The 134,641-nt window shown below is 46.0% G+C and overlaps 5 protein-coding genes across 6 annotated transcripts; 3 read left to right on the top strand and 2 right to left on the bottom strand.

The window, feature by feature from the left end:
- Positions 1–14,737: 14,737 nt before the first annotated feature.
- On the top strand, positions 14,738–50,505 carry TDRD7 (tudor domain containing 7; the record flags this gene model as incomplete). Its single annotated transcript, XM_079548586.1, has 16 exons — positions 14,738–14,944; positions 22,428–22,569; positions 23,223–23,436; positions 26,650–26,735; positions 27,859–28,076; positions 37,411–37,994; positions 40,675–40,858; positions 41,371–41,482; positions 42,311–42,513; positions 42,653–42,787; positions 44,421–44,504; positions 44,632–44,766; positions 45,600–45,710; positions 47,173–47,660; positions 48,049–48,209; positions 50,285–50,505. The coding sequence occupies 16 exons, from the start codon at positions 14,738–14,740 to the stop codon at positions 50,503–50,505; spliced, it is 3,285 nt and encodes a 1,094-aa protein (XP_079404712.1).
- A 5,527-nt stretch (positions 50,506–56,032) lies between these two features.
- On the top strand, positions 56,033–71,157 carry TMOD1 (tropomodulin 1; the record flags this gene model as incomplete). Its single annotated transcript, XM_079548617.1, has 9 exons — positions 56,033–56,152; positions 58,019–58,175; positions 60,189–60,308; positions 61,658–61,747; positions 64,422–64,552; positions 66,068–66,175; positions 66,671–66,814; positions 67,886–68,030; positions 71,093–71,157. 9 exons carry the CDS (start codon positions 56,033–56,035, stop codon positions 71,155–71,157), a joined length of 1,080 nt encoding a protein of 359 aa, XP_079404743.1.
- Positions 71,158–77,263: 6,106 nt separating this feature from the next.
- On the bottom strand, positions 77,264–90,489 carry TSTD2 (thiosulfate sulfurtransferase like domain containing 2; the record flags this gene model as incomplete). The annotated part of the gene is made up of 9 exons (XM_079548663.1): positions 77,264–77,523; positions 78,418–78,556; positions 79,469–79,627; positions 80,264–80,382; positions 82,684–82,789; positions 85,082–85,207; positions 88,323–88,431; positions 90,040–90,317; positions 90,385–90,489. 9 exons carry the CDS (start codon positions 90,487–90,489, stop codon positions 77,264–77,266), a joined length of 1,401 nt encoding a protein of 466 aa, XP_079404789.1.
- Positions 90,490–90,666: 177 nt separating this feature from the next.
- NCBP1 (nuclear cap binding protein subunit 1) lies at positions 90,667–121,143 on the top strand (the record flags this gene model as incomplete). Of its 2 annotated transcripts, XM_079548690.1 has the most annotated exons (23): positions 90,667–90,709; positions 90,850–90,935; positions 91,319–91,419; positions 92,617–92,773; positions 94,699–94,806; positions 95,330–95,451; positions 95,962–96,031; positions 97,612–97,827; positions 98,665–98,762; positions 100,121–100,184; positions 106,205–106,315; positions 108,052–108,116; positions 108,710–108,772; positions 110,103–110,177; positions 111,797–111,900; positions 112,415–112,537; positions 113,763–113,865; positions 114,822–114,915; positions 117,358–117,461; positions 117,732–117,846; positions 119,897–120,028; positions 120,449–120,562; positions 121,030–121,143. In XM_079548690.1, the coding sequence occupies 23 exons, from the start codon at positions 90,667–90,669 to the stop codon at positions 121,141–121,143; spliced, it is 2,382 nt and encodes a 793-aa protein (XP_079404816.1). The 2 variants fall into 2 exon arrangements, with proteins under 2 accessions (XP_079404816.1, XP_079404817.1); XM_079548691.1 differs by lacking the exons at positions 90,667–90,709; positions 90,850–90,935; positions 91,319–91,419; ... (1 more) ...; positions 94,699–94,806; positions 95,330–95,451 and having other exon boundaries at positions 95,979–96,031; positions 97,704–97,827.
- A 3,606-nt stretch (positions 121,144–124,749) lies between these two features.
- XPA (XPA, DNA damage recognition and repair factor) lies at positions 124,750–130,830 on the bottom strand (the record flags this gene model as incomplete). The annotated part of the gene is made up of 6 exons (XM_079548664.1): positions 124,750–124,898; positions 125,990–126,107; positions 126,674–126,839; positions 128,178–128,283; positions 130,082–130,207; positions 130,668–130,830. The coding sequence occupies 6 exons, from the start codon at positions 130,828–130,830 to the stop codon at positions 124,750–124,752; spliced, it is 828 nt and encodes a 275-aa protein (XP_079404790.1).
- Positions 130,831–134,641: the final 3,811 nt, after the last annotated feature.

The raw sequence follows: 134,641 nt of genomic DNA, 5'->3' as shown, positions 1-134,641 counted from the left end.
CAAAGACATGAGCTGCTGAGAGCTCCTTGGATCAGCCTGAATAACACAGCTGAAACAGCACTGCCTTAGAAGAGAGAAAATACAGAACACAGGAGAGATGATTTCTCTAAAAGCCTGTTGTGCTAGGAAGTTGAATCCAGTTGAGTCCAGCTATTTCAGAGAGTTTATTTCAACAGCAGGTGGACAGAATGGATGAAGGGCAAACAGCTTTTAAGTAAATTATCAGTTAAAGTTGGTAACAAAGCCTGTTTGAAAGGCATTTGAATTTCAGCAGCCACCACTCCAAAGTAGAAAAGGAACAAGAATACCTGGGTCACTATTGCAGTACACTGTTGCAGTGGCTATTTTCTATCACTGAGAGCATTATCTTTAACAGCAGGCTTTTCTTCCTGTCTTTTCTTGTATTATCTCATGTTCGCTTATTTGTTGGGCTGCTATTTAAAAGCCAGCTCCAAGACTTGTAACTAATTAGTGTAAAGCAAGTACCATATAGTGTTCTCTGAAGTGAATATGGAGTAGTTTCACTCAGGAGTTTTAGGAGGTACTGAAGCCTGTAGAGTGCATGTAACATTCTGTAGGGTTCAGGAGAGTGGGGATACCTGTCATGAAAACTCACCCTGTCAGCTTTTTCAAGTACTCTGTGGGTGTTGTTAGCAGTTGTGGGCCCAGTGACTCTGACTTTACCTTCCTCCTGGGATGAATGTGTGCGCTTCTGAGTTCAGCCCTCTCTCATCTCTGTGACATTGACATCACCTCTCTTTGCCTACCTGCCTGCTGCTCCTGCAGGGATCCAGCGGCTCCTTCGTAGCTTCCTGCTGGAGGCTGGAACTAGAGCAGATGCTTAGTCCTGTACTGCACTACATGTATCTGCTGTCCATGTCCACAGTCATGTTGGTCTGCAGCAGCCAAACCTTTCCCGTCGTGCATTGTGCACTGTGCAGGAGGAGAGAGCGTGGATCTTCATCTCCTGATCACTAGGCGTGGGATTGTCTCTGCTTCAGGACCTGAACAGGAAGGATCCACTGGAGCTCCTGTGGCATCCTGGTACCAGCGTTCCAAGCAGCAGGAACATATTGTACTTCAGGCTGTGCTTTCAGGCTTATAAGTTAGAAATCTTAAACACGTTGCTGCTAGTTGTAGTTGTCCAGAAAGCCAGAGAAACTGCTTTTTGTCCTTGGGGTAGCTGAAAGACTGTATAGTCTAATTGCTGACTCAGACATGGAGAGGAAAGCTTCACTTTTTGTTACAGAAAACACACATGAGCTTTTAAGCTTGTGGTACTGACCGTCTTCTACAGCCCAAATAAATAAACCAGTCTGGCTGTTCTTCTAGACGCACATCATCCTGCAGCATGCAACTGACAGTGTTTTGTGTTCTTGGCTTGTTAAGGGCCTGGCTGTATCTCCCTGTTGCTTAGTATCTGTTATCTGAAATAACATGGAACTCGTGGGCCAGAGTATTTTAATCAGAGGGCCCCATGCTGTGACATATCATTCCGCGGGGATTTTCTATCTCTGTTACAAGGCTGACTCAGGGCAGCATTGTGGTAGCAAAGTGGCACAAATACAGCCTTGTTCTTGCAGCTGCCCAAGTGGATCCTGCTGATGCATGCAAAGGCTTTTAGTTTTCTTCTTTCCTTCTCTTTTCTCTTTTTTCCATAAACTGATTCTCACATGTTGTTTGAATAGATAAAGTAGATGAGTGCCACGCTGGAATGAAAATGTATCTTAAGGAAAACACACTTGGCATTTATGGTCTCCCTGCATCATAAAATGATTCTTAGTATGTTTTGAAGGCAAAATAGATTCCTGAGCAGTTGTGAAAGAAAAACTCTTGTAAAATTTTTAAGAGAAGAAACTCTGTTGTGCTCTCTGCTAAGCTGTACCAGCTTCAGGTACTGTAAGGCCAGCACATCAAAGGGATCATACGTTTGTTTTTCTTAATTTTCTTTTTTTTTTTTTCTTTTTTTTACATTTTTATCACTCTGGGTGTCTCAGAAGGCCTAATATTTTCTTCTGTAGCCTGTAAAACTTCCTTGAAGAGAGGTGCTAACTCTTTACACTTAGTATGAAACATCTTGACTTAGCCTTTGCATTGAACATAATGAGGCAGTACAATTAATATCACAGTGGGCAGATGTATGGTTCTGACAACTCAGTGCAAAGAGGAGTGCGGTATGAGTGCTTCCTGAGTACCTAGCTTTAGGCAAGGCAGTAAGGAAAGCACTGGGAAGGAAGAGGCTCATGCTGCCCAGACAGGTGTTGATCAGTCAGAAACCACAGCTGTAGACAGAGAAGTGGCACAGGCTGCGCCGTTCACTCCTTCATCCTCTCTGTATCCCCTGTCTTCTCACCCACAACTATGTTCAGCACACACAGTACTGATCCCTCACTTGGTGTCCTACTGGGCTTTCCTAGCATGGAGAGAGAGATCCTAGAAGCCGTGGTGCATTTCAAGTGTCCTGGTGCAGCAAACAAATAGGGTGATGGTCATTTGGGTAACATCTGCTTTTAAATACATTGCCTCTGTCCTGGATTAGGAGAACAAAATTTGGAAGGTTATCCCTGAGATGTAGGTACAGCATCAGAAAATTTGATATTATTTTCTCCCATGAATTTTAGACTTGTTTTTTGTAGTTTAAATTCTGATGCTTCCATTGTAGTCCAAAACACTTTGTTTATGTGTGTGAATGTTTACATATACGTGTATACATACACACACATTCTTAATGCAGTCTTTATTAATGTCCCGTAGCAGTGTGGCTTTGCAGCTTTTGCTGCATTGCAGCACTGTGATAGCGCTCACTTGGGCACCTTTCTCTCACCCTTGTGGTCAGGAGGCAGGGCAGCTTTCTTGTTGCACCCTCCTGGGCTGCCAGCATGTGATGGAGGTGTGCTTCCCAATAAGATAGGACAACAATATAGCCAAAGCACAGCTGTGTTCAGAGTACAATATTTGCAAAGCTGTGTTCAGGGTACGTGTTCTGCACGTGTTCTATTTGAGTTCCTCATGTTTCGTCTACATTTCAATTGTTTTAGTGTGTTTAACTTCAATGGAAATGGCTCCTGTAGTGTTTTAAAAGCCAGAAGCTGTAGTATGGTCGATACAAATAAGAAACAAAACTAAAAGAACTGCTGCAGGCTGTTGCTCGTTAATCTGCATAGTTACCCTCCTCAAAGTACTGCACAGATTGTCTCTTTCAAAGTGCAAATAGTGCTCTTGTTGTATCAGCTCTGTGATGTCACTGCAGGCTCAGGTGTGCATGTTACCTTGCAGCACAGCCCGTTGGCATGTAACTGTCTGTGTACCAAGTGAAACCTCATTTTGTGAGAGGATAACATAAAATGAACTGTGGTGACACCGAAAATGGACTCATGTTGGAGACAGAACAGATGCTGCTGCATGGGTGTTGTACAGATATGCCATATGTTGCATGGCCACCAGCCCACACCCCGGCACTCATACCAAGAGAGCAGTCAGGAGTCCTTCAGTCTGCACCCCATACCTTTCCTGTACCACCATGGCACTAAGTGTGCGTCTTCCCCTCCTGGTAAGCTGCTGTCCTGCCCTTTGGTCTCTGCTTTATGCTGAAACTGGTGACAGAAGCACGAGTGCCGGTGGGAACAGGCTCATGCTGTTCTTCCACTTCTGTGTTAGCTTCTGCTCCAACCATTTCACAGCTGTGCAGCAAAGGTTCAGCAGCAGTTGGGATTCACAGGGCAGCACCACCTCATTTTCAGCCCGTGACCTCGTGTTCTTCAGTGCACATATCATTTCACGTGCTTTCTGCACTTAGCAGAAAAGGTTAGATAGTCTTTGGGTTAGGTAGGTAAGTTAGATACGCTTAGGGTGTAGCAGAATGGCAGTGTTTGTACTCTCATGTAAATATGGGGATGATTCTGCAGATCTAAAGATGCACTTTCAGGTAATGGTGAACGCAAGTTGGTAGAATGCAACTCTTTAAAACTTCAGGAGCTTCTCTGACCACAGTGCTCCTTGGTCCCCATCTCTGATTCTGTTCTCAAGGGCTCTGCTTGGGAATGAGAGATGGCCCCTTCCCCACGTCACAGTGTGTATTTACAACTGACTGACTGAAAATTCACGTATATTTTTAAACTTACAAATTGGCTGCTAGTCTAAGGTTTAGGGTTGTTAGTCTGACTTTATAATGGTTTTGAAAGTGATGTTAAGGTTTATTTATAATGTCAGCATTTTCTGACTTGACACTTCCTTGGCTTGTAGGAGAGGTCCAGCTCAGAGCCCTTGTTCCTTTGCTGCTGGCTGTTTTGTTGAACAGTGTAGACATTTTGTGTATAGAATGAAGTAAAATACATGCAATTTACTGATTTTAACCTGCAGCCGGTCCAGCAGCTTCAATGTTTACAGGACAGTGACTACTGATTGTAAACCCACACACATCAGTTGATGCCGTGCCCCCTTTTTGCATCTTGGAAGCACTGTTTCTGCTTCCCGTGACAGTTAACGAAATAGTTGCCTTTTGGTTTAGACTCTTTGCTATGTCCCTTTAAAGAGATTTACGTGTGGTTACGACTTTACTGATGTACAGTACAGAGTCTGTCTTATGAATCCACAAGTGTTGTATTGAACTTGTTTCCCAAAAGATTGACTTTATTTTTTGTGAAGATAATTTATCACAGTGTTTATAAGCAGTTCAGTGTTAAAGAGGTTGGTCCAAAGCCCTGAAGTAAATGTATTAAAGATGTATCACAGAGCAAAATATTTTTAGTAAGACAGCGGTGTTGGTGTAGCTACCCTTCTCAGCTCTCCTAGCAACACTCTCATTTAACAAGTCACCCTGGCTCAAGTGTGCTGCTTAGGAGCAGACTTGATTTCAGAAGATCTGGCTTCATTTACATTGTGCATATCCCCTTCTGACAGCAGTTTCAAATGTAAACACCAGCTGTAGCGGCCTGAACTTTTCCCCAGTACAAATCACACAGTTAAAGAGCTTGCCCTGCTGCCTGACAGCAGGGGTGCAGCAGGTCTGGTGACGTCTGGCCCTTACGGTTGTCTGTCCCTGTCCAAAGGATGTGCCACACATTGGTCTCTTTGCTTTCCAAAGGAAACAAGGCTCAAACAAGATCCTTCCCTGTGTCGAATACTTGCAGCTTGCCGAGCCATGGCATCTCTTTCTTTGTGCTGCTGATCTTGCCAAAGTGGGTAGCAAGAGGTGCTTGAAGAATTACTATTTATTGTGTTACTTTTAGGTGCTTTATGATGCCTTCACTGCTACTTTAAAGGAAAACTGTGGGGATCTGTATCATAGCAATAGCTGTATAACTTTAGCTTTCTGAACATGCCAAAAAGAAGTAGTCCTTGAGTGGTTGAATTAGCAATGTCGTAGATAGTAGCAACCAATACCTTGAAAAAGCTGCAAGTTCTAATTAATAGGAGCATCTCTGCTTTGAATGTAAAGTGTCACAGAGTTTGTCATTCGCTAGAGGTTTCAGTGTCCCTCCCATGACACGTTAACTCTTCTCAGACTCTAGCTTGGTTATTGCTTAAATAACTGCATTTCACCTCTTGTCATTTAAGTCGGCCAACTTCAAGCGGATTTCTAGCAAATGCCATTTTAATATCAAGATACCTTTATGTGTCTAATAACATCTCTGGTGAACGTTCGAATACATTGGCAACAAATCAGGTTGGCCCAACAAGATGAGTTAAGCTGACCACCAAATAGATGAGCTATCGTCTAGTGCTTACTCTTTGTGCACTTAATAGTTCTGGAAAAAAATAAATAAAGTCTAAGTGTTAGCTTTCAAGTGCTCAAAAACTGTTTTCACGTTGTGTGCCTCAAACTAGTAATGCATTACCGTACCTTTACTTGTGCACTGGTCTCAGAAACAGTGTAACTTGTTTCTCAGTGTCTGCCTTGCAAATCACTATGCTGTGCTAACTTGTCTACAAATAACATACCTAATGTACTAATTGGTTTAAAAGAGAGTTATTTATAGAAGATGGGCTTTCCTCGTATATTTAAACATCTCTTTTGTCTCTTTGGGTTATATTCATAGAATAATTCTGTATATATTTTGCAATATGTCTGTGTTTAATTTGATTGTACATTTTGCACTGATTTGAAACTGTGTATTCTACGTGTTATTTACAAGTTCCAGAGATCTATAACTAGAATTTGTCTGTGAAAAATACAACCTCTGTTCTGCCCTGGTCGCTTGTGGAGTAGTGGTGCTTCTCTAAAAACAGCAAAGTACACTTACTCACCAAGAAACGAACTTTCTTTCATGTGGGCTCTTCTGCAGTGTTCTGACATGCTGCAGGAGGGTGGTCGTGCACCGTGTGAGGGTGGCTGTGTTGTAGCAGAGTTGTTCTTGTCTTTGCTGTTGGTTGCTGCCATTAACAGCTACACACAGCTGTGGTGTGCAATGCCCAGTAGCGGTCAGGCGCTTCTGGAGCCATTATTTCTGTGGGTCACGCTTACTCCAACCGCTGAGACCTGAGATACCTGCTGAGACCTGACCTGAGTCAGTGTTGTGTTGAGAGTTACTTCAGTGACTGTCCTTGGGAAAAGAGGTAAGCAAACAAAGTATCAGCCTGCACGTGGGAAGAAAAAGTAACCTTAAATTTCTGTGATTTAACCAAGCTGCATGCCAAATGTCTTGCTTTTACAATGGAAGGAAGATGTCCCTTTCTCTGCTACTAGAAAAGTAGCGTTTTCCATTTATTCAGGTTGTGGCACACTAAAACATACTGCTCTTCAAATTATATGCACTTTAGCTTTTGCACATATCTTTACAGTTGCAGCCTGACATATATTTGGGAGGTAGTGCCGATCTGCCTGAGGGCAGGGAGGCCCGTCAGAGGGATTTAGACAGGCTGGACTGCTGGGCTGAGGTGAATGGGATGAGGTTCAACAAGGCCAAGTGTCGGGTCCTGCACTTTGGGCACAACAACCCCATGCAGCGTTACAGGCTTGGGGATGAGTGTGAAGAGGAAAGGGACCTGGGGGTGTTGGCTGGTGGTCAGCTGAACACAAGCCCACAGTGTGCCCAGGTGGCTGTTAGGGCCAACGGCTTCCTGGCCTGCATTAGAAATGGTGCAGCCAGCAGGAGCAGGGAGGTGATCGTCCCCCAGCTGATCACCAGTACTCAGCACTGGTGAGGCTGCACTTTGAGTGCTGTGTTCAGTTTCAGGCCCCTCACTACAAAAAAGACATTGAGGTCCTGGAGCGTTTGTCCAGAGAAGGGCAACAAAACTGGTGAGGGGTCTGGAGCACAAATCTTATGAGGAGCAGCTGAGGGAGCTGGGATTGTTCAGTGTGGAGAAGAGGAGGCTCAGGGCAGACCTCACTGCACTCTGCAACTTCCTGAACTTCCCTGTGATGAGGAGGGGTTTGGCCTCTGCTCCCAGGCAACAAACGGGACCCGAGGAAACGGCCGCAAGTTGAGCCAGAGGAGGTTGAGGTTGGACATAAGGAAGAACTTTTTCTCTCAGTGGTCAGGCACTGCAATGGCTGCCCAGGAGGTGGTGGAGTCGCCGTCCCTGGCAGTGTTCAGGAGGCGTCTGGATGAGGAGCTGCGAGATCTGGTTCAGTGCTTGTGGCGGCAGTGGCGATGGGAGGGCGGTTGGACTGGATGCTCTTGCAGCCCCTTTCCAACCTTGGGATTCTGTGATTCTATGATTCTCTGATATTTCAAATATGCAATAATGGGAGCCAGATGAGCTGCCCAGTGGGTACAACACACGTACCTTAAAGGACCAAGGGCATTTCTGTGGGTGCTCTGTGCAGGGAAGCGCTGCCAAATGCTGTGGTACAGCTTTGCTACACTACAGCAGACACTGAGCTAGGTGAACTTCACTCTTTAGGAGACACAGTAAAAATCAGCCTTTTACAAACATTTCTTTACATCCACAGCTTAAACAATAGTACTTTGACTGGTAAAGGGCATGAGGAAATGCAGGAAAGAAGTATGAGTGGAGGAGCTTCCTAATGGGACTCCAGCCAGCCCCAAAATTCACTGTCAGGTCGGGAAACAAGTGAGTATTTGAATATCCAGAGGACTGCACCCCTTGTTTAAGAGCATGATGCACACCTGAAGTGCCCTGTGGAAAAAAAAATAAAAAATAAGTGTTACCAGGTCATAAGTAGAAGACTAATGTATACAGTTAACACAGGAGCTTCCAGAATGCCACCATTTTCTGCCTGTATGCACCCCTGCCCTTCACTGAACAGGGAGAGCAGGATCTGGTTTGCAGGCAAAGTGCCTGACTTCCAGCAGTCTCTCTGCTTCTAACTTGCATGGGGTTGTGCTTTCACTCTGTTAGTGAACGAGCCCTGTCAAGACAAACTGGTGTCTGAGAATGAGAAACATGGTTTGGTCGTGATCAACTCTGTGTTTTTCTTCTGAGTGGATTTAGTCACCGGTTAGACACAGAAGGTTTGAAACACAGCTAAGCAAGGGGGGGGGGGGAGGCAGGGAGGAGAAAAAGTGTTAGACAAGTAATTCAGTAGAAAACTAAGCTGGAGGGCAGCTGGAGACACTTTGCCACTCCCTCTTCTTCTCCTTTCCTCTCCTCTTTCAGGCTTCCTTGGGTTTTAAGTGAGCAGAATGCAGATTTTTTTTCTGTATCTTTAAATTTGTGATGATGGTGCATCAGCATCTCTGGTTACAGGCTGTCTGCAACCCTGCCCAAAGCCCCAGTTACACCTGCCTGCTGAAGTGGGTTTCTGTTCATTATCGATATGTGCCACCTGTCTACGAAGTTTTCTGCTGAGTGCTGGCACACAACTAAGGAGTGTCACTGCACAAACCTAAATTGTGGTGATTCTGTTTGTGTATAAGCAAATCCACTTGCTGCTAGGAACAGCTTTACCATTTCGGTAACTGCAGTCACTGTTACATTGGAGATTGCTGCCCTCTTGCTTTCCAAGTGAAGATAGCAAAACACTGGTGAATTAGAAAAAGCTGTCAGGAGACCCTGGAGGGCCCAATGGATGAAACACTGTAAGAGTGACAGAGCATTATAGTTAGACAAAAATGCCTGTGCTGTAGCTATTTGGTCTGCAGATGTATAATGTGGTTCTGATGTGGTTCTGTTTTTTCCTAAAGACATCCTCATTCCAAACCATAAAAGGGAAAAATGGGCAGTTGGGGTGTTAAGTGTGCAAGTTTGCGGAGCCATTCTCATGGGTGACTCCACAGCTTTGCTTAGTGGACCCTCACACTCCAGGTCTTCCCACCAGGACTTGTCACTGAATCTGAAAACTCAGAACCAATGCTGAGCATAGAGCTGCAGCCAGTCACACGCAGCACAGAGAGCACTGGCTGGCAGCTTTTCATAGAATCATAGAATCATAGAATCAATCATAGAATCACCAAGGTTGGAAAAGACCTAAAAGCTCATCCAGTCCAACCGTTCACCTATTCCTAATAGCTCCCACTAAACCACGTCCCTCAGCACAACATCCAGTCTTTCCTTGAACACCCCCAGGCTCGGTGACTCCACCACCTCCCTGGGCATCCATTCCAGTGCCTGACCACCCTTTCTGAAAAGTAATACTTCCTCATGTCCAGCCTGAATCTCCCCTGCCGTAGCTTGAAGCCATTCCCTCTGCTCCTATCACTGATGACACGAGAGAAGAGGCCGACCCCCAGCTCACTACAACCTCCCTTCAGGAAGTTATAGAGAGCAGTGAGGTCTCCCCTGAGCCTCCTCTTCTCCAGGCTGAACATTCCCAGCTCCTTCAGCCTCTCCTCATCAGCCCTGTGTTCCAGACCCCTCACCAGCTTTGTTGCCCTCCTTTGAACACGTTCCAGGGCCTCAATATCTTTCTTGCAGTGAGGGTCCCACAGAGCGCACAGAGGAGAATCCAAGTGTTGGTGTAGTGCCTAAGTGGAGAGAGAGTGGAGCCTTTTCCCACCACAGTGTTCCAAAGGACCCATTGCTGCTGAAATGCGTGTCACTGGCAGGATTTTGAGGGTCTCACAGGGCAGCTCCCAGAGCAGTGTGCAGCACCACAAGCTGAGGCATGTCTTGTCCCCTGCCTGTCCCCAGCAGCTGCACCAGGATGCTTGTGGGGAGCTCCACCAGCACCAGTGTGAGTAGAAGCTGTGGTGCAGATTGGCCAAATTCAATTCCCCTGCTTCTACTTGGACCACAGCATCAAACCTCATGCACTGCCTCTATACTTGCACCTCCTCACCCAGACCCTCTCAGCTCCCTCCGAGTCTTTCACACTCCTGCCATGTTCTTTTCTCCTCCCTAGCTCATGCTGATGGCCCTGCACCCCACAGAGCATTGCAGCAGTGTGGCTGAGGCTGAGCAGAGCCACTGTGAGTGGCAACACACACTCACCCTGCACTGTCAGCTGACAGCCCGGGGCAGAGTAAACACCCCACAAAGAGAAATGATGGCCCAGCAGCTCCATAAGCCGCCTGGATTAGAGATGCTCAAACACAAGGGCTGAAAAGCAGCAGAATGCTAACCCAGCAAAACGGCACCTCCAGTCTCATCCCAGCTTGGCCCAACACATCCGGGCAGCTGCTGGCTTCACGTGCACCACAAAAAGCACAGAAATGCTAACGCTGCAAGGGCTGAGGTAGGCAGAGAGCAAAGAGGAGCCTGCTGCAGAGAAACAGAACCACCAGAAGGTCGCTACATGCAATGTTACCAGCTGCAACCAGAGATCTCCTCAGGGTACTCTTTCCCTCCCTGCAGCAACAATTCCACAGGTGCAGCACTCACAGCAGCCTAACCAGCACCAGGTACAGAGGGATGCTCAGCTCCCTGCTGCTGCTGGCTGCACTACTTCTGGTAAAAGTCATGATGCCATTGGCCTTCTTGGCTGCCTGGGCACACTGCTGGCTCACATTCAGCCTGCTCTCCACGAAAAACCCAGATCTTTTTCATCTGTGCAGCTCACTGGAGCTCTTCTCCAAGCCCGTGTGCTGCCTGGGATTGCTGCGGCCAAAGTGCAGGACCCAGTGCTTAGTCTTGTTGAACCATCCCATTGGCCTTAGCCTAGCAATCAGCCTGTCTAGATCCCTCATGAATTTCTATATATGCCAGAATTCCCTCCTGCTTTTGCTGGGATGTGATCTGTTTCACAGCTTGAGAGCTCAACTAGCACTTTCTGTTAAGTCTATTCAGTTGCACGTACCTGCGGACACAGTATGGGAAGTTCAACTGTATTTGCAGACTGAAAAGGAACTGCAAGGGACCAGAATTCCAGAGGAAATTTTAGATGCTGTAATAGTCCTAGTGTGGACTTCCAAAAAACCTAGGAGAGCCAAGAATGCTACCACAGTAGAAGTCAAGCTAAAACCAGTAAGAAAAAAAAAAAAACCAATATCCTTTGAAATTAGAAGCCAGAATGGGCTTGGAACCATTGCTGAATACTTTTATGCAGTAAGCACTGCTATGAAAATGTCAGAGTATCACACTCACATTTTGCCATCCAAGAATCCTTGCACTCAGGACTTTGTGCAAGACTTGAAATAAATTAATAAAATCATAGTGCAGATTCATACAGTGGTACAAAACCCCGTATACCTTCGTTGTCAGCAATACTTGAAGAGGGCGAGTGCTTTATAAAAGACGCCTTCTTTTGCATTCCGTTGGATGGAGGAAGTCAGAAGGTGGTCACTCTCACATGGGTGAGTTCTGCCCCCCAGAGGGAAGTGCAGCCATGCTGGGCCCTGTTCTTTGGTAACTTACTTGCCAAAAACCTGGGAGACTGGCAAAGTAAGAACCCTTTCATCACTCTCGTGACGTGCTAAGGACATCCTACTTGGCAAAACCTGAACAAGTGGCAAGCGCAGATTTACTGAATTTGTTGGGACCAGCTGGGTACTAGCATCTCAGGAAAAAGAAAAGAAAAAAAAAAGCCGCAAGCAGTACAAAGCAATGTATTTTGGCAGGATTTTATGTGTGTCAAAGAGAATTAGGAGAAGAAAGGAAACAAGCTATTTGCTGAGCAGCTTCTCGCCTGTCTAAGCAAAGCCACAAATGTTTGCAGGGATGGCTGGATGGCGCAGAGCTGGGCACCAAATTGCAGCCTGCTTGCCATGCTGTTAGATGCTGCTGTCAAGGGGCCTGGGAGAACATAGGGGCGGACACCAGAACGTCGGAAAGGATTTGATTCCGTTAAAAGTGAATTAATGAGAGCTGCTCTGAGCATGCCGGGTAACCACAAAATGGGGCTGAAGCAAAAGCGCTGCTGCTCTGAAACCAGAAATACGGCTCTAACTGGAGCCTCAGAGCTATCCGTAGGTAAAAGGGTAAACGTCCCCAGATTTTGAACATGCCGTTCAAAGTGCTCCACACACGGCGCTACGGAAAGGACATGGGCCACTTAGACGGGGGAACAGAAGTTCTCAAGCTGTTGTAAACTGTTTCGGAGCCAAAGAAGAGCTGCGCTTCCGACTAGCGAAGCCCACCGTACGGGTAAGAGAGAACAAACCGAAGCGAAACCTCGAGCCCAGCCGCGCCAAGCGCCCCGCCTCCGCCGCAGCCCCAAGATGGCCGCCCCGCCCCGCCCGCCGCGTGCCGCCCACCCGTCCACCGCGGCTGGACGGGAGGAGCGCCGCGCATGCGCCTCGTGCAGAATTTGCGCCTCGTCCCGGCGGAGGGGCAGGGAAGCGCGGAGCGCGGCGGAGGTGAAAAACCGACGGAGCCCCGCGGGGCTCCGGCCCTCCCGGGCTGGACGGAGAGGCCGCGCCCGGCAGCGGGGAGCTCAGCGGCGAAAACAGTTCTGCGAGTAGCTACGGGTGCGTGCCTCCGGGTAACGTTCGGCCCCGGTGCGTCGGTTGTGGGTGGGCGCGGCGCTTCCCCGTGCGCTGTTGGAAGTTTGTGCGGTGGCCGGGAGCTCCGCGGCTGCTCCTCGCCGTGCGTGCGCTGCTGTCTGCGATTCGGCTCCGCCGTGTGACCGCAGCCTTGCAGACGTCCTGCCCCCGCGCCTCTCCTTGTTGGACTTTCCTCTCTTTGAGTCAGCCCGCCGTGCCGAGTCTCTGGGTGTTCTTCCTTCTCACCTTTGCCCGAGGTGTAACTTTTCCTTTTGGTGCGGTGGGTTCGGTGCAAGAAGGAAGGCTCCCCGGAGGTTTGGTGGGGATTGTTTAAATGAATCGGAATCGTTTAAAATTGTTTGAATTGTAAAGCAGGAGCCCCCCGTGCTGCAGCTGCCTCCGGGAGGTGTGCTGCAGTCCTCCCAGGCTGCGCCGTCGGGAGTGGCTCAGGTGGTGGCCGTCGGGAGGGCTCGGTGTCACTGGTGTGTGTGATTGCAGCCCGGAGCTAGGGGAGATCTGCCTTCCGAGCCGAAACCGACCAGCTGGAACTTCTCTGTCCCTTTCTGCTGAGCTATTGTTTGTGTACGATACGTTTAGCTTCACTGGGTAAGCGTTTGTACCTTTTTAAGTACACGAACGCGCAGTGCCTGTGTGCCTGTGTGGGCGTACGGGTGTGTGAATACAAGCACATGTGAGCAGCGGCCAGCTGAGGTCAGTAAGATACTGGATGTGCATTAAGAGGCTCAAGGAGCCAAGGAAGTGTCAGGCTCTGTGCTCCTCCTTGCTGAGCAGCTGGGCTGGGCCATCACCTGCTTGGGGTGCACCAAGGCAGGCTGCTGTTAGTGCATCTGTGCAGACTGGAAAATGCTGAAGATTGACATTCCGTTTTGGCTTGGTGTGGTGCCCAGGGTGATTTCTCCCCCCAAAAAGGAGAACGGGCCTCCCCCAAAAATGCATCTTCACTATTCTGTCATAGGATAGAATCAAAATTCCCAACATTGGAATAGATCCAATATCATTCAGTCCAATCATCTGCTTACCACCAATATTTTCCCACTAAACCATGTTCCTTAGTACTGTCTCTGTTCACTGACCGCTTCCAGGGACGGTGACTCCCCACCTGTCTGTGCAGCCTGTTTCAGTGCCTTACCACTCCTTCTGAGATGATATTTTTCCTCATATCCAACCTGAACCTCCCCTGATCCAATTTGAGGCCACCACCTCTTGCTAGTTCCATGGGAGAAGAGGCCAACCCCCCCACCTCACCACAACCTCCTTTCAGGCAGTTGTAGGGACATAACGTCTCCCTTGAGCCTCCTCTTCTCCAGACTGAACAATCCCAGTTCTCTCAACCTGTCCCTATGGGACTTGTGCCCTATCCTCTCACCAGCTTCATTGCCCTTCTCTGTACACAGTCCAGGGCCTCTGTCTTTCTTGTAGTGAGAGCCTAAATTGCTTCCCTACATGCAGTACTGTCCATAAGGAATGGAATGGGGTTTGATTTGCTAGGTTGCTTTCTCTTGGATACAGTTTTGTGAAGCAGCTGAGGAACTTGTTGCCTGGAGCAAGGGAGGTGAAGTTAGTTCTCCTCTTCACTGTCCATGCACACCAAACTTGAAGCATGTGTGCTACCCTCAGGTTTGTACCTAGCACCTTTCTTCCTCTGTGCTGCTGGGCTGGGTGGGCGAGCAGCAGTGCCTGGGACTTTTGACAGCAAGCCTTGGTGTGGCAGGACACCTGGCCTTGGTGCAGCTGCCATGTTATGGGAGGTAGCTGCCATTTTGCTCAGTTTGGCCATGCTGCACTGTGACCACCATGGTGCTCGTACAGCCCTGAGGTCCATACTGGGCCCCAGAGCTGTTAAATCCTTGTTCATATAGGGGGGAGGCTGAGTAACAAAAGCTGCTGGTGTTAGTCTGTGAATGTAAAATTGCTTTTTTTCTTTTGTGGTATAGGCCTTACAGGTGAAGATGCAGGAGCCTGACCTGGTTGCGAAAGCACTGCGATCTGTTCTTCATTCCAGTAAACATGGCATACCCCTGTCAGAGCTTCAGGGTGAATACAGATCATTGACTGGTGAATGGATTCCCTTCAGACACCTAGGGCATGCCACACTGGAAGCCTATGTGGCAAGCATCCCTGGAGTGGTCAGGATCGAGAGAAATAAAACAGGAGAGGTAAGAATCTGTGATAATCAAGAAAATTGTAGCAGGCTGGAAATGGCTTTCATGCTTGTAAAGTGTGGAAGTTCATAATTGTGCCTCTGTGCTTGTCATGGGTTAGTTGAGAAAAATACTGCAATGTATGTGGTGCACTAATGCTATCGGAGGTGGAAGCTGTGACACAGAGCAGATGTCTCTTACTTTCCTGTTCTTGTTTGCAGCTCAGAAAGTAGTGTTTACAAAACATGGAGGATTATGGAGATTTCCCCCTTACGGAGGAGTTCTGAATGGAAAGGCACTTTGACAGGAGAGCTGTGATTCTCATCTCAAACTTTCTTCCTTTGGGGCTATATTAGTGGATTGTCCTGAGACCTCACAGAACGTTAAGTCTTGTGCGTGTGTCTTGAATGTATTTTCAGGCTGGGATTCTGAAGCCTTCTTGTTTTCTACAGCAAAACTGTTGTAGGTCTGTTGTGTACAAACCTGACATCAGTTTCTGAAGGCTTAGCACTCTTTTTGTTGTTGCAGTGCCAAGGTGAGGTGATGCACCTCAGCTTAGTAAGTTTACAGGGGAACAGGCACTCAGTGCCGATGTCATGGTTCCAGTGGTCATTGTTTTTTGTTGTGGAGGAGGTGGATCCAAGCTCAGCAGAAGAGTTCAGTGTAATGGAAGAGTTTTTCCCTTATTCCTTGGCCTTGCTCCTATAGCCTGTGTCTCCTGTTGGTTTGCTGGCTTGGAAGCAGCTTGCTGAAACCACAGATCTTACATGGCAGTTTGGGGCTCCTGGTTGCAAATCTGCTGGTTTGCTCCTCTCCCCAGGTAAACACAGATGTTTGGCAGAAACTGTGGCTGTCATACCAGATCTGAAGAGGTGGTGATTATTGTCTTCCTGACTTACCTGGGTTGAGGTAACGTCCAGGAGCTCAGAAGTAGGTCTTGATGGTTATATGTGAAGTGTGGTGAGAAGTGTTGTGGAATTCTTTCAATTTTGTGCTGATTCCTGGAAATGTGGCTTTTTTTTTTTCTTTTTTTCTTTTTTTTTTTTAAGCAAAGGGTTCCTTTGCTGCTTTTTTTCAGCTGTCAGAGTTCACCCTTTTATAGCAGGTAATTAAGAGTGAGGTTCTCTTTTGCTTGCTCCAAGGCTGTACTGACTACACCTGCATCAGTAAACATGAATTCGTGTGCCTCTGGGATTGTGATGTTGCAACTTAAAGCTTCCTTGTGGTGGCTTCGGCAGATAGCCATCTGTTTCTAACTTGGGCCTTGCAAGGTATAATCTGTTATCCTCCCTTTCCCTTGCTTATCCTCTAATGCAGTGTGTGCTGAAAGCATTGTGAACATTGAGTAGTGCTGGAGGCATACACTTCCCTGAAGCAGCTGTAAGGAAAGATTGAAATGTAGCTATAGGAGGTAGAAAGAAGGAGAGCTACTAAACAGGGCTGGAGGTAGTTCAGCATAGGAATCAATTTCCTTTTGTTCGTGCTGTGTATGCTTTGCATGACTGAAGCAGCTAAAGGGAAGCAAAGATCTGGGACAGAGGAGACTCACGAACACAGAGCTCATGTTGTTGTTGTGTGACCCTCTTGTGACAGCTGTCCAGAATGTGACCTGGGAAGACACTGAGCAGCAGGTGATGTGTGCAGGTGTGCCCTACCTGACTTTGAGCATTTCTTACAGAGAGTGAGTGGAGGCAGAAGTAGAGGCATTCTTTGCCCTCAGATCATGCTGAGTACATTGTATGCCTTTTAAAATCAGGAATGGCAGGGAGAGGATGAGGACAACCAGCAGTCACATGAGAGAATGAAGGATGAGGCTGCAAGAGAGGTGACTCAAACGGTAGGCACGCTGATCTGTGGATCACGGCTGAACGTGTTCATTGTGAGTAAATCCACGTGAAGAAGAAAATTCGTGCTGTACAGAACTTGAGACAAGAGCTCTTGAACCTTCTCTCAGAAATAAGCACAGCTGAGCACTTTTCTTAAGGGCCTGTACACTCCTGCAGACAGGGTGAGGTACAATGTGAGTTCTGTGCACAATAGCAAGCCTGTGATCTCATTGGGTCCCAGAGACCTGCTATGCTGGCTTATGCAACTGGCTGCTGCCATGGGTGGGCACAGGCTGTTAGGAAGGACAGGCTGGGATGGAATAAAGGACAGCTAGCATAATCCTCTCCTGTTTGTAAGCAATGGAGGTGAACAGAACTTGCTGTAGGACAGATGATGAGCTAGCAAGACCTTCTTTGTTGGGAGCTGTGCACAGACCAGTGTATGGGTTCTGTTTTAGACTCAGAGATCGGGAAGATGTAGTAGATGAAGCAGATGATGCCTTCCTCAGACATCTGCAAGACATCTGCCACTTTGTAGGCAATGATTCTCACGGAGGACTAGAACTACTGGGTAAGAACACCTTCCTCAAACAAACGTTGAGCTTGTGAGGGGAAATGCTCAGCTGGACCCAGTCCTTACAAGCAAGGAGGAAGTGCTTAGGGATGTAAAGCCTGTGGACAGCCTTGCCTACAGTGACCACAGGATGATGGTATTCAGGATTGTGAAAGGAGGGGAATGAGGTAAAAGGCAGCATCATGATGAAGAACCTGGAAAGAGCAGAATTTTCTGGAAGAGTCCCATAGGATACAATACTGTAGAGAAGAGCATTTCAGGAGAAGCAGCTCATTTTCATGTACCACCTCCTCTGACTTAAGAGTTTTCCATTCCAGTAGGGAGGAAAAATAAGCAAAGGTTGTAGGAGACTCACGTGAATGAACAAGCTGTTGCTCGCTAAACTTAAAAAGGAAGTATACATGAGGTATACAGGGAGAAGTGAATATCCAAGCATGTGGGCATGGGGATAGGCAAGACTGCATTTCTTAATGACTACTTCAACAAGGTAAAAGCCAAGGAAGAATACCATCACTTCCAAACAGCTCCCACAGCACTGCCACGTCAGACAGCATCCCTCTGAAGGAAGACTGAAATAGCTGGTCCAGGTGACATGAGAATGCAGAGGAACAGCACGAAAATGAGAAGAAAGCTGAAGCAACTGGAGCACTAGAGCACTTGGCTGTGCTGCGTGTCACGGCAGCCTTACGAAGGCCCTGCTCAGAGCACGGGGCGCAGGCTGTCAGCAGATGCCTCTGAAGGGGTGAAGCATTAAGGGGTGCAGACTGATCTTCCCACAAAGCTGAGGTAGGCCCTGCTCTGCCAAAGTCCACCGTAGCACCAGATTTTTGTCTTACTTCAGCGAGTCTTTTGGAAGCAGCAGTAAAGCGTGGTCAAGTTGTAAGAGAACAGGCAGCTCCTGAGCAGCTCGGAAAGCGAGCGAGCCTGAGAGTTCACAGCAGAGCTGGTGACAGAAGTCCCTCTGTGTGCAGTAGCGTGGCAGAGCCGATCTCATAATGGAGCTGCGCTGCGGTCACCATAAAGCAGTACAGCTGGTAGGAGCTGATGACTTGCAGATCTGAAACGCTCAGAGGCTGGACACAAAGCCACACGGCTGGGTCGTCGTGCAGCCTGTTAATGCGTGCTGTGATGGAGTTGTGCTGACGTGGAGTGCAGCTTCATCTTTCACTTTCAGCTTAGGATGTTTCATGGTACTGAAAACCTCATGTTCTGAATTAGTACTGGCGTGCAGGTGTGAAGAGCTACACTGTTGAACTATGTTTAATGGTGAAAAAGGAGAGCTGGACCTGGAGGAGCAAGTTAAGCAAAATAACAGCTCACTGCTAGGTGGTGGCTGGAAGAAGCAAGCAAGAATCCCGGGCAGAAATCCACTGTTGTGTTTCTCTGTGCTGCGGTGAGGGCCTCTTAGTAAAGACTGCAGCAAATAAAATGCGTGAGTGAACTGGAAGGTCTGGATCTTAATTCTGATGCTAACAGAATCTAAGAGTCAGGAACAGAACTGTGTGAGCTGGAAGGAGTATAGAGATGCTGTCCATGCAGGGGTGTGGTTAGAAAAGCTGCAGCCCATGTTGGGTTGAATCTGGTGAGGGACATGAGGGACAAGAGGAAATGTTTCTACTGGTGTGTCAGGAAAATGATAACGAGAGAAAACTTGAGCCTGCAGAGGATTTTGAATTGGCACCTGATCTTAATGGACATGGAAGAGACCTTCACTGCCTTGTTAGTCACTGGTAAGACTGGCCATCAGCCACCCCAAGGCTCCTGAGATTGACAAGGTCTGTAGCAAGGAAGCCTTAGTCTCAGCAAGGAGGAACTAGGTTAAGGAACACCTTAACAGACTGGCCATGCACTTGTTTGTGGGCCCGATGCAGTGCACTGCTACGTGCTGAGAGCTGGCTGTTGTTGCAAAGCCATTCTGGATTGCTCACTTCTCAACTGCACCTTATTTGTGTTACTGCTTTTTGGCAGTAGGTACATTTGTGAGCAACTGTTATCAAGGATGAAGTACAGGAGGAGGAATTTTTATGACAAAGATCTTAGAGGATCTTTGAGGATCTTAAAGACCTCACTGAGAATTGCAGCCACTGCCACCAAGTCAGCCTGATGCATTAGTGTCACAAAAACAAGCTCAAGTATCCCACTAGTTCCGGTTTTTATTGCTCTTTCTTGATTGTTTTAATAAAAATATTAAAGTGTTGTTACTTATACACATGAACAACATAATATATTGTGAGAGATGCTCCAAAAGTAATGCCTGCTGTTTTGTTATATCTGACCACAGTGTCAGAGGCAAGTGTTGATGGGACAGCAATAGAGGTTGAACTTTCCTCTCAGCATTCCATTCCATGTTGCTGTGCAGCAGATGTGCAGCAGAGGGGCAGTCTGGCTAAATGGTGTCTGGGATGGCAGAGCATATGGAGCAAAGGTGTGTCACTGAACTCCTCCATGCGGAAAAAATGGCACCCACTGACATTCATCAAAGCTTGCTGGATGTTTATGGACACCAAACAGTGGATGTCAGCACAGAGAGGAGGTGCATTTTAGCAGTGGTGACGTTGGGTCACCTCCACTGGTGCAGGTTTTTACAAGCACAACATGGAAACTCTTGTTCATTGTTGGCAGAAATGCATAGGTGATGGTGTTGCTTATGTTGAAAAAGTGTTTTGTAGCTGAGATTTTGCTCTCTCAAACAGTGTTACTGTGCTCTTTGTGGGGGTTGTAGTTTTTATAAAAATAAATAGGAAGCATTACTTTTGGAGCAATCTTTGTGCATGCAGCCCAAGACAATTCCTGTTCGCTCAGGGCAGCCAGGCAAGCCAAAAGATTGGAAGCTCCTGGGGGTAAGCTAATCCTGGAAACTTCTTCCAGGCAGGTGAAAGACAAGGAAGTGGTGGGAGTCACTATAGATCTAAGAAAGAAAATCTTATCTGGCTAACCTCGTAGCCTTCCATAATGAGATAAGTTGAGTGAATAAAGGGAGAGTAGGGGATGCTGCCTTTCTCTGTTTTAATAAGGCTTTTGATATTGCCTTCCATAGTAGATGCACAAAACTCAAAGTGGGGGCAGTTCAGCAGTGATGTGCCCTGTAGGATGATATTGTGGCAGAGCTGTTTAATGCAAATGACCGACGTGATGGGGTAGAGCCCACCTTTAGGAAGTCTGCAAATGGCTGGAGAGACTGATGACTGCAGAGCAGGTGGCTGTGTTCCCCTGTGACAAGCGCTGCAAGCAGGGGAAGTGTTATGCACCATTAGAGTCTTGTGGGTGACCAGCCAGGAGGCAGCTTATCAGATAAGATCCACATTCAGCAGTGAGCAGCAGTGTGCTGTTGCTGCCAGGAGTTTGATGTTGCATTAGGAAGTCTGTTGTCAGCTGGTTAATGGAGGTCTGTTCCTCTGTACTCAGCCCAGGTGAGACCACATGCAGAGTGCTGTGTCTACTGAATGACAGAGATGTGGACATTCCACATCAGATTTGGTGAGTAGACTTGAAGGTGGTAAAGGGACTGTGTTGGCAGACTAAGATAGCTGGGTTTGTTTGCTCTGGAGAACAGTAAGCATGGGAGAGTCCAATCCATGTGTATTAATAGGGGACTGTTCTGGGGAGAGTGGAAAAATATTTGAGCCTATCTGTGTCTCCAGTACTCGGTGGTATTCAGTGAACAGGCAAGAGGTGCAAACTGAATTACAGATGATTTAATTTGAGCATAAGAAATGTCTTTTTTTTTTCTTTTTTCTTTTTCTTTTCTTTTTTGCCATAATGGTGGTCAAACCTTGGAACAAGTTATCCGTAGCGGTTGAAAAGTCTCCATCCTTGGAGATATCCCACTCTCAACCAGACAGTCTCTTGGGCAAGTAGGTACGATTAATGCCATTCTGAGCAGGGATAGTGAATGAGGTGGTCTATAGAGATCTCTACCAACTTCAGCCTCACTGTGCTTCTTTGCATTTCATCATTGCATGGTTAGGCTGTGTATTGAGATGCTGCCAGGCCAAACTCTGACACCCTTGGTGTGTTTCTTGTATGGATGATGACTGCACAACAGTTGTGCAGTGTGGCTTCTAAGCAGCAGGCTATCTGGGAATCTAGTAGGATGACAGCACTGTGTGAGAGGGTCCCTTTTCCAGCCTTTCACCGTGCTTTTTTGGATTGCTCCAAACTTGGCATCCTCAGAGTGTTGGAAGAATACTCCTTCATCTGCTTTACTTTATTTTTGGCACTTGGATGACTCCAAAGTTTGGGCTGGCGTTTTGTCCGTGAGGCCAAGCTCATGTGAGATGTATGCCTTGGGGGCTTGCTGAAGCACTGTCTGTTTGCTTTTAAAGGACTACTTCTGTCTGCGTTACGAAGATGGATCAAGGAGAGGCCAAGGCAAGAGGTCATAGCAGAGGCAAAGAACATATTCTATATGCTTGCTCAAGGCCAAGCCACACTGTTGAGTGCCAACACAGTGCTTGCGGGGAATCTGTGCCAGTGGGATGGCTGTGCTATTCCTGGGTCAGGCAGGAAAAGGGCAACTTATCAGTGTGGGGCCACAGTAGTGCCTGAGCACGTGTGGGCAGGAGTTAATGAGGAGTAAGAGCAAGTGGGAAGGCTCTGGCCAAGGAGAAGAGGCAGAACTTGGGGTGAAGAGAGGCTGAGGGGCTGGAAGTCCCTTGAGTGGTGGTTTGCAGGGCTGGGCTGCCTGTCTGTTTGCTCTGGGTATTGAGTGGCTGCTGGAAGCTCCTGCAAAGTCAGTGTGTGCTGCCTGGAAGGTGTGAGGACATCCTTGGGAAGTGCAGGGTGGTATTGTAAAGTGGGATCTTGGACTTGTAGGAGAGAAGCTGGGCTACTGCCAGGTGGGCTCCAAGCTAAAGCAAAAGGGGGTGAAGAGCCTTGGGTGGGTTTGGCTATTTGCTCTACAGTTTTCTGAAGTGCATTACGGAAGGAGATCTTCAGAGGCCTTCGTCTGTTCCTGAAACTTCTATTGAATTGCTTGCTGGCCTCTGTGAGCTGTTGATTACAGGAAGTGGAAATTGCTGTCAGTCTTTTTATGATTGTGGGTGGACTTGGAGCTCAGTGACTGTTTCTACTCCTGTCCCTTTCCTGCCCCAAACAGGTGACTTGCCATGCTGTTGCTTGCCCTGAGACCATGCAAATTGCTCAACTTGTAGCCCGACAGAGCAGTTTGAAGAAGAAAACAGGAAAGCAGGTGAACTGCCGGATGAGGCTGAAGAATACATCTCCAGTCACACCAGTAGGTAAGCCTCAGGCAGCTGCAAAAGACCTGCTTTTACTAAAGACTCGTGCATATTTAAAAGCAAAAGTCTTTGCCTTAAGTTTTCCCACTGAAGGCAGTGAGATGTGTGTTTTCACTGGAAGGTTCCAAGTAATGGGATGTGATGCTGACAACAGGGTATCAGTGCTTGCAAGCCACTGTCTGTGAGAGAGGCTTTCTTTAGCACACTCTTGAAACAAAAATGCTCTGGAAAGACGCTTGCCTTTGTTTCCAGTTGGCTGTGCTTTTGTGGGAGAAATGTTGAAGATATGTGTGAGTAGAGTGGTGGTGAGCCTGCTTGACTGTAAGGGGTAAGCTAGCCCTTGGTGGGTTGGCAGAGGTGAGGGTGAGGAGCAGCCCGGGCAGCATCAGCTGCAAATGTCTCTGCAGTTCCTGCTGCAAGTGCCCTGGTACCCCCAAAGTAGCTGCTGCGCAGGTTTGCCTGGTGATGAGCTGAAGAAATCCAGCTCCAGTGTTCAGCTTTGGACAGCTGACCCAAAGTTGGTGAGTTCAGGAACTCTGGTTCTGCTTGCCCTGCGGTGCAACCTGTTTGTATGCCTTAGCTGTTGCCTGCAAGGAGAGCTTGCGTGGGGCAGAGGAGAGCATTACTGATGGCCACGTCTGGAAACTCTTTAGGAAAACCGGAAGGAACTTTGCGGCAGCCCAGGTCACTGAGCACACTGGAAGAAGGCAGCAAGAAGCCCACCCCTCGTGTGCCAAGAGGCAGAGGTACACTATGCATCACAACAGATCCTACCATGGAGAGTGCCTGGTCTGCCCCAGCTGCAGCCACTGGGAGTGGGTTGCCCAGAGAGATCCCCATGCAAAGACATGTCACGCTTGTCAACAGGTCAGTGCGTGCAGTGGGAGATGTGGGGAGCGAGATGGTGCTTGGATGCTTTTTTGTCCAAGGATTTTCTGGGCTGTGGGAATATGGGAATCAGAGAGGGTTTGTGTGCAGGGGATGCTAATGCTGAGTGCTGATGATTGTTTCTCTGCCCTCTGCCTACCTCAGCCCTTGCAGCGTTAGCATTTCTGTGCTTTTTGTGGTGCACATGAAGCCAGCAGCTGCCCGGATGTGTTGGGCCAAGCTGGGATGAGACTGGAGGTACCGTTTTGCTGGGTTAGCATTCTGCTGCTTTTCAGCCCTTGTGTTTGAGCATCTCTAATCCAGGCGGCTTAAGGAGCTGCTGGGCCATCATTTCTCTTTGCAGGGTGTTTACCTCTGCCCCGGGCTGTCAGCTGACAGTGCAGGGTGAGTGTGTGTTGCCACTCACAGTGGCTCTGCTCAGCCTCAGCCACACTGCTGCAATGCCATGTGGGGCACGGGGCTGTCAGCATCAGCTAAGCACTGGCCAAGTGCAGCTGCGATGGACCGCTTGAACGCTCAAGGCTATGAGTAGTGTAGCACAGAGCAGTGCCCTCATACCCTACTTGTTCCCTGGGAGGGGGATGCAGGCCTGTTGCTGTGGGGCAAATGTATGTGACAGCACCTCACCTCTCCTCAGAGCAGCGCTGTAGTGATTTTTGTGACCAGGGCTTCAGGCGTTTGCTGCTGCTTGGTCGTGGGTGAAAGGGAACTGACTGTTTCTCCTTTCTACTCTATCGTGTCGGAGAGATGCTAAGGGTAGCTGTGATTCTGGCAGGTTGCTTCCTGCTACCCTCCCAGGCCACCTTGCAAGTGCTGTGGTGGGGTATATATAACAGCAATCACTTATCAATCTAAGTCCACGCCACTGGGCTGCTGTGGACCTGCAAGTCCACAGAATGAGCAGGACTTCGCTTGTAAATCATACTGTAGGAGACACTGAAGTTGGAAAACAGTGGCACAAATGAAAGCAGATGGAGGTACTTGGTGTCCCCCTTGCCTCAATCAGCAGTCAGTGTTTGCTGGTGGCTGCCAACCAGCCCCACTCCTGGGATTGGTCTTTGGCCCTTGGACAGTGCGGAGTAGGACGGCGTGGGCCTTATCAAGGTAAGGGGCTTAGGCATGGAAAAGCATGCATTCCCTCCTCTCTGAAGAAATATGCCTCTGAAGAAGCCTGCCTTTCAACTATGCATGGGTGCTTGGCAGGGCAGCATGTCTAATCACATGTTTGTATTGGGCTGCTGTCTTCTCTTACTGGTAGCATGGCTGGGAGGCCTCTTGCTGGGAGTACTTTTCAACAACTAGAGTGCATGAGGTCTTGCAAACAGTTGAATTTTCTGTATCTGCATGCTGGAAAGTAGCATGTTGGCCTTGTGACTGTCTAGCTCTGTGCCAGGCAGGCTTGGTTCTGGACTGTCCTGCATTTCTTTGCACAGAGAACTGAATCCTTAGCTGCAGTGCCCGATAGTTATCCCTGCGCTCGGGTCATCCATGTCACCTGAAGTGTAGCAGTGGTGTGATACTGGGACTGGAACACAACTGATTTCTGTTGCGAGGCAGCAGTCTCACTTACCCAAAGTCTCTGTTGCTTGTGTGACTAGCTCATGGGACTGTTTTCTCAGGCGTCTGTCCAGTTTGGAGTTGTCATTGCTGGTGAATAAATGTATGGAGAGGTGGTTGAAGGAGGGAGGGATCCTGGCTTTCTTTTGGACCAGGCACAGACACCTTGGAAGGAGACACTGCTGCTAGTCTGTGTGAGGGTGTGGGCTGTGGCACACAAGAGGATGTCTCCTATTTTTTGTTCTTATGTTGCAGACAAAATTGAAGACACTCTTCAATTGAGGGCACTCTTCAGATAAGAAGAGTTATGTATGAGTGTCTGTCTGGGTTTTATGTGGGTGATCTCTACTTTAGTATTTTTAAGTCTTATCCCACTTTTTTTTCACAAATGTGCTCTTCTTTGAGCTGGTGGTCTGTCCTCTTCTGCTACAGAAAATGTTGCACTTGACAGTGGCTGTCCTGACTACAAATACTGTAGGACTTGACCCTGAACAGAAGTGTTATTTTTGGTTAAAGTGACATCCTTTACGTCGTGGAGGAGCAGGTTTGTCATTTCGTGAGGACAGAAAGAAAGTGAAAGGTACCAAATTTTGTTAGATCTTGAAGAGGCAGTATTGATGGTGTGTTGGTGGTTCAGCTAGATGATCCCAGTGGTCTTTTCCAACCTGAGTGATTATATGATTAGAAAGGTGTGAATGTGAGAGACCTTCTGCTTTGTGATTGTGCTGAGTAAAATTCAGCTTGAAGACATGCGAGATCACCTAAGAATTCCATGCTAGCACTGGCATCATCTTACTGTTGTTGCTAACTTCAGCATAGTACTTGATACCTGTACTGTCTTCAAAGATCCCAGATGGAGCTCAGAATCCTTTGATGTTTCTGTGGCTGGTGATTTCCTCCAGAGTTGGACTCCACAGGTGGCTGTTGTCCTCATGTGCCCTCTGGAAAGGGACCATCTGCAGAGCCTGCTTAGTGCATGTACGGCGGACGCTCTTGCCTGAAGCTTCCTGGGATTTGGAGCAATTTGCCATGCTTCTGTGGAGAGCTGTTTTTTAATGCATCTTCTGCTACGATTGTTCCACTGCAGTTCTTCCTTGCATAAATGCCTTTGGAAGGTGCTTGGTTTTGGTCTTTGAACTCTTTTCTGAAGCTCTTGCACCTTTTTGCTTGCAACATAAGTGACACAGTACATGCTGTTGTGATCTCTCTGGTGTCAGGGCTTTGAGGAGACATGGCAGTCAAGAAGTTGGACATGTTCATATTCACCAGCAAGACTGAGACACTGGCCAAAAGAAAGACCGAGTCGTGAGGCTGAATATATCAACATTATGACTGAGTTTAATCTGTGTTATTGGGCCTATGCGATCTGTTTTTGTGAATGTCTTCCTACTGAGTGTTTTGTTTCTCTCAGTGATCATGTGATAGTTAAGTCACACTAGAAACCATCCGTTGATTTGCCTTGCTGTTGCTAGACAAGGTGTCTTCCTTGTCAGGACAACAGGAGTTTGCTCTTACGTAGAGAATCAATTAGAAGTTTGTGGAATACATACTATTTCATATGTATGATTTATAAGCAAGTAGAGTGCTCTTGAGAGCCAGGACAGTAATTTAAAGGAATTTTCTTTTCAATTTTAGGTCTGAGAAGAGACCAACTGTCTCACCATGGTTTCAGAAGGAGCTGCACGTTCACCTGTCCAGAAGGTCTTCTGTTGATTCAAATGGTAAGTTTCCCCATTAAGAAATGTTTTCTTGTTCACATTGCTGGCATTAGAATGGGTGTATTCCTAAGAAAAGCCTGTCTTGTTACTTGTTTTGAATGAAGATAGATTTGGGTAAAATACCAAGTTCCATGAGTAAACCTCTCACTTTGATTTCATGGTGCTGGGAAAATAGGTGTCCTTATTTGTCTGCCTTCTTGTTTCTGGGGAAGATCACTGTGTAGTAAATGTCAAAGCCAGTCACATAGGAGTGCCAGGGTATGGATGTAATAGTGGAGAGCGAAATCCTGGCTTTTGGGAGTGAACAGCCACATGAAGGACAGCACATTACCCTAGCTGTTCAGAACAGCTTCTGCCTGCCTGAATCCCAGCATTTGTGTTGTTGATCTGCTTGTCAAATGATAATTGCTTTCTTTGAGACTCACCAGGTTGATTTGTGAAGCTACAGGTCTAGTAGCAAGTGCTTTCCTCCCCAAGAGAAGAGGTGCAGGGAATGAGGGAGCAAGAAAGCTGGTAATGTGAGCCTCCAGCTGGACGTAATGACTTTCCTTCTCCAATAGATGGTGCACGAAGCCACACAAAGCAGCTGAACATTCACAGGCTCTCAGAATTGTAGGGGATGGAAGGGACGTCCAGCGATCATCAGGAGTGTGTGGATTCAGACTTTTACTTAGGACGTATCTTAGAATGAAAGTGAATCTTTGGTCTATTTTGTATATCTCTTTGTTTGGATGAATGTACTTAGGTGTTTTGTTTTATCTTTGCCTGTGTACTTGAGGAAAAAAAAACTGTGTCTGTCTTGGGAGATAGCCTCGTTGTTGCTGAGAGGCTGCACTATTGCCAGAGATTTTGCATCCCCTTTCAGAATCCTTTCTGAGAAAAGGTTCATTACCTGCCTAGGAAAAGAACTGCAGGAATTGAAAATTTTATTTCAACTGTGTCTGATTGTATGAGGCTTTCACGTGTCTTTCCAATGGAAAGTGACTCAAAGCAGTTGTACAAGAGAGTAGTGTGTCAGAATTGGTGTTACACTGGCAATTCCCATGACTAATTTTTAAGTAGGCAAGTTAAAATCTGTCTCTACTGAGAAGATTGTTTATTTGAAGGCTCTCTTTTTGTTTAACAGATAACGTGAGTACATCTGGTGTGGAGACGCATACTGTTGCCTCTGGCCGTTCTGTTCCTAACGTCAGTGAAATTCAAAACCGCATTAAGGAGATTTTGAGCAAGTACAGAAATGGTGTTTGGATGTCGAAGATAGCACAGATTTATGAGGAAACATACAGGGAAGAGCTTGGTACAACAGTGCTCCATCAGCTTGAGCACTGGCCTCATGTGTGCACAGTAAGTATTGAATATCTTTTTTTTTTTTTTTTTTTTGAAGGATGCCCACACCCTTCAGATTTGAGTGCTCATTTGCCAAGTGTTATTTTTAATACGTAGCAGTTAAAAAAAAAAAAAAAATCAATGTCTTCGAAACAACACTTAAAAAAATCGCTATGAGGCACTGGTATCAGGCTGAGCCCCCACTTACAGGTTGTCTCACCACAACTTAAGATTCTTCAGTCACTGTGCTTTTGTCTTTTCCTCTGCACTGATGGTTCCCTTTAAGGTAGAATGCTACTTTGCATCAAGGCTTTGTTTCTTGAAAAGCTTTACTTTAGCATGTCAGTCCTATCAGTAGATGCTTCCAACTTCAACATCAAACCAAGACACGGGGAGGATGTTAATGAGAATCTTGTCTGCTTGAGGTGACTTTTCATTCTATACTGCAAAGTATTTTATATGAAATGCAAAGTAAGGGTTCTGCTGATCCTGAATACTTGCTTTTCAGGAGTAATAGTATTTGCATGCTATTAGGGCATTCTAATACACACAAAATTTGTCACGTCTTATTACAGACATCAGTAACTTATTGTAAACAGCAGTGGTTTGTTTTAATGGTTGATAACACTTCCTGTGTTACCTGTAGAGCAGACTGCTGTGAGTTGCTTAATTCATGCAGCAAATTTTAATCTTATCAAGATAACATTCCAGACAGAACGTTACTGTTCGCCCGGGATCTTCTCTTTTTTGTATGCTTTCCATTTGCTTGTTATCTGCTGAGTTTATCTCTTCTTTTTTTTTTTCTAGCAAACAGATACATTCGTTTTAATGTAAGTAAGCAGTCATTAAGTCTGTGAAAATGCTCTAGTACAGCATGCTCAGTCCAACAGAAGGCTTAACAATGAAGTTGCCTTGGCACAGTCTTATTGTAGGAGACAATAAGTTAATGAACCTGTGGAGTCTGCCTCAGTTGACTTATGTAAAAAGTATACCTGTGGCCCTGGCACAGAGAAGATTGAATTAGGGGCTTAATAGAAGGCTACTGCAAATCTCTTCAAGCAGTGTTAATTGCAGGTTCAAACAAGTCCTCTGCGTAGAGCAGCGTAGATCCTCTGAAAGGACACGGAATGGTGTTGTTAAAGAAGATGCCATTACTAATTTCTGAATTACTGCTGCCTCTTTTGATACTTTACATTGCGAGCTTCTGCCTGCTTCGGAACAGGAAAATCCCTGGTGTATCTCTTAGCGCCCTGTTAAAGAGACAGCACACATACTCTTATTGAATGTATGCTGATCAGTAGTAGCTTAGTTACAAACCGTGAAGCAATGAACTCTGTAGTATGGTTTCAGTGTCACCAAACTGAAGATTTGAGGTTTCTGCCCTGGACAGTGTCATTTCTCAGTAATTCACATCTCTAAATTTTTCTCTACGGGGAAGTAATTTCATTTTGTTTTTCCTTTCAGAGAAACAATCATTTCTGTCTCTAGGTTTCAGTCAGGAACAGTGGAAGAACTTTGCATCAAGTGAGCTGAAGTCTCTAGAAATCACTGTACATTAGAGGCTTTTTAATAGCCTTGCTTTTAGTGTTCTCCTTTCAGTCAGGGGGACCAACAGCCGAAGATTAGATTGTCTGTGTTCTCCATTGGGATTTTACCTACCCTCTTTAGGTCAGTTTACTTGAGCATCTTGCTTGTAGTATCACAGTTTGCACTACTAAACTGAAAAGTACAAAGTATTTATTTACTGTTTATCACTTACAGATAATAGCCAAGCTTTAATGAGCAATTAGGCTGGGGCAAAGCGTCCTCAAGCAGTTTTTGCTGATCAGGCAGACCTCCATCAGGAAGAGAAAGGTCTGTTTCAATAGTTCTGTTAGTAGGATCTTCAGTTTTGCTGAACTGTCTGCTCCCCTGAGTGCAAAACCTTATCTCTGGTGCTGGTCAGATTCCAAAGGCTGACTTGTCAGAGATGCATGATTGTAAATAAATAGATAAAAGAAAGGAAAAATGGACTCATGGGGTTTTGTTTGTTTTGGAGCAGTTTTCATTACAAGTTGTTTATCATTGCAAACAGGAAGTAGAATTGTAGAATGATCTGGGTTGGAAGGGACCTTTAAGATCACCTAGTTCTAATGCCTCTGCTATAGGCAGGGGCACCTCCCACCAAACCAAGTTGCTCACAGCTGCATCCAGCCTGGCTTTGAACATCTCCAGTGTGGGGATAAATGCGTCTTCTCTGGGCAACCTGTTCCAGTGTCTCGCCACTCTCGCAGTAAAGAATCTCTTCCTAGTACTGAGACTGAACTGACCCTCTTCCAGCTTGAATCAATTTCTCCTTGTCCTGTCACTACCTGCCCTTATTAAAAGTCCCTCCCCAGCTTTCCTCTTCAGGTACTGGAAGGCTGCTGTAAGGTCCCTTCTCTTCTCCAGGCTGAAGAAGCCCAGTTCTCTCAGCCTGTCCCTGTAAGGGAGATGCTCCAGTCCTCTGATCATCTTTGTGGCCCTCCTCTGGACCTGCTCCAACAGCTCCATGTCCTTCTCTTGTGTTGGGGACCCCAGAACTGGACACCTCCAGATGGGACGTCACAAGAACAAAGTAGAAGGGCAGAACCACCTTTGTGGACTGCTGGTTGCATCTCTCTTTTTGCAGCTCAAGATATGGTTGGCCTTCTGGGCAGCAAGCGCACCTTTCTGGCTCGTGTTGAATCTCTCATCAACTGACACCCCAAATCCTTATCAGGGCTGCTTTCAAGCCATTCTCTGCCCACCCTGTATCTGTGCTTGAGATTGCCTTGACCCAGATGCAGGACCTTGCTCTTGTGCTTGTTGAACTGCACGAGGATGGCATGGGTCCACCTCTCAAGTCTGTCCAGGTCTCTCTGGATGGCATCCCTTCCCTCCAGCATGTCACTGCATCGCTCAGCTTGGCGTTGTCTGTAAACGTGCTGAAGGTGCATTTGATCCCACTGTTCGTGTTGCCTACAGAGACGTTAAATAGCATCTGTCCCAGCACTGATTCCTGGCAAAAGCTACTCATCACCAGTCTCCACTTGGGCACTGAGCCATTGATTGCAACTCTCTTTTGAGTGCAGCTGTCCAGCCAATTCCTTACCTAGCAAGTGGTCCATCCATCGAATCCATTTTTCTCCAATTTGGTGACCAGCATGTCACGTGGGACAGTGTCACGTGCTTTGCACAAGTCCTGGTAGACGATGTTGGTTTCTCTTCCTTTATCCACTGACGCTGTGACTCCATTGGTAGATGGCATATGTTCCCAGGGAGGATACTTCATTGGTTTTTTGCCTCTTTTTTTTTTTTTTTTTCTTGTCACTATTCTTACTACTTCAGCACTTTGAAGAAGTTGTGACAGTTCACAGAAAGCAAAACTGAAGACTCAGGGAGATGACAGGATCAGCTGGTAAACAGTCCCACAAACCAGAATAGAACTGCTTTTTTTTCCTCAATCTGTTTCTGGTCAGCATCCTCCCCCTTTGTTAACCTGATCCCACTGCATCTGGCAGATGAGTTTTTTCGATACAGTTCAGAATGAATTGTGTCACGTCAGAGAAGATGAGTATTACCATAGTAGCCAGTTGTACTCTTTGAGCAACTTTGCTTGTGTAAGGTTTTCAGTCTTGAAGTATTCTTCACAGCACAGTTCACTTGTGATGCAAAAATCATTCTACACAGAGTGATGGACTTGAGTTAGTAAAAAAAAAAAAATCATGTCTGATTGCTTACATGTTTAATACATGTGTACACACATGACACAGTGTATGCTTAAGAACTGGAAAGTGCTTTGCAGATGAAGGGGACAGATCTATTGGTAATGGCTGGTAATGTGTGTGTATGTCTGAAAGCTGGCACAGTTCACACCAGCCCTGCGAACTGTCTCCTGAAGATGTGTTCTCACATCATGATAGCTAACTTTCTCTTGCTCTGCTTATTGAAGAAACCTGCTCTGGGTGACCCGTAGTTGAGCAGGGGCTGGACTAGGAGACATCCAGATGTCCCAGCCTCAGCTATTCTGGAACTGTGATGAGTTATTTTATCTAAACGCTGTGATGGTTCTGATCAGTATATTTTAGAGCAGTCTTTGAAAACCTGTTACAACAAGGATAACAGAACCAGATTTTCCTGTTTGTCACAAAATTGTTTTTTAACTGGCCTCTGCTGTGCGTTTCATTTCCCTGTCTTGCGGAAAAGTAACAGAATATGGCTGTATGTGCCAGCTGTGAGTGGAGTCTTCAAAAAAAAAAAGTCACTGAAAGACTCATTTCAAGGTGTTTTCTCCATTTCCTTGGTGGAAAGTGTCTTCATGCTCTAGGGAGGCTGCTAGTGTGCCTGGTCTTTCATCCTCAGTGTGCACAGTAAGTAAAACTCAAGTCATTCTGATTCTTTTGATGTGTGTATATACATGTAGTGGTTTAGCTGCACACTTTACAGAGCTTTTGTCCTAGCAACACACAAGTTTTTCTTCATCTCTCTGTATGTGTATATGAAAAAGAACAGGCTTCATTTTTCTTCTCTGTTCTACTTGTTTTACTCAGTTGCAGTGTCAGTATTTCATTTGGGGGCTTTCAAATTTTGTTACATTATTTCACACTCCAGATTTTCATTTTTGGGAACTTCCTTGGGCCTAGTACAAACACATTGTTTCTTTGCAGCATGATTCAAACTTTTGCTCTTGGTAATGTTCTGGCATCTGTTGATGGTCTCTTGTAATCGCTCTAATTGAGAAGCAGCAGCAAGCACAGTGTGCTTGCTAAGCAGGCTTGCTAGCCATATGGGAGGGACCTTGTAGGTGTGTCTATAGACTCTTCTGGATATAACATTGAGATATTGGTCGTAAAGTGGCTGATTGGAATTTGCTCTCATTAACCTTTTTGCTTGTTACTGTGGATGCCAAGCACTGCAGCAGCTTGTTGTTATGAGTGGAGGAATCTGTTGCTGCTTTAATATCATTTTCTGTGCAAGAAATCACTGACTAATGCTGTCCACTTAAACTAAATTGCACTGAATTAAAGTGAAGCATCTTATTGAAATAGGGATATTTTCCTGTCTATAAATACTGTCTCAGTCAGCATCTGTGCTGCCTTCTAAACCGGGAACCTGAGAGCTATTGTTGGAGTTAAGAGGCTTAAAGGTCTCTAGGGATCTTCTCTTTTTGGTCTGCTGCCAAGTCTTTAGCCTGTAAAGCTTAATAGTCCTTCAGGTATCATTCTGCCTCTGTGGAACACCAGCTAAGCAGAGCTAGCCGGGAGACACAATGCGTAAAGGTAGCTTTGTGCTTCCAATTTCATTCGGGATGATCTGCAGCACGTTGCAACACATCTCTCTTGTACAGACTGTTGTTTTGGTGTGCGGAGGCTGCAGGCAGGGCTGCCCTCTATAAGCAGAGCCCAGCACTGCCCTGTGTCAGGGCTGAGCAGCTCCAGAAGGGACCCGCTGCTGCCAGAGCGGGGCGGTGAGAAGTGCTGGCTGCGCTCTGGATGAGGAAAGGGGAAACTGCGGTGCAGCGGCAGCTGGGGGAGGGGGTGACCATGCTGGAGTGGTGCTTGGGGAGCTGCAGCCTCTGGGAAGCCCGTGTGGGATCAGCTGGGGAAGGATGTGGAGCAGGGACAGCGGGTGACCATAGAGGAGCAGGAGAGACAAAGCACTGTGGGCTAAGTCTCCCTGTGCTGAGTCTGTTTTTTCCACAATGGCGATTGGTGAGAAGTCTCCCTATGCTTATCTTTACTCTTGATCCCTTTTCCGTCATGTTCTCTCCCACTTCCCCTTTGAATAAGAAGAGTGAGAATGGTGTAGAGGAGTTTAGCTGCCCGCCGTCGTGAAAACACGCCTCAAAGAGGTGATGAGAAAAGCTTTTCGTCAAACTAAGGAAGAGAAAGCAAAGGGGAGAGAAAACAGAGCTAGACTTTCCTTGGTGAGGCGCAGTGACAGGACAAGGAGCAGAAATGCTGCAGCTCAGGACATTCACAAGAGTTTGGAAGAACCCTTTTTTCGGAAATGTAAGCCTAATGAAATTCTGCGCTCCCTACCCTCCAAGAGCTTCTCAGCTAAAATGCAGGAGGCTCCGGGTGACCGAAGCTACTGGCCCTGCTTTGAGCTAGCAGTTGTATTGTATGGCCACCAGGGGTCCCTTTTGCACTAAAGTTGCCTTAGTCGCTGCCGGTCTCCTGCATTTTGCGAGCCGTACTTTGCACTGCGCCCACTGCTACTTCTCAGCAGTGATATTGCTTGTCTGTGTAGCTGTGCTCTGTTCTGGAGTAACTCTTCGTGGAGGAAAAAACTTGATTTGTGCATGGATAAAATGCTATGCTTGTTGAGGGGATTTTGTAATTGCTGAGGGAGTTTAAAGTGATTTGAAAATACTGATGCACTGCCTGCAGCCCTTTCTAGCCTAATTTCATTGGGTTGTTCTTTTGTTGTTTTTTTTTTTTTTTTTTTTTTTTTAAAAAAAAAGGACTTTTGGAGTCTCCCCTTAATACAAGATTCCACTTAGATCTTGCTCTGTTGCATCTTCAGGCCTTAATCTGTCTTGATTCATATGGGGGTGAGTGTCTTTACCATAGCTAGATCAAAGGCTAGACCTAAGATTTTATTTTTAAATAGTCTGTACTTATAATCTGAACTTTCTTTTCCTTTGATGTTTGTTGGTCAGATAACTAGAACTTTCTAGACTATGGTATTCTATCCGTTTTATTTTTTTCCTCACTATAAAACCAACGGTTTTAATAGTAATTTAAGAAGTCAAATAAGCATCTCCTGGAGTTTACCCTCTAACTTAAACTGGGAATAGCAATTTAACTTGTAGCAACATGTTGTAGGCATGGAAGCCTTTGATTGTCTTGTTCAGTTTTTGAGATACATCTTTGATTCTGGGACCTTTTCTCTCTCCATCTCTCTCTCCCTCCCTCTCAGAAGATTCCACTTTGGCTTAAAATGCAGTGATGTAAATTTTTTCACTTCCATAGATTTTAAATTAAAAAAAAAAAAAAAAAAAAAATCAGTTTTAAATCCAGAGCAGAGGACAGGCTCCTCAGTATTACTGTGTTCTAGAATAAACAAATTAAGTTTAAGATCTCTTGCAGAGCCGATGATCTCATGAAGTTTAGCATGGAGCCAAAAGAAAAGGAAATGCTTAGTTACACTAAAGTTACTTTGGTTAAAGTATTTAGAGAAGGCGAAGAGAAAATATGTTGTCAGCTTTCCAAAGCATAAAGGGGTTATATGGAGAAAATGAAATCAAATGCAGAATGAAATGTCAAAAAATCAACCAGCACAGATTGCTGTGAGGAAAGTTCTGTTTGTCTGTGGTGAGAAATTCTTCAGCGTGTGAAGAGTTGATGGTCTCTATCTTTGGAAACCTTCTGAATTTCATTGATCAAGGACAGGAGCAATTTGATTTGCGTTTGGTGTCACCCCAGCTTTTGTAGATCTCCAAAATTCTGTGCAGTTTTCTCGTGTTGTTAGGGAATGATGAAATGTGTAGTTGGTTTCACTTCTTTTGTCCTTTCTGTTATGTATCTGTACGTGTTTTGTTTTCTGCTTTTATCAAGGTAAATAGCAGAGATGCGTAAGGACTTGATGCAAGTTCCACAGGTTTGAAGTACTTGATATAATTTTTGTACACTCTTACCTTATAACAGATACATACTTTTCAGTATATGGATATCTGGAGGACACTACCTTTTACCTCCATCCTGTTAAGAGTAATTTTGCGTGTCTCCTTGGCTTAGTGAGCCTTCTTGAAAAGATTCAGGCCCAAAAGTTTGTGGATTCAGCACGGATTCCTGAAGCTGAGGATTCATGGATATGTTCATTTGCCTTCTTATGTTGTCTTCTTGCTGAGGTTCTTGCTGGAAGTATTACTGCTCTGGTTTTCACTGATAAAGAAGGGTAGAGATGTGCTGCCTTGAGTGCACAAGACTGCTAAAACATTCACAGTGTCATGCTTAATTTTTTTTTTGTGAGTAAAATCTTCTGCCACTTTTGGATATGATTTGTTCTTGTGTATAGAAGACCTGTCTCTAAGATCTGTGTAACAGCTTGCTTTTGCACTAGTCTGGAAGATGCAGTGCACAGAAAGTATATGAAGTGCTCTTGTACAGTTATGGTTTAACACATCAGGCAGCTGAGCACAGCAGAGCCATTTGCTCACTCCTTCCTGTACGGAGGTAAAGGGAGCAGAACTGAGGGGGTGGGGAGGGGTGGGAGGAAGAATACTAAGAATGCTATTCTTGGGTTTAGATAAGGTGCATGGTTCTTTTCACAGTAATCATCATCTTTGTAATTTTTTCCGGTGTATTGGAGCTGAATTCTTGTCTCTGTTGATAAAGAGAGACAAACACAGTTCTTGTTGTGTAAGCTAAAGCTTCTCAGTCGCTCTGTTATGCTCACAGTTGTGTGTTTCCAAGACAAAACAGCAAAAAGTTATTTTTGCGAGGCTTATGAAGTTCTGTTGGTGTTGATACCACAATAAAGGCAAATATTAGGCCTGAAGAGTAGCAGATAATCTAGCTGCTCAACTTGTTTATTGTAGGAGTTCCTTTTGTTTCAGGACCAACATGAAAACAACTGATAGCTTATCGCCTCACTTTTACATTCTAAGTTAGGTTGTCTTGGTTGAAGCTGTGTAGCTATTGTGAGTTTGTTTCTGCAGTTTTCAAATGGTGTTTTCAAGGTTGTGGCTTGGACTGTGTGAGATACTCATTACTGAAACAGAGGGGAGACGTGGACTTGTGAAACATCTGGATCCGAAGGGAGGTTGAGGGCATGGTGCAAAGTGGCTTAGTCAAATTTAATATGAAACTTATTGCAATCCAGAAATTTTCTCCTTAATTTCGTAACTCATTAAACAAAATGCTTTTCCCTGAATGCAATAGAAGACTGCTTTTACGGTGCTACAGGACAGTATCTGAGATACACAATCAAATCTTCTTTCCCTTAGTGGACTGAAATGGAAATTTTGGTTGTAATATGCTTATCTGTGTGGAAGAGATCAGGAAGGGAGGTTAATGTGCAAAACACTTAAGTTTGTGGAGTGTGCCATCATCATCTGCTCCTCCTTGGGGAAAAAAGGAAATCTATGCACAGTCAGGACTTTTTTCCACCTAAGTAGATCTCGTATTTCTTCTCTACTATAGCGATGTACACTTGATATTCCCCCCAAACTGGAGAAGGAAGCATTGCAAGAAATTATTTGACTGTACTATTTGCCTTAAGCGTAGCTCCTTGCAGATGCTCACTTCCAAGTCTGTATAAAATGCACGTCATATAAATGTAATTGTCAAAATGCTCTAGGCTTAAAGATGCAGCTCATCATTAACTCTTCTTTTTGTTTCCCAAGGTGGAGAAAGTATGCACAGGTGATCAGACATACGGAATTCTTTATCCTACTAAAAGAATACCACCAGCAGTGAAAAGCAATACAGAGCAAGACAAGGCACCTCAGAATGTTACGGCTTCAAAAGTAGGCCCACTGTTGAAGACAAGCGTGGAGGCTGAGTCTGCTTCATGTAGTAGTGACTTCAAGCAAGATGTGGTTAATATCTTGGTGAAATATCCCAGTGGTCTCTGGGCTGATGCACTTCCCAAATTGTACCAAGACACTTACCAACGAAAATTTCCAGAAGGCATTCTAAATAATCTGCAGTTGCTCTCAGATATATGTGTAGTGGACTTTGTATCTAATGCCCCTCAAAAGGCCATCCTCTATGTGAAAACCCAAAGCTGCACTGATGAGAATCTGAATGTTGCTGAGAAAGTCCAGATCCCTGATGGTGTGAAGGCCGCAGCTGAACAACAGCATGAGGAGTCCAAGGACCAATATCCAGAAAGTGTATCATCTGTTCCTCCTTTGATTATACCATCAGAAGGACCTGTGTCCATCTTGGTGATAGAAGCAAACAACACTAATGAACTTATCATTAGGCAAGTTTGGTTTTTTTTTGTCCATATAGCGCACAGGTCTGCAGGACTTTGTTATTTATGCATGCTAACAATTAAACCTAAACTATTTTTTGTGTTGTATTTAAACGGTTTTTTTTTAATGCTGGTGAGCTGATGGATTTTGTCATTGGCTTGACTGAGAGTCAAAGCAGGTAGGACTTGCTATTGGAGGGCTTTTTTGAAATAATCTGACTGTGACATGTGGCAGCGTTCAGATATTACTCTAACAACTATCAAAGCATTTTTTTTACACTTATAACTAACTTGCTTCTAACTAGTTATGAGTTGGGTTTGTTCAGATTATACTGCAGTTTTATCTTTTGGGGATGGAGGAGCTTCCATCAAACTATTCTGGTTCCTGATTTGGTGGTTACTAGCATAGCCTCAGAGCATGGTGTAAGAAGTGGATTGTAGTTTCTGTGTCAGTATTTAAGGAAATGCTATGGTAAGCTTTCCTTACTTCGCTATTGGGATAACAAACTTTGTTTATATCTTCCTAGAACTTAAAAGATCAACTTTTTCTGGGGGGTTTATTAATTCTGAAACTTATTTCAAATTCAGCTTCATATTAAACAGGTTTATCTGTCACTTCAGAACTTGAATTGCATAGCTGCCAAGTAATACAGTGCATTGGTAGCTCTGTCTTTTGCCATTAGTTTCTACAGTTTTGTCTTTCACGAGGTGGATCCTAGCCAGGACCTTTGAGCACAGCTGAGCTAAGTAGGAGCACTTGTGATTTACTTACAGATCCTCTTGTTAATCATATGCCATCCATTTCCTCATTTCTGGCTGTAAATAGCACACTAGCCTTAAGGCTGAAATTTAGTCCTCCTTCTTCTCTAGCTGTCATTACTTTGTTGGCATGCTCAGCACTGAACTTTATTCATGTCAGTGTCGTTCTCTGAGGTAATAGTCATCAAGGCTGATGGTTCTGTGGAAATCCCCACACTTGAGACTTAAGTTCTTGTTGGAGAATGTTGGCCCCTTTGTTTCAGCTGCTGGCCTAGTTCCTGTAGTGCACTTCCTCTCTGTTTTTTGTGAGCAGATGAGTGTTCTCCAGATTGTATTATTTCTCTGGTTTTGGGGGTCTTCCCCGTGACCTTTTTCAAAGGTTCTGCTTCAGAACACTGTCTTGAAATAAGAAACCTTGCAGCCTTCCAGTGCTCTCCGTTTTTTTTGTCCCAGGTGAGGGAAAGGGACTCGGTTCAGGCTGGGAGGCATTAGTTCTGTCTGTCTCAGGAATGAGAAATGTAATAAATCTCTGGTTGCAGCTGCACCCTGGCTCTGGACAGCTGCCTCAATCCTGTCATTAAATGAGCGTGGCTGTAGGGGATAAAATGGAGTACTCTGCGTCCGTGGGCTGAGCTGTGACACTGATGAGCTGGTCTGCTTGCATTGAACTTCCTCTGAGGCAGCAATTCCTGAATTTTGTACCAGAGTTTTTGTACAGTATTAAATATTAAAATTTCTGGACTTGTCACCTTTACGTGGGCATTAGCTGCTGGTGATGAGCGTCGTCCTCAGTGCAGGACAGAGTGCTGGGAGATCTGCGTACTTTGTGCGCCAGGTCACAAGTAGACTTTAAGGGGGAAAAAATTTTTTGCCATGCCAAGAAAAAAATCAATACGTTTCTCTCATGTTTTTGAATGGAAAATGTCACGGTTTGCTTCACTGTGGAAACATAACGCCCCCAGTTCCTTTCACAGTGAAGGACCAGGCTTTCCTTGGCATGTTACTAGTCCCAGTTCAGACTAAGAGTGATGCTGAATGCAGACTTGTCTGGCAAGCTGTGTGTAACATTTTTTTGGAGGTTTTTTCCCAATATTCTTTCCTATAAATCATGAAAAATATTTTTTTCAGTTGTCTTTAGCAGCCAAAATCTTTGTCAGTAGGCTGCTTAGCTGCTACTGGAAAGTAGCAGGGCAGGAGGTTCTGCACGTTATTAAACTTTCTGCTGTAATGCTTCTCCTGTAGCTACATGTCCTGCTGAAACCAATGTCAGGAAGTAAACTTTTGAGTATTGTATACCTGCTCGTGTTGCCTGTCAAATATAGGAATAAGTTTTCCTTCTGGCTGCTGCATCTGATCTGTTTCTGGTGTGTTCAGAATGTTATTAAGGATTCATGTGGCAGACTGCTTCAGTGTGAACTGGAGATCAGCTGCCTGATCTCGGAATTGTTCTGATGGCTGAGAGTAAACAGCATGGGGCTTGGCAGGGATCTGTAAAGCTTTATTTTAGATGCCTTGTGCTCACGGTCTACAGTGAAAACATGCTGAAGGTAGTATTTGCTAGTGACAGAGTAACTCAGGTGCTCCTACAGTTCTTTTGTGCTTCATCCCGCATAACCTGCTCTTACTGTCAAATTCTTCTGTGTGGCTGTAATAATCAAGTAAGATTTGTTTCTAAAGATGCGTGTTAGATTCTGTGTCACTGGGCAGCGTTTAGCACTGAACAATAGCTCTATTTTGTCAGCCAGTATTTTCCTCTTGCCCTGTGTTTGGATACAGATGCACATAGAATATGTTTGGATATATCCATGATTTATTAATCTATTAATTTAGAGGATCTTGGGTTTTTATTCAGCTTTTTGACATTTCATGCTAACTCTCGTTTGTTATTTTTGTTTGTTTGTTTGGTGCTTTTATACTGAAATGATTGTAGATATGTGGGCAAAGATTATTCTGGCGCTCAGGAACAAATGGAAGATAAAATGAAAGCATACTATAGTAAGAATTCCAGTGCATCACAGATTACTTGTCCAAGCGTTGGGCAACTTGTAGCTGTGCACACTGAAGAAGCCTGGCTCCGTGCTCAGATAGTTTCTGTGGAGGACAAAAGATTAAAGGCAAGTGATTCTTTGTTTTGACATTTGTAGTAAGGCTTGAAACAATTGTTTCTCCCATGTGCAGTCAGTTTTCAGGCATTCTGTGTTACTTCATTCTTTCCTTTTCCAACCTGAAGTGCTTCTGTTTTCGATTAAATGAAAAACTGAGGACATTTTAAAAGTTTCTTTTAAGTTGTGTGATTGCCAAAATTAAATGGCCATCTACAAGTTAAAATTACCACCTTTGTTCATGCAGTTTGAGGTCGTGTGCTGAGTCCTTCCAGCACTGCTCCTGTGGAGAGATTCTGTCGGAGATGATAGCTTTACAGAAACTTTGGGAAGCTTTTCTGTAAGACACTGAACGTCTAAATAAGGAAATGAACATGAGATTCGTGGTGTTACACAGCAGTAACACAGTGAAAACTGATGTGCCTGTTCACTGGATGCCCAGAACACAGTAGCTTAATACATTTTCCATAAACTCAATAGCATATATTTAAAAGCATATTATTTATTTCTTTTTCCACTGTCAGGTGTATTATGTTGACCATGGCTTCAGTGAGATTATTGAAAGCAACAGGACGTACAAACTTCACAAACAGTTCTGCTCACTTCCATTTCAAGTTGCAAAGTGTAAACTGGCAGGTAAGAGAAAACCAGTGTTGATTCTACAGACTTACGGATTGAAATGCCTGGGAGTTGTGATGCTAATGTGTAGTTACTCAGAGTACTAGAACCCATCCAAAATAGCTAAAAAATAGTCTGTAAATAGCTATAAATAACAATCCAAGCAGATACAGACAAGAAAGGTTCTTGTCTGTAATCCAAGCAGAATCCAATCCAAGCAGAAAGACAAGAAAGGTTCTATAAAGAAACCTTTTTGTCAGAAGACCCCAGTGTCTCTCTAATAAAGCTTAGTTGTTTCTGCACTTATCTTGGATGAATTACCTTCAGGATCTGCAAGTCTAAAGAGAACACCCACTGTTGTATGAAATAGTGTATAAGCTTAACTGCTCCTACCACAAATGCAAATTAACATGATCTGTGATCTCATTCACTTATTTTAAAGTGATCCTTCTCCACTCAGCGCTGGCATATTTCCTTGACCCTGCTGGAAGTTACTTAACTGCCTAAGACTAGTGGGCATTTCTAACTTTTTAAGAATGCTTTATTTTGTTTTCAATATATGAAATTGACAAGAATGACCCTTAGTGTATTTTTTTACTCGGATGCATTTCTTCATTTTGTCTACACATTTGCCTTGATTCTTTGATTGTCTCTGAAGAGGATCTTCTTTTCCCCCTTGAAGACAGGTTTCTGCCCTAAGGGAGGCAGGCAGTAGAATGCAAGTAGAAGTCCAGTGGGACATTCCAACTGCCTCCTGATTCTTAGAAGGACTCCTCTTTCAAACAGTCCTCATTATTATATTTCCCTTCAATAAAATGATTCAAAAAATTGTGCTCTGCCTTACAGGGCTGGAAGTATTTTGTGATGATCCTCTCCTAGTAAAGGCTGTAGAATTGCAGACATACTGCAAAATATTTGCTGTGGAAATACTGGAAAGGAGTGATATTCCTCTTTTTGTTCTGTATGACACTTCTGGAGAAGATGATATCAACATCAATGCAACTTGTCTGAAGGCTTTGTATGACAAGTCTTTTGAACTGAACCTGCAGGTACTGTCTGCCTGCTTCCTATTTAATTCATTGAAAATCACTGACCACAAAGATTTTTAACGGGCAAAAAAAACCAGCACTCACAAATTCACAAACTGTGTATGTTTTGTTTTTTTCTTTTTACTTACTAAAATCTTAGGTAGATACACTATATACGAATGTCAGAGTAACCAGTATTCTCTCAGATGGAAACCTGTATTGTCAGCTGCCATCTGAAGGCTTGTCTAAGCTTTCTGAAGTCTTGCAGAAGATAGAAGACTATTTACTTCACAAGGTAGGTGTGCAGTGGAGGAGATATGTCGCATCATGTGGTCTTTTTCTGGTGTATCAGTCCTTTTCTTCTATAAAAGCTCAAGTATCTGAGGCATCTGTGTTGTCTGTTTAAAAAAGCTAAAAATTCTGTGCCATCTTCTGGGATGCAGATGTGAGAGTGTCTGTTGATGCTCTTGGAAGTTCTCTCCCTGTGGCTTCGGTAACTACTACTATATTTCTTTGAGTAGTTACAGCAGTAACAGAAGTGACCCATAATGAGAAGCTTCCTATAGAAACTGCTTTGGTTTGATTAGGGGGAAAAAAAAATTCTGTGGAGGATCTGCCGTACTTTTTTTCCTCAAGTTTTACCTACATGCTGGTGTTCAGGTGTATAAACAGCTCACAGCACGCTTTGAAGTGACAGTGGAAGGATTGTCTAAAACAGAACCAAGGTCTGTGCTTTTCAGCTTGACTTTGGTCTCGTGTGCTGCATGTCTGTACACTTAGCTTTTAAATGTGGATCCTTTCAAACAGAACTGATGTATAGGAGGTGTCTTTGAAATAATGAAGTTGCTTTAAAGCAGACATATGACAGAGAAGTCTGATATCCTACCTGCCCTTAGCAGACATGCAGCAAACCTTACTAGATCTGAGGGTTTATGCAAAGTGAAGAAATCTGAAGAGAGTCTAATTTTTTGATATCTAGCTGAAATCATAAAATGCAGATCCTTGAAAAGTCAGGCACGGTTAGAACCACTTCTTGTAAATCCACCTTTTCAAAATGTTTTTAGGTATGTTCCTGTTGTGGTGCATGCTCCATTTGGAAACACCTTAATATGTTTCAGTTACCAAGAGTCAGTTTAAAGCAAACTGAACAATGCAGGAAGCAATATAAAGTGTACACTGACAGTTTTAGCAACATAAAGGCAGGCAACTAGTCAGATTTTCTAGACAGAGTGTACAGAGCCTTTCATTGCTGTAAAGGACAGAAGCCATTTTGACTCCACAACTTGTCTTGAGAACTTAATGACACTGAGATGTGTGTGATTGTCCAATGGGAGTTCTCTTCTTGCTTTTTATAAGGTAGCATTTGACTTGTTGTCTTACTTAGGGTCATCACAACAAGTATCAGCCCCATGAGGCTTTGAGTAAATAGTAAATCTGTTTCTTTAAACATCTTGGCATTTTATATATATATAAAGTTAGGAACTTCATTTAGCTATTACAGTTCCACAGCTTTTCAGAACATTAAGGTAATGGTTGCTGGTTTTTATATTCTTTGCTTCCAAACACATTTTTGCTGGCAATTCATAGAATCATAATGGTTGGAAAAGACCACTAAGATCACCAAGTCCTGCCATCAGCCATTCCCACCATGCCTGCTAAGCCGTGTCCATGAGTGCCACTTCTCCATGTTTCTTGAGCATCTCCAGGGGTAGTAATTCTTCTGGGTTGTAGAACTTCCCTGGGCTGTATACAGAATTAAAGCTTTACTGACGTGATAGGAAATACTTCTGAGGCTAGAAAAAAGCTTTACAATTTGAGATTAAGTGGTTGCTTTCCATAACTGTTTGTTCTGTGAGTGGCTTTTGGAGCAGCTAGTTAAGTGCTAGTGATAGTTCTGTGCATTTTAACTTTTGGTTTTGAATTTGCAGGAGGCATCTGAGTTTAATGTGTCACAACCTTTCTGTGGGAAAATCTGCTTGTTTCATTGCAAAGGAAAATGGACACGAGTAGAGGTAAGAGGTATTCAAAGAAAGGCAGAAGTTTTCCTACACAGGAAAGACTTTTTGCTGTTCCCCTAAATCTGTCTTCTTACTTTCCTTGAATCTGCTCACAGTATTTCATCTTCCTATCTTATTTCAGATAACAATAATTCAAAGTAGACGGGCGCTTGGAGTTCGCTTCATGGATACTGGAACAGTTGCTTACGTAAAAGTATCAGACCTTAGAGAAATCCCATCACAGTTCCTGAGAGAAGTAATCAAAATCCCTCCCCAGGTATAAAGATGTGTTAAAGCTAACCTGCCCTAGATTTCTTGACCGTGTCTTAGTGCTGCTTCTTACAGGCTTATGTAAGGAATTTTCTTTGTTACTAGTGCTCAGCATTGGAGTGTGTTTCATTGTGCATCTTCTCCCCGAAATAGGTCATGATGTAGTCCTGCGTACTGGCAGGATGCTCTGTAAATTTGTGTGAGTTATGATACTGGTTTTGCATGTTTCTGTGTGTCACACCTGAGGTCTGCTCGCAAAGTAACACATCCTGTTTCATTACCTTGGCCCGTGTTGTCAGAGGTGAATGTCGGTGGTACAGCAGTTGAGGTTGAACCTCCTCACTGATATCCCAGTCCATGTTGTTGCCACGTGACAGATGGCAGCAAAGGGGCAGCCCTGACAGAATGGTGCCTGGCGTGGAAGTGTGGACAGTGCAAAGATGGGAAACTGAATTCCTCCACGCGGGGGTAAAGGAGTGGAACCCATTAACATTCATCAGCACTTGGTGAATGTTTAAGGAGACCAAACAGTGAACATGAGCACAGAGATGCAATGGTGGTGTGTCACCTCTGCAGGCTGTTAGGAGTGCAGCACGAGGGCTCTTGTCCATGACTGATGGTGACCATGTTGAAAAACAGTGTTTTGTAGCTGAGAGTTTACTCTGTAAAATGGTGATATTGTGCTCTTCGTGTCTGTTGCAGTTTCCAAGGAAATAAATGGGAGGCATTACTTTTGGAGCAACCTACGTATTGCTGAATCTATGGGTATTAAGTAGTGCTCTGTAAATAGAAATGCATGAACTACTTTCCCTGTTGTTGTATACTTAATTCTCTTCTCAGGCTGTAAAATGCTGCTTAGCAGATCTGCCTCCTGACGCTGGCATGTGGACTCCTGAGGCTGTGCTGTGGCTGAGAGACAATGTAATGGATTATCCTGAATTCAGCATGCAGGTAAATAGTCGAAATGCCTGTGTGGCCTGAAATCCAGAGGGAGATGAAACTTAAACGTTCATCAGAATTTATCCGTTGTGACGTCTAATAGTTTCTAGCCAGCTCTTGGTTACGTTTGCTGTGTGAAGTCCTGTTCCTGTCACAGTCAGAATAAGAATAGCTGGCTCGTTAGAAGTCTTTTTCCTCCCAAGAATGTAGCAGCTGATGGCTTTTCTAGTTTTCCTGTGCCAGTCCAGTGATATGCAGTTAGTGATCTTATCAACTGATGATAAACACAGTTTTTGTTTCGTGGTAAGAAAATACATATGTGTTCTGTCAATCTTAAATCCTTTCTATGCCTCTTACGAGAGGATGATGTTTTTGTATTGGCCCTGGAAAGCACCTTTGCTTTGTCTGTTTGTTTTTGTAATCCAGTGTGATTTCATTATCGTATACTATTTTGTTTATGGGCTTGTGTTATACTTGAGATGGTATTTTTCCATTGGCAGCGTTCAGTTAGCTAAGAACATCCTTCTGAAGGAAATATTTTTCCTATCTAGAAACTAAACAGAGCTGATTTCCTCCTAAAAATCTGAGTCCATACATTGTTGCAACAGTTTGAGAACGTGTTTTGTAGCTTCCCTGTCCATTTTTGCTTCCTTTAACACAAGGACTCACGATTGAAACGTAACTCACATAGTCTGGGACTGGTGAGTGTTGCAGCTGGCTCCTCTAAATATCCTCTTCAAAGATGGTTTGAGTGTGGTAATATTTTTTTGCTTGTTTCAATAGTGTAAAAGAGGTGTGTGCTTAAATTTTGGAAAGCTTTTGTTCCTGTCTCCCGTTTGCTGCCTGTAAGTAGCAGTAACTGGCTCTGGTTAGTAGAGAACGCTAGAAAAATCGTCAGAAGAACCTGTAAAGAAATGTTACAGGCTTTCTCAAGTTCCAATTTCAGTGGTTATTGTCAGTGATGCTAGCTGCTGTCGGTAATGTCTGTTGCTAAGTATTTTTATGCTAGTGCTTGAAAACTATACACGATCCAAACGTGGAAGCTTCTTCTGTCTTCATTTCATTCCGTACTTAATTTACTAGGTTTCATCTAGCAGAGGGACAGGAAGGGGTTTCTGAAGGACTGAGTGTTACTAGCATTACTTGGTTGTTTGGGCTCTATGGGCAGTGGCTAATGTTTTCCAGAAAACTGCAGTCGTGTGCTTTTGTGTCAAACAGCACTGAGATTGAACCTCTCGGGCAGAGCAAAACCCAACTCCAGTTTTGTCTGCTTTACATTAGCAGGATAACAGCTTTTAGCAGCTGTGGGTGGCTTAATATCCATAAATTTCATCAGTGCATTTGAGAGAACCCTGAAAATACTCCTGTGCATGTAGAAAGCGATGAACCGTTTCTTTTCTGTGTGAAGATGTTGTCTTCCGATGTGAATTCAGTGGTTGTGAATTGCAAGTTAAACTGTGCCTTCTTTTTAAAGGTGGTTAAGCAGGATGGTTCAAAGGGAATCGCACACATCTACTTGTTTGCTCCGGAGGATTTCCCGAAGATGGATCGTAGCATCAATCGTCGGATTATAAACGCAGACTTGTGGAAGCATCAGAAAGATGTTTTCCTGAGCGTCACCCCCACGGGGGCTGGCTCCACCAAAGTGACAGGTGACGCAGCTCTGCAGTTAAATCAGGGGAGGCTGGAGAGGAGGGATTCTCTGGAGCCTGCAGCGGAGCCCAGAGGTGCAGAGTCTGCCACTGAGATGCCACCGCCTCTACCCTTGTCAGAGGTGGGAGGGTTCATGGATGTCTATGTGTCAGTAGCCTGCCACCCAGGTCACTTCATTGTCCAGCCTTGGAAAGAGATACACAATCTGGAGGTCCTGATGGAGGAAATGATCCTGTACTACAGCATGGCAGAGGAGAGACCGGTGAACATTGGAACAAACAAGTTATATGCAGCCAAAATTGAAAATCGGTAAGCGCTTCGATTAAAAGCAAAGTCTGTGAAGGGAGGCTTTTATCTGTGCCTTAAATGTTGGTAAGTCAACATGCCTGGCTGTTTTGGAGTTAATGGCGGGATTACGAATTCCTCTTTAACTCTTGGCCTGAATGCTGTTCCTCTGGGAAATGCCTCATGTCCTGCGCTGTTAATGAGGTGGCAGATGTCTGATGGTAGCTGAGAGATTAGGGCAGTAAATGAGATTGCTTCGTGTTTCCAGACAGTGTTTGGAAGGACTTTGTATTCAGATAATACCAGATCTGGGAAGCTTGAGATGTGTTAACATCCTGTGGTTACCTGTTAGTTTTTGGCACCTTGACAGCGTGTCAGTACAAACTGTGTTTATTCTTTTCCTCTTTTTTAGGTGGTACAGAGTGATAGTAAAAGGGATTCTTAGAAAAGGCTTTTTGTCAGTGTATGTGCTGGACTATGGTAAACATGAGGTTATCAGCATAGATAAAGTACAGCCACTCCTGGATAAATTCAGGAAGCTTCCTTTCCAGGCTATAAAAGCTCAGCTTGCAGGTATGTATTCAGCATCTTCTTTTTTGGGGGGGGGGGGGATGAGCTGGGGGATGGAAGTGTGGTTATGTCTTACATCAGTGGGGGTACCAGGTATGTAGAACTGTAAAAGGGATAAAGCTGAATGCTAGAGGCATTATTTTTTGTTAAAGTAAGCATATGCATGCTTGCAAAAACCTGCTCAAACAAGCTTGTCTTTACCATCAACTTGGCATTAACAAAAGCCTCTGTTTTTCTTCTTTACATAAGTAAAGAAGATGGTTCAATTTTACTACTCATTTAATTCAGTGCTCTTAATTAGCATGCATAAAATCAAGCATGTTTAAACCTTCACAGCAGCTACTTTTCAGTGTCACAAATGGTTGTCATTTGATATTTATGGTGGCTCTTAGGCAGAGTACACAGGGAAATAAAGGCCAAGTGCTGTGGGGGTCTTTAAACACCACAGGTCATGAAGCGTGAAAGTTGTGCTGTATCTGTTGGGGAAAAACTCATGTTCAGTTTATTCTGGTCTGCAAAAGTGAGGGAATAGATGCAGAGTTTCTGGATAAGATTTCTTTCACATCTTGGCCATATTTACTGTTTCCCAGTGCATATCTGGAAGCAGAAGTTGCCTGAAATTGATGTTCATCCATCAAACTTACAGTAATGTAATTGATAGAATTGGGCATAGAGAAAGTACAAATAAAATTAAAAAAAAATTAAAACTTGGTCACTCTCTTCCTTATTTCTCCAATTTTATTTCATTTTTGTGTTCAGACATCTCTCTTCTTACTTGATGATTTCCATGTTTGCTCACTACGATTTAAACAAAGCTTGGATTACAGAATCTGCTTGCTGAAAATCATAGAATCTCAGAATGTTTTGGGTTGGAAAGGAAGTTCAAGATCAAGATGACCTATTTCCAGCCCCCTGCTATGGGCTGGAACACCTCCCATACACCAGGTTGCTCCAAGAACCTGGCAGGGTTGCTCACAGGGTTGCAAACTGACAGGGCAGCACGAAGTTCGTGCTCTGCTGCTGCCTTCTGTGGATCCGCAGTGCGACCTTGCTTTGAACTAGCCAAGAGGTTGGACGTGTTCCCACTAGGCTGGGGTTGTAGGAGGTCAGTGTGGCAGTGAAGCTAACTTCTAGCTGTGTCTTTGTGCTGGGGTTGTACAGGTTCCTGCCAAGAGAGCCTCTAAGTCATGGGATGTTCTTGCCTCACAGCATCCCAGGCAGCTAGCTGAGCTGCCCTATTCTTTTCTTTTTTTCCATTTTTACTGTAACTTGTAAGGAGTTCATGTGCTTGTGATGTTCTGTCCTGTTAGCTGCTGATAAAGCAAAAGCAGTGTGTTGTCACTTTGCTGTTTTGTTTCTCATAGCCATAACTTGCTGCTTGGGAATTCATGCAGAGAGTTTGCAGCCCGTTGTGTCTAGATGCTGTGCAGCAGCAGTGATGTGAGGAGGCTGAATTCCTGCTCTGCAGGAGTCGCCTCTTGGTGAATCACAACTATATGCAAAAATCTGCTTGGATTACAGTTCCCCCTAAGCAGAGCAGCCTTTGTGAGATGCAGATTTCCCTCCTTAAAAAAAAAAATATAGCAGGAATTGTGAGGCATTTAGCTTGCATTTCCCTTCAGTTCTGTCTGTAGGACTAGTTTGGGATTTGAAGGTTTGTTAGAAGATGTTGCTGCTTTAAGATGGAGAAAGTCTAAGTGAAGGCTGTTGCTTCAGCAGACTCAGTCAGAATACCAATTAGTGCTTTCTTTTGTTAGGATCTTTAGTTTCCTTTTTGTCTAGGTAACAAGCCGTGATCATCTGTGGCAGCTGCTGTTCTTGGAATGCTCAGCGAGTTAGTGCATTTGCCTTTCACTTCTGCAAAGCTGTCCGCAGCTTTCGGCTCTGAGGAGAGAAAATGTTAGTCTCTAATAATTGCGTGGGAGATGAGTAAGCTTGTGCTTGTGCTTTAGATTGAAGCTGCCTTCACGACTTGCATATCAATTTCCTCAAGTCTTTAAGCCCCACCATCTCTTCATAAACTTCATCGCTCACACTGCCATAGCCTACAAATGAAGTCCTGTCTTGCTTTGTTCTAGGAGTGAAAAGCCAGCAGTGGTCGGAAGAGGCATCGATAATATTTCGGAATCGCGTGGAGAAGAAACCCTTGGTGGCACAGATACAGGCAATTAATGAGAGCACTAATTCCTGGGACCGGAGAATAGTCACTTACTTAGTGGACACGTCTCTTCCAGACACCGACATATGGATTCATGACTTTGTGTCTCAGAGTCTTGCAGAACTTTCAGGAGCAGAATAATTGCCACTTCTGAAATGTAGCAGCTTGGTTGCTGTAGTAATAAAACAAGTAACGGATTTCAAAGAGGAATTTAACTGTTCTTGCATTGCCTTGAAGAGAATAAGGGGATAAACTTCAAAAACCTGTGTTCTGTGAAAAAGATTTGCTTAACAAGTTTGCTTTCTGTTGACTTCAGTTGACTTTATGAAGTTTTGCACTTTGTTTGCTACTGCAATACTAGAATGTTTGGGTGGAAATACTAAATAAAAAGTTATTTATCAATAAAACAGTGCTGAACTGATCTTGACATTTTTTTTCCTTAATTTTGGTGGGCTTCTCATCTCATAGCTGTTAAAACGTAGTTCTTGCCATTACTGGGTACTCGCTCTTTCTTTAGTAGAATTTTTATCGCGTGGGAAACAAGGAAGCAACCTTCTGTATTTCTGAATCTTGTGATTCAAAGCCTAAGACAGGCTTTATGGGTGAGATTTCCCCCCTCTGTAACTTCTCAGGTGATGAATAGTTGAAAATGCCAGTCTAGGGGCAAGGAAGTTTCACAGGAAGTCATGGACTGCCCAACTGGAGTACTTGTTTGTTAGGAGTTTCCTGAATCCTGCTCCCTTTCCTTCAGTTCAAGGCATTCTTTCTCCTCCTTTTTGATGGTTCACTTTTAATGGGAAGTGATTCTGAGAAGTTTTGAGCAGCTGCTGCTCCCAGGAAACTGGAGCAAGGAATGTCCTGCCAGCACACGGATCAGTGCTCACTAATCCTCTGAACACAGTATGTGTGTGTGTGTGTATGTATATATATATATATATACATATATATATATATATATATATATATTTGTCGACTTTTAAACTTGAATGGCCTTGGAAGTACTTGGGGGTGGTACAGACATCACTGTGTTTCACAGCCTGTTGCCTAGATGCTGCCAGCATGCTGCCTGTGTGGGTAAGGGAGAAATGGGCAGAAAGGGAACTGTGGCTCAGAAATGTGCAGTGCTGCATTTGTAGAAAAGGAAAGAGCCTGGGAGATGTTCAGGAGAATGAAGATGCTTTTTGAGCTTCTTTTCTTGTCCCCACTCTCAGTTGTGGCTGGTGGCTGCTCTGGAATCTAAACAGCCTTCAGAAGGGAGGATGGTACTCATTTAGCCTCGTTGCTTTTGCGCAGATGAATTCTGCAGCTCTGCCTGCCAGGTTGAACCACAATCGTCTTGGCACCCAAAAACCGGGCTTGAAGGGTTCTGATAACAATAGGTCTGACCAGAGCACGACAGGGAGAACAAAATGCCTTAATTTTTTTCTGTTTGTTCAGTAGTTGCTGTTGACAGTATTGATCTCAAAGTCATTTTGTGTCACTCCACTTTTTGCTCTCTTGCACTGCCTCTCACCTCAGGCTGGGTAAGGGATGCTGCTCCTTTCCTTGGCACTTAGCACTCAGTTGTGATAAGAGCACTGGCCTGGAGCCTGATTGGTCATTTGCATTCAATCTTGCTGTCATCCTTGTGCTTCAGGAACCTGCTCTTGGAGACTTCAATTATTACACTTCTTACTTTTTCTCCTATGGGAACCAATCTGTGGTGGAGATGAGGAATAGCACCTTCCCCTTTCCTTCTGGCCAAGCACAGTTACTACAGGGCACCTTGAACGCACTAGGGATGCTCCAACCAGCACGTTCCTACTGCTTTCTCCAAAACGTGGGTTTTTAAGTGCAAGGGTATTTTAGGATGTTGTTCAGAGATGCACCCTGAGGCAGGATGGTGGTTGTGGGCAGCCAGGTGTGTGGGAGGATAGGAGCAACTGTGGCAGCTGTTACTTCTGATGATTTTGGGGATTTCACCCGTGAGCAAAAAGCCTCCGTAAGGGTAATTTACAAAGAGTCCTGAAGGCAAGAGCCTGGGGTGCCTGGCTTGAAAGGGAGGTCTTGGAGTTAGCCTGCAGAAGAGAAGGCTGAGGAAAGAACACTTATAAAAGGATTTGGGGATGAAAAATCTTTTACAGGTAGAGACAATCAGGCACAGAAGGCATTAAGCCGCAGAGAGGTGAATTTAGATGAGACGGTAGAGAATCCCCCTGGAGCCTAGAAATTCATTGGAATTCAAGTTTCATTGCAGGTTCTAAAAATGGGTAGGATGTATCCGCGGAAGCGGGGGCTGTCCTCTCCTCCGGACTGGAGGTGGGTGTGAGAAATCCCCGCCTTACGGCGCTGAATGCTGCTCTCCGCGCTCCGGCACTCCGCGCTGCCCTCATGGACCGTCCGCTGTGCGCGGAGCCGGAGCCCGGCGAGGCAGGAGGCAGGAGGAGCTCCCAGCACCGCAGCTGGGTGACGGCGGGGCCGGGAGGTGGGAGATGAGCGGGGAGGAGCGGGAGGCGAAGGCGGTTCCGCAGGCGGTGCCGCGGTACGTGCGCTCCGGAGGGCTCGGAGGGTCCCGCTCCTTTCGCAGCCCGACCCGCGGGCTCCGCTGTCCCGCGGAGCGGCGCGGTCTCCATTCCTCGAGGGGCGAGGAACGGCGTCGCCGTGCGTGGATAAATCCGGAATCCCCGGAGACGGACAACCTGCGGGGACCGGCGCTGCTCCACGACTCCCTGGGGCGGCGGCGGTGTGCGGGCTGAGCCCGCAATGCGGGCGGTGAGACGCGGCGTGCGGCGATGCTCCGCACGGAGCGCCGCCCGGGCGGGGAGCGGGGCAGAAGCCGCGCTCCGTCCTGCGTGCAGTGCGGCGTCGGGGTTAGCGGGAGCGGGGGTCGGAGCTGAGCGTGCGGCTCCGGGATGCTGAGTTTCCCGAGGAAAGCTTGGAGTCCCAGAGCGGGAGCTGAGCGGATGGTGCTGTTTGTGACCCAGGTGTGAGGCGGCGCTTTTCGTGGGCGCTAAAAAACGAGCAATTAAGAAGCAGGCAGCGGATGCGTGACAGCCTGAGCCTAAGGAGTCCTTGTTTACCTGCGCTGTGTTTTCATGCACACAGCGGCTGCGAGGGGAATTCGGCAGTTTGACCCCACCACGTGTTGCCTGGTCTCCACCGCGCTGTGTTGCATTAACGGCGTGCTGATAATGAAGGCTGCATAATGAGAGCCGACGCAGAGCTGCGTGGCTTGCAGGCAGTGGGCGTGCTGGGGAGAGAAGGGCTGGGAGGCACAGGTGTGCTTTGGCAGATCCAAAATGATGCCTTCCAGATGTTGCTTTTCAAACATCTTACCAAGGAGAACTTGAGTTTTCATGTTGTGCCTTATGTTAACAGCTGCTGGCCATAGAGGTTTTGTCAGCCCAGAGGAAATGCAGATCTTTATGGAGAAACCTGAGTTTCTGACATCAGCAGGATGAAGATGGACACTGTTCACTGAGCAGTGGCATCCGCAACACTGTGTGCTCTGCTTTGTTGAGAACTGGGATGATTGAACTTGATGATCTTCAAGGTTGTTTCCAAACCTAAACAGTTTGGTGACGCCTGGCTACCCTGCAAGCTGCACGCATGCTTCTCGACATAAGAAAGCTGCAAAGCAAGATAAGATGACAGCCTCCTGGAGGCTGTGTTACACACTGCTTGCAGAAGCAAGTGGCTTAGCCAAGGTGACCTTCAACCATGACTGAGCTCTTGGTGGCTTAACAGCATATTGCTGGGTAGGGCAGCTAAACCAGCTTGCACTGAACCAGAATCTGAGTTCAGATGTGAATCACAGCAGCAAGAACTTTGCTCCAGCTGGGTAGATGAAGTGAATGTAGAAGACAGTTGTTTTATTCTTGTCAAAAGAGGGAAACATCTTGCAGCCCAGTTCCCATCCTGGCTTTTGGAGGAGGAACCTGTGCAGCTGTACGGTCCTGTGAATTCTTCTAAGACCAAATTATGGAAATGTTAGATGGGAAGGCAACTCTGGAACTTGCTCCTCTGAGCAGACCCAACGCTCAGTCAGGCTGCCCAGGGCCTTCTCCAGCTGAGCCCTGCAAACCCGAGTGGTGGTCCCACCAGCTCTGGTACCTGCCTAAGTTCTGCATCACTTTGTGGCAAGGAATTTTTCACAGATTCCCACTTAGAGTTCCTCTTGTTCATCCCTGCTGCCTCCTGTGCTTCTCCCAGGCACCTCCCAGAGAAGCCTGGTTTTGTCTTTCCTGCAAGTTCTTTCCTTTTGGACAGCAGATGACTGCATGAGAGTCCTCCGCTGCTTTCTGTCCTGATTTCAGCTGAGGCAGCACTGATTTCCTTCGCAGTGTCTGATGTGATGCTGTGTTTTAGCTCTGGGAGAAAAGCAGCGGTGGCAACACACCAGTGCTACACAGAGCCAAGGCTGTTTCAGCTTCTGGTGCTGTCCTGACAGTGAGGGGGCTGGAGGGCACAAGGAGGTGGAGGGGGAGGACTGAGCTGGAGGACCAACCACAACACCTTCCCTCTCCAGGATGAAGATGTCTGGGTCTCTCATCTTCTCCTCATACACTCTGCTCTTCTCTGTGCTCATCCTGACGGCCCTGCTCTGTACCCCTTCAGCTCACCAAGACCTCTGTTATGCTGCGGGCATCACACTGGACGCAGAATACAGATGCAGCTCTGCTGGTGCTCACCAGAGGGGAATAACCTCTGTGGGCCTCCTGGCTGTGCGGCAGTACGGACAGCCAGAGCGGGCATGGTTCCCTGCAGGACCAGCAGGCACCCTGCTCGGGTCTGCCCAAGAAGGGATGCTGGCTCCAGGTGTGATGCTTGTACACTGCATTGCATCCCCATGACAGCACACCTGCACTTGTGTCCCTCGTGAGCAGCAGTTAGCAGCTGTCCGTGGGTTGCAGAACCAGGGAAGACCTGCTTTATGGGTGGCTGCAGTCCTTCACAAGAGCAGCGGCAGAGGTGTTGGTTGACTCCGGTTTGTGTTTCTTATGCAGTAATGATAACTCCCCGGTGTGGGCCAGGGAGAACAGCCCTGGGTGGGAGATGAGCTGCCTGCTGGCACAGCCAGGAGTGAGGCATCATTGCCCAGCCCCAGGTGCTGAGTGTCAGGAATGTGGGGACTGCAGCTGTGCCAGGGGAGGCCGAGCATCCGAGCAGATGACGGCTCTAAATTTAAGGGCTTGCCGTCGAGCTGCGTACGTGTTAATGTGCCCTTTTGTGGCCAAGCTAAAGATAATTCTCCTATCTGGAACAACAGCTGCCCTACGAGTTGTGCAGAGAAACCGCCCTGCTAAGGAAAACTTGCTTTAAATAAGTTCAGTATCTTCTGCAGGTCTGAGTCAGAAAGTGGCCAGGGGGCTCCATAGAGAGCACTGCCACTGCCCAAACGGTGGGTGCTGGGGTGCAGCTGTGCAGCGTTCCCACAGAGCTGGCTCAGACTGTGAGTCCGCAGGACGAGGTGCGTCCAGCACCGTGGAAATGGGAGGGGGGCCCTGAGCAATCTGTGCTCTGGAGATAGCCACGCTTAGAGCATAAATCTTGTGCAACTCTGTGATAGCCAGCACTCCCCCGCCAGCAGGGCTGCCGGGTCATGTTTCATGCAGGCAGTGCTATGCTCTGTGTTTGCATTTCAGGTTCTGCTTCAGCACAGGAGTGAGATTTGCCAGACTGCTCTAAGATGTCTTACAGAAAGGAGCTAGAGAAATACCGGGACCTGGATGAGGACAAGATCCTCGGAACCCTGACAGAGGAGGAGCTCAGGAAGTTGGAGAATGAACTGGAAGAGCTGGACCCTGATGTAAGTTGCTTTTAAATGAGACCTGTTCAGTGGTAAATTCCATTAGCTGTGGGCAGATGAGCTGTGCTAGTGACCTGTTCTGCCACCGAATCCTTTGCAGAGCCTGCACTTGGTGCAAGGATGGAGGAGGCTGGCCCTAGAGAAGCAGAAGCAGCTGTGCCATTGCCAGCACTGGCTGTGTATGGGGCTCTGTTTTGAGCTGTTCCCCTGCCCGTTCCCAGCATGCACACTTCAGTGTGATGGCGCTGTATTGATTTCTGGCTCAGCAATTAGTGGCCAGACTGCTGGAAAACTTGCCCGTTGTTGCACGTTTGTTGCTTTGCACCACTTTTTGCAGCATGGCGTTGGCTGCTTGGGCTTCTCGCACCGTTCTGATACCCTTGTATGTTGGGAAGATCTGCCTTGATACATGGGAAACCTGCAGAAGCTGCACAGTCACCTTGGAGGGGACATTTGGGTTTCATGGGCTGGGCTTTGTTTTTAGAGCAGACTCCAGGTGGTTGATATGTCCCTGCACATAGGCAGAAAAGCAAACCCTGAAGTTCTGCAGGATGGGCCATTTGCTTTATCTCTTCCTGACTTTGGCAAGAGCTGCACGAATATACACACTGGACATCATAATGCCAAGCAGCCGAAGCCTTCTGGATGCAGAGCTGCCCTGTGCCCATGGCAGGCAATGTGCAGAGCCAGCTGGCGGGCTGCTGGCTTATGGCAGCACCAGTCTGGGCACTGCCGAGTGAGAAACTGCTGCTGTGATGTGCAGTCAGTGTTTCTGGGGGAAGCGAGGGGTAGTGCTGATTGCGTCATCAGTATTTTTAATTGCAAGTGTCAACACAGAAGAATAATTAAGGGGTATCAGGCTGTCTTACAGGATTATGCATGTGTGCTGGTAGGCTCACCTGGCAAGCACAAAGCTTGAGAAGCTGTGCCTGATCAGCACCAGGTTTGGATGTATCTAATTGTTTCCTATTAGTTCTTTGCAGGGTTTTCACTGCAATAGGTTTAAATTAAAGTCAGTTACGTAGGTGGGCACAGAAAAATGAGCATCTTGTTGAAAATCACCTTGGATGTCTTAAAAAATAAGTGGCGACTTCTCTCCGGCAAAGCTTTAAAGAACATGCTTAGTGCCAAATCTGGGAACAGTCTTACTTATTGCATTAAGGCTGTTCTATATTTAAATATAAGCAGGTGCTTACGTTCCTTATGTGTCAGGCACAAAGCAACTTCCCATGGTGGCCCATGCAGCTGAATAATGAGAAGGCAGCCTGGAAGGAGGGCTGAGGCTCTCGGGGCTTCATTCTACAGCGGGACTGCATGCACAGCCTTTCTGGTGTGACCTTCTGTGCCAGGCCTTGCCTGTAGTTGTGTGAAGGGTCACAAGTGGCTAAAGACAGCGCTGCAGCTCTGTTCCTCCGCGTGACGGATGTGGGGGGTTTGCCTGAGCTGATCCTCATGGGACATGAGGACATGATCCACATGGGCATGCACAGCCTGCACATCCATGTCCATGCTGGCAGGCACAGAGAGGACATGCTGAGCTTAGAAGGCAGCAGGCAGTAAACGTGTGGGAAGAGGGCAGGAGGAGTGGCTGAGAGCCCCTGGAGAAAGAGTGGTAGTTGCTGTTGTAGAGAAGCATCCACTTGTCAGCATGGAGAACTTGCAGTGGAGCTGGAGTTTGAAATTCCGTGCTGAAGTCTTCGGTGGGATGGGAGTCAGCAGGGCAGGATGGAGAGAAGCCTGGTGTGCGAGGAGAAGCAAAGTGTGCAATGGTGCAGAAGAAATGTGGCACGAGGAGGGAGGTGAAGGGCAGGAGTATGATGGACCTGGCCTGCAGGGATAATCCGTGTTCCTCCCTTCTGTGCACAGAATGCATTGCTGCCGGCAGGGCTCCGACAGAGGGATCAGACGCAAAAGCCACCAACTGGCCCGTTCAAAAGGGAAGAACTCATGGCCCACCTAGAGCAGCAGGCAAAAGACATTAAGGACAGAGAGGACTTGGTGCCTTTCACTGGTGAAAAGAGAGGTATGGTCATCCACTGCACCATGGTGAAGCAGGACGGGTGGGAAGCCTGCAGAGCATGCACAGCAGGACTATCCCCTCTTCCTGCTGCCCTGCCTTCCAGCACTGCTGCTTGTGCTCCATCCTTGCACCTTGAGTTCCTCTTGGTGCAGAGGAGCAGCACGGCTCCACTCAGATGTGATGATCCTCACGGTTTCCTTCTGATCTTCTTCATGTCATAACAGTCTCAGCCTTCTTTTCTGGTCTCCCACAACTTGCATGCCTGTGCTTCCCGCACCATCCCTGCAGCAGCACCATCCCCTTGGCTCAGGGTGCTGCTCTGCCTCACCTCTTTCCTCTCCTCCATCCATCATCTGATTACCCAAATGACTTCCCTGCTCCCACTGGCATTGTGAATGTGACCTGACACGGGATGTGGTCTGGTCTGTCCTCATCTCTGCGCTCCAGGAGCTTCACAGCAGCCATCTTTTGCTGCACACAGTCCTGCCCCCAGCGGAAGAGTTGTTGGCATGCTGTTCTCTGCTGGAACCAAAACACAACTGTGTGAACACGGGCAGCCTGGTCCGGTGGTTGGTGACCCTGCACATAGCGGGGGGGTTGAAAACAGGTGATCTTTGAGGTGCTTTTCAACCCGGGCCTTTCTATGATTCTACGAACACGTGGTGAGCCTCCCCTGAAGCTGCCCACTAATCACTACCCCCACTAGTCGTGCTGCAGAGCACAGAGCTGCTTCATTGCCAGACACAGCACCGGCGTGGTACAGCAGGGCCCAGAGAGCAAGCTTCCTGAAACTAAACCCTGGTGGTTACAGTGAAGGGAGCTGGCAGAGCTGAACTTGCCCGGTGTTTACTATTTCTTGCCCAGCTGACCTGATAGCACGTGCAGTCTGCGAGCTGCCAGGCTGCTCCCGGCCCTTGCTGCCACCCTGGGGTGCACACAGCCTGCAGCTTTGCCCCGTGTGAGGACAAGGATGCAGGGGAGGAGATGAGCCATTTCCCTGCTTCTTGCAACCTCCATCTCGCCACGGGAGAGCCCTCCGTGCAGCTGCTCCTTCCCTGGGGCTAAATTTAGCTCCTCTGTGCCTGCACACCCCTGCAAGCAGGATCTTTGTTTCTCCCCTCCGGTCTCTGGCTCTGGTTTCAGAGAGGAGATGAAAATAGCCCTGCCTGGCATGCCAGGCCTTGCACTTGCTATCTGTGCAGCAACGCTGGGCTCTGAAGGGAGGGCCGTTAAGGCCCTGCCCCACTGCTCCTGCCCTCCCAGAGCCTTCTGACCACAGGAAGGGTCTCACATGGCCACTGCCAGCACAAAGCCCAAGGGCTGTGAAGGGAGAGCGCTGTCTTTTTTCCTTGGGGCAGCAGAAGGGCAGTTTGATGGGTGACACGGCCTTGAAAGAAGTGAAGTTTCCAGGTCAGGCTGTGCTTTCTGAGTGCTGTGTGTCAAAGCCATGGTCCTGTACAAAGCGCCACTCAGCTGCTGCGGATACAGCTGCTAAGAACATCAGCTCCAGCAGGGAGGTGTTCTGGCACGCTGAGCTAGGACTGTGCTGGCTGCAACCTGATGGGAAGCTCTCTTACTCCCCCTCCTCAGCAGGGCAAGGGGGAGGAGGGAAATGTGATGGAAAAAGGCTCAAGGACTGAGATAAGAGCAGGGAGATCACTCACCCGTTATGGCCATGGGTCAAACAGACGCAGCGCAGAGATCAATGTGATTTATTGCCTACTGCTGAGAGACAAGAGCAGCGAGATCCAAAAGCAAACTAAAATCACCACCCACCACCCGTCCCCATTTTCCTCTTCCCCCAGGCAGCATGAGGGCTTCAGTCAGAGCCTAACGCTTCCCCTCTGCTGCTTCTCCACAGTCACTCTCTCCTAGGTCTGCCTGTCCCCATTGCCTTTGACACCATGCAATTCCTACCCCACAGAAGCACGCTGTCAGGAGCAGCAAAACACAGCCCTGCAGCTGTGGGACAGGTGCTGCAGCTATGCCAAGTGTGACCTCACTTTGCATTTATAGGAAAAGCTTGGATCCCCAAGCAGAAGCCAATGGATCCTGTTCTGGAAAGTGTGACCCTGGAGCCGGAGCTGGAGGAAGCCCTTGCTAACGCCTCTGATGCGGAGCTCTGTGACATTGCTGGTAAAACAGTTACATGTGAATTGGGGGTTGAGTTATTTAGCTGCTATTTTCTCTCTTTTCATGGGAACTCAGCTATTGAGCTCGTTGCTGATTGTGTAAATGTCACCAGTTTTGACAGGATTTCGTTCTTTATTAAAAAGGAAACATATATTTAGAGTTACTTTCAGTCCCACGTCCCGATGTGATTCATGAGGAGCACAGACCAACTCTGAGCAGGGAGAAGCAGAGCTTATCCATGACCTGTTGGTTTCTCCTTTCTCTCCACCAAGCCTCACAAAATTCTGCATGCTTTCTTCTCGAGCATGGCTTCCTTGGAGCCAGACCCAGCAGTATCCTCCTTGCTGTGGGGCAGGTGGGATAACCCCACCGACAAGACATCTTCCATGCAGTAACAACGTGCTCTGGTTCAGAAATGCACTTCTGCACTGGGGCTTTCAATAATCATTCCCTGACTGAGCCCTGCTTCTCTTTGTTTTGCTTTTCCACGGTGCTCCTAGCGTAAAGCCCTGCTCTGTCTTTCTGAGTGCCAGATCTGCAAGGCAGTTATTTTCACAGGGAAATACTGCCTGTGGCACCTAGCTCTGCGCTTCTGGGGAGAAGATGCTTGAAGCCACAGCAGGACTGGTATGATGCAAGCTGTGCTGAAGGCTCAATATTGGCAGTGCTGCTTTTCCAAGTTTGCTAAGACTGTAAAAAAGCTCCTGCCTATCTTGCAGGGCTCATTGTCAGCCAGGATGCATTGGCTCCTGTCCTTGGCAAGCCCAGTGGGATAGTCCCTGTGGGTGGCTCCTGACGAGCCTTGGATGGGGTTCCTGTGCCTTTGGTGGTTGGAGAAGGCAGAAGTGGGAGGATGTCTTTTGGTTTGAGTGCCTTTGAGCAAGACACACTAAATGCCGCACGACAGTTCCATGTCACCTGCTGGTGTAAACTCCAGGCCTGAATGCCTGTGCATGGCTGTGATAGCCAACCCTCTCCCTGCCTGCAGCCTCGATACTCATGGTTCTGGTGAGTAGAGGGGCTGCGATTTCAGACCAACAAGTGCTGAGCCTGCAAATAAATGGCTTTTCCTAGTCATTTGGGTGCCTGGCAGGGAAAGCAAACACTCCAAGTTGCCATTCTCAGCTGAACTGCCATCTGTGAGTCAAGCTGCACTGCCATGAACAAGAGGGCATTTGAGCCCTGCTGTGTGTCTGTGACAGCTGGGGGCTCGGTCCCACCTCCATATGTTGTTCTGTGCCTGGACAGAGAATTGAGTGTGCTGCTGACTCTGTTTTGGGCTGCACAAGCATGTCAGCCGTCTGGCTCTGGAGCCTGCAACAGCTTTTGTTCTCCTTGTGTTTTATCTCTAGCCATCCTTGGCATGCACACCTTGATGAGTAACCAGCAGTACTACGAGGCACTGGGTAGCAGCACCATTGTGAACAAAGAAGGACTTAACAGTAAGTGATCCAGCATGCCTTGCAGGCTGCAGCATTTGCCTGCCAGCTTGAAAGCAGAGGTGAAGTGGGAATTATTTTTAGGCTGAGGGTTGGGTTTTTATTTTCAGTGGACTCCTGCCACCCCTGCCAGGCTCATGTGTGAGCAAAGGCCCTCTCTTTGGCTGGAGCACAAATTGCTACAGCTGTCCAGCCCTGGGTTGGTGACGTTTCCTTTGCAGCCTGCCATCTCCTGCAGTTTGCCAGAGAAGTGGCTCTTTTGGGGTGGAGTGGTTGCCCCCAACCGGGGGAGATGCATAAGTGGAAGTGCTTCCTCCCAGAGTCTCCTTGGGAGAGGTCAGCTGGAAGGCCAGTCCAAGCTGAGCAGAAAAGATATCTCCTGGGAAGGCGTTCCAGCCAGAATGGTTTCTTCATGTCAGAAATAAAGCACATCACTTGCAAGAGGAGGCAACAACATTTCTTTGTGCTAAGTCTTTCCTTGCAAATCATGACCAGTAGGGGAGGACAGGAACTGCTCAGAGGAATGGTGGTGGTGGTATCACAGAGCAAACTGCTGGGAAGAGGCTGCTGCGTTAGCTGACAGAACACTTTGCGGTGCTCTGGCTCTCTCTTCTTTACCTTCACCTTGTGCATCTTAACATGGGTCTGCTCTCAGATGGGTGTCTGAAGAGTGTGCAGGATCAAGTATGCTAGAATGGCTTTGGTTGGAAAGGACCTTAAAGCCCATGCACTTGCCACCCCCTGCCATGCACAGGGCTGTCCTCCGCCAGCTGAGACTGGCAGAGCAATCTGATTGCTGATGCAGCCTCCGCTGCATCGTTGCTCTGTTCCCACCAGCACTCCTCTGCCCTGGCCTCATCCACAAGAGTGCACAGCCCATGCGGGTGGCATGCCTGCTGTCACCTGGCTCTGGTTCCCAGGAGCACAAGGCAGCAGACACCAAACGTCCCAAACTGGTTGTCTCCAGTGCCAGGCAGCGTCCCTGGATGCACATGAGTGTCTGCAGTACATGAGTTCTGGCAGAGGTGGTTGCTGAACCGCTTTCTGTCATCTTTGAGAGGTCTTGGAGGACGGGGGAGGTGCCTGAAGACTGGAAGATAGCCAATGTCACTCCGGTCTTCAAAAGAGGCAAGAAGGAAGACCCAGGCAATTATAGGCCAGTCAGCCTCACCTCTGTCCCTGGAAAGGTGATGGAACAGCTTGTACTGGATGTCATCTCCAGACAACTGGAAGAAGAGGAGGTTATCAGGAGTAGTCAGCACGGGTTCACAAGGGGGAGGTCGTGCTTGACCAACCTGGTAGCCTTCTATGATGTTGTCTCTGGCTGGGTGGATGGGGGGAGAGCAGTGGATGTAGTCTACCTTGATTTCAGCAAGGCATTTGATACTGTCCCCCACGACATCCTTATAACAAAGCTGAGGAAGTGTGGGATAGATGAGTGGACAGTGAGGTGGGCTGAGAACTGGCTGACTGGCAGAGCACAGAGGGTCGTTGTTGGTGGTGCAGAGTCTGGTTGGAGGCCTGTAAGCAGCGGTGTTCCTCAGGGGTCGGTGCTGGGTCCGGTCTTGTTCAACATCTTCATTAGTGACCTTGATGAGGGGATAATGGCCACCCTCAGCAAGTTTGCTGATGATACGAAGTTGGGAGGATTGGCTGACACGCCTGAAGGCCATGCTGCCATTCAGCGAGACCTGGATAGGCTGGAGAGCTGGGCAGAAAAAAACCGGATGAGGTTTAACAACAGCAAGTGTAGAGTCTTGCATCTGGGGAGGAATAATTCCATGCAGCGGTACAGGATGGGGGATGAGCTGCTGGAGGGGAGCTCTGCGGAGAGGGACCTGGGTGTCCTGGTGGACGACAGGTCGGCCATGAGCCAGCAGTGTGCCCTTGTAGCCAAAAAGGCCAATGGCATCCTGGGGTGCATTGCACAGAGCGTGGCCAGCAGGTCGAGGGAGGTGATCCTCCCCCTCTGCTCTGCCCTGCTGAGGCCTCATCTGGAGCACTGTGTCCAGTTCTGGGCTCCCCAGTACAAAACAGACAGGGATCTCTTGGAAAGAGTCCAGCGGAGGGCCACCAAGATGGTGAGGGGCCTGGAGCATCTCTGCTATGGGGAAAGGCTGAGTGAACTGGGTCTGTTCAGCCTGGAGAAAAGAAGGCTGAGAGGGGACCTGATCCAGGTCTATAAATATCTAAGGTGTGGGGGGCAGAATAGCGAGGCCGGACTGTTTTCAGTGGTGAGTGGAGACAGGACAAGGGGAAACGGCTGGAAACTGCAGCATAGGAAGTTCCGCACAAACATGCGCAAGAACTTCTTTACAGTGAGGGTGACGAACAACAGAGGGTGGAACAGGCTGCCAGGGAGGTGGTGGAGTCTCCTGCTCTGGAGATGTTCAAGACCTGCCTGGATGCTGACCTGTGCGACCTGCTGTAGGGAACCTGCTTTGGCAGGGGGTTGGACTCGATGATTTCTGGAGGTCCCTTCCAACCCCTACAATTCTGTCATTCTGTGATTCTGTGAAGGCTAGTAAGTGCTTGTGCAGTCTTTCATCTCATGTCTGCTGCTCAGGTCATACTTCTCTCTTCCAGTGCTGCTCTTCAGAGAAAAGAAATGCACCTAAAGAGGACATGCCACTACTCTGGGTGTTTACATTTTCCCTCTCTTGCTTTTCACTTGCAGGCGTGATAAAGCCCACAAAGTACAAACCAGTTCCTGATGAGGAGCCAAACTCGACGGACGTGGAAGAAACTCTGAAACGAATACAGAACAACGACCCTGATCTTGAGGAGGTCAACCTGAACAATATTATGGTATGTGCACCTGCCTGCTCTCCTCTCTAACGACACCACACGTTTGCTATGCAGAGGGCAAAGACCAAGCCTGCTTTGTTGCATGGGACAATACCATAATCCTGCACTTGGCCAGATGAGAAACCCCAGTGCTTCCCTTATGGCCAAGGGGAATTGCTGCCTGCTGTGGGGATAATGATGTGGAGCTGGCGCCTGAAGGAGCTGAGCTGCACTGGGGGCAGGTGCAGAAAGCTGCCTCCAGCCTGTCTGGTTTAAAGTGTCCTGGGTTCTTTTAGTGGTTCAGGCAGCTGCATCTGGTAGAGGTAAGGTAGAGACAATTTTCTGTAAGGCAAAGTGGTGAGAAGAAAATGGCTTTGTAATCTTGATGCTTGCCATGGAATTAAGAACTGTGTTACACAGTCCATCTCCCACCTGTCCCTTCTTTGGGACTCTACTTCTTGCAGAAAGCAGGCCAGGGCACAGCACCACTCCTGGTGTGGCTCCTGGGCACATACGTACACAGGTAGAACGTATATGTACATTCTATATGTACATTCTACCTGTTTCTCGACTTGGCTACCCCCAGCCTATGCTGAAATCGTGATGTGATCAAGTGGCAGGAATGTGCATGCCATGAGCACTTGTGTGTGCAGTATGCACCTTTCTGTAATGAAAAGGTTTTTATTTTTGCATATTCAGTTCAGGCTAGTGACCGTGAATGTCTGGGAGAACACCAGCCTTGGGTTCTGGTAGGAAGACAAAGGATACTGGTGTTAGATGTGTGGTTTTGGGACAGTTTATAAAACTAGGTGGTGATGGTAAAGCTGCTGACTGCAAATGGTTTTGACTATGGACGACACCAAATGGAGGGATCCAACGGCGTGATGCTACAGCTCAAAATGTTAAACCAGTGGAAATTCTCAACAGGGTACCTAAAATACTCAGAAAGCAATAATTACTGACTGTGGATGAATTGAGAATAAGCAGCATGGATTTCCTTTGTGTTCTGGGACCTACCATGGCAAATGTTAGTCTGAAGAATGTTTTATGGCAACATTTATATTGCTTTGTAGCAGTCAGAAGTGATTGTAGTTTGCACTAGAGGGAAATCAGTTCAGATCTTTGTGGATCAGGCCCTCACAGGTGGAAAGTTTCTGGAATGTAGTCTGGATGTTGCTCAGTGTGTCATTCATATGGAAATCATAGGAGCGGTGCTGTGTGGGTTTATGCATCCTAGCTATGTATGTCTCCATGAGTCTCAGTTCACGTGTATCTAAGTTGCTGGAGAGTTAAATTAAACAGCGAAGAAACTGCATCTTCAAACTAAGGCAGGGTGGGAAACAGGATAGAGACATTACCACACTCCTTAGGCCGTGCAGTTATAGCAAGCATATATATAAGAGCACTTATCAATCCCTTCCTAAATTGCTTCAGGGTGCCCAGTGAGTTGATCTCAGTGAGAATTTTGGAATATAGTTTAAATGTACTGCATATCTTTCGTGACCTAACACAGGTCGTCTGCATTCCCTTTCGCAGAATATTCCCATACCAACTTTAAAGGCCTGTGCTGAAGCACTGAAGACTAACACTTATGTGAAGAAGTTCAGCATAGTTGGGACGAGGAGCAACGATCCTGTTGCTTTTGTAAGTATGGTGCCATGCTGTGTTGGCTACTCGTGGTAGAGCTGCAGCAGGGCTTGTTCTTGGACAAGGTGTTTTCAGAGGGAGGTGGGCAACACTTGCAGCCAGCAGCAGTCTGGTTGTAGTGTCCCCACATGGAGGAAACCTTGGGCAGGTGGAAGGTTTTCCAAAGCCACCGTGCTGACTTTGGAAGAGGGATGGATAAGAAGAAGGGTTATCACAGGCGGGGGCTGTCCTTTTTTGGGGTGGGTCTGAACATTTCTGCATACAAGGCATTGCTGTGGCCTCCAGCACCCTCAGGTTCAAGAAGTCCCTCAGAATCGGAGGGAATTCCCTTCGTCCTTCACAGAACTCTCCCTTGTGGTGGCAGTGACACCATAGAGCATACCAGCTCTTCCAGGTATCCTCCAGGGAAGAGGGGAGCCAACCCCAGCTGCTCCAGAGCACTCTGACCCTGCCCGTGTCGTGCCAGCTCCTGCCAACTGCTTCTGCCTGCAGGCGCTGGCAGAAATGCTGAAGGTCAATAACACGCTGAAGAGCCTGAATGTGGAGTCAAACTTTATCTCTGGGTCTGGCATCCTGGCTCTTGTTGAAGCACTCCAGAGTAACACATCCCTCATAGAGCTCCGAATCGACAACCAGGTAAAGCAGAAACGAGCAGAAGCTCTGGTCAATGACAGCATCCTGATAGCAGGAAGTCAAGCTGCTGCTCAGAGGGGAGGGTGACTGCCTTCTGCTGCTGCCACTTTATTTTGGGGAGGTTTTAGCTCCTCATTTGTGCTGCTACTGCCTTCAGCATTTAACAAAGCAGGTTTCTGCATTCCCAGTGCTGCCCTGGGAGTGCAGTGATGCACCTGCCCGACATCATGCTGGGCTCTGAGCATTTAGTTCAGCTGGAAGCCTAATTAATAATGGTTGATCAGAAAAAACTGAAATATTTACTGCGGTGCAGGAAAAGAGCAGGTACAGATCAAGAGGGCTGTGGAGTGCGCAGTGGTATTGATGTCTTAGCAAATTTGTCTTCTGCAGAGATGTAGGGGGTGGAAATAAAGCTACTGAGCCATGAGGAGCTGTGGGTTGGGTGACCATGAGATCAAAATGATGGGATCCCTAAGTACCTCTTAGCTGCAGGTCTGTTCAACAAACAGTCTTTGGGCAGAACATGAAGGTGTCTGCAGGAAGAGCTGGACCAGTTGGTTGTAGGAGACCAGGCCAGCAGGTGTCCAGCAGCTCCAAGTCAGAAAAGCCAAATGAACCAACAGATCCACAAAAGGGAAGGAGTAAGACAGCAGATGTAACCTGAGCCTAAGCAATGTGACAGTGACTGGGAGTGTCCAGGCAGAGGGGGCAAAAATGTGTGCAAGTTTCTCACAGAATGGCCAGGGTTGGAAGGGACCTCAAGGATCACGAATCTCCAACCCCCTGCCACAAGCAGGGCCGCCAACCTCCACATTTCATAGCAGACCAGGCTGCCCAGGGCCCCATCCAACCTGGCCTATGGATGGGGCGTCCACAAAGTTTCCGCTGACGATAAAATACATGAACTCTAATAGGGGTGGTAGCAATAGTAAGGGAGAAGCAGAACTATCTGGTCCATCGCCTGGCCAGCTGGTGGCAGCTGAAGGCCGTGGTGAAGAGGAACTCGCAGCACTGTTCAGCAGGAATGGAAGCACGTCTGTCCTCACTTTCTTTTCTGTTCTTTGTTTTCAAAAGAGCCAGCCTTTGGGCAACAACGTAGAAATGGAAATTGCGAACATGCTGGAAAAAAACACCACCCTGCTGAAGTTTGGGTACCATTTCACTCAGCAAGGTCCCCGGCTCCGCGCATCCAATGCCATGATGAATAACAATGACCTAGGTGAGTGGGCTGGCTGCGAGTCCTGCTGCTGCTGTGGGCAATCCCTTGTGGGAGGAGGACGGCCACTCACTCGAAGGTCAGGTACCACCTCCCCAGGGGCCTGACGATTCCTTGATCCTCAAGGAGGAACAGCTTCCACCTGCCAGTTCCCAAATGCCACAGGACCTGTGATGGTTGCTCTTGGCGTGGCAGTGGAATGTGCTCTTAACCTGGAGATGCTGTGCAGCCTGAAATCATGGATAAGAGTGCTTCTGGACGTAACAGTGGATATTGTTGGGAAGGAGTGAGAGCTGTAAATGTGCCTTGGTAATGATGTCCGTGATACAACAGTGCTTGTGATTGCTGCCAACTGCTCGTCTTCCTCCAGTTTCATTTTCACTTTAACTAAATGAAAAATATTAATAGAGTTGCATTTGGAACACGGTGGATTTTTGCCCATTCTCCTCCATAAAGCAAACTGGAAGTATTTCTAGGGAGAAGTGGCTTTCAGTTCTATTAATATCCTCAATGAAGTGATCAGAACTGCTTGTGAAGCGAAACGGGTAAGTCTGAAAAGTGCTCTTTAAGCTAATGTGTGTGACAGAGGGTTGCCATTGCCTGGCAACTGGCTGCCATAGAGCACTGGATATCTGTGCAGCAGATAAAGATTGGAACTGCCAGCCCAGGTGGGTAGATGAGGTGATTAAAGACATAACCACCAAACCCTTCTGAGCAGTGATGGATGTGACAGGGTGTGACAAGCAGAAGTTTGCAGGCCGGTTGAGGTTTAACATCAACTGGATGAGGTTTAACAGAAGCAAGTGTAGAGTCTTGCATCTGGGGAGGAATAATGGCATGCACCGGTACAGACTGGGGGATGAGCTGCTGGAGGGGAGCTCTGCAGAGAGGGACCTGGGTGTCCTGGTGGACGACAGGTCGGCCATGAGCCAGCAGTGTGCCCTTGTGGCCAAGAGGGCCAGTGGCATCCTGGGGTGCATTGAAAGAGCGTGGCCAGCAGGTCGAGGGAGGTGATCCTCCCCCTCTGCTCTGCCCTGCTGAGGCCTCATCTGGAGCACTGTGTCCAGTTCTGGGCTCCCCAGTACAAAACAGACAGGGATCTCTTGGAAAGAGTCCAGCGGAGGGCCACCAAGATGGTGAGGGGCCTGGAGCATCTCTGCTATGAGGAAAGGCTGAGTGAGCTGGGTCTGTTCAGCCTGGAGAAAAGAAGGCTGAGAGGGGACCTGATCCAGGTCTGTCAGTATCTGAGGTGTGGGGGGCAGAATGGCGAGGCCGGACTGTTTTCAGTGGTGAGTGGAGACAGGACGAGGGGAAACGGCTGGAAACTGCAGCACAGGAAGTTCTGCACCAATGTGCGAAGGAACTTCTGTACAGTGAGGTGACGGAGCACTGGAACAGGCTGCCAGGGAGGTGGTGGAGTCTCCTGCTCTGGAGATGTTCAGGACCTGCCTGGATGCCGACCTGTGCGACCTGCTGTAGGGAACCTGCTTTGCCAGGGGGTTGGACTCGATGAGCTCTGGAGGTCCCTTCCAACCCCTACAATTCTGTCATTCTGTGATTCTGTTGTTTGGCTTGCATTATGGGAGAAATCCTTCCTTGGAAGTTTGCGCAGTGCTCAGGGACAAAGCCAGCGCCTGCCCTGCTCTAGAGCTAGGGAGATTCCTGCTAGGAGGTGGGGCACCTGAGGACAGACCTGATGTAAATACAGCAGTCGTGAAGGAATGGTGGAAACCTTGAACCCTGCATTTTTATCTGCATGTGATTTACTACGCATGGGGTCTTCTGATCCTTTTGAGTCAACTTCAGCTTGGAAAGCACAACAAATGCTAAGTGGTTGTCAGATATAAATGCAGTGTGTTTTGTTGGCTTTCATTTTGCTTTAAATAACAAAGCAGTCTTGCTTCAGGCAGTACCATGCTCTTAGGAAACATGGCCAAGCGTAGACCCATGTCAATTCCTCCCTGACCACACAGAATACTTACTTATTACAGCTCATTGTGTATTTATTCTGCCTTCTGCTGGATTTCTGTTCACTAGAGAGCTGCTCCAGAAAAGGCTTGCCATTTCCTGTCTTCAAGAGCAAGGCTTTTAATGAGCCTGAATGCACAATATTCAGCTGGAAGATCTGGATCTAATATTTTAATTGTTCCTGCTTTGAAGGGAAGGAATGTGCAGTTTTGCCTTCCACGTAGCAGTTGTACGTTTTGCCTCCGACCATTAAGATCTGCATTTGTGTCTGACTTGGTTCTTGTTTGCAGCTCACATTCAGTGGTGTGATGGTCTCTGGCAATAGCTTCTCACCCCTACACCTGGATGATGTATAAGTACAGAAAACATTTTATTTTCCTCCCTGTCAGCAAAAGCTGTTTCTGCTCCACTCCAGCGCTCTTGCCTACCATCACCTGATGCTACTGGTGCCCACTCTTGGTCCTGTATTTTCTCTGCTCTAAGATGCCCTATCTGACCCAGCTGTGAAGGTGTTCCATGCTCACGAGCTAACTTCTGCATCCTCTCTATACTATTTTATTCGGTTTGTTTTTCCCTCACATACATTTCTTGAAAAGTCAGGGATGGTGCTGTCAGAGTAAAACAACTATAAATACAGGTATGAAGCTGCTTTGACTAACTTAATCATGATCAAAGGCCTGAAAACTCAAGTTATTAGTTAAAAAAAAAAAAAAAGTATATATGTATGTATATTTAATTTGACAGGGAGAAACTAGAAGAAAAAGGAACTATGACATCGATCTGTTGTCTTCCCATCAGCCATTATCACACGCCTTCCATAAGAGTCAGATTACAAAGTCAGCTGCATGAGCTGCAATTGAAGAGTAAGGGAAGAAAGGCTGAAAGTGGTTTCTGACTGTAAGAACGTGACGGCAACCTCAGCCTGCTCTCCTTATCCTTAACCTCTGTAAGGAGGGCCATACCTGCTGCTCCAAGCAGGAATGTGGAAGCTCATGCTATAATTGATCTTTCCTGGCAGAAAGTGTCCTTCTTACAGTGAGGAAGCCACTCACATCTTCCCACTGCCACGGCTGACTCCTCTTCCTCTTCTTTTTCAGTGAGGAAGAGAAGACTCGCCGAGCTGAACGGGCCTATTTTTCCCAAGTGCAGAACTGGAGTGTAGCTGCCAGCCACGGAGGTCATTCCCAGCGGGTCTGTGCTACTGTGACAACCTAAAGGCAAAGAAGTGCCTCGAGAGAGTTATTTGTGGTGCCTCGGTTCTGTTTCATGCACTAACAGTTTAAAGTAACTAGTGGCTGTAGTTGAAGAGTTTTATCCAGTAGCACTGTTGATGTTTTCTGTAGAGCTGGAAACTATTCAAGCCAGTAACCTGCCGATGTTGTGCAACCTCAGCTGAGCGTACACCCCGGTGTAAAAGTAACTGCAGTGACCTGGGACCTCATTTTTCTATAAACCTTCTGCACAGTGTTTCACGGAGGCAGCATGTGGTACGATGAGCGAGAGATACAACTCTTCCACACAAATTACCGAAGTATTAGAAAAATACTTTATTTTTTTCCCAAAATGATCTCAAGTAACTATAGAGGAGCAACTAGTTTAACAAGAACTTCTACTATTCAGAAACATGGCTAAATTAGATAAATGCAAAGGGTACTTTTTTTAACCAACATCTGCTGAGTCAGTTACTTAGAGGTGCTGCTTTTCAAATGAATCCCCGTGTTTCTTAGAAAAGATTGATTCCCCCCCCATTGCCATGCAGTTAAGTTGAACTTAAGGCCACCAATTGTGAAATAAGAGTCTCAAAAACTGAGCACTGGAGAATGGTTTAGCATCATTCTACCCCATATGTGTATTTGAATAAAAACATCACTTTCAGGGATCTGATGCAAATCCTGAGTTTGGCCTGAAATAGCCGAACTAATCAGTAAATGAGAGTCCTCTCTTCTAATCCCCACATTTTCATGACTTTAAAAGTGCACGTCCAGATTCTCACTGGAAACAAGTCAAATCCCCTTTCTTTGCTGCTTTATCAAGATGACCCCGTCCATCAAATTTTGTTATGCTGCAGATTGTTTTGCTTAATGCCACCCCTAACATATGCATAGGCATAAATGCAAGGCTAAACACCGTGTCCTCAGAAAGCTGCTAACAAACATCAATATCCTGACTCTAAACTTAGACTGCGCACAGCCTGAAGCCTCTCTGTTGTTCCTAGAGGAGTAGTTCCCCCTGGGGATACGCACCTCCCAGGCACGCAGAGCAGAGGACCCAGGACAATCCCATCCGACATCCCTGCTAGGATCCCGACCGATAGGAAGACTTGCCAGGCAAAAGCATTGCTGTGCAAAAGCCTTATTCTTGGTCTGACAACAACACATCCTAGCAAGAGTTCTCGCCTACAGTAACCTACCTGCACAGATCTGTTAGAAGTAGTTCTGCAGCCTCCTACACATACTCCAGCAAAACCCCACAGATTTCTACAGAGCTTGTGCACAAACATCATGCACTTTGGCTCTGGCCAACAGAGCAGAGAAACACTGTGCTTCCATCAGTGTGGGAAAATTTGTCGTTCTTCAAAGCTTAATAAATGTGCCAGCAATGCCAAATAAAATGCGTTCCTATAGCTTCTTCCTCCCTCCCCCCAGGCCTGCAAGTCCCATTTCATAAAATTAAAATAATACATAAGAAAATGGCTTGAAGATATTAAACAATAAAAAAGAAACTGGCAGAAAACATCTTTCTACCATATGTGCTGCAAAAACTTCAACTAATTCATTAAACCAGAGTCACAGTTTCAGCTGAGCCATCTACTCAGATCACAGAATGATGGCATGGCTTGGGGTGGAAGGGACCCCAAGGATCACCAAGCTCCAACCCCCCCAACACACGCAGAGCCACCAACCTCCATATCTAATACTAGACCATGCTGCCCCATCCAACCTGGCCTTGAAGATCTCCAGGGATGGAGCATCCACAGCCTCTCTGGGCCCTAGCAGGATGAACACAAAATGGAGTGGGTGTTCCTTGGAAGATGAGTTCCAGAACAGACCTAAGCTGCATGACAGAATTACATGCTTCAGGAAATCAGCAGTGAGAGAAAAGGAACCTCTAATTCAGCATCCTATTGACGCTCAACGTACCGTAAGTGAAATTCCACTTGCCAGGCACTTGTTGTCGAACGTTGCATGATGTTATCAGAAAAAGAAGTTACGGATCTTTTTGAGAAAATGATGAAGACATGAATCTCTCTAAAGCTCCTTTAAGAGACAAGGATTTGTCCACAAAACGTGGGATGGCTGACAAGTACCTTTCTGCACCTGCCAAATCTGGTGGACTGAAAAACAGTAAACATGAGTGTACCTTGTCCTCAGCAAGAGTACATTCATGAACTGCAATCTGGAACAGCTGAAGAAAAGCTTCTTAACTGTCCTGAGTCTCTGAGTGTGTCTTTAACCAGCTAGGCTGACATGACATGAAGGCCTTGGACTTCTGCTGGATGCCTTGGAAAGGCTTCAGGACAAGAAACAGCAAGAAAATATCAATTAGAAGAATCAACGTAGACTTATCCGGTGCCTCAAAGCATTTATGAACAACAAATATGGACTGCAAAGGACTCTAGGAGGTTAAAGTCTCCTACTGTTATCAAGAGCAATTGATCCAAAGCAACCACATGACAACAGCAACAGTGAAAATACTTTCTGCTATATAGTCAGATACACATAGAATAGGCTCATCAGCCCCAGTGACTTCAGAACTGCATGAACACCTTACCCTGGGAAACCCTTATCGTACCCTGCGACCCAGACATGCAAGGAGATGCAGGCAGCAGTGTCATGGATGTGACAGCAGCATTTAGTCTTCAGCAACAAAAGGCTTTTAAGAAACATCCTTTCCTGTTCTGCTGGAGTTAGCATCCACATTACCCATGTAGTCCAAACACAGTTAGGCTGATGGGCCCAGCCCTGGTAACTCAGCTGGTCTTTCTCACAGAGCTGCTTTGCTGAAGAGGCATGTCAGAGAACATCAGTGAGCCAACCACTGCGAAGCAGAGATGTGGCTGTGTTGAGAAGCACCAGGCTTTGCGATGAAAGGCATCAAGTTGTGCAGCAGTGGAGTTACAAAACACAGATGTTTAGGATCAAGTGGATCACTGTTTCATCTTAGCAGCTCTCCAGCAAGAAAGGAAGAAAGCCACTGGGTGACTGCAGCCAATCCTGCCTCCTGACCTACCCTGGAACTGACATGTCTTCTTTAAGGCATTACCACCAGCACACAGCAAGTCCTTACCTGTATTAATCTCAGAAAAGCAATGCAGAAAACAGGATAAAAAGGCTGCTCACGGGACTAAGCATGCATCTTACCCTTCCCCTCACCTATATGCAGCAGAGGGAACCTCTGTCTGCACATTTCAAACCCTTCTCCACCACTGCCTTTGTGCAGCAAGAACCAGAACAGGTGACTCTGAGGTAGGTAGGATCTCCAGTATTGTATACAAGTTGAGCACTTCCACCAGTGCTCTAGATCAGTCCTGCAAGTACAACTTGCATATTTTTCCATTAATATTCCAATCTTCACCAGAAGTGAACTGGCCAGCTAAGCTTTGGGGGGTAAGATAGCGGGGAACCAAGAGTCTTGCTCCAGCTTCTGCTGAAGATTTTCGCTGGCACTAACAGGTATAGCCAAGGTGGCAAGAAAATAGCCTTTTTTAGGAGAAAAGATGCCAACCACCCGAGTAAATGGGTAGGAGAATCCGAACAACAGCTTTGTTTATAGGCCTCTTGGATGAGACCTTCAATTATTTTCTTTGACAAGACAGATGATCTTGCTCTGTCCAGTCCAGTAAGCAAGATCAAATTCATAGCTCAGTTTTACTAACACTTCTGGCACTTATGTATGGCGGATACAGCAGAAGGGAGATTGCAGTAAACAAAGGCATCAGCAGACTGGATTCCAGAGCTCGTACTTTATGACGACCTGAATACTTTGATCAGAGCTGTACTTTTGCCAGGTGAAGAGGCTAGAAGGAAATTTTCAAGATTCACATCCACGGTTGGGCACTCTTCTTGATGAGCTAGCTGAAGTACCTGTTGGACCTTGTGGTGGTCTGTGTGCTGAATCCAGCCTGTGTGCCCTTCACTGACACTCATCTCAGAGAGAGTATTAAAGTCATGTATTAAAATAGAAGATTTTCTTAGGGCTATGCAGAAAACCGTTCCAGCATCACAAGTGCAGTGGCTTCCCCTGCACAAGTACCATTACCCGTTATTAAGCCGCTTCTCAGAAACACTAGACAGAATTCTACAAGCCTTGCAGAGGTTATTTCCACACGCAGACCTTGCATAAAAGGATCAAAAGCAAGAAAGTATAGATCAGGCATGTCCAACCTGTGACATGGGAGAGCTAGTAATCAGCCCCTCAGATTTGTCTCAGAGGAATCTGAGAAGAAGCTGAAGTCCACTCCAATGCTCACGGCATGGGAAATAAGTAGGATGGAAGCCATGGTGCAATTAGAAAACCATGGCTTAATAACTATCACAGAAACGTGGTGAGACGAATCACCCAAGTGCAACACTAAAATTGAGGGCTACAAACTTTTTGGAAGAGGTAAGCAGGGAAGGAGAGGTGAAGGAGTTGCTGTCTACGTTAAGAAATGGATAGATGGCAAAGAGCTGCCTCTGAAAAACAACCATGGACAAGTTGAGAGATTGTGGGGTTAAAATTTAAGACCAGAACAATAAAGGGCATCTGGTGGTTGGTGTCTTCTACAGGCTCCTGATCAAGGGAAGCCTCTTGATGAGGCCTTCTCACATCGTCTACAAGAGGCATTGTGTTTGAAGTATCTCATCCAGCTGGGGCACCTCAACTGCCGCCTGGATATCTGCTGGGAAAACAAGGCAGCAGGTTGTAAGCAATCCACAAGACTCCTAGAGTGTACTCAGCATAACTTCCTGGTCCAGATATTACACAGCCCAGCAGTGGGTGAAGTATTTCTGGATCTGGTCCTCACTGATGCAGGAGAGCTCATTAAAGAGGCTAAACCTGGAGGCAGAGCGGGCCATGGGGATCATAGAACAGCCTGGGTTGGAAGGGACCTCAAAGATGATCTAATTCCAACCCAGCACAGGAAACCAACTGTTTCCTTGGCTGCATCAAAAGAGAGGTGGCCAGTAGAGCAAGGGAGGTTACTGTTCCCTTCTGCCCTCATGAGGCCCCATCTGGAGTAATGCATCCAGGCCTGTGGTCACCAGCACAAGAAAGACAAGGAAAGGTTGAAGGGACTTCAACACAAAACCTTGTTCTGTCTCCACCTGTATTTGCAAAGCACAAATGCTCCCAACATCTTGAGTTGTTTAACGTGGGTAACAATCTTACTGCTTTTTCAGACATTTACACACACACATCACCACCACTTCCACTGCCATAACTGGTATTATGACGGTCTCTGTCCTCCCCTCTCTTCGTGTCTCAGTAGCAACATGCTTCAAGCTGTCATTTCTTTCTAGTGCAAGCAGAGCTGACTCGTGGATATTTCACTTACTCACAAGCAAAGGGATTAAACAGCAGACAAAAGCATCAAAATGAGAATCACTTCTGCTGGCCATACCACACTTCATAAGCAAGTACAGCTGGGCAGACAGTACCTATGTGCAATGCATGTCCTCTGCCTTTGCTGCAGTTGTGACAGGGATCCTTACTCTGCTTTCAAGCTTTTATGCTGGATTAAATCTGTGACTTCATGTCACTACCCTTTGCTTCTCACTATTGTAAAGCAAGAGGTAGGTGCAGATGGGTATGTATGTGGAAAATACCTTCAACTCTAATCTGGTGATTTAGCCAGATACTCATAAATCTGCAGTCTTCATAATGCTTGCACTGTCTATTACAGCAAATACATAATGGAGAGGTCAGAAAGATCCACCATCATGGAAGAAGAACAGTGGATTTTTTTTTTTTGTCCCTTCAGTTTGTTTCAAATTGTGAGCAGCTGTGTCCCATCACACAACCTCTGCTGCAAAATCCCCATGGTAGAGGCCTGGCTACAAGACTAGGCAGGGAGAGGAATCCAGTAGCACTAGTAATAGATTGTACACTCCGGTGTATATGTTCAAGTAAAGCACTTTTTTTCAGGATATTAAAGTGAGTTATAAACAAGACTTTCCAAGCTAAAAGACTTGTGATTTCTTAGTAATCCAGTTGAGTAACAGACGATAGAGATTTGGTTTCAGAAGCCCTTCAAATAAGCGTGTCAGATCGGCTAATGAAACAGCTTAATCTTCTCCTGTGCCCCGTGTCCCTTGTGAGATATGTTCAATGGGTACCCTTGGCCGCCTCTTTGTACATTCACATTCCTCCTTTAGTGCCTGTCCTGGAGCCCCTGAGGTCGCCTGAAGCTCTTTCTCTTGACAAAGAGGACAGCAAGCTGTGAGACCTTTCTTGCGACAACTCAGACACGTCAGGACAAGCTGCCGGCAGTGCTGGCTGGAACAGAGTTTATACTGGTCCCACAGCGTCCCACAGTATCTGCATGCTGCAAGGAGGAAAAAAAAACCAAACACATTAAGACCCACATTGCTCCATCTGACCCTTATGCAGAAAGTTTTCTGTGGCATCGGGAGGCTGAAATCCCATTTAAGTGGCTATGCACTGTCTCCCCACCTTTGTTTTATTTTCTAAAAACATACTTCATTTTTAAACTTCTGATTTCAATGTAAAAAAAGTCACCCTACGACAAGGAAAAAGCTGTTGTTTCCTCTAGTTCAGATCAGACATGATCAAACATATGACTGCAGTACTGCTTCCTAAAGGAAAGCTAAAGCCAGGTTTCCTCTGTTTTCTTGGCAAACGAGTACCTGGCAACTGAGAAGACAGCAACAGGTATTTCATTTGAAATAGCTGAAGAGTGACCACAGCCAGAAGACTAAGTGAAATTCTTAGTAACTTCATCAAGTGGAAATCACTGAAATTCTGAAGCTACAGAAGGCTTCCTCCAAGCATGGAAACAACTAAGTGCTACCACTTTCCCAGCACCCATCAGACTATGCCGATGTTCTCTGAGATCACTGGAATACAGACCAGCTGAACTGAGACCAGCAGAACTCTAATGCTTCCATCACTTGGCCAACCATAGTCTGATCTTGTGGGAAACAAGCAGGTAACGACACTTCTGTTTGACACCTCCACTTATCAGCAGCTCTGCATGATGCTTCATTTTACTGCCCAGATTAAGAAACTGTTCAGAATCATAAAATCACAGAGTAAAACCACAGAGTTGATTATCATAATGAAAAGTGACCGTACTGAGAGATCAAAGACAATGAAGATGGAACACACAGACTCATCCGGCTCCCCATGTTCTAGACATCTCAGTGGAATCCACTGCAGTAACTTCTCAGCCTTCTGCACTTCTGTTATCCAGTCTTACCTGAGATGACATCTTCATTGGAACAAATGGCATAACGATCATCAAATACAAACAACTTTCCTCTGTAGAAGCCATCTGGAAATTCCTCCAAGTACTTATGAATTCCACCTTTTAGCTGGTAGACCTCTTTGCACACTGCCTGTTCAAAGCACAACAGCAGAAATGCTGAAGCAGACAGTAGCAGTGGGCCTATGCCAGAGTTCCAAAAGCAGATCTGAAGACATTAGGGGTTCACTGAAAATAAGCGGTTTCTCAGTGACCCTCAGATAGCACCACGAGTGCCCAAAAATCTAGTTGGTGCCACAGGGCAGCTCTCACAACGCTGGCTTGTTGACATAATTCAAAATGTATGCTTCATAGTGTACTCAAAAAAAAAACAAAGGAAAGAAGGCTGGAAACTGTATTGGCTGAGGGAACTTTGCTGCCCCACATGTCAAACACTTGAACCTCTGTAAACACTGCTCATTTTGGTTTTGTGTAGTGAGTTGTTGACAGAAACAGAACTTCTCAATGTTCACAGTGGTGCAGCAGAGAAAGAATCAAGGTTTACACGTCTGGACAACACGCCTGTGCTCTGTTCTCTTGCTCTATACAGGATTGGGACCCAGGACAACAGTGGGATGGAAGGCACAAACAGAATAGTGCAGATCCAACTCCACTGCACTGGAAAAATCACTGACAAGCTGACTTGCACCACAATGAAACACTCAAGCTGTGCTGCAACAAGATAGAGCTAGAAGGAGCTTGCAGAAACACTAAAGAATGCTCTCAAACTCTCCTAAAAGACCACTAAAATGGTCAAGGCACTTCTAAGAATATACCTTTTCTCAAGAAATAGGTTACTATTTTCACTCCTGCAACTGTAGCACACTGTGCTGAGATGCAATGTAAGGCCTGTGTCCTGGACAGGCACCATGAAGCAGATGTGAGACAAACATTTCCCCACACTGAGCAGTTTATATTTGTAAGCATTTACCAGCAAAATAAATGACAGGCACCCTTGAAGCAGTCTCAACTCCTCAACCCTCCCACACTCAGAATGGTATCTCACCTTGCTCCGCAGGTAAGCAGAGCCTCTTTCACAACGAATGCCTCCTGTGCAGTACATCAGGACACGCTTGTTTTTGAACAGCTTCAGGTTTTCATCAATGTAGCTGGGAAAATAGCTGAACTTCCTGATATCTGGAGCTAGACAGCCCTGGAAGTGTCCCTGAAACAACATCAGCTAGGTATGTGAATATGAACTCTCTTACATGGTAAGGTCTGTGTCTCAGACTAGAGGAAATAACTAATTTTGGGTCAGATCAACCAGGTCACTGCACACTCCCAACACTGCACCTACTCCAGGATGCTCCTCAAATGCGTTTATGCATCGAAATAGCTGTTAAAATCTTTAACAAAATTCTGTATATGTTTCTTCTCATTCAAGCAGAAACGAGGAATCTAATCAGAACGCAACTGCCAGAGAGAGGATGAACTACTTGTGTAACAGTGCAGAAGAGCAGGAAAATGGAATACAAAAAGTGGGACAACCCCATTTGTGAGATATGGGACAAGGAAAATATCCTTACAAATTATACTAATTTTAGTTCACACTGTCCAATATTCTGTACTCATGTTCTACGAACCACTTTGTCTTTTCCACACTCCAAGATGTTTAAGCACCCTGCCAGGCAGGCTCCATTCTAGGAGTTCCACTGCCTGTATCTAACCATCACTGCGAAGCTGAGCTTGTCACACGTTCCAGTTAGCGTGATCAGTCCTCCCCAGCAAAGTTACATCCCCAGATGTGGACTGCTTCCCTGCAGCATCTGTAACACACTGCAAGAAGCAAGCAAACACTTACTATTTTACTTTCATAGAAGTTCCTACAATCCAGCAAGATGGTATCACTTTGTCCTTGACTGGACTGAGACAGATAATGTTCTACTTCTCTGTGAAATTCCTGAGGGGTTAAATGGATTCCTTCAGAGTAAAGAGGAAGAAAAAAAAAAAAAAAAAACCACAAAGTTTTGAGAATCAGAACCACAATATAATATTATATAATATTACATATGATCTCCCTGATTCAGAGTCTCCTCGGATTTCCAACTAAAAGCTAAAACAGAAATTTTTCTGTAACAATTTAAAAAGTTATCATTTCAACTACAATTACAACCTACAATTCTGTGAACTCATCCAGACAAGCTTATCCATGCTCAGTTTCCAATTGCAGTACTTTCCAAAGAAACCAGTTATTTCTGTTCCACATGAGAGAAAAAGCAGCAGATACTTTCCTGTCTGTACGGCCTTTGTTACATCTCCCTAGCAACTCTTTGAACTCTAAAGAAATAGGAAAATATGTTTCCTTTCACTTGGCTCATCTTTCATTGCATTTAGATGTGCTGAAGCTTACAGAGAAGCAACATTTTACCTGAAATTCACCTCTGTTGATCAAAATAGAAAACTAATGTAAGCGTAACCTGGATTTACAGTTCTTTGCTTTCAGGTTTCTCAGAACTCAGAACTCTCAATTTACTGGAATACAAAAAGCCTCATTCACTAAAACCCCTTTCATAAAAAAAATATATATATAAAAAAAATAAAAAAAAAAATTTTAAAAAGATACATAAAAAATAACCCTACAAGCAAATCATTGAGGTGATGGAAACCATTTCCACAAAATACTGTTAAATAGAAGTTAAAAAAAAAAAAAAAAATTAAAAAAAGAAAAGTACAAACATGGTGTCAGAACGTGAAAAGCCTCCTACCCACCCTGTAAACTGTCTAGAAATGGGGAAAAAACGAACAAACACAAAAAAAACCCTGCCAAAACAGCAGAAAAACACTGGAAAGAGGGGAAGTCACAGAAAGATGCTGCAGAAATTTGCCACCAACAAAAAATACTGGTGGAAAAACAAGTCCAAACTTGCTCTGCTAATTGGTATTTTTAGTGCTCTGCACACTGTTACATGCATAGTAACACAATTTAGGACTGAGCAGAGGAGCTTTATGAAATGAGAGAAAGTTTGGCCAGCAGCTGCCCCCCCTGCTCCCCTGTTGTCTGTGATGTGAGTGCAGAAACTCAAACAGTGCACCACTTCAGAAAAAAAAAGTACGGGGTGAGGAAAAACAATCACTCCAGTGCTAACAAAGCCAGGTATCCACGCCTGGGAGGGATGCTTTCCAAACAAATAACTGTTAATAATGGCTTCCAAGAAAGGCTCCCTCAGTAGCTTGTTAAACTGCCACAATTGCAAGTAATCAGGCGGTGAATAGGAGAGAGATGGCTCTTGACAAAGCCCACAGGGGTGAAGTATCCAGTGTTATTGAAGCTCAGTAATGGAGAAATGCAGCAATCACCGACTGTTAGCTTTCGGTTCAAGGGGATGCTCTTCTTGTTGAGTAACTTCTTAGCCAGACCTTTTAATCTTAAACATAAATCATTTTACCAACACATTACCATCTACATAAGTGCCCTTAGAGTAGACACCCAGCCAGTTACTTCTTACCAGTCTTAATCCATGCTAAACATTTACAGGAAGCAGAAAACAAACGTTGTTTGTGTCAGGAGCTGTCATGGATCTGATTCAGAAGCTCTTTCTGCTGTGCTGTGACAGACAGGAGTGTGGCTGCTAACTTCAACACAAAGAAGGGCAGATCAACAGTACCGAATGAGGAAAGATACATACACTCAAGAGTGAGCTCCTGCAGGATTCTAGCACTTTCTAGGAAAAAAAAAAGTTAAATGCATGTCTTTGCATCCACAGCAAGAGAATCCACTGGATCCAAAGGACTACGTGCTAATGACAATAAAAGCACTGGAGCTCTTCACACCTATCAATTCTAAGCAGTCACAAGCACCTACAAAATATTCTGAATAAATGTACTCAGGAATTGAGCATCCTTCCTAGGTCCTACACCTAATCTCAGTCTACACTGACTTTAGCAGGCGTTCAGTGACACTCCCTGACGAAAGAATAAAGTTCTTACCTTCCCCAAAGCAAGGTAACTGCTTGATGTCCTTTGAACTGTTAGAGTTTGCTACAAAAAAAAGCTGTTAATTCTAGGCTCTTTGAAGCAGCCAAACACTCAGGAAACCAAAATCCGGGCTAGCAAATTCCCTATACCATGAATTTTGACTACTAGTAAGAAATCCATTTCTGTATTTTTTTTTCATGCATCCTGGCCACTAGGCAAAAGGAAGTGATTCTTTGTGCAGACACTTTATTCTCATTTACCTCTCACCTAGGTGAGATCCTCTTATTTTTCACAAAATCAACTTACCAGTTTCTTTGTAAGAGACTTCTTTAGGATCAATGCCCAGTGGTACAATTTCTTTGAATACTCCAACTCGAAGATCCGGGAAACAGTGAGCTCCTCCTGCACTACTCTAGGAAATAGAACACAGGAATAATGCATTACAGTTTCCAGGTGTGAAGATCAAAAATATCCACTCATTTTAATTTGTACATCGCACTAGAACTTGAAAATGTCTCAGTGGCTGAGAGAAAGAACGTGCCAAAATCCGGAGGGCTAGGGATCAGTTCCACCACCAGCAGTCAAGTCCCACTGACCACCCAGCATGTGTGTCAGGCCCCATCTGGCAGGTGTCAGCAAGCAGTGGTAAGGCTGAGAAAACTGTTCTTTCTTAATTAGAAACAGCATTGCTAACATCTATGATGAGAAGGTCAAGGCCATGACCCAGCTTACTGACCCTGGCAGACATGGTAAATAAATAATCTCTTATTGTGACAGACCATTTTGATGCACCTGGGCCTGCAGATCTCTTCTGATCCTCTGACCCCCACAGCAAGCATGGGCATGCCTCCTGTCATAGCAAAGGGAACTGCAGTGGTTCAGTACTGAAAAAGACATGTGGAAGGTAAGCCAGGTGCAAGTCTTCAAAATTACAGACTGTTCCCCCTGCCATACTCAACCTTTGGAGGTCATGGCAAACGCTTTCTGGTAGGCAACCCTCTGCAGAGGACAGGATCAAAATGTAGGAACAAGCCTCAAATATGGTTTAGAAACATACAAACACACTGATGAAAGTGCAGCACTTTGCCAGTTCTCACAGAAGTCAGTTTGCAGCAACTACAGTGGCCACTGAGTATTTTCACAGCCACAGGCCCAACACTCACTCATTTGTTCCCATCTTCTTGGCACAGGAACTTGAAACACTCACTCACTTGACATGCAGAGCAACTAGGGCACAGAAAAGACCACTGTGGGCTAATGCATGAGTGCTGGTGCCTGGAGAGGTCATGCAGGACTGCAAATTTTTCCAATGTAAAATTTCACCTATATTTTGCTTTTGCACCTGCACAGTAACAGGTCAGGTTTGCCTCTGTGTTTCATACAAACTCAATACACAAAGTGCTAAGACTGAATCAGCACTGTAGTTCTATGTGGGATCTGAGTCACAAGTCTCACTAACACTTTTCAATAGTTATTTACGAGGAACAAAATGGTACTCCCTGCAAGTAAAATTGTGTGAAAAAGAAAACAGTAGTAAAAACAAAAGCAGCTTTTCTCCCCCTCAGAAAAAAAACATGCAGTGAAGGGTTAGCAAAAGCCCACCAGAAAGCCATATGGTGCACACAGCTGCCACCATCATCTGAAGACAGTAATCAGCATGTATGTTCAGGCTTAAGTAGAGTTATGCACTAAGTGCAGTAAGGATGAAAAACTTGACTCTGCCCATACATGTATAGATATATTGCTTTTTTTTCCCTACAAAACATCCAATTCACAGAATTGACACTGCACCTGTAAGGACAGCAAAGCCTGCACAACACCTGAACCAGCAGGTAAGGACCATGAGAATTCTTTGCATGGACTGTGATGCCCAGGTTTTGACATTCAAATGAGAGTAAATGCTTGCAGAAGAACACAAGCATATTCCCTCTTTCACTTGTGTACAGCCCACAAGACTTTGCAACTGATGCCATTACTGCTTACAGTAACTGCTACTGCTGTTTGCACCAGCAGATTTCTAAACAAAGTTTAGGAACACCTATCTTAGGTCAGCACAGAGAGAGCAGAACTGCTACTGAGCCACTGAAGTATTGAGAGAAAAGAGTCTTGTGGACCAGCTGTTCTCGCACACAAGTTGTGTGGAAGCTTGCACATTCCTCTCTGCTTCATGTCTGTACTTATTTGTAAACTCTCACCAAACACAGCTTAAGTTACAAAGGTTGATCAACAACTTGAACTTATGAACTTTGGACTTACTGCGCAGGCTTAATAGGCTAATTAATACTTAATTCTCCACCCTGAGCAGCATTAAGTTGGAGTTAATTATACTTGTGATACATGATACAAAGGGGGAGGGATTATATATCAGGGGAAACACATATTTGGCAGACGGGGAAGTCTAAAACCTCCAAGGACTTCAGACAAAGGAAAGGAAGAGGGATCATACAGTCAGGAGATAGGAATATAAAGGAGGCTGTTGACAGTTTGAGACCTAAGGGGAAATGCCCCCAGCAGACTCTCCCTTTATTTGAATGAAGAAAGCCAAAGACTCTCCTCTGTCTATTTTTTGGGGAAATAAAGATAATTGAGCAAGCCTGTTTGAGCATAATTTTTCCCATCAACTATACTATTAAGAACCAGTGTGCTCATTTCTTAAATATGTCCTGCATTAACAATGCCTATGCAGAAAGTGAGTTTTTCATACCTTGAAATCATCTCGACACAAAATGTCTTTGAAGAGAGGCTGAGCAAGCATAACTTCAATGTAGAGATTGGTAGCTACTTTGCTTCCACCAACTGTTCCATTAATTCCTTCTGAAGCAACTCGTACCTAGAAGGCAAGAGAAGAACAGGCCTATAGCTTAGTACCAGCAGAAACAGACTGTGGTGAAAATGAGCAAAATAAGATTCGGTGATGAAAAGCACAGAAGTAGGCTTGGAAAAGAGATTAATGAGGCAGAGAAGGAGACAAAGATGATTACAGTGAAGTTGAGCAGGAAAATAAAACACAGTAAAACAAAAACTGGAATGAAAAAAACAGTAACTGCTTTCAAGCTGTTTCAAAAAACTGACAGAGAGGTAAGTTTGAGCAATAAACAGAGAAATGACAACTGGTTAACTGGTAGGGTTCTCCCAGGCAACCCTACGGGTTTGGGGAGGAGTGGCTGGAAAGCTGCCTGATGGAAAGGGAGCTTGGTGTGCTGATGGGCTGCATATGAGCCAGCAGTGAGACCAGGTGGCCAAGAAGGCCAATGGCATCCTGCCTTGGATCAGGAATGGAGCTGTGAGCAGGACTGGGGAACTCATCCTGCCCTGTACTTGACATTGGTGTGGCTTCACCTCGAGTGCTGGGTTCAGTTTTGGGCACCTCAGTACGGAAAGGACACTGAGGTGCTGCAGCAGGTCCAAAGAAGGGCAACAAGGCTGTGAAGGGCTTGGAGAATGAGCCCTACAAGGAGAGACTGAAGGAACTGGGGATGTTTGGTCTGGGGAAGAGGAGGCTGACGGGAGACCTGATTGCTCCCTGCCAATATCTGAAAGGTGCTCACAGCAGAGCAGGGCTGGTCTCTGCTCACTGCTGACAGCTGACAGGACGACGGGAAATGGCCTCAAGTTGCACCAGGGTAAGTTTAGGTTGGATATCAGGAAACACTTCTTTACAGCAAGGGTTGTTGAGCACTGCAATGGGCTGCCCAGGGAGGTGGTTGAGTCACCATCCCTGGGTGTGTTTAAAAACCGTTTGCATGTGGTGCTCAGGGACAGGGTTTAGCAGAGGGCTGTCAGTTCAGGTAGCATGGTTGGGTTGTGGTTGGACTCGATGATCTTTAAGGTCTTTTCCAACCTGAGTGATTCTATGATTAACAAGAAAATACTGCAGTCAGCATTCAAATTCCTACTGAAATTCTGCTTCAGGAAGAGCAGTGGGATTGTGCTCAACAACTCAGATAGCTGAAAGAAAAATGTGAGAATGTACAATACAGCAGGCAACACTAAATGTCAGCGTGAGTCATTTTACCTACACCACTGACACAAACGAAAACTTCTGAGGTGGAGTTAAAAAAAAAAAAAAAAAAGACTGAATACAAGAGAGAAAAAAAAGCATTTGAAAAGGCAACTGCTGAACCAATTTGGAAAGGGGAAAAAAAAGGGGCACCTTCCTCCTCCCCTATCCAACCAGCAGACAAGATACTGAGCCAAAGAAAAGATTTCACCCCTAGACTCTGCAGATGTAGAATAAGGAAGATGCCTTCTTTTCATTCCTTCTGAGCAAGGAAGGATGGGTCTGTAGAATGTAGAGTGCTGAGGCCATCCTGCTTTAAACAGCACCAGCTCTGAGAAAAACACTAGACAGGATGCAAATCTGTTAGCTCAGTTAGAATACCCTGAGAAATTCCTGTTCCCAGAAATAGAAAGAAATAGGAAGCACAGAAAGAAAAAAAATAGGATCTTTGGTAAGAAGATTAAAAACCCAATGCTTTGATGTTACAGTCCATCCTGCACAACAGCACACACACTGTTCACACAATAATTTCTATGCAGCTAAGACACAAGGAACTGACATGAACATTCACAATTAAAAAAAAAAAAAAAAAGTCCATACCAGGAAGTAAAGGACTAAAAATAAGAAAACAAACAAATAACACAGGAGACATTAAACAGAAAAAAAGAAGAAAAAATAATATCTAAAGATGAGTAAATGGAGCAGATATTCACTGTAGACATCCAAACAAATTAAAAAGATATCTCTTTTACTGCCAGCAGCAGTAATGCACTTGAACCTAATACGGCCTATCTTAGGGCGCAGAGGCTGGTCTCCTACTATTGGCATAGAAAGAAAAGTCTTCAGGAAGACAAGTCAGATATCAAAGTAGTGGCCTGCTCTGAGTTACCCTCTCGGAAAAAGTCTACCTCCCTTGGAAACACCAGCTTTTGAGCCCAGAATTAGTCCTTGAAGGGAGTGTATAAACGACAGGGGGAATGGCTGTTTGTGAGGGTGGACGGTGACAGGACAAGGGGAATGGTTTTTAACTGAGACAGAGGAGGTTTAGGTTGGATATGAGGAGGAAGTTTTTCCCCCAGAGGGTGGTGAGGCACTGGCACAGGTTGCCCAAGGAGGCTGTGGATGCCCCATCCCTGCAGGCATTCAAGGCCAGGCTGGATGTGGCTCTGGGCAGCCTGGGCTGCTGGTTGGTGACCCTGCTTACAGCTAGGCCTTTTCAAACCAGGCCATTCTATGATTCTACAAAATTCCAATAAGTAATTAACGCCTCTGGTGGCCGTGAGATGAAGCCAAATAGTCATTCTTGCTGTACATTTTTTAAGGGGAGGTAGACCACACAGGTTGTGAATGATGTTACATTGAGCTGAGGCATCTGTTTTGCCATCTTCAACAACAGGACACCTCTATTCTACTTCCTTATCTTCACTTAACCACAAGTTTCACAGCCTCCACATTTTGTACTTGAGCTTACATTTATGCAAGCCTCCTGTCCTTGAGCTCGTATCCGCTCACATTATGCGAAAGGCTGTTCTCACAACACGGAAAAGTTGTTCTCATGATTCAAAGTAAACAAAGATACCATGCAAGAACAAGCACTGCTATGGGGTGGTTGCGACCAAAGCTGCCAGCAGTCGTTCTCTTCTCATTCTCGACAAGTCCAAATTACAGCTTGGTGCCATGACCCTAACCACTGCACCTGGTAGTGACACACTCAGCAGACCCCAATCTCTGTGTGCTGCACGTCCAGCTTGGCCTTCAGGGCATGCCGTGCTGCACTTGTGTTCTAAATGATACTTTACAGAGCCAGGATGCCTTTCTTAACAAAACTTTAACAGTCTAGCACCTTGTGGTGTAAAACACTTGCTGCCTTTCAAGCCACATCATTCTGGAGTAAACAAAGAGCATGCTTTTCTGTAAGGAATATGACTGTTGCCTAAAATCTTACCTTGCCAGTGAGATGCAGATGCTGGCAGAGAGCCTTTTGCCAAGCACAGAGTTTCTCTGGATCCTTCACCTCACAGTAGCAGTAATACAGAAGTACTTCTCCCACCTTGCTGCCCAGAACATAGCAAAGATAAACAAACAGGAAAAGGATGTTAGAGTTGAAAGCACAAAAATACATTATTAGCATCAACCTCTTAAAAAGCAGATGATTTTCTCCTTTTTTGTTGTTAAAGCATAAAAAAGAGCAGCAAAACATAAAACTAGTGGGACACTGGAGCTTGCTTTTATGAAACTGGCACATCAAACCTGTTCAGTGGCAGGGCCTGCAGTTCTTGGTGAGCTCTCAAAATGTTCATTGGAGATTTATGACAAAATTTTAGTCTTCCTGTGCTTCCTCCCTGAAAACAGTTGCTAACAACTGTGCAAACTACCAAAAAGTGGTGACATGAATAAAGTCTCACTATGAAGAGAGGGATATTTCTCTGTGCTAAGAGGGGGCTCATAAATGTCTGGTAAAGAGATGGTTAGATTTTTTAGTTGAACATATCAGTGCAACTCTATGCATTCTATTTGAAAACTTGCAGGTCATGTATTTATGTTGACTAACAACAGAGTCACAAATATACCAAAAAACCTGAACCTATTTTCAGATTCCTGTAACAGAATGGAAAGCAAGAGTTATATTTATATATTTATAAACATATTTCATATAAATCATATTTATATACAGAGCAAACTGTGCTGTTCTCCTTCTTCCTACTGCTGCTCTCCTTCACAAACCCCATATCTCAAATAGCACAGACCTGTTTTAGCAAGGCATACCACTCTGACAGCCTGCTTCCCCAGAGCTTCCATCGAAAAAGGAAGTATCATTTCAACATCAGGAATCATGTTTCACATGGGATTCAAGAGAGTTCAAATAAATCAAATGACTCCTGGAGAGAGACCCGATTCAAGGAAGCAGGAAAGGAAAGAAGGAATGAGCTGCCCAGGGAGGTGCTGGAGTCATGAACCCTGGAGGTGTTTGAGGAATGTTTGGATTTTGTGTTGAGGGACATGGTTTAGTGAGAACTACTGGTGACAGGTGGATGGTTGGACTGCATGATCTTGAAGGTCTTTTCCAACCTTGGTGATTCTGTAATTCTCTGAAGGCCCCTGAGAGCCTTGAGAGCTGCCAGCAAACTTTCTGCAGGATGGGCATCAAAAAATCATAGAGTGGAAGGGCCCAGGTTGGAAGAGATCTTGAGGATCATGAATCTCCAACCCTCCCTGCCACAGGCAGGGCCACCAACCTCCACATTTCATACCAACCCAGGCTGCCCAGGGCCCCATTCAACCTGGCTTTGAACACCTCCAGGAAAGGAGCATCCACAGCCTCTCTGGGCAGCTGTGCCAGCACCTCACCACTCGCTCTGTAAAGAACTTCCCCCTGACATCCAACCGAAATCTCCCCTCCCTCAACTTCAAACCATTTCCCCTCGTCCTGCTGTTATCAACCCTTTCCAAGAGCTGACTCCCCTCCTGTTTGTAGGCTCCCTTTAGGTCCTGAAGGCTGCGCTGAGGTCACCCCGCAGCCTTCTTGTCTCCAGGCTGAACAAGCCCAGGGTCCCTCAGCCCATCTTTATAGGAAAGGTGCTGAAGCCCCGATCATTTTATGGCCTCCTCTGGAGAGCCATCACTCCCATAAAAAGGCAGTACCGCCAGATGCCCGGCCTTACCTGGTCAGCTCCTCACGGTGGAGGCCGCTGGTGTCGGGCAGCGCCTCGCAGAGCTCTCCGCAATCCCGTCCTCCCACCCGCTCAGCGGACATCGCCCTGCCGGCGGTCCCGGGCCCGGTCGCCTGCCGTTCGATGTCCCCGCCATGCTGCGTACCTACGTGCCGGTGGATGCCGCGGCGCTCGCGAAACGTCTGCCGGCAGCACCTCCACCACACGGCCGCCCCGGCACCCGGACAGGCGGCCGGCACCTCTTTCGCCTTGACAAATAGGGAGAACGCCTGCAAGACAGCCGGCCGTTACCACGGGCAGTAGTGGCGCGTCGCCCCGTGCCCGCCTCCTACGTACCTTTTTCCGGGCGGAGGCGCGTTGCTTTCTAGCGGCGGCCGCCTGAGGCCCAGCACCACCCCGAGGAACAGCCCCCAGTCCGGGCTGCGCCTCGCCCGGCGCCATCTCCCGCCGCTGACCCCACCCCGGAAGTGCTGTCCGACAGAAAGCGGAACCGGAAGTGGGCGGGGGTGGCCAAGCCGCCGGAAGCGGGCGGGGAAGGAGCGCGGTCGTCTTAGTCCCGCGCGGCGCGGCGCGGCGCGGTTCGGTTTGCTTTTCGCTTCTTGCTTCTTGCCCGGTGCCATGTCGCGGCGGCGGCACAGCGACGATAGTGATGACAGCGATGGTGAGTGCTGGCGAGCGCTGGCTGATCCCGCGCTTCTCCTTGCCTAGCCCTGAGCGGGCACGGGCTGGGGTGGGGGGACGGGGTGGGTGGGCGGCTGATGAGCGGCGGGCGGTAACGATGTGCTCGGTGTGTCGGAGTAGGACAGCCTCACAAGCGGCGGAGGACGTCGGAGCCGTCGGAGATCGAGGAGAGACTCGAGTCGCTCATCTGCAGAGTAGGGGAGAAGGTAGGAGTGGCGACCGCGTGGTGGCGGGGCGGAAAACGCCCGGCTCGGGGCTGATGCTGGAGCAGCCGTCGGCCGCACTGCTGTGTTCTGTGGGCGCTGCGGGATTCCCAGGAGAGGCCGCTGCGTTGTGCGCCGTCTGCGCTTCCCGAACGGCAGGGATGGTCCCAGAGCTGGGGATTCGGCTCGTCCGAAGCCCCGCCGGGAGGAGGGGGGGATCGGGTGGCAGGGATCGTTCGCCCTAAAGGGAGCTGCGCGGAGAGCTGAGCTCAGCACAGGCTGACCTGGGCGATGCTCTTACCCTGTGGTTTCTCTGTCAGGCTTCATGTTGTCTGGTTGAGGTTGGAATATTTTCTTTTTGTCTTTTTTTCTTTTGCCTTCTGTAGAGTAACTCATCCCTGGAGAGCAACTTGGAGGGCCTAGCTGGTGTATTGGAAGCTGATCTACCAAATTACAAAAGCAAGATACTAAGAATTCTGTGTACTGTGTACGTATGCAGAAGAACGGGGGGGCACTGAGGGGTGCTCGCTTTCTTTGTGTTGGGTGTGTAAGTTGAAGTGTTTAAGGCAACCTGAGCATCTGTGGTGGCTTTTAGTCCTTGGCTGCTGTTACCATATCAAATTGGCTTCCCTACAAGCAGAAGAAATAGGAGGAATGAACTCACTGAGTTCTGAGCGTAACTTAAGGAAGATATTCCCTTGCAGTACGTTAACATGAACTGTATGTAGGGCTTCAAGCAGAAGAACTGCTGTTCTGTACTGCTCCCCAGCAGCAACAAAAGCAGAATGCTGGGTAGCACCCTGCTTCCCAAAGAAATGAAGGCACTGAAGCTGTAGGCTGCCAATATCTATTGCCCTGATGCCTTCCTGTGGCCTACTTCTCTGCTGTGGCCATGTGGTGCTCTGATTAATGAGCCTGTTCTTGGGAACACAGGGGGGCTGCTGGTAGTGCTCTGTTCATTCCCTAATGAGCAACAGGAGCAGAGGAGCCTTGTGTGAGGATGGGCTTGTGGAGGGGGCTGTCTCAGGGCATGAGAGCAGTGTGAAGGAAGCAGAGAGGGAAAATTTTCCAGCAGCTGGTGTTATAGCGTTGCATGTGTTTTAAATATGCTTGCTAGGAATGTTTGTTGATATAATAATGTCATTTTTTCCTGTAGCAGTGAGATGTATTTGCAAATATGGAGTTAATCTACAGATGTACAAAAGAGGTTGAGGAAAGCTGTTTACAGTAGGACCTAGCATTTTCTTCTCTTTTCCCCTGTCATGTCCCTAAATCAATTGTTTTGGCTCGAGAAGCTTAGGATCCAACTTAACAGTGTAAAATGTGTAGATCTTGTGTAGTCTTAATATTTACATCTAAATTATGAATCTAAAAGAGTATTTTAAGTCTTTGAATAAATTCTATTACATTGCTTGGCCAGACCTCCAGAGGACTTCAAAACTGGAGATAAATAAAAAGCAAATAACTTAAATGTAGTTGCAAGTGACATCTGCTTTCCTAAAAAAAAACAAAAGAAAAAGTTGAAAGTATTAACCACGGGACAGAACTACGTCATGTTAACACTTTCTGTTACTTCCAGATGAAACAAGTTTAAATTACTATAAGCAAGTTCTGAGCTGCTATGCTGTTGCCATTTGGCTTATGATGAATAAGTGCTAACACCGTGTTTCTCTTTCTGTGTCAGTGCACGTCTGTTACCAGAAAAGCTTACTGTTTACACAACACTAGTTGGGTTGCTGAATGCCAGGAACTACAACTTTGGTGGGGAATTTGTAGAAGCCATGATTCGTCAGCTTAAAGAATGTCTGAAAGTCAATATGTACAACGAAGCTGTGCATTTAGTAAGTGTCTCTTTGTGTTAGACATTTTTTCTCACCTTTTTTCTCTCCTCCCTTTCACCTTTCTTAATTCCATGAGAGCTTGGCCTTACTACATGTATTACAGTCTTCACATTTCATCAGTGTGTGGTGTTGTATAGATATACTGAGAGAAAAGATGTTACGTGAGGAGTATTTCCTTCCCAAGGGGAGAAGAATCATGTCACAGTTGCAAATCGTGTTCCAAATGTGTACTTCCACAGTTGCAAATTAACTCGCAGCCAAGGGAGGTCATTCTACCCTTGCCAGCCTTTTCTGCAGCAAAATATAAAAAGTGAATGAAACTCATGCTTTACTTTGTTGTTTTGTAAAAGTTGCTCTTTTGGCTCCCATGGGAGGTAAAAAAGAAAAAGAAAAAAAGACTCAGTCTTAAAAGCAGTGCTTTGTGGCTGCTACCAGGCCTGTGTTATCTGTCTCCCAAAGAGGGGTTGGCATCAAGCAGGCAGTTGCTAGTGCTTTCTCTGAAACCACTTGCTCAGCTCTCACTGAGAGCTCTCACTTTGGAGGTCTCATAAGTGAGAAGTCCAGTTGCAAGCTACCCTGCTTCGTTTAAAGCCCATAGGTGAAAATTAAATTTCTAGTATATCAGTGCAGCTTGTCAAGAGACTGCTGTTTGGCAGTGGGACTTCTTTGGGAATAGAATTCTCATCACACTGTTGAAGGCACTGTCCTTTGTCTTCAGCTTCACCTGCGCTGGTTGTGCTCACTCACAAACAACTTGTGAGACAATGACAGTTAAGAGAGTGGCAGAGGAAGGCTATTCTCAGCTCTGTCAGAGGCACGTCAAAGGCTGTTCTTTGCAATTAATATTGGGAAAGTGCTCTTTGAGCACTGCACTGTGCTTAGCTCAAACTTTCTTTCCCAAGGCTTCTTCCCAGTGGTAGGTGTTCATGAAAAAATGCCTTTTTTTGGTGTATTTTGCTGTGTTGATTGTATTTTATTTTTTTTAGACTTCTGTGTGTGTGTGTGTGAGAGAGAGAGAGAGAGAGAGAGAGAGGACACCCTTAAGAAAAACTAAGCCGTAAAAAAACCAAAAATTAGATTGTTGTTAGAATTTAATTGTTTCTTGAGATTGCTGCAATAGCTGAGTTACATCAAAACAGGGTACAAACAAATCAAAAGATTGATGAGGGAGGAAGGAGGAGAAGAAAGCACTTCCAGTATAACGTGTACCACTGCGGTACTCCAGTTATTTTCTACTTAAGTTGTCATTTATGTCAGTCTGGATTTCTTGTTAATATGCCTCCAGATCAATGATGTATTCCTGCCAGGATGAATGTTTTCATTGCAAAGGCTGATTCCTCCTAGTCATTGTCACCTTTCTGAGACCTGACAACGCAGTCAGCTTTAGCACAGGCTTTCTCTCTGTAGCTATCTGTATTTATGAACAGTTAACTATAGAAATTTATCTTGTCTGAAAGACTCTAAATGGTGTATAGATTCAACCCTGCCATTTCTGTCTCACCTCTGCACTCATGAAGAAACCGATCAATCTATCTTCATCATTTAAGATGGCTTTTATTATTTTTTTTTTTTTACACTTCTGTAATTTTAGTGGTCTTTTTCCACTTGGGGGAGAGAAAATGTGGTTGTTGTTGTTCTGTGTGTTCTGTAACCTATTTGCATGCTTTTAAATGCATCCTGGTGTTTCCTACCCTGTCATCATCAGGAGTTGTAGTGTTAGAATTATTACAGACTGACCTTATGGACATTATAATGGACAAACTGTTCGACTGTGCTTATGTTATTTGTTCCTTGTGCTTGCCAGGTGTACCTGTACAGTGTGCAGTATTTCTGCCTTCCTAGTACTGAATGATTACCCATATCTTTTGGTTGTAGTTATTCAAGTAATGTTTATCTTGGAAACGCATTTTTTTGGACTTTTTTAGGTTCGTTTTCTGTCTGATCTTGTGAATTGTCATGTCATAGCTGCACCTTCGATGGTGGCTATGTTTGAGAACTTTGTGAGCGTGACACAGGAGGAAGACGTACCACAAGTAAGCCAAAAATCTGCAGGCTCCCCCATGGCTGTTCTCACAGGCACTTACCACTGTTTTGTGCTTGGTGCAGGAAGGTTTTAGAGGCAGCAACCTAGATGGACCGGTATCTGCATGTTCCTTGGTATGAGTGAAAGTGGCCCCTGGCATTTAGGAAATGCTTGTGCAGAAAGAAAGTGTGGGCCTCCGCAGTGAGGTATCTGCACTAAATAAATCTTTACCTTAGCAACTGCATGGTGTCTGGCTTGTTCTGCTAGGTTTGTTTACACTCAAAATATGAAGATAATCTGCAGAAAGACTGTGAAAGTGATCATTTTCAAGTCTGATTGTCGTAGTTCAAGTTAAAAATTGTACATTTTAACCAGTAATACATGTTTTTCTGTTCCTGATTTGCCTATCCAGTCTTTAGTTGCTGATCTTTGTGTCACCACAAAACAGTAGTTTAAAGTAAAATGCAATGTTTATGTAAAATCTTCTGGAGCTTAGTTGTGTGCTTAAGTCTCAGAATATTTCTTTCCTGTAGGTGCGATGTGACTGGTACATATTTGCATTTTTGTCATCTTTGCCTTGGGTTGGAAAGGAATTGTATGAGAAAAAGGATGCGGAGATGGATCGTCTCTTGTCTCAGACAGAAAGCTATCTCAAGTAAGTTGTAATATGTTTCGGAGACTTGTTCAGGATAACAATAACTTTGAGTAGTGTTCATTTAAAAAATACCAGGTCCTAGTTCTGAGTCATTTTGTTGTTGGGGGGGGGGGGGAAGGGAAGGAACACTGAAAAAATGGACAGATACAGTGATCTAACTTCATAGTTCTAAGAGTTTAGTTGCACTGTCTGGTGCTAGGGTATGGTGATGGTCTTGTCCAGCTTGTGCTGGGACAGCTGTAGCAGTAACTGCTGCAAATACCAAAAGGTGACCTTACTGCTGTGCAGTGAGACTAGATTTTGGCTAGGTGATTCAAGTTAACGTTGCTCTCAGGATATGATAACAGAGATTGTAATTACAATTCTTTTCTTTTTCTTTTGCACACTAGACTTCAACAACTGAAGAGATTAAGTAGTAGGGTACTCTTTTTTTTTTTTTTTTTTTTTTCCCTTACTGTGATTGTACTAAAAATGCTGTTAAGGGTTAGGTTTTCTTTTCTGTGTAAACAGACGCCGCCAGAAGATACATGTACCAATGCTACAAGTTTGGACTGCTGATAAACCACATCCACAGGAAGAAGTGAGTGATTTCTGTATGTTATTCTTTGAGAAAGTTTGAAAAACTGTTGTGATAGAAGCACAGTTCAAACAGCTAGAAAACTAAGAGCTAGCTCTGAAAGTGTTTGTGCTGTGAATTGTTCCCTGTTTGCCGTTATTTCAAACAAGCTCTAGGTAAAGAGTTCTCATCCTAAGTTGTAGCAGGTTATGGGGTGAGAAGAGCATTTTCTAGTTTGCCAACAAGCCCATGAGTAGATGTTATTGAATGAAAAATGGTTGTAAGCTGTGGCACCGTTTTTGGAACTGGAAAAACAGGGCTTCATGCTACTTTTGTGAAAAGCAGAGTGTAGTTCCTCACTCCGTAATGTCTTCTCTTTGCTTTGAAGTGGTTTTGCTCTCTCAGCACTAGGAAATGCCAAATAAATATACAGAAACTGAACTCAGCAGCTTCTGTGTCATCTTTCACAATTAAAGTAAAAATACTACAGGGGGAAGTTGGCATCTGTCTAGCTTGGTGTACAGCTTACCTTCTCTGATTGTTTTGTTTTGTTTTCCTTCTACCCCAAGTTTGATTGGAAATTGTGATTAAAAAAAGAACTAAGTTTCTCTTCAGGGAACTTTTCGAACAGTGATCTTTTATCCATTTTTCACTGTTCTGGTTAAATTGGATACCCGTTTTTAAATTTCCGGTTTTAACAACTGTCTTGTTAATGCCAATCTGAAGAAGTAGGACTTATGATTAGGACTGATTCATTGTGAGTATTCTCCCTGCTTGGTATCTATTTTCTCACCTTTTTGTTAGTAAGAAAGTGATTCGCAAAATGCTTTTTAGCCCTTGTGTTCTCCAGAGTACCTTAAGCGTTACTTTTCCTATGGGGCACTTGTTAATGTGTTTTTCCATTTCATAGTGTGATGCAGATGACTTCTTTATGGAGGTATTTCACCTCAAAAAGTGCAATCAGTAAGGCCTCAGACAGACTGTTGGGGTCTGTGGCCTCCCGAGTTCTTGAACCTGCTTTTAGCAGGGGCATAGAAAGCAGCTAAACAAAGTGGGCCTGTAGCTGTAGCACAAGTAGATGTTTGTGCCATTTCTGAAAGGGTGCTGGGGCTTGGAATTGATTTGAAAATCATAGCAAAGATATTTGATTGTTGGCACTATTGCATTTGTCTTGAATATGCAGCAGCTGGTACTTTTCAACATGGTGGTTCTCCAGAATGTCTCTTCACTTTTAGTATAGATATTAAATCTCTTTAAATATCACTTGTGAGCACTGACTGAAATGACTGTAGTCTTGCTGACGTGTTCAAAGGATGGCTGTCATGCATGCATTTCTGGTCTGCATTTTGCTGCTTAAGAACAGCAGATACATTTTGTTAACAGAATCTTTGGTGAAATTGGAGCAGCTCTGATGTTTAGCTTTTGAATTATTTCTTGATTTAATAAGTACTAGATCCCATAAGTAGTAATATAAACAATTGGTTTTTGTTGTTGGGTTTTTTTTTTTCTGAATCTAAGACATACATTTTTTGATTGCACCGTGAGCTGCAAGTTTTGTTATAAGATTCAGCACATCTGATGTTTTGCACTGTTTTTCCCTTCAGTATTTAGACTGCCTCTGGTCTCAGATTCAGAAGTTGAAAAAAGACCGTTGGCAAGAACGACACATTCTGAGGCCCTACCTGGCTTTTGATAGCATTCTTTGTGAAGCACTGCAACATAATCTGCCGCCATTCACTCCTCCACCTCACACTGAAGACTCAGTTTATCCTATGCCAAGGGTTATTTTTAGGATGTTTGACTACACTGATGACCCTGAGGTATGTAACCCCTGCAAGGGGGAGTGAGCTGATTTTGCAGGTAGTGTCATGGTACAATCCAGGTCAAAATGCGATGTCCTTTCTCCCAGCACACTTAGTGGTTTGAAGATTGGCAGTAATTATACTTTGGTGCTGAATAAATTCTCTTATATCTCTAGTAACAGCATTCACAAGAGGCAGCATTTCCTTCTTTAGAGATTTTGATCTTTTTTCTGACTTTTATTGCAGTGTTTAAAAAGTACAGTTTACTTCTCTGTTAAAATGAGATGATGCATATTGTGGGGTAAAAGAAATGTGATTCTTTGGAGTAGGTGGAAGGTCCATCTAGCCCCCACAAACTACCTCCAGCACTGTTCTGCAGCAGATACATAGATAAAATTGTGTAGGAATGGGAAAGAATGTGTATTGCTTTCCCCTAGTGCCTTTGTAAGTCCCTTTGCTTTAAATCTACTACCTTCAGTTATCGGCCAGTGATTTTTGCAGTCAGCGAGATCATGACTTTGTTCTCTTCACTCTATTCTGGCCTTTTTTTCTCATATCCTCACTCACTCAAGAATGTTTCCAGGCAGCAAGTTAGCAGACTGCCTCATTGCTGTACAGATCAAAGAAAGAACTGGGTGCAACATGAACTTGTGATTATTTTCTCTAATTTTGTTCCCTTCTGTAATGAATCCTTGTATTCATTTTGTTTTGAATACAGGTCTTGGGTGTGCTTTCTCGGTAGGATACAAGGCAGTTGAGAACTCACCATGTTTGTTAGTTCTGTAAATGGCTAAGAGTGGTAGCACTGCAGTAATCTTTCATGAGTCATCACTTTTTTTTTTTTCCTTTAACTAGGGCCCTGTCATGCCTGGCAGCCATTCTGTTGAACGATTTGTAATAGAGGAGAACCTTCACTGCATCATCAAATCCCACTGGAAAGAGAGAAAGACTTGGTAGGAAGAGCTTTGCCTTATGGAGCCCAGGCACTTCTTATTTAAGAACATGGCATCAGTAGCATCAGGGATATGCAGAACCCTGAACTGGTTAAACAGGAGCTTGAGATTAAACGTTTCCTAGAGCATTTGATGAACTTGATTCACTACAGTTATCTGTATTGAAACTATTACCTGGAATACAGTGGGGCTGTAGTATTCTGATAGTGAAGAGTCCCCGTGATCCCAGGGTTGAAATGCTGTGACCCCTTGGGAAAGGAATTTGTTTATAATAAAGAATATGCTGCAAAAATTGATGGTGGTGCACCTAGCTCTTCATGTTCCCATTAAGCTCTGTGGAGAGTGTGCTCATATGATGCTTCCTAGAATTTTAGAGAAGCTGATTTGTTGAGTTGCGGTGAACCTTTAGTTAGTTCGTATATAGCTGGCATTCATGAAAGTGCTTTTGCTGCCTGCTCCTTGTTGCAGTCTTATTTTTGGGGTTATGTGGGAGAGGTAACTGAGCTAGCTCTGAGCAGTCATTAAGTGCCAACAGATTTCTTTTGTTTGAATTTGGAAGCGCCAGGAACCAACCAAGCCATGTTTCTTCCTTTCTGCTTGGGCGCACTCTGATGTGCGTAGTTGATAAGCAGGGTTGTTTGCCATGGGTAATTAACTGTCTGTGTCATACTCCTCTGTGAAAGCCACCAAAGTTGGCATAGTGTAAAAATGGTCAGAACCAATGTTTAATAGTATTCCGTGAAGTTATTTGCTTGCAGTTTTCTGAGTGTCTAGAATCGGGGTTGTTGCAGGTGCTGGAATAATCTGTTATTCCTCTGACAAAGTAAAAGAGGAAAGTTTAAAGTTGTAAATTTAACCTGAGGTAAAAATGAAATCAAGAAAATATCAGTTGCTTGTTGTGAAATAATGATAAACAATAATGAACTAGTTAAAAGAGAAGCTGTTTGAAGATTAAGAGTTTTTTATATAATCGGTTAGCTTTACAGTGCTTCCAAGTCATTGTGAATGTTTGTTTAGCTTTGGGCTTTTTCCTCTTCATGTGCACATGCCAGAATTGCAGATGTCTCTGAATCTACTCTGCTTAATAGTATAAAATTCAAACAAAGAGGAAGAGAAAATACATTCTTACAGCTCTTGAGTTTGGGCTGTGCTCATGTGCTCTTGTGCTGATTATTTTGTGTTATGTGTAGCAAGGGGCAGTCTTTGGATGGGATTTTGATTGATGTGTGCTGATTTTTTTTTTTTTTTTTGTGTGACTTCCTGCTGAGAATTAAACATTTCCTATGACTTTGTGAGTCAATCTTTACATTATGTTTGCTGCATTACACTGTGAACTAAATGTGTCTGTGCTTTTGCAGTGCTGCCCAGCTGCTGAGCTATCCAGGAAATAACAAGATACCCTTGAACTATCACATAGTAGAGGTATGCATTTTATAAGTCATCTCTTTTGTGGCTCTTTTTTTTGCTAATAAGAAGTCCCAATTAGCTTGATGATAAGTTCAGTTAATGTAGTTTCATTTGGGAGTCAACCAGAGCCTCGTTGAATGCAAGCAGTGCCTTTGTTTGGCAAGTTAAGTTATATGCAATACAATTGTTAATTTTATTCTGTTTGTTGGTACTTTTAACTTGGTGGGGAGAAGGGAAGCGTTGTTGAGTTTTGTTTGTTTTTCAGATTGACTTGTTGTCCGGGTCCTGAAAAGAGCTTGAAATGAAATAGTGGTTTGCTTCCTCCAGGGCACCTTTCATTGTAGACAGCGTATCAGAAAAACAGTACAGATTTTTCTCTTGCTGCCTACTTTCAGGAGTCTGTTTCCAGGATGCAGGGTTGTTCAAAACCTTGTTCATGTCATCTAAAGGCTCTACGAAGAACTAACTATACGTAGGAATTTTGTAGTTAATTATAATGATGAATATATCTTACATAGAAGATTGATATTTCATAAGGATGGGATTGAGAATTCCTGCTGGCACCAAAATGACAAATATTCTAAGTGCTGTTGTGTTACTTGTGGTCATGTTGTCCTTTTTGTAGTTTTGATTTCATAAGAGAGAAATCTTCATGCTGGCAGCAATTTTCTGCCTTAACATCAAGGTATCTTCAGTGGCCCTCTGTACCTTCAGGAACTGTGTGTGGCTGGGTGCTTTATGCTCACTTATATTTTACTGTCAGCAGTTGCAGTTCACAAATACATAAGTTAAACATCTTGGAAAGTCATTGATTTGAAAACTTGCAGAATGAGAATAAAAAAGGTCTGCATGGATGAAATGTCTGCACAGGAATGCAAGATTGGTGTATGAACTGTATGAATATAACTGTCAGAATACTCTCTTTTCTGCGATTTCCAGTTCTTCTAGAATTTTAATTTTATTGCCTATGACTGCAAATTTTCAATGAAATTCCAGAGGTTTTAAGGCTTAGCATGCATTTTGCAGACTTCTATAGAGTCTGCTCGTTATTATTCCTTTACAGGTTCTCTCTCAACATTTGGGTTAGTATTATGTTGCTTTCAACAACAGTTCAGCAGAATTTTCTCTTGACTTCTGTAGTACAGCACAGAACAGTAGAAATAATGTGTCTAATGAATACATGAAATTGTTATCTGAGATTCAGAAATCAGCACAGACAGAAGCCAATGTATGCTGCTCAGTACCTTCCCAAAATGGGCTTATTTTGGAGGGCCATGATGCTCCATGTTGCAGTCTGTCATGTCAAGCATGGAATGCTCTGTGCACAAAACTCTGAAACGTGTCACCTTTATCTCAGTAGTTTCTTATTCATGCTTATGTGGGTAATACTGGTGGCTGTGAGCAGGGCCACAGCATCACTAGGCTGTTGGACTAGTAGGACCTGTTGCACTTGTAAAGCTTTTGGTATACAACTTGGGCTTGACAAAGCTTATACGTTCAGGTTGTCAGTCTTGACCTTTCTTGTCACTCAGTTGTTTCCACAAAATATGGTATGACATGAAATGCTTTGCATGAATAATTGGTCATGAGCATGTGATGAATATCAGAACCACCATCTTAATCAGTATCTTTACCATATGTGTGTTAACAGTGTAATTGAATCACAGAATGGCTTGGGTTGGAAGGGACCTTAAAATGAACCAAGTTTCAACCTCCCTGCTGTGGAAGGATTGCCCCCCACCACCTCAGGCTGCCCTTTTTTGGTGGCCCTGAGCACCTCCAGGGATGGGGCAACCACAGTTTCTCTGGGCAGCTGTGCCAGGGCCTCACCGCCTTCTGAGAAACAATTGCCTCATAATTGTATTTGAACTACATTTCCTGTTTCAGTTTGAAACTGTTCTTCTTGTTCTACCGCTATCAGACCATGCAAAAGTTCTGTTTCCCTCCTGTTAATAAGCTTGCTTTAAGTACTGGAAGGCTGCATTGAGGCCTCCTTGAAGCCTTCTCTTTCCCAGGCTGACCAAGCCCACCTCCTTAGCCTTTCTTTACAAGAGAGTTGCTCTACCCATCTGATCTTCTTGAGCATAGAGGGACAATGCCTTCCCTCATCCTGCTGGCCACCCACCCTGTTTTGATGCAGCCCAGGATACAGCTGGCCTTCTGGTCTGCAAGGACATGCTGCTGCCTATGTCCAGCTTTTTGTCCACCCAAACCCTCACATCCTTCTCTGCAAGGCTGCTCTTGATAAGTTCCTCTCCCAGTCTGTATGCATATCTGGAATTGCCCTGGCCTGGGTGCAACACCTTTCTCTTGGCCTTGTTGAATCTCATTAGGTTCACATGCGCACACTTCTCAGCACTGTAAGGTCTCTCTGGATGGCATCCCTTCCTTCTGCTGCATCACCTGCACCACACAGCATAGTTCCATCTGTAAATTTGCTGAGAGTGCACCCAATCCCACTTTCTAGGTCACTGATCAAGATGTTGGAAAACAGTAGAAGTAGGATGGACCCCTGGGGGACACCAGTCACCAGCCTCTACCTGGACATAGACCTGCTGAACACAACCCTCTGGCTGCAAGCATCCAGTCAATTCTTTAACCACCCTTAAAATCTGTATCTCTAATTTAGAGATAAGGATGTGGTGTGTTGTCGCACCAGAGGAGGTTCAGGTTGCTTGTTAAGAAAAATCTTTCCTCAGAAAGGATGGTGAAGCATTGGAACAAACTACCCAGAAGGTGTTGGGTCACCATCCTTGGAGGTTTTTGAGAAACATGTAGATGCAGCATTGAGGGCTGTCATTTAGTAGGCATTGTGGTGATTGATTGACGGTTGGAATTGAGATTTCAGAAGTCTTCTCCAATCTTAATTGTTCTATGGACATGCCAAAGGCCTTGCAGAAGTTTAGGTAGATGACATCAGACATCACTTGCCTTTTGTTTGTCCACTGATGCTATCACTCCATCATAGAAGGTTGCCAGATTGGTCAGGCACAGTCAGCCTTGGTGAAGCTGTGTTTGCTGTCTCAGATCATCTCCTTCTTCTTTCAAGCATCTTAATATAGTTTCCAGGAGGATCTGTTCTTTGATCTTACCAGGCACGAAGGTGCGGCTTAATGGCCTGTAGTTTCCCAGGTCTTCTCTTCTGCCTTTCTTAAAAATAAGAGTGGTGTTTCCTTTCCTTCAATACCAGGGACTTCACCTGACAGCCATGACTTTTCAGATCTGATGGAGAGTGGCATGGCAGCACATCAGCCAGTTCCTTTAGGACTCCAGATGGATGTTGTTTAGCCCTGTAGACTTGTACAGGTTTCAGTCTCATCCAATGGTTTCAGACTTGCTCTCTGCTTTCATTGGGAGTGATTTTATTCCCTCAACCCCATTTAGAGGTTCAGGAACTTAGGAGATGTGGGAATCGTGACTGCCATCTGAAGTCTGAGACAAAGAACTTGAGTGCTGCAGCCTTCTCTGTGTCTGTTGTTGCCAGTTCTCCTATCTCATTTATCAGTAAGTACATGCTTCTTGGCCAGCCTCTTCCGACCAACAAGCCTGTAGAATCCTTTAATGTTATTTTTCACCTCACTCAACAAGGGATCTGTGCCTTCTGTGCCTTCTGTGCCCTGGCACTGCTGATCCTATCTCTGCATGTCTAGATGGCGTCCTTGTATTCTTCATAGACCATACATCCCTGCTTCCACTGCCTTTGTATTTCCTCTTTATTCCTCAGTTTGACCAGCAGGTTCTTGTTGAGCCATGCCAGTTTCCTGCCTTGTCTATTTGATTTCTTATGCTGAGGATGGAGAGTTCTTGTGCTCTCAGAAGGGTGTCTTTAAAGAGTTGCCACCTCTGTTGTATTCCTTTGTCCGTAACAACAGCTTTCTGGGGATCCCACCCAATAATTCTCTCAAGCAGATGAAATGTCACTCTCCTGAATGTCAGGGTCCATCTTCCTTAAAATTACAAAGTAGGACATGGTTGCTACAGCCCACACTGTCTCCAGACTTAACCTGCTTCATGATTTCAGCTGCGTCAGTGAGCACCAGGTTCAGTAATGCTTCACCCCCTGTTGGTCCGTCTAGTATCTGGACAAGCAAGTTGTCTTCAGCGCACTGCAGGAGTCTCCTGGCTTGCTTACAGCCCACCAAGTTGCTTTCCCAGCAGGCATCCAGGTGGTTGAAATGCCCTATCAGAATGAGATCCTGTGATCAGGATGCTTCTTGCAGACAAAGCAAGAAGACCTCATCATTGGCTCCTTGATCAGGGTGCCTGACCACCAGATGTCCCTTATTGGTATGGTCCCCAGAAGAACTCAGCCTCATCGTGGCTGTTTTTCAGAGTCAGCTCTTCACAGTCTGTCCATTTCTTGACATACAGTGCAGCTCCTTCCCCTCTCCTTCCTTGCCTGTCTTCTAAAAACTTTGCAGCCCTCAGCTGAAGTGTTTCTAGTTATGTGAGTTGTCTGACTACATTTCTGTGCTAGCAGTTAAGTCAGCTTTCTAATTGCACCATGGCATCATCTCCTCCTGTTTATTTCCCATGCTGCATGCATTGGTGTAGAGGCACTTCAAGCAGGCTATTGGCCATGTTACCTTGTAAGAGCACTGAGACAAATCTGAGGTTTTCCTTTGCTGCTTCCTAAAATGACAGTGTTTCTCTGTTAGTTAGAAGTACAAACCTTTCCCCCATCAGTTCTTATTTAAAGTTCTGTTAGCCCAGCCTATTTAAATTGTTGCCCCATCCTAGCAGTTGCATCCCATCCAATGTCAGCCTGCCCAATCTCTTGAAGGTGTGTCCAGAACCATAGAACCAGTAATCCTGAGCATGATACCATTCATGCAGCCAGTCACTGAAGGGGTCCTTTCGCTGCATCCTGCACAAGTCCCAGTCTCCAGCCAGGAAGAACAAGGGGAACAGTACCTGTGTTCCTGATATCCTGTGTATTCCTGATATTCCTATATCCCAAGGGAGGATCTCGTAGTTTTTTGTCATTTCCTTGTGGCTTCCTCATGTAACCTGTCTTGAAAGAGCAGCAGTGGATAGCAGTCCTCCATCTTTATCAGACCCAGAAGCTTTTTCCATGGAAAAGTTCTTCAGCTCCTTATAGTCTTGTTGTGATTCCAAGTCCATCCTCAGACTGTAGCATTTTCTCGTCAGTGTGTTTTCACGTGCTGTTTGTGAAACCTATAAATGGACAGTGATTTCTTGAACTAGTAAGAGCATTATCTACTGCTTACTCTTTGAAGCTTTAATTCCTCTGTGTTTATTCTGAAGCTTAAAGTTGTCAGTGAGGAAAATTACCAACTGAAATGAATCAAAGGTTCATGATTTTGAACTTCATTGAAATCTAGTTGAGAATGGCATGCAGACTAACCAGAAACTCAAACATGAGTGTTGCACAGTGGTGAATTCTTCATAGCCCTTAAGGATTGACACACTCCTATGAGCACACTTGAAAATAAAATATGAATGCTGTCTGCAGGATTGTTTTTAGTTTTCTTAAAGGGATCCTCAGCCAAGGGGGTACAGGGCATATATTTCTATCAGGTGGAGTGGTGGTTATTATTTTCTGTTGCAGCTTGTGGCTATATTCATTTATTATTTTGTGTAAGAGAAAAGAGAATAGTGTGGAAAAGTACAGTCTAATTTTGATGTAAATCATCTTTCACATTATATGCTTAAGCTTCGCTTAGTGTGTTTAATGTTTACTATTTGATTGATAGAATCGGATCACTTCAGCTTTGTTTTGCCAACATCATTTGGTAACACTGCATTAGGGCAAAATACAGCTGAGTACACTTTCTGAGATGTATCATGTTTAATGCTGGGACTGTGTTGTGTTAGTACAGAACGGCGAAGGTGGTTTTAGAATGTTTTAATATGGTGTAGAGTTACCACTGTCTTTGTAAACTTTACCTTTTTCTCCTAGAACTTGAGCGTGACAGAATAATATTAGCCTATTTGGGTATGTGCTTGTTTAAGGCTGATGTTGCTGTTCTGAAGCTGACTGTGCTCTGATTCTATGCCTTCCTTTCCTACAGGTAATTTTTGCAGAGTTGTTTCAGCTTCCTTCTCCGCCACACATCGAGGTCATGTACACAACTCTGCTGATTGAACTGTGCAAACTTCAGCCTGGTTCTTTACCACAAGTTGTATCCTTTCTTTGCTTCTGGAGAGCATTTTTAAAATAGCCTTTATATCACTTGTTCTGTAGGTGAAGAAATAGCAATAAATATTGTCAGTAATCTATTTTACAGCTGCCACATGAGGCTTTGCTTGTAACACTTGCATGAAAGAAAAGCACAGCCCATGTAGCATGGGTCTAGTCTGCTGACTGAGCAAGACTCCTCAGATTTATGAACACTGCTCTGGTACTTCCTTTCGCCTTCCAAAGAATTGCTGTTAAAGTATCCTGTTAGGACTGGGTAATGTGTGGCTCCATTGCATATTGAAGGCTGAGAAGGAAAGGAAGGGACAGACTTAATCTATGCTTTTAGGAACTGTGTGAGCATTGCAGATGATTTTAAATGAACCTGCTCGAGTTCCCATTCAAGGGCTCTCAGTGGAAGCATTCAGAATGTCGGTAATAGACTGTCAGCTCAAATAAGAGTAGTTACATGCTGAGAAAGGCGATGTGACCCTAGCTCATTCTGTCTGCTAAATTGCTTCTATTCTATTGCAGTCTCGAATCGGGCTAGTTCATCATTTCACAACAAGCTACAGATTCTTGAGAAAACAGATGCTTATCCAGTGGTAACTTCATTCACAATTTTTTATTATATATCATGATATCACTACACAATCATAAAATTGTAGGGGTTGGAAGGGACCTCTGGAGTTCATCTAGTCCAGCCTCACTCTAAAGCATGTTTCCTACAGTAGTTTGCAAAGGAAAGCATCCAGGCAGGTTTTGAATGTCTCCAAAGGAGAATCCCCAGTCTCCTGGTCAGCCTGTTCCACAGTAAAGTTGGTTTTCCTCATATAGAACTACACTTGTGTTCCAGTTTGGGCCATTGCCCATTGTCCTGTCAGTGGGCACTGCTGAAAAAAGCCTGGCCCCATCTACTCAACACCCATCCTTCAGATAGTTACAAGCACTGATAAGATCCCTTCAGACTTCACTCGTCCAAGCTGAACAGTCCCATGTCTCAGCCTTTCCTCACACGGGCAATGCTCTGTGACACCAGTCATCCTCCACAGCAGTCTCTCTAGAAGATTTCTTTCTTCTTTTAACTGGAGAGCCCAGTACTGCATGCAGTATTCCAGATGCGACCTCACCAGGGCAGGAAAGGATCACCTCCCTCAAGAGTGATAACCACAGTCCTTGTAATGCACCCCAGGGTACCATTGGCCTTCTTGGCCACAAGGGCATATTGTTTGAAAATCGTGTAAATGCCAGTGTTTAGAGCTTGAATTGTTGCTGGAATTGTGGGGATCTCTGTGTAGAAGGCTTTTAATGTTAATAGGGATGCTGTAAAAACAACAAAGCCTTTGTTGGGCATAGCCAGCGTAGACGTAGTTTCCTGAGTTTTCAGTGATGATCAAAGGCTGTTTGTACATGAGTATCAAGAGCAGCATGTTAAGGTACAAGGAAGGGTTACAGAAGTACTTGGTTGTTATCTGTGCCTGCGCAGTTCCCTTGCATGAAGAGAATTCTAACTTTCTCTAGGAGCCAGCAGTCTCACAGCAGTGGAAGAAAAACAGTGTTAGAATGGAAAAAAAAACTTTCGGCTTCTTGTCTTCCTGTTCTTCCTCAATGGATTTGATTTACCTGCTTCTGGAATAGTCTGAGGGAGCTATCATTTATTTTCCATTCTATTCCAAAACTGAATGGAATTGCATTTGATTTATCTAGTGCTTTTCTGTTAACCTTAACAAAAAACTTCAGCTTGCACAAGCCACAGAAATGCTCTACATGCGTTTGGATACAATGAATACAACCTGTGTAGACAGGTAAATGTGTTTTTGAGGGATGGAAAATATTCTTCATAAATTCATAGTGCTCTTCGAAACAATTTTGGAGGGCTCTTGATTTGATTAATCTAGATAGAAGTTTGGGGGCTTGTGCCTTTTCTTCCTGAAACACTCCACTGGAGTGCTGATGAGAACTTACACGCATCCCAGCCTGGTGTAAGTTGCACGTTATTCTTCTGTCTTGTACTGTGCATGCTTCTCAGTGGTCTGGGAAGTGAAGTTGTGGTACATGCACCGTCCAGAGGTGGAGGAGAGTGGTGGCTTGATTGCAGGAGAGCTATTAATTACTCATCAAAAATGTAAAGCTGTGTATTCGCAGTAAGTTTGTTTTAATTGTGAACTTAGCATGTCATCTGTATGGAACAACAGAACATGACAGGCTCTCTATTTGTCCAAAATATCTAGTTTCTGATTCTAGTTTCTAGTTCTAGTTTCTGAACCTCGTCTTTTGACCTAAATGTAATGCTGTACTGCCTTTGACATATAGAATATGCTTACAAGAAAATCTCAAAGGAAAGTTTTTCTGCAGTTTCAGTATTTAATAGAGCTTCTTTTTTCTTCGTATGATGAAGATTCATTAACTGGTTTTCTCACCACTTGAGTAACTTCCAGTTCCGTTGGAGCTGGGAAGATTGGTAAGTTTCTCACATTTTAATACGCAACTCGTATTGCAGAAACCATAAACCTCCAGACTTAGCCCGAAAGTGTCACAGTATGCTGGCTGTACTAATTGCTTTCCTCTAACTTTTCAGAGATTTTTTTTTTTTTAATCTGCTCATCACCATTTAGAGGTAGATTGTCCTGCTAATCCTTTTAGTCTCTGTGTTGTCCCTGACTATTTTTGTGATAAATATCAAGCTAGTGTGAGTGTTCCCTAAAGAGAAGTAGAAACACAATTTCTTTGTTTTGTCTCATATTCTTGGTCAGTTATTGAACGGCTCCCTACCTTTAATGATTTGCCCTTGTGCTCTATGTGTCTGTATCCTGTACTCATTCTGTGATGTCGTGCTCTGTGCTACCCTAAACCTTCGATTTTCATCTTCATCTGTGAGATCTTTGAACCAGTTTTCCTCCTGCAAAATCTCAGTACCTGACTTTCCAGCAGAGCTGGCCCCGCTGTCCATTCTTATGCTAAATCTCCAACTCGCATTCCTGGCAGGAGCTCAGTGGTCTCCAACAATGCCTAACCACAGGCTTCCGTGGGATTTGTATTCCAGGCACTGTGCTGGCTGCCTGCTGCCTTTCTCATATACTGTATACTGTTGCTCCCTCTCCCACTAAAGCTGGAGTTACATCCTTAATACAGTCCCAACTTCTGTAGGTTGCTACCATATATGCTCTCCATGGCTGATCTGCCCAGCTGTCATGGAGAAATGTTCAGTAAGGTATTGTGGCATTACTGAAGTTTCATGTATTATCCTCACAGAGCTGTATGTTTCTGTTTAGTCTTAAGTAGAATGTTGCCTGACCCACTGGAGGTCTTTGTAGAACCAGTTTTTTCCTTGCATGGATGCTCCTTGATGGGAATGCTTGTGTGCTTTTTCTCACAAGCTGCTGTTTTTCACAAATCTTTTAACTATTTGAGATACTTCATAGCACTCTTGAAATGCATTTGAAATCAGCCAGAAACTCAAATTCCTGTGAGGAAGAAATAGACTATAAAATCACACAATGCTTTTTTCGTAGGGAGAAGGAAGGCAGAATAACCATAAGCACAAGTTAATGTAATCTGTTGTGGAAAGGAGAGCTACTTAAATACATCACATAAAGATGACTTTTCAAGATTACTGTTAGTAAGGATATAGTGATGAGCTGTCTCACTGTCTTAAGGATGTGTGGGCTGTAAAAGAGCGTCAGGCAGTCCAGCTGTGCTTAGACCATGATTGTTTTATATGTATCACACCAAGCCAGAAAGAGACTAAATGACACATTCTTTCCAACACCATCACCTCTGTTCTCTGATAGGTCAGATTGTCTTACTCAGGACCTTGAAAAGCCCAAACCCAAGTTTGTGAGAGAGGTGTTGGAAAAATGCATGCGGTAAGTGAAATCTGTAGATGGCTGTGCTCTCAGAAGAATGATCTTTGTTTCTGGTTGCTTCCACACTCCTTGCAATTTCTGTCTTACATGTCCTTGTAATTCCATTCTGAGTAAGAGACAAGTCCGTAGTTGGTATGATTTTATTCTGACTTACTTGTTGTAGAGCACTACTTCTAGCAGACGAGGAGAAACAGGTGAAGCACACAGTAATGAACTATCTGCCCTAATTATGCTTACATCTGTTTACATAGGGACATTCTTCGCCATGGGCATGGAGAGAAGTAGGGATCAGCCAGTAGTCCTGAGAAATATTTAGATTTCAAAGAAACGGGCAGAGCGTATCATTAGTTACTCTGAGAACTAAGAGTGGAATTCTAATTCTTGTGAGTCTCTTTGATGTCAGTAGTCCTTTTTTAAAAATATATATATATACTGAAGTAATCCAAAAGTACTGTCTCCTACTTTTATTATGTTGCCTACGATGTCAGAGGCAGACGGTGGTGGTATGGCAGTAGGGGTTGAACCTTCCTGTCAGTACTGCATTCCATGTTGTGGCCATGCAACAGATGGCAGTAGAGGGGCAGCCTGGCAAAATGGCGTCTGATAAGGAAGTGCACATGGAGCAAAGCGTGGCATTGAATTCCTTCGTGGGAAAAAGTGGCACCCACTATTGCTGAGGCTTGCTGAACGTAGACACGACAGTGGATATAAGCACAGAGGGGGCAGGTGGTGCATTTCAGCAGTGGTGACAGCAGTAGAGATCACCTCCACTGGTCTTGGTTTTAACAAGCGTGGCATTGCGGGCTCTTGTCCATCGCCAGTGAAAATGCAGAGCTCATGAGGTGACTATGCTGAAAAATTGTTTTTTGTAGGCGAGAATTTGCTCTGTCAAATAGCATTATTGTGCTTTTTGTATCTATTTCTATAAGAAACTACTAGGAGGCATTACTTTTCAGAGCAACCTACCTATTATTTAAAAACAAAAACAAAAACAAAAAAAAAACCCCTTGAACAAAAATCCCACAGAAGCCAACAAGAATACACTATCGGAATTCTTGAAATAGAGGGATAGGAGGTTCAGTAAAATGTTCAAAATCCCTGTGTTGTTCAGAATCTTAGATCAGTCTGTTTTGGAGTGAATTCAGTACAGACAAGTGTGATAGTAACATGCTGCAAAACTAATTCAAGTTTTCTGTTGTGTTTTTCCATTTCACCAAATTAATCCTTTGTAGGATTGATGGAAGCTGGGAAGTAAAATTGAGAGATATGTAGACATGAAGGCATTTAGTATTTTTTTTTTTCTCCTTTGACTGGGGCTTAGTAGTTGACTGGACTCTTGCTATTTTTCTGGATGGCTTCATAAGCTTTTGCATGAGACATCTACCAGACAGTCTCTTAATCTTTTCAAAAGCTGAATGGTGTGAGGATGAAGTCCCACTATCAAGATATTCAAGTAGCAAGCATCCATTAATAAGTTACTTAGATCTTACTCGTGAGCACTTTATTCAGTGCAACAGTATTTTCTTAACATGTGAAACTTAAATAGCAGGAAGCCATTGTAAAGGAATGACTTCAGAATTAATCCATTTCAATTCTACTGCTCTTAAACCTCTTTGCAGGCTCTCCTATCATCAGCGGATAATCGATATTGTTCCTGCAAGCTTTTCTGTCCTCAGTCCTGCAAATCCAGTGTGTATCTACAAGTATGGAGATGAAAGCAATAGTAAGTATTAAAGTCCATGAAGAGTCAAGTCAAAGTGCTTCAGAGCAAGGGAGCACGCCAGTATTTTGAATATGGTAGAACAGTAAAACATCCCACTGGTAATGGAGCACACAGAGACAGCAGAAGACATGAAGACTGAGGGAGGAAAAAGTAACTTCATACAACCAGTAATAAAAGGAGTAATGGACAGTCCTAAATGTGAAGGTTTCTTCATCCAAGATAAAATACGGGAAAAAAAGAAAGTATTGTATTTTAGGAAGTTGAGGGACATTATGTGGAGCTTTAAGATAGAAGGGTGATTTCTGGGCCTCAGCTCTAAAGATTCTGCCAAAAGTTTTGAATTTGACGTGAGGACAAGGAAACCTACTGAGCAGTTGTAGTAGAATAATGGACCGTGATGTTGGAACAACTAGTTATGTGCATCTGGGAAGTGTACTTGCTTCTTTGATAGGCAAACTTACATCAAAAGAGATTCAGTTCCTTAATATTTTTTTTTCGCTTTGCTGTTGTTTAGGGTCTCTTCCTGGATATACTGTGGCACTCTGTTTAACAATTGCAATTAAAAACAAGGCCAGTAATGATGAAATCTTCAGCATTTTAAAAGATGTGCCTAATCCAAATCAGGATGATGACGATGGTAAGGTATCTTCTGCTAGGTTTTGCAAGGCTCTATTTACTGTATACACTTCAGAGCTATGTGTGTGCTGGTTAGCCACATGTTGTGTTCTTCCTTCAAATAGTTGATTTGAAAAAGTTGATTTGAAAATATTAGCAAGCGAAAAGATGCACAATTGTTGGGCTTTGTTGTAAACGCATTATCTGCAGAAGCAGGCTCATTTCTTAACAGAGGTAACACAATGCTTGAGATGGGTTTTCTTGAGATTATTGACAGAGGCAGTGTGTTGGAATTTAGCATCTCCCTTGCTTTTACCAGCAGAGTTCGTTTCACGCTGCTTGTTTCACCCTGATAAAACCAGCACTTTTCCCCTAAGAGCTCCCCTTCTCTCAGACCAGTCCCAGAGCAGAGAAAATAGCCTGAATGCTGGCTGGTCTTCCATAGAAGATTCTCCTAAGATAGAAACACACAATGGGACTCCGCGTGGCTTCTTTTTTGATCTGTAGACACAGACAATATTGATTCCTGAAGCCTGCACGTTCTGGGGGGTGAGGAGTGCAGGAGTGAGCATTTCACATTTAAGTAAATGGAAGAAGTGATCCGCACAGTGAGTTCCAGTATTTCCACAGTGTAAGACAGTGCTCCTGTGGAAGCAGAGGACAATTGTAACCTGTTTTTTGGCATGCCACGTGTTTCCCAGTTTGCTTTAAGCTTCATGCAGCAATGACTGTTCTCCGACCTGCTTGTCTTCAGGTGCACGGGAGGAGATTTTGCACCGTTCACCTCTACTACCCATATTTGTTATGCACACTCCTTGGACTTTTCTCCCATATCAGAAAAGGCCATCCTCTGCATCCTAATCATTTTTAGCTTTCCCTCCCCACACCTACTCTCCTTTCTTCATGGTCTACCATGCCTTCATCTTGTTGCATACTTCTGCAGCTTCCTTGGTTGTCCTCTGCTGCTATCTGAGTGCTGTTATGTTATTCTATAGCAGTTGTGTCTCTGGTAGCTTCTTCACTGACCTGGAAATCTTTCTGTGTTTTTTCCTCAAGGCAAACTGGGAGTGTGATTATCTGCAACACGGATAGTGTTTAGTAAAATAAATACTAAATTGTTTGCTAGCACCTTTCTCTGCCTTGCATGGCCTTATTGCCAAATCTTTGCCTGAAATGAGTTAAAACCATCAGTTATCTCTACAGTTGATACTGTAAGCATTACATATAAAACTTTAAATAATTTGCAGATGAAGGATTTACTTTCAATCCTTTGAAAATAGAAGTCTTCGTTCAGACTCTGCTCCACCTTGCTGCAAAGTCTTTCAGCCACTCCTTCAGCGCCCTGGCAAAGTAAGTGTGACGTGCACTGTTTGAGGGTTGGCAGAACTGTTTAGTTCTGTAAATGAAACGATGGGAAAAAAAATGATCTGCAAGCTTCAGTAGTGCCTTAGGTACTTCTCAATGTAGTAGGACTCTGAGAGCCAGTGACACTCATAGTATATATACTGAAGGAACAGAAGTGTTGTAAATGTTAAGTGAAACATATGGATGGATGTAACAGACAGTTACACACTGAGTTTAATACTTTGTGCTTCAGAGATATTACACATCTATGACCTAGGAAGGCAGTAGTCAGATGCACTTTAATGAATTACTTTTCTGTTCCTCAGTGGAAGTATGTGGTTGATACAAAAACCTGCACCTGGAAGCCTTTTAGAGGCATGTTTACTATAAACTGTAGGTTGTAACCTGCAGCCAGTAGTGTAAGGGGCAGGCGGAGGTGAGTACACATCCATGGTGTTTTCACTGCTGCACACCAGCACTGGCAGCCATTAGGTCGTTCTCTGTAGTTCCAAAATGGTGAGTGGTGAATGCTGTGTGTTGTGTGAATGCTGTGTATGAGTAAGTTCGTTAAAACAGAGGCGTTAGCAGCATTTCCTTCAGAAGGGGCAGATTGGGTGTCTGAAGTTATGGAAACATGTCAAGAAGGTCTAAGGCTCTAAAAGCAGCACATTTTGCCCCAGCTGAGCACAGGAAGCATTTCTGCGTGCCTTGTACTTCTGGGTATATGAGAAATACAGTCCACCTTGCAGGAGGAGATTCACCACTGAGATTTAAGCTGCTTTTAGGAGTATATCTTTTTTAGCTCAATTGGTTGTATTTTCCTGTTAGTAGTTGTTCAGGAATAAAGCGGTATAAAGTCCCAAAACTTCCTCTTTTGGGCAATCTAAACCACTTACCTCATATCAGACACCCTTTTGACCTGAGCCCTGCTCCTTCACTGACTAATCTACGTCTGTTAAAAGGTTTCATGAAGTCTTCAAAACGCTTGCTGAAAGTGATGAGGGAAAACTCCATGTTTTGAGAGTTGTGTACGAGGTCTGGAAGAACCATCCACAGGTGAGGCACTGCAGTGTCAAGCACCACTTGAGTTTAAACTCTCTGAGGTCACACTGAATAAAGCATTTTAGTTTGCTTTATATCCTTCAAAACCTTCTTGACTTTCGTCTGATATAAAGGAAAGTTCAAATTCTATTTGCCATTATGAAACGCATTTAAAGGAAGGCTGGAGATAAAATATACACTACATGGCCGTTTATTTCTCAGTTACTTGTGGGAGAGCAAAGGCTGTGTCATTCTGGCTCGGGCTCATGCTATGCTGTTCGTCATGCAAGAGAACTTGTTGCTGTTCAGAATTGGAAAATGGTATTGATGCATGGAATTGAAATAAGATGTACATCTCTTAACAAAAGCAAGCCATGTTCTTAGAAATGGGGGAATTTGGTTGGTCTGTAGGCTTTCTCCACTTGCTAGCAAAATGTATGCAGTTATTCCACAGAGATCAGGTTGAAGTCGCTGTTGCATATGAGCAGAGCTGCAGTCAGTAACTGTTCAGAATGGAGCAGTCAGACTGCAGAGGCATGATTGCATTCATTCTTCAATCAGAGGTAATAGCACCCTGGAAGGCCTATGGAAAACACCTCAGCTGTTTAAACAGTTCCATTTCTTCACAGCAGTTGTTTTCTCCCTCAGCTGTCATTCTCCTAAACATAGAAATAAAAATGAGGAGCTCACACTGAATTTGCCCGCGTTAATTATGTGTTGCTTACTGATGTGCTTGAGTTACGGGGTACTGTAATAGAAAGGGCAGCACACCTCACAGCTACACTGTGAGACATTAAGAAATGGTTCCACTGTGGGCAGGGGATAATCCTTGCCTCTGCTGCTAAACCTATGGACTGCATTCCATGGTTCCTAGAGAAAATTTAGTGCCCAAAAGACAAGCGGCACCAGGTATAGATATCTTTCAAATACAGTTCTAGAAAATATATATATCTCAAAAAGTAGTGTTTTTTTTAAAGATATTAAATTTCTTGCCCAAAATACTGACCTTGAAAATGTGATGATTACAGTCTTGACCTACTTTTACTTTAATTGGATCAGAAGAAATTACATTACTGCAGTCTAATGTCCATATCCTTTTCCTCTTCGTTCCTTTGTACTGCAGTATGGCCAAGCTGAGATGGAGGCTTCAAAGTCATACTGAACAGTTCGGTTAGATTTTTATGAATAAATCAAAATTGCATTTTATAAATAAGTGCTGATGTTTTGAAGGCCTCGATCGTGGAACCTGAATTTCCTCTCCTGTAGGTACTATAGTTGAGACTTCTGCTTCTGCTCAGGTGCTTTCTTGTCTGTGTGTCCACAACATCTCTGGCACACAGGGCACTTGTGGACCCAGTTTCTTTGCAGTTCACCCTCCTCTGTCGTGAATGGGAACGCCTTCTGTTGTGCCTTATGCTATCAGTATTTTGAGGGCTGTGCTGCAGATGGTGATTTTTGGTAGTCGTTAGACTAGTTTAGTGTGGTTGTAGTGGTGCCTTCATGACAAGAAGTTTTAACACCAAGATGAGACGTTTTCCCCAAAATCCTAAGCTTGTTCCTTGGAAGATCAGGGGAAGTAATCAGAGATTCTTCTTGGCATTACAGGAAGACTCACGGAGCATAGGATGCTATCCTGGGATGTGAAAGTTGAGTCCTGAGTCTTCTGTATGATTCATTTGGTTATTTTAATTTCCCTTCCTTAAAAGGAGCTTTGTTACACTTCCTTATGTGCCGAAGGGTAGTTGTGAGGATAAATGCTTTGCAGGCTGTGGTTCTTAGACGTTGTGACATTCAAGCACATGAGTAACCAAGATAAGCCTTTTTTTTTTCTGAACAGCTTGTAACTGCTTTAGTCTGCAGCTCTTCTCCACAGTTGCCTTTTGGACTACTTGCAAAGCCCCTGGAATCGTGGCACTGCCTGCAGCAAGCACTTCACTACTGACTCTGTCCTAAAATGCAATAGAGCCTGCAGGAAAGTGGTTACTGCCATAACTGAAAATTACTGCATTTCAAGGAGAGTGTAGGCCAGCAGCTTCTCTGTCTTTATGGCCATGTGAGAGTTATGTATGCTCTGGTTTGAGTACCTTGATGTCATGTACATGGAGTTGTGTCTGTGCTGCTTCACTTTCAGCTTTGATGCTTATAATTATTGTTTTTAAGAGGAAGTTATGCTAATGAAGAACGATCCATTGCTTTCACGAGGAACGGAAGGAACTGTTGGTCAAAATAAAAGTACTTGCTTTATGTAGTCGATACTGATCCTTAGAGTAGCTTTAGGCTAGACAAACCAGATGTCATTTCTAGACAGCAGCGGTCTAAAGACTTTGAAATCACCCAGTAATACTGCTGTTGAGTTCATCAAACTGTTTCTGGTTTTATACAGGACTGGAGTACTACTTATGTTGCCCAAGACCTTATTTTGGTAGAAATGACTGTTTTGTCTTTCACAAAATATAGATGATCGCTGTGCTTGTGGACAAGATGATTCGGACACAAATTGTTGACTGTGCTGCAGTAGCAAACTGGATCTTCTCCTCAGAGCTTGCACATGATTTTACTAGGTAACACGTGGGCTTGTCTATGAATTAGTATTTTAAGTGAGCGGTTTACAGCTTAATCTCTCAAAAGCAATGCAAGGAAAGGGTATGCTTGACCTTTAGTCTTTTCTACTGAATGCATACTTTATCATTTTTCTGTCTGAGTTGGGATTGTGTTTATATGACAAGAATCCTTCTAGAACGTCGTTTTGCAGTTAGTCTCTGAACACGTCAAAGCGGAAGGATGCTGGAAAACATTCCTAGAGAAAGGCCTTACCTGAGTTGTGTGTTTAGGTTTTACATCTGGGAGATCTTGCATTCCACAATTCGTAAGATGAATAAGCATGTTCTGAAGATTCACAAAGAACTGGAGGACACAAAGGCAAGATTGGCCAGACAACACAAAAGAGTGAGTAGTTTGTTTGGCATTCTTAATTATTTTTTAAGTGAAGTTAGGCAAACCTGCATGCAGTCAAAATGATGCACAGCTGCTTTTGGGGCAGGGCAGAGTAAATATGCCTTACCAGGATGCACGTACCTGTACAAACGTGGTCATTCATGGCAGGAAGACAGCAAAACTGGATATGTGTTCTCAATCCGTGTTTCTGAAGGTAGCCATAACCTAAGAATTTAATAAAATCTGTAAGGGAATTAATGTGTCTGTGCTCTGTCCAAGCTTCCTTGCAGAAGTTTCTTTTCCAGTATTAGCATATCTTCCATTTGCATTCTCATCTGGATTCCATCACCTAACTGGGAGTAAGAACAGGTAAAAACTACGTATTTACAGTAAGTTCTGTTAAAGAGAACTCTTGTGGCTTCCATGCAGAAGTGCACGGAAACAGCTGTTTGCTATCGAAAAGTTGGCTGTTACTGTTCTTCTGATGGAGGCTGCTGGATTCTGACACTGGCACCTGTCGTCTCCTCTTCCAGGTTACTTTTCTGAGCACTTCTGTGTGACCTAAATTACTGTATGGAACAAACCGACGACCAGACCTCTGTTGTATTCTGTTGTCTGAGGTGGGATAGTGAAACGGGGTGAGAGTTTGCCTGTCTGCCAGCTGCTGGCACAGTGCTGTTGGCTGAGTGTAACGCTTGCTAGTGACAGAAGAAGTCAGTTTGAGAGCTGCAGAGAGCGAGTTTGCTAGTCAAGACTTGGTCTTTGAATGTAATTGCTTGCACAAAGTCTTCAACTTGTTCCAAAAATGGATTGTTTTTTAAGAAACTCACGCAAGTCACTCGTGCTTTCAGAGACATCTGCGGAGAGTCCACTGCCACCTTGCAGTCTGCCTCTGTCCGTTTGTCCCAGACCCTTTGTCTTGTTCCCCTCACTCCAAGCAACAGCTGTTACAGCTGTCTGCATCCTTGATCTACATTGATCAGCAGTTAATAAATGCCAGTAATTATTGAAGGCCTGGCCGCAGTCATTGATCTTACTGTGAGGCAAAGAGCTTCTCTGGCACGCCGAAACAAATACGTCAGTGTTTTTTGTGTCTGTTCTCATCTCTTGCTGCAGCCGTTTATTACTGAATACTTCAAATGAGTATTTTGCCAGGAAGAAGCATTTGTATGCAACAGTGAGTGGTCCTGCAGGCTGGTGCTCTGCTGCATCATCGTTCCTTTTAGAGGAAGTAAACCATCAGATTTTGATGTTCCCAGCATGAAGTGGATTGCCTTACTATGGAGGGAGTCCAAAGCTTCTCTTAGGTTGCACTCAGCATTTTAAGTTCAGGAAACCTTTGTAGATAGGGGGTAAAGGGAGGAAGCGAGGTCCTATAAAAAGAATACACTGAAACTCCCGTTGCTCTGGTCTTCCCATTTTTTGATGCTGGCGTGGAGCTGTTGCTATCTCCTGTTAACTAGTTTCATTTGCAATTTAATGCATAAGGCAAGACAAGTCCCTGCGTTTGTCACAAATTGTATATGCTCCTTTAAGACATACTTGAAGTTTTTAGCTGCTAATCTGGGGGCATTTTTACATGGAAACAATCAGGGAAGCAACATCTATATTTGAATGTAGTGTAATCTATCAGACTGTGTCCTGTATCCTATTTAATCTTGTCTTAAGGCCTTGCTATCTGAGATTGGAGGTTTGGCACCGCATTCTTGTGGTTATTTTATCTGCTTATTTTGTGAGGGGAGTTACTGCTTTACTCTGGAGGAGTGAGGTGTTTTGGTTTGTAGGCAGTGAGAAAACTACATCTTTTGGCTTTCATCCTAGTAAATATTTAAGTTTCCTCCGGCTACTCTGATATCTTCTTCTCAGGCTGTTCCCATACTGGCTTTTTCTTTTCTCTTCCAAGTGGATTTTCTCATTGTACTGAAAGGAGATGCCCTTCAAAATACAAAACTCGACGAGCTAAAAAGCAGTCTCAGTCTCCTTGCAGCTTTATGCCAGGTGGATCCAGAGGACGCTGACAGTGCCCACGTGTTGCTAGTTAGGCTTGTGTTGTCCCTTGCAGCGAGACAGTGATGATGATGACCGGAGCAGTGACCGGGAGGACGGACCTCTGGAGGAGCAGATAGAGCGCTTGCAGGAGAAGGTTGAGTCAGCACAGAGCGAGCAGAAGAATCTCTTCCTTGTTATATTCCAGGTAATGCTGGGCGAGCTCTCCTCTCTTCAGGCTTTAAAGGTCACTGAATTTACAAGCTTTCACGTCGCTTGTATCTCAAGCATGAGGATATAGGAAAGAGCTGAGGGGCTTGCTGTGGTTTTACAGTTGATCCTGAGTTGATCCTTCGCCCCACAGCAGGCTGCGGCTGAGCAGACAGGACCTCTTTAGTTTTATGCACACAGGAGCAAAGTTCTTTGGCTGTGTGGATTCCTGAATGAAAAAGTAACTTGGTTTTTTTTCTTTTTTTTTTGGCTGGCAAAATCCAGCGTCTGTAAAGTGAAACAGTTATTTTCGTGGTGTTATTTAAAGTTTCTGTTCTCTAGATGCACTTACTGAGGTTAGGAGCTGCCGTCCTTTGATGGCATTGAGTGAATGTACTTTTTTTCTTTCCTCTTGAAGCGCTTCATTATGTTGTTAACTGAGCACTTAGTGCGCTGTGAGACGGGCGGAATTGATGTATTTACGCCGTGGTACAAGAGCTGCATAGAAAGGCTGCAGCAGATCTTCCTGCAGGTGAGTGCCCTCCCTCTGCTCGGCTCGGAGCTGTGGGCAGGAGCTGATGTGCTGGTGGCTGCTGAGCACAGCAGTTGTAGTCTCTGTTAAACCAGGTAACTGGGTGACAGTGACAGCAATAGAAAAATTGTACCTGTGTGAGCAGAAGGTGCGTGGAAAAGTGGGTGACAGCAAGGAGCGGCGCTGTAATCCTCCCGCGGGCCGCAGCTTGGTCTGGTCACAGATGTGGCTGCAGATTGAAGCGCTGCCTTGGGTCCGTTACAGTACCTCTGAGCCGCCCCTGACTCCTCGCACCCAGCTCAGTGTCTAGGGCTGAAAAGCCCCCCGAAGAGCAGCGCTTCCTGGCACCATATAGCAGCGTGTGCTTTTCCTTTCCACCGACCCTGCGTTGTGCTTTTCTAGTCAGAGGTGTGCATGGCAGCTTCGATGACAGCTTTTCACCAACATAGGTATCTTTTATCCGCCAGCATCACCAGATAATCCAGCAGTACATGGTGACCTTCGAGAACCTCCTGTTTACAGCTGAGCTGGATCATCACATACTGGCCGTCTTTCAGCAGTTCTGTGCTCTGCAGGCCTGAGGAGAATTCCTGGGTGAAGTCTTGTTTTCAGGACTGTAACAATTTATTTTTTTTTTTTTTAACTTGACATGGGGATGAAAAAAACTTTTTGATTAAAACTGGCTTTCATATGCTCCTACATAAAACAATTCAGTTCTCTAACCAACAGCAGTCTGTAAGCATTCTAAGCCTTACTAGATAGAACTCTTAGGGGATTGACATGAAGTAGTGTGAATTCTTCTAATCTGTTCTTATTTTGGTTTGACTCTTGATTTCATGGTAGTATTTTTCTTTCTCCCTTGTTTATATAAAAATGAAAACTGGGGAAAAATCAATATAGGACTTGTTACCTCTGCCTGGCCCTTAAATCAGAGAAATTGCAGAAATGTGAAGCAGTTTGTAGTGTTTTCTAAGTGTGAAAGGGAATGCACTTTCTAAGTGAGCAGTGTGATAAAGTCTCTAGTATGGCATAGGAAAAGTGTCTTAATTTGGGGCATGTGAAACAATGCGTTAAGCTTTTAAAGTAGTATAGAGCATACGGATTGAGTATGTTTTTAAAATGTATTGTCTGGTGTCTTATTCCAGTAGCTATAAGCAATCAGTAGAGGAATTTGATGGATAAGCTCTGAAAAATGCAATCCTTTTTACAGTCTGGTCAAAATTACGACCTCTTCTTGGCAGTCGCTTCCACCGATAAATAGGAGCAGCGAGCAACACCTGGAGTGGGACAGATTTTCTGCTTTGGTAACTGCAACCCTGACTGTGTTTTAGGGCTGCCATGCCACCGAACCAGACCTGCAGGCCTGCAGTGCTGCCAGAAATGCTTCTGTTACCCATGGTGGATCAACCAGGTGCCACTGCTTGTCTGGCTTAGCAACAACTGCTCTGTGGTGGCCGTATCTGCTACGGCAACACGCAGCTCCTGTGTCACCTGAAAGCATTTTGATGCTCACTGAAGAGGTTTCTCGCCAGGAGACTCAGACTGGGGAAACACGTAACCTGAAAATAGAGTAGCCTTAGTTTTGAGTTATGCAAATAACATTACTTATAGAAATGCCAAATCAGAGTGGTCTGTGTTATGATAAGCAGTGATGAATGGCAAAGACACTGCCTTAGGTGCTCAGGTCTGTACTGTACAGTATACTTCCAAGCTGTTTATGTTCTCTTTACTTTGTGGGTGAATGTTTAGAGAATTTCATACCCAGTGCTACGCAGTTCAAGCTTGAAACCGATGAATTTTATGTAATTTTGTTCCTGTACAAATTTTTTTTTTCCAGTGTTATGCTCCGTAATGCAATTCATCCCAACATTAATAAATTGACCTCCTAATAAAGTGAGGAGAGCAAAGAGGAAATTTTTTGAGTGTCGACGTAAGCTTGTACGTGGCTTGTTGCAGCTGGATGTGTCCTCATAGACTTCAGTTTGTTACTTCTGCTTTCACTGCTTACCCCCTCTGGTTTGACTGAGCCCTCTCTTCTTTAAGGTTTACTGTTATGTGTTATAAATTTGCTTTATGCAGAGAGTTTTGTCAGTCATGCACAGTTCTGCTTCAAATCTTTCTGTTGATGTTCTTGAGCAATTAAATAGTGTTTTTTTTAAAAGAAACATTTAGCATTGTAGAAGTTTTAATTGGGGTTTGGCTTTTTTCTTCCACTGTCTCAGATGAGTAAGGAGTTCTGGTGTTAACTAATGATGGGGATCTAAAGGACTGTAAATGTGATTTCTGTAGAAGTGACAATGTGGTTACAACGTGCAAACCTGTAACTTGCTCTGAGCCTCGACAAACAGTGGTGCTGGGGATCCAGTTGCAAATACTTGCACGTGGACAGCATAATCCTATGGCTTAAAACCAAATTTGCACTTTCACTATGAATGGAGTTCCCGTGATGGGTTTTGACATCTCAGTAATCTGTTAGAAGCTTCCCCTCTTTCCAAGTCCAGCAGCACACATCTGTCTTGACTTGGGAAACCGGTTGGTCCATAGGAAGAATGAGATGCTTGTACCAGCAGCTAGCCAGCTGGAGAAACGTGGAACCGCGGAAGCGTGGGGTGGTGAATAGTGTAAAGGTGCTGTAGAAATGTGGTGTGGTTGGAAAAAAATGCACAATTATTAAAGTCAAAAATAAATGAAGGCGAAGCAGGTTACTGCTGTGTTTGTCCTACCTTTGGGGGGAGCTGCTGAAGCAGAGCAGAGCTGCACGGGTGCAAGAAGCAGACGGTCATGGAGCGCTTCTATTTCCCCTGTGCCACTGCTGGGACGCTGACAGGCACCTTCCATCTGCGTGCTACGGGCATCTAATGAACCTACCCTGCGTGCACAGCCAAGTGATGCACGTGTGGGTGCTGCCTGGTGCCAGGAGCGTGTTCACACAAGTTTTCCCTCTCCTTTGCCCCCACACACGTGCCGCTATGGGGCAGCGGGGGCCCCTGGTGTTTGCTGCAGGCTGACTGTCACAGCCTGCAGGGAGGCAGGTTGTTCAGCCATTGCACAGCACCCTTCCTGCCCCAAGCTGCAGGGGAGGCCTGGGACCCACAGCACGCGTAGCCTGATGGGCCTGCCATGCTGAAAGCCTGGAGCCTTCTTCCAAAAGCCTTGCCAGGTCACCTGCCTTCCAGATAACGAGGATCCTCTGCCCTCAGGGGTCTGCAGACCATGGGAGAGCTGCTGAGAAGTGGAGGTCTGTCAGCAGAACCACCAGCCTTCCTCCCTGCCCTGTTTCACTGCCGCACAGCCACGGGGGTCCTGGCTCCCCTAATGCCTCACTGGATTTCACGGTGAATAAATACAGAACAGCTGGTAGAAGGCTCCCTCACAGTGGCCATTTCCACATGCGTTCCCTGGTCACTGTGTAAGAGCAGTGAGGAGCTGAAAAACTGAGGAATTTGAACTTGGACCAAAGTCCACCTCTCGTGCAAACAAACAACACTCGGCTCAGTTTAGACAGATCTACCCTGGAATGCTTCTCCCCACCAATTGCCCACCAATAGGTTTTTACCAGAAACCACTCACACACACCAGGATGGTAAATGAAGATACGCTTTTACTCGAAGAGTCATCTTTTTGGTCCAAAACTTGAAAAGAAATCAGTGAAGGATACTTAAGTCTTCATAGTATAGAACATGGCAGCAACCTGACTGTTTCAGCACGGTGCTTTGCTTTAACAATCCCAAAACAGGACACCTCCCTCCATCAAGCTGGAGGTCTCCATCTCCACCCGCAGGGAGAGCCAGCCTGGCAGCACGCTCTGCAACCACCTGGGCAGCGCTTAGGAACTGGCTGCCTGAGACATATGGGAGCTGACATCAGCTAACAGCTGGTGCAAATACAGAGACTTCCTTCAGCTCTGACTGAAGGAAGAGTAGAGGGAAATCTACCTTGTTTAAATTTCATCAGCATGTAAAACGAGGGTAAAACGCCAACTTCTCATCCCACAAGGCAGCCATTTCCAGCCTGTTAAAAATGTGCATGCTCTCCCCTAAGATGTAGCTGGGAAGCCTAACCTTCTTCTGTACAGAACTGACTGTATTATTCATGGAGCTTGCTAACAGCTTGTTCCCAACTGCCATTTCTTTAATAAAGAATATGATTAAAAATGATGGTAATGAATTTCAACAAACAAATTAACATTACATCTTTTCGTAAGTTAACTCGTGGCCGCACACAGTACACGTCTTCCTGTACGTTTCTTCATCAACGCTTTCTTCTGGTCCGTATTCATGTTCATGGATACTGGCTGTCTTCTTCCACAAACTACTCCTCACTGCGCGGCGAAGCTCTGACGAGAAATTTTAAGGCTTTCTGAGGGTTCTGAAGTGTCAGTTAACAAAATTCAAGCCACCCACCTTTCCGAGGCCTGCACTTTGGCAGTCTGCTCGCTGACTGTCTTCCATGAATGTGAAGGCAAATCTGGTATTGCAAGAACAAGTTTTGATTTGCCTTGCAGCCAACGTAACCTCACCTCGTTTACATGATTTGAAAGGTACCATGAGAATAGCTCACAGGAGCTTTCTATCTGGAGGGAGCACGTGTTGCCCACTGCCTTTTTAAGCGCTGCCCTTCAATGACATCTAGAAAGCTTAGTTGGAACCTTCCATAAAAAAGCCTTTTGTAAAGCCACCTCCTGTTTTTTTACAGGACTGGGAAGAGCTTTCCGTTCTGCTCACAGTGTGTTCTCTGAGCTTCATGCCCTGCAGTGTGAGTTGGGTGTGCAGTTGTGGCAGCAAAGTTGCAAGTGAACCGGGCGCAGACCTGCATGCTGAAAGTGGGTAGCAGGAATATTAAGCAGCAAAGGGTGGTAACGTTTTCAACCAAGTCAGTCAGGGTGCAAGCACTCTCAAGTCAAGGCCTGTCCTTGCCCTGCACTCCACCATCCTGGCTGCAGTCTGCTGCAATTCCCATGCTTGCTCAATCCTATGTTCTGCCTCCTCCGGGCTCAGTGAATGAGAACCTGAAGCTGAGCAGGCATGATGTGGGCAATGCAGACTCTGGCTAAGAAACAAACGTGCAGTTGTAAAAACAGCCAGCATGTTGGAGCTGAAAGCATTGGTCAGAATTACTCCAGCTGAAAACTCTTCTAAATGTTACCTTGGAATAGTAAGGATGATAACCACTGAAAAAACACAAGTTGGGAATGCCTAAGGCACACCGTGCATGATACCAAAGAATTGAAAAAGCTCTGTAACACGCTGTTTGTTGAAATTCATCTCTGGTCAGCTCTGAGAGCAGACCAGACTGCTCCCAGCTCACTGCCGTGGGCCACGATGGACCTCCATTTTGTCATACTGAAAACTGAGCGTTTCGGGCAGATGGAGGAACGAACTGACAGAACTGCTTTAGGTACCGCATTGTCCAGGTTTACCCATTTACCTTTCACTTTCTTATCAAACTTCTTCTGTTTCATCTTCTCTCTGCTGTCACGGCGCTGCTCCTTTGCTTCTTGCAAGGATTCCTCATTCCCCCACACTTCCAGAGCACGCTTGATTACCTACAGGATGGACACAGATGTGTTTCTTTTTGCCCTGAAATGACAGAAGCATCTGACCCGCGAGCATACTTTACGCACACCACCAGTCTCACCATGAATCCTGCCTCTGCCTTGGAAATACTGACTCACGAATCTGAACTTTCCACGGTGCAAGGTGGGTAAGCTCACCCCAATTGAAGCCCAGCTGCAATTCCATGCGTATTCAAGCAGAGCCGCAGCGTCCTTAGCAAAGCAGCAAACGAGAAGCTGCCGCTCCTGCCACGAGCCACGCAGGACCGTGCTGCACACCCGTGCTCTGCACCACGAGGCTGTGCACCTCTGCTTGTGCAACACAGGCAGGCAGACCTGCGTGCTGGATGCCTCGAGAACGCACTCACACGTGGATGTCTGCGTGGGTTTGGACCACACCTCTCTACTTCAACCACAGAGAGAATTTACACAGCTGGACTGAACATTCCCACCCTTAGCAAACGGTTCAGAAACCCAAACTTAAGTTACAGCTTTGGGTTATTGGCAAAGTCAGGCAGAGGTAAGAAGAGCTGGAAATGTCCCAGGTTTCTCTGTACCTGCAGTTTTAAGTAAAGTTTCATGTCACCCCACCGAGGATTATGAGGGTTTTTCTTCACAATGAATCTAAGCACCGGTTCCCTCTTATCTAAGTCACAGTCTTTCAGAAGATACTCTTCTTTTGCTTCTGTCCTTGTGATGAGCTTATGTTTATCTTCAGCATCTCTGGAAGATATAAAGTAACAATGAGAAAGCTGCCCAGGAAAACCAAGCACTATTTAGTCTCCCAAGTTCCCATCAGACTGCATGCATTCCTGAAATTCCAGCAGAGCAACAGCCCCCATCCATCCCCTCCGTTTTTATGCATGCAGCTCACGGGGAGTTCCAAGCACCCAGCTGAACTGCAGGACAGGTTTCCCGGGACCGAGTCCCATTTCAGCCAACAGACTCAGCATCTTTTGTCTGAAACTTGAAGGGCTTTCCTCTCTTGATTTTTATTTTCTCACAACAAACGTAACCTCCGCGCCACGAAATCACAAATTGTTTCGGGCACTTCTCCCAAGCCGGGAGCCATTCAGGGGACAAAAGCACGAGCCCAGCACATGGCCGGGAGCTAAGGAGTGTGAGCCAGGCGGACCGGCCGAGTCACAGCCCCGGATCGCAAAGGTGAGCAACGCAGACAGCTTCTCACTGCCAGACAGAGCGGCAAGAAAACTAAAACCTGGAAATCTTAAAACGTACAGCTTGCAGATGAAAAGCTGTCTGCCCACGGCGGCATTCGTCAATTGAAGGCAAAATAAAGAAATAACTAAAAATAGAATAAAATTCACATTGTCCCGTATCCTGAGTTCAGCTGGGATCGCTCGGTGCGGAGCAGCTCCGCCGGGCAGGAAGCACCGAAGCCGGCAGCAACGCAGAGCCGCGTGCGCGCCCGCAGCGCCGCGGAACGGAAGGCAGCGTGAGCCCTCCGCCCATCGCAGCTCCCGGACGGAACTGCCCACCGACCGCTTCCCCGCTCCCACGGCTGCACGTGGCTACCTGCCCGCGGAGCTCCCGCAGCCATCTTTTATTCTCCACCCATTCATTGCTGAAACGGTGGTTGGCCGCGTCTCCCCACCCCAGCCATCTCCGCGGCGCTTCCAGCACTTTCTCCTCGCTAAGGGGACGCGATGGGGCTCACCCACCCGTCCCCTACCGCGCCATCCCCACCCCCACCGGCCTCGGGCTCCGCTCCCGGCCTGCCCCGCTCTGCCCTCCCTCCCCCTCCCCGGGCAACGCTCCTTCCCTTCCCTTCCCCTCCCCATCCCCCGCACCCCACCTTCACGCCGCCATGCGGCACGCACCCCTCCCCCCGCACAGCCGGCGTTACTCAGCGCGCTGCCCGGCTCCCCGCACCCCGCAGTGCCGCACCCGCGGGGCAGCACCGCCACCTCCCCGCTTTCGCAACGCGGGACACAAAGGTCGGCGCTGCACCTCCCGTCTGATGAGTTTTTACGGTTAACTCCGGGCTTCGGACGGAAGGCTACGGTAAAGAAACGAAGGCTCGCCCACTGTCTGCAATACCTGCAATTATCACACGTGGCCCAATCAAAGTGCTGCATTAGGTACGAGTCCATGAATTCTTTGCCACAGTCTCCACAGATGAGATAGTCAAATTGTAGCACGGGCGCTAACAGAAAGAAAGATCGTTTTTTTTCCTTTTCTTGTCAAGAACTACCGCGTTAAACAGAACGCAAGCGAGTGGTACTGCAAGCAGCTTTACTAACATTTAATTGTATTTCACACGAGTCGTTACACACCGATTCCAGTTCTCTATAATAAACGGTTTTCCACGAAGATACAATACAGATGCAAAGCCATCGCCATGCGCCCACACCCCGCCCCGGCGCATTTCTACACTTGCTGGAAGTTTCCCTGCACCAAGCGTCAGGTTTCAGCATTCAACAGCACACGCCTCGGTTTCCGTTTAACAATGGCTAAGAAACGAAGCAGGACCCCCCGACCCCCCCACCACCACGGTTCCCTCGCGGCGCCTCACGCCCGCTCCCACCGCTCCCTCCCCGCGGCCCACATCGCGACCACGCGGCGCGGGGCCGCAGGGAGGGCCCGGGGAAGGGGACGGGTGTGAGGAAGGCGGCGGGGGGCGGCGGGGCAGCCGAGCCGGCACTGAAACGGCCTCAGCTCGGCCGCCCGGCGCCCACCCGACACGCCTGCATCTCCCGAGGGCTCGACGGACGCCCGGGACGGCGGGCACGTATCCGTGTTCGGCCGGCAGCAGCGGGGGTGGATGGCCAGAGAGCTGCTAGGAGTGGAATGGGGATGGAGCTCCACTACAATCCTCTCCCCAAGCCCTCTCAGCACTGCTCCAAGCCCAGGCTCGTTCTGCGCCGGCCGTGTGCTGTCCTCGCCGGGTGCTCAGCGCCGTCCGCTCGTGCTCCGCGTGACACCGACGGGGAACTGCTGGCTACGGGGGAGGTTCGTTTAAAAAGGAAATAAAACCATCCTAGCGGGAAAAAAAAAAAAAAAAAAAAAATACAACGCCTTACACGGTTCTCATTCCTAGGCAGCGCTGCAACAGGGTAAGAATATTAATAAAACCTGAAAAAAGAAGGTTAATTCGCGGCGTGCGGTATCGTTCGTCTTTAATAGCGGCCGCGCCGGGAGCGGATCGCGCCCAGCCGACATCCGACCCGGCTCAGCCCGTCCGCATGGCGTGCCCTTACATCACGTTTCGTAATGCACGGCAGCGCTGCCCGGCAGAAAAGCGCTTTATTAGGACAATGACATCATGAATTACACAGCACGAACCGCCCGCTGCAAAGGCATCCCGCGTCCCCACGCCTTTTCTTGGAAAGAAAGAAAAAAAAAAAGAAAAGAAACGAAAAGAAAAGAAAGAAAAAAAAACGAAGTAAGATTTACAAAAAGGAAACGAAAAACGAAAAAAAACCCCATCCCGACAGCACGGGGCTGCGCCTTGCCGTACTGAATCCGGCTAACAAAGAGGGACACTGCACCACGACGCTGCGGCTGATCCAGCGCAGAACAAAGCGAGACAAAGGCATTCCCAGAAAAGAAACTGCATCTATTTCGGGATCGCGACGCCTCCATTTGCTACCGAGGAAAGAATATCGCGACGCAGTATGTCGGCATGCACCCGCCGCCGCACGCGGGTGGCTCTGCCGGACACGCGGGGCGGATTCGCCGCTGCCATCCCAAAACCAGAATCGCGAAACCAAAGGCAGAAGCGGTTCTTACCGGCAGGGCAGCGCCGTGCCCCACTTTCCCGTTCCGCAGTGCCGGCGGGCGCGGTGCAGCGGTGTGCACGGCGCGGCGCGCCGGGAAGAATGGGGGGGAGGGAGAGCAGGGAGGGAACTAAAAAACCCGGGAAGGGGGGAAAAAAAAAAAAAAAAAAAAAACCCGCGGAACCGCCCTGCCCGCGTCCCCCCGCCCCCGCCCCGCGCCGTTACCGGGGGGATGCACGATCCTCTCGGCGGCGCCGCGCTGCTCCTCCTCCTCCTCCTCCTCCTCCTCCTCCAGGAAGAAGCCCCCTCCCGTGTCCACGACCTTGGGGGGGCCCCGCGCCCGCACGCCGCCTGCGGAAGACAAACCGCGCGCCGCGCCGCCTCAGCGCCCGCCGCCGCCGCCAGGGGGCGCCCGAACGCATCTTGATCTCCGCACGCCGACCCCCCCCCCCCCCCCGCTGCGCGGGGAGGCGCGGAGCGCGCGCGAATACCCCCTCCCCCCACCCGTGGGGGGAGGGGGGACCTCGCGCGCGCCCCCCCCCGGCCACTCTCTTTCCCCCCTTCCCGCCACCCCCCCCCCCCCCCCCCCCCAAGTTTCCAACCGCCTTCCGCGCGCGCGCTCCCCCTCCCCCTCCCGCCACCTCCGCCCGGCGCCCGGCGGCTCCGCGCCCCGACCCCCCCTTTCCCTCCCCCCCCCTTCCCCCCCCCCCCCCCTTCCACTATCCCCTCACCGTCCCCCCAACCTCCCCTCCCCCCCGGACCCCGCAGCCCCAAGAGAAGGGCTCGGGACGCCGCCGCGCCTTCATCCGACCTGCGGCGGGGTAAGGTCGGGCCGCCAACCGCGCCTGCCGCAAAGCCAGCGCCCGCCGCCGGTTCCGCTCCATCCGCGCCAGCGCCGCCGCCGAGACGGACGGCCGTTCGCTCTCCGCGCACGCCGCCGCGCCTTCGTCCGGACCGGGAGCCGCGCCCGCCATGGCGGCGGCGGAGCGGAGGAGCCGCGCCGGTCCCCCCCGCTCCAGAGCGCGGCTCGCCCTTCCCTCGCCGAGCCGCCGCCGCACTGCGCCTGCGCAGAGGAGGAGGCGGGGGAGGGAACGAAAGGGGCGAGGCCCGCGCGCATGCGCGCTGCCCTCGCCCCGCCCCGCCGCACAGCCGCCGCGCTGGGGGCGCCGGGAGGAGCGGGGGGGGCGGGCAGCCCTCCCGGGGTGGGGGCTGCGGCCTGCGTGGCGCCGGGCGCGGGGGCACCGCCCGGCCCGAGGGGCTCCGGCGAGCGGGGGAGGGGAAAGCGCGGCCCGGCGATTTCCGCGAAGGCGTTTGAGCGCCTTGTGCGGCTGCCGCGGCACCGGCGAAGCGACAGGGTTTAAAAAAGAAAGAAAAGAAAAAAAAAAAAGGGGGGGGGGAAAAGAGAAAAAAACGAAAAAAAAAGGCCGCGAGGCGTAGCGCCGCCGGCGGTGACCCCTTTGTCCTCAGACCGCCCGGCACCTCGCGCGCCCTGCCCCGAACTCAGCCACCGCTTCGCCCCGTGCGTGTTTCAAAAGAACGGGAAAAAACAGAAAACAAAACCAAAAAAACCCAACGACCACCGCGTTTTTTCGTTTCCTCGATAGAAAGCAGCACGTCCTTTTTGCCGAGCGGAGAAATCAGAAATAAAATTAACACTTTAACTTCTGCCCCGCGCCCGCCGCCCCGCACGCTTCCTGTCGCTCCCGCCGTCCTTGAGCGGGACGAGGACGCAGCCCCCCCCGCCCCGCACGGCCGCCATTACCTTCAACGTCCCGACTCGACACGTGCGTTCGGCTCCGTCCCGCAGCCGGAATGCGGGAGACGGCCGCGGGACCGGCGCCGCTGCCGCGGACATTTTGTATCGGGACCTACCCCTCCAAAATGAATCGCCGAGTCATCGCCGTCCGCCTGCGGCTCTGGCTTGTCTGCAGGACGCCGGAAAGTACCGCAATGGGCATGTCTCGGTGCCTCCCAGCCGGGATTCGATAAGCTGAGCGCGCGTAAATCGCGGCGCTGCCCCGCAGGAAATGGCCCCGCCGTCAGCGGACGCTGGGGCTGTCCCGTTAGCAGGTATTCTGCAGGTACTCGGTTCAGCTGACGGCCGGAAAGCGCCGTGTTGGCTCAGAGATTCGGAAATGGGAGTTCTTTGTTTGGAAAACAACCGCTCGTTTTGAGAACAATCGACCGCGTGTTTGAAAACAGTTCTGCCCGTGCGCGATCCGCGCGGGATTCTTATCTGTTAGTGCCTCCCGCGTTCCATCGGAGAGCCGGGAGAAACGAACTTTGGAGCGCTGCTCTTTGTGTCATCCCCAAACTGAAGCTGCGCTTGGTACCAGTAAAGGGTTTTTGAGCACAGGAGGATATTGCTGTTATGCAACCAAATCGGCATTAGGATTAGAAGAATCTATAAACAAAAGCAAATTCAGAGGCGAGGCACTTAAACAGAATAGGCCGTGGTCCACAACGAGCCGTGCAGCGCAGCTGGGGCTCGAGCAAGGGAATGGAACAACACTCCGTGGGTTTTCCTTTTCCTCGGGATCACCCTGACCAATCTGAGCAGAATATCTTTCCCAGCTGTTCTTCCTACCAGAACATGTATCAAATACAGTCCTCCTGGTTCTCATGGTCGAAAGAAGGCAGTATACACTCTATTGCTTATGCTCGTTAAATATGCATGCCCTAATGGCTGCGCGTGAGTTAATAACCGTACAGTCATCGAATCCTTTAAGTTGGAAGAGACCTCTGAAGGGCATCTCACTTAGTCCAGCTCCCCTGCACTGAACAGCGACATCCACAGCTCCATCAGTGCTCAGAGCCACATCCCCTGACCTTGGCTGTCTGCGGGGACGCAGCATCCCCCACCTCTCTGGACAACCTGTGCAGGTGCCTCACTGCCCTTACTGTCAAAATTCCTTCCTCACATGCAATGTAAATCTCCCCTGTTTCAGTTTGGAACCATTTCCCCCTGTCCTGTCACAGCAGGCTCTGCTACAGAGTCTGTCCCCTTCCTTCTTACAGCCACTCTGTACATACCGAGCACTTGCTCTCAGGACTCCTGGAGAACTCTCTTCTCCAGGCTGCAGAGCCCCAGTTCTCTCAGCCTCTCTCAGCAGATGAGGCAACCACAGAACCGTGGGATATCCCAGGATGGAAGGGACTCACAAAGATCGTTGTCTCCGATTCCTGGTGTCACACAGAATCACCCAGAAATCAAACCATACCAACCGCCAGGTTGAGCACACTTAGGTAGCTCTTCAGGTGTGGTATGCCAGGCAGCTCGTGGCTGTGATTACTTGGCTGCTGGTAGCCAGTCGTGGATGTCCTTGATCAGCAAAGGAAGGCCTGCATTAACTCATGGCCGTACAATGGAGCATCAGCGAGCAGCCGAATGCGGTGAAGTGGCTTCACAAATGGCACTTGACAACTCAGCATTTTCTTGGAGGAGAGAAAGGGTGAGCAGTAAAACAGCAGTGCCTGCTGGCAACACAACTGTTGTGGAGTTGCATTGCAACCCTTGTCTGCTGGCAATACAACCCTTGTCAAGGACGAGGGTCATCTGTGGAGGGACTGTGGGTGTCTAGGCGGTAAAAAAAAGGAGTAAATTCGGGGTACACAAATGATGCACTTGGGGAAACCTAGTCCTAACTGTACATAAGTGGTGGTGGTGGTGTATCTGAAACTGTTGCTGCCTGTTAGGGGTGAGCATTTTGGTTCGCACAGACTGCATAGCTGCCATCCTCGTACTTGGAAAAACACAGCAAATTGTACAGAAAGAGACGGAGAACAAACCAGGAAGCACAATGATGCTCTGGCTGTGAGCACTGCATCCAGTTGTGTTTCCTCCTCCTCAGAAAGGAATAGTGGAGGTGGGGAAGGAAACTGGAAAACAGTGAGAGTGCTGAGCTGCCCAGCACCGCCTCTCCTGAGAAGCAGTTTGGTATGTCTGGGCCCTGCACCCTGAAAATAAATTACTCAGAAGGGATGTGCCTGAAGCCTGTCTCATCCCAAGCGCTCAAAGAGAACGGATTGGACTGAGTGTCCAAGGACGCGTGGTCTGATGTACGCTGGTAGGAAGCCACGTGAGAAGGTCCCTCCTTGCATGGAGCCTTGGGAGCAGTGCACACCACATCTCTGCTCTGTGCATGATGCAGATGGAAGGTGTTTCTCTGGGGCGTGGGCAAGATTGTCCAAGGAATGGGGAGAGGCCACGTAGTCAGTGAATGAACGCCCTCTGAAGACGCAGCAGTCCCCCTGCTCTGAAAATAGTTGGGGGCCGTGGGAGTGTTGCGGAGGAGGAAGCTCATACTTGCCTCATTTTTCATTTTCCCTCAGTGTTTGCCTGTGCCCAGTGGAGGAAACAGGACCGAGCAGATTTGGTATCCCAGTCAGCGTGCCTCTTCCTCCTATTCTCTGAGAATCACCCTCTGGTGTTATTTACTATCTGGAACCATGTGTGGTGGGATCTCTCAAACCAGCCTCCGTTCGTCTGTACTTGGGAGTCACTTGCAGAGCAGCTGCTGTGCTGCATATTTACGTTTTCCCTCGCCATGTATTTATTTCTGTGTCCACAAAGTATTAATAGCAATCTGCACGTGGTTGCGCATCTACAACAAAACCTTTTTTTTTTTTTGTGCTTCAGTGAAAATATTTGCTCCACGAGAAGCATCCACTGTCACCTCATTTTCCTTGGGTTGGTCCACTGAAGGGAGTGACAATGCAGAAAAATCTCTCCCCTCTCCCTCTGATGGCTCAGGTGGCCGCATGAATTTCAGCAGCATTTGAGTT

Source organism: Tetrao urogallus (assembly GCF_951394365.1).
Source record: "Tetrao urogallus genome assembly, chromosome: Z".
NCBI classification, from domain to species: domain Eukaryota; kingdom Metazoa; phylum Chordata; class Aves; order Galliformes; family Phasianidae; genus Tetrao; species Tetrao urogallus.
This window is presented reverse-complemented; position numbering and strand designations above follow the sequence as displayed.